This window comes from Aythya marila (genome assembly GCF_965140915.1).
Source record: "Aythya marila genome assembly, chromosome: 5".
NCBI lineage: Eukaryota > Metazoa > Chordata > Aves > Anseriformes > Anatidae > Aythya > Aythya marila.
Genome location: NC_139046.1, coordinates 15,847,987 through 15,982,214, shown reverse-complemented (window position 1 = coordinate 15,982,214; position 134,228 = coordinate 15,847,987). Strand labels below are relative to the sequence as shown.

General features: G+C 38.7%; 1 protein-coding gene across 3 annotated transcripts; it reads left to right on the top strand.

Annotated features, from left to right (window-relative positions):
• Positions 1-21,789: 21,789 nt before the first annotated feature.
• UNC79 (unc-79 homolog, NALCN channel complex subunit) lies at positions 21,790-123,969 on the top strand (the record flags this gene model as incomplete). Of its 3 annotated transcripts, XM_082760798.1 has the most annotated exons (52): positions 21,790-21,811; positions 25,821-25,941; positions 31,794-32,098; positions 35,463-35,633; positions 38,110-38,202; positions 39,313-39,368; positions 39,998-40,127; positions 41,739-41,803; positions 43,621-43,709; positions 44,894-44,934; positions 46,176-46,204; positions 47,242-47,471; positions 47,759-47,930; positions 48,984-49,214; positions 51,440-51,630; positions 52,502-52,625; positions 53,579-53,719; positions 54,841-55,062; positions 55,673-55,900; positions 56,596-56,737; positions 57,142-57,221; positions 57,305-57,453; positions 57,979-58,136; positions 58,566-58,747; positions 60,011-60,212; positions 61,781-61,960; positions 63,017-63,082; positions 65,160-65,446; positions 69,040-69,222; positions 70,077-70,239; positions 73,402-73,551; positions 75,046-76,275; positions 78,622-78,729; positions 83,382-83,498; positions 85,503-85,586; positions 86,776-86,878; positions 88,739-88,879; positions 90,583-90,621; positions 91,774-91,886; positions 91,973-92,058; positions 92,994-93,167; positions 94,934-95,002; positions 95,628-95,738; positions 101,212-101,316; positions 105,889-105,966; positions 109,121-109,210; positions 112,225-112,400; positions 114,069-114,255; positions 115,870-116,067; positions 117,690-117,767; positions 122,112-122,153; positions 122,924-123,969. In XM_082760798.1, 52 exons carry the CDS (start codon positions 21,790-21,792, stop codon positions 123,122-123,124), a joined length of 8,133 nt encoding a protein of 2,710 aa, XP_082616924.1. In that variant the 3' UTR covers positions 123,125-123,969. The 3 variants fall into 3 exon arrangements, with proteins under 3 accessions (XP_082616924.1, XP_082616925.1, XP_082616926.1); XM_082760799.1 differs by lacking the exon at positions 63,017-63,082; XM_082760800.1 differs by lacking the exons at positions 21,790-21,811; positions 25,821-25,941; positions 31,794-32,098; positions 63,017-63,082; positions 73,402-73,551 and having other exon boundaries at positions 35,546-35,633.
• Positions 123,970-134,228: the final 10,259 nt, after the last annotated feature.

The following is a 134,228-nucleotide window of genomic DNA, read 5'->3' as shown; positions in this document are numbered from 1 at the left end:
CTCTATCTTTTTCACCTATAATATGTGCAGAAGGCTAAGTCTCTGTTATTTCAAAACGTGGAGCAAAACGTGGATTCTGTTAGCTGCTCTCAAAAAGCCTTGTCTGCATGGTCTTGCCTTCTTAGTGTCCTTGTGAATTCAATGCTCTTATGCATTTCCTTCTTTATCGTTACCTGTATGTTAACATTCTGGTGACATGGTATGGTAACTCTTGGTTTTGCTAATTGAGTTGTAACTCAGTTATTGCATTTAAGATTCCTACAATTTCTAATTTATTTCCTGTGTTTTTTTGCATTGATGTGTGAACACCTAGGACGTTCAGGGAATTTGCTCACTGTCGTTCCCGTCCTCCTGACGACACCTTGACCAAAGCAAAGATAGTGTCCCTGCTTCTGTACAAGGTGTTCTGTACTCTGACTTGGAAAGCAGCTGGCTTCTTAGAAGGGCAGCTAGTGCACCCCCAGCTGATGGTGCTTCTGTGGAATACTGCAGCTGGCCAGCTTTCCTCCTCTGTATGAGAAGGAGAATTTGAGAAGGAAAATAAATTCATCAGAAGTTCATGTCCTGAGGTACTCCAAGGCTGTGCAAGGACAGAGGAATTTATGAAGCACTGACTGAGGATTTTTTGCCTTAGAGGGCCTCTGGCTGACAGGAGCTTGAGAGACCAGAGTTGCCTGTACCACAGCAGGGACTGACCCATGTTTTGTTTAGTGACAGTGGTGGTGCTGATGTTGCCAGGGAGATCAGTAATTCCACACCGAGCCACAAGGCATTTCAAGGATAAATGAAATGTTATCGACAGGTTGTGGCTAATAATCAAGAGTTAAGGACAACCGATGACTCCTACTGTGAGATCCAAGGCAATATCAAGAGTGTGAGCAGAGTTTCTTCTTAGGAGAGAAAAGGAGGAAAAGTGGATAGAATACCACACAAATGTTCATGCTCGGACTCTGATGAGGCTTTTAAATATGAAGATGAGACCTGAGAAGGTCATGTATGAACTTCTGTACACGGTAGTGGGGTCCTACTGTCTTCATGGGCTAATTCTGGGGGATGAGGGACTGTATCCCCCAGTCATGACAACCATGGATTAGAATTAGCTGCACTGGCATGCTGTATATACATATATATATATATATATATATATATATATATATATATAAAATATATAGCATGCATATATCCTATGCAAAGCGTTCAAGCAAGCAGGAGGAGTTACAGCAATTACTTAAATGAGGTGGTTGCCTTGGGAGCCCCTTTTAAATAGTTTTAGGTTGTGTCAGATGTACTTCTATGCTGAGTGACGATTCAAGAGCCTTTGGATACCGAGTATAGGTACAGATCTAACCGATAAAGTCAACCCTAAATGCAGCAAACTGAAGTGGATGGAACATCGCAGTGGTTTCAGTTAATAATCTGTTGAAAGTCTGGTTCTGCTTATGTTTCAAGCCTTTGGCTCCGCCCTTGCTGTTTGCCTTTGAAGTTAGCATTCATTGCACACTGATCTTTGTTTTCTCTCAAGCACTTTCATCCTCTGCCCCAGGCCATCCCATGTACATGGGAGGAGATCTGTGCAAAAGGCTTTTTTCAAATCCCTCCTTAAAATTAACGTCTGCTATGAATCTTACGAGCAGTGGTACTCTGTTACCGCTCGCTGTGCTGCATATGGCAGTTGCCTTGTTACTCCTTGCTTTTCCCACCACATGTACATTTATTTTTGGCTCGGGCTCTGCCTTTTAAACAGAAAGGATCCTGATGTGCCAAAAGGTACCTTGGTAAGACCAGCTTTGCTTGAAGCCAGTCTTTTTCTCAAACTTGCCTTTGAAAAAGGTGTTTCAGAGTGGAGAGAGCCTCTCAGGTTTTGTTGGGACAGTGACTGCACAATTCCTGTTACAATATTAGAGAACAGAAAGGAACTGATTTCAATTCCTGATAATTTTTCCACTTGGTGTCTGATTTTCTCTGTACTTCACTTTCTACAGAGTTCCAGAGCCAACATCATCTCTACTGGCTCTGAAATCTCTGCATTTCTTTGCTGCACAACAGAGGCATGCCCCTGTGTTCCTATGGGCAGAATTCACCTTCAGTCAGTAATTCCTTGCAGCCAAGTTTGGACATTAAAATGAGCATTGCAGGCAGAAGACAAAAATGTCAAAGATCACTGAGAGAAACTAATGACCTGGCTCTGGACAGGGCCTCAGAATTACACCATTTTCCAGAGCTGAACATGACAATGACTTAGTGATGCCTGTCTGCAGCAGAAGAACAAGCCAAAAAGGTATGTGTTGTGGGGAAGCTGATGGGAAAAAGGACAGTAAGTGAAGTGATTTTACAAGTAGGGGAAGTGCATTTTTCCAAATTGGACAACTCATGGTACTAAGACTTGCTTGCTTTTGCAATATCTAAATAATGACTACCAGTCACTGGGATCTGTTTTGTGTCTTGTCCAAAATGCAGTTTGTTGAACAATCATACCATAGGCCATCTCCTCCCTCCGTCTGGGTTGGCCCAGTGCCACTGTCTTCAGTTGTACAATGCCAACTCATACCAGCTGGGACTCTAGACTATCATTTGCTTATTCATCAGATTCCAAGGGAAAAATATAAATAGTACTTAGCTCTCTTACAGCTCCCCACAGAAAAATGAAGGAGTCTCATCTCCATTTAAACAGAAGATAAAAGCTAAATACACTAAGCGTAAAGACTTGAAATTTTCTTGTCTCAAGTGAAGTGATGAAAAGCTGGTTTTGTCTCACTAAAACTGATCAGAACATTGTTACTGATCAGTGGATGCAGGATGAGTCCCCATACTGGAATCAAAGCCCTTTATGAAAGTAGAATATTTTCAGAGTAATTCAGCATTTTATTGCTTCTAGCAATTTAACAATATGTTGATTATCTTTGTGATAGTAAATAAAGATAGGAGCCAGTTTGAGTCCTTACTGTATACTGAAATATCTGTTGAAAGAACTTGCAGAACCCTCTGCCTTTCTCAAATGTAGTTGCTTGTTACTGAAACAGCTACAGCCAGAAACAGAAAGCAGCATCCTCTATAATTACCTCTGCGCTGCCCCAGGAGCCACATTCACTGCCCTGCCTGTTAGACTGCCTGCCAGCTCCCCAGCACATCCAAGAGCAGCCTGACAGCACCGGGCCATTCAGAGGATCAGACTTTGAACAGGGACTTTATCATAGAATTATAGAATATTCTGAGTTGGAAGGGACCCATAAGGATCATCGAGGCCAACTCCTGGCACCACACAGGTCTACCCAAAAATTCAGACCATGTGACTAAGTGCACAGTCCAAACACTTCTTAAACTCCAACAGGCTTGGTGCAGTGACTAATTCCCTGGGGAGCCTGCTCCAGTGTGCGACAACCCTCTCATTTGGGTGTGCAAAGGTAGTGGGAGGAATCCTAGCCTAGAGATACATGAAGTAATCTCTGTATTCCAGCTTTTCCACCAGTGGACTGTATGGTTTGAGCTCCTAGAACAAAAATGTATATTGTATACATCAGTCAAAGGTATAGCAGAGAATATTTTTGTCCCTGGCTGCAAACAAGTTTTAAGTTGTTTTTCATACTTACTAAGATGGATAAAAATCTTATCCTTAGGAGAACAGAGCAAAGTCACTGTGTACCCAAACAGACCTAAGTAAATATGAATCTGCTTTGTATTGCGCAATGATTTAGTGCCATCTACAGTACGAAACGGGTCTTGAAGACCAAAAACTGTCAGGTTTAAATTACAGGTGAAGCGAAACAGCTTAAGCAAAAAATTACCTGAGTATTTTTAAACAAATAAAGACATGATAAAAAGCCAGAAACAACGGTCAGGCTGCCCAGGGAAGTGGTGGAGTTCCCACCCCTGGAGGTATTCAAGAGACATGTGGACATACATGTAGCACTAAGGGACATGGTTTAGTGATCAGACTTGGTAGGTCAGGTGGATGGTTGGGCTTGATGATCTTGAAGGTCATTTCCAATCCAGATGATTCTGATTCTATGAAGTTAAATTAGTAGGTAAAGCAAAAGCTGTGTGTGCAAGTAAAATAACACAAGGAATTCAATCACTGCTTCCTGTCAGCAGGCAGATGTTCAGCCATTTCCAGGAAATCAGGGCTCAGCACACAGAACGGTTTATTGGGAAGACAAACACTCTGCCTCTAAGTGTGCTTCCCTTCTCCTTCTTTCCCTCGGCTTTTACTGCAGAGCATCACATCCTATGGTATGGGATATCCCTGTGGTCAGCTGGGGCACTGTCCTGGCTGCATCCCCTCCCAGCTTCCTGCCCACCCCCAGCCTCCTTGATGGTGGAGCAGTGTGAGAAACATAGACCAGTCTCTGTGTAAGCAGTGCTCAGCAACAAGTGAAATATTGGTATGTCGTCAACGGGGTTTTTATCACCAATCCAGAACATAGCACCACAGCAGTTACTACTGCTACAAAAAAAATGAAGTCTATCTCAGCCCAAACCAGTACACCCTACTCATAAGGTTTAGGTAAGAGCATACCAAGGTTTCTCTGGTCCTCTGGTATCATCAGTAAGACTTACCTAGACTCCAGGAGACAACCAGGCCTTGTTATGTAAATCCCACTTGGTGGAATTTTCCTTGTCAGTGCATTCATTCAAAACTTGGAAGTACGTCACCCATTTTAAAATGCTCTGCTCTTGACCAAAGCATATGACATTTTATTGTCCTTATCTTATCCACCAGGAAGGTTCTCTTGTGCCTGACTTCCCCTCTGTTACCTTTTCTCTTCTGTGCTCTGTCCAGGCAGTAAATCAAAAGGTATTTATTCTCCACATGATGCTAAGCTGAATCATTCACTTCTTTCTCCCTTTGTACAGTCACACAGTGAGAGGGCTGATCCCAGTTGCTTCTCAGCTTTTGTAAACCATGAATACGCTTTGGGATATAGAATGGGTTTCTGACAGTTGGATGTGAACTCACCCATACGCTTATAAATTGGCAGTCAGGCTCTGAATCATTGAAAGGGCAGCTTTGCAATTTCTGCAGTACCTGAATACCCAAGCTAAACCTCTAACAGTGATCTGTGAGCCACTGATAAAGAATGACTTTACGCCATTAATGATATTTCTAAAATTAAACAGATTTAAGAATAAGAACTGAAGCAGTGGGCACTGATCTCAAGATCTCTTATTACCTTCCTCACTGCTCTCCTCTCCCTCCCTCCTTCTCTTTTCCTTGTATTCCTCCTTCATATTTACAAGTCTTTGCAACTAGATCCATTGTTTCCTTATGTCAGTGGTATTATTTGTATTGTTCTCATGGTAATACAGTGACAAAATCAAGAACATATTTTCTCCCTGTGTGAATATATATACACACAATGCAGAACAGGCTTGTTAAACGTTGAAGGAATGGTCACATTAAAAAATGCATCAGCCCTTCTTTCTGGTAAATTCAAAAATATCTAGAAATACGAGTTTTTGTGTATTAGTAGAGATATTGTTACGTCACTTCAGAAAGCCCACATCAATCGTGAAAGCCTCATTGATTTTCTGAGCCTGGCAGCAGTCAGGCATAGGTTCATCCCATTAAATAACAATATTTAACCAAGGTATCTTAGGAACACAGTCACTTAAAGTCAGTAGAGGAAGAAAGGCACCTGCATAGTAGATTCAGATGTTTTGTGCACACTGATAGGAAGGGAAGACCTATACAAGGAAGAAATCAGAAAGCAGTAGAAGTAATGTATGGAGATCATGCTCCTAACATCGATACCTCAGTAAAGTCTGGGTGATAAATCCAATGGGGGCTGGAGTTGAAAGAAAGAACACTTATTTATTATTATTTATATACATTATTATTATTTATATATGATAGTAATATATAATTATATATTAAAATAATGTATAATTATATATATATATCATTTATATATTTGTTGAATAAAAGCTGTTTTGTTTTGTTTTTAAAGGAACTTGTTAAAGAAGTACCTACCTTCAGTTTTTCTTCTGAACAGAAACAACCTGTAGAATATCAAAGACTGGTTAAATATTCGAGGCAAAAGAATATCTATAATTAGCTTATTATTATTACTATTATTCAAAATGTTATGTTGACTTGAGTGCTATTAAGACTGCTTTGGTAATGCTCTTGAGCAAGGTGTCTTCTAGATTATGCAGCATTTGATTCCAGCATCTGGTTCTTTCTCTCATGCTTCTGTAATTCAGGAGCAACTTCACCAAATTTAATGAGCTCATCTAGTTTAAAACTGGAATGAGCCTCAGCTGTACAGTCCCCAGGTGGCAGTGTTTGCACTGCAAAGACACAAAAAAGCCCAGGTCGTGGCTTGAAGAGACCCAGGCAATCCTGTGTATGGTGGTGCTATGCTCGTGTTTAGTTATGCTGGAAGTCAGCTTGGCCAAGTCCCATTGCTGCATTCGTGAAAGAAACACTTCCAACATTTTTTCCCCAGAGTCCTTGTGGCTTAAACAAGAGTTGCACTATCATTCAGAATGAAAAGATAACAAACCTATGCTAAAACGCATCTAGACTGAATCTTGTCTAGACATAGACTTTAGAATAATTCCTATTTGCAAATTTGAGCATGTGTTACTCTGTATTTGAAGAAGTGGCTAAGAGGAAAATCACCACCAACTCCTCTATATTCCACTATATTAATTATTTATATGCAATTTCTGGGAAAAAATATATTACTGATATCAGGCACGTTTATAAATATCAAATATATTTAATTTTATTGAAGACAGATTTTATGTGTCCAAGCAGTAGGAATAGAATTGATTTTCTTCCAAATATAAAACCTGTGTCAAAGTTGCAGCATTAGGAATAGTCCCTGCTGTATTTTTTCTCATTAAAGAAAATGAGGCCAAGGATGAGAGGCGGTCTGGAAGGCGTTCAGCTCAGGATATTCCCTTTTCCAGCTCTTTTATGGGGTTCACCTGCAAGCTTGGAGAATCTAGTTGATCCTTCTGTGTCATAATTTCCTGGCTGTAAGCAATAATAAATCCTTCATTCTCTTTAAAATAAGGAGTCTAAAGAGCAATAGGTAGCAGTCTAAAGAGCAAATACTAGTAAAAGCTGGGCTCTGAAAGAGCAAGGAATTATCCTGTGGGATCAGAAATATTGGGAAAGATACAGAATGTGTTTTTAAGGTAGCAGAGAAGAAGGATAATTATTATTATCCTGGATAATCTGAGCCAGCCAGAAGTACTCAGGAGAGCTTTGAAATCCTCCTGCCACCCTGAAGGGAGCAATAACAAATGTAGGAATAGCAAAAAGCTTTCCAAAGCTAAAAGTAATGTGGGAAAATTAGTGTTCAGAAGCTGTGTGTAAGTGGCATATGGGATGCTGGCAGTGCAAGAAAGATTATAGGTGATTATAGGTGCTGAAGCAGGCTGGGCATCCCCAAGCACTATGCAAGGGATGAGACATAGCCCAAGCAAGAAACAAAAGGGCCAGTAATGAGCCAAGAACAGATGAGCCTTTTTTTTTTTTTTTTTTTGGGGGGGGGGGGAAGGGGGGAAGGGGGAGAGGGTGGGGAAGGAAAGAGTCTGAAAAATGCTGTTCATTGCTATGTAAAAATTCATAGGCTGGTTATGAAAGCCAGGGTGCAGCACTATGGTGAGCAGAGGTCTATGGTAATGGGTCAGAAGATTGGGTTGGAATTTACAGCTGAGCAGTTTGAAGGTTAGCTAGAAAAATAAGATTGTGTCTCATTTTCCAGCAAGCCTGCAGAAAGCTGGAAAACAATTGCCAAACCTGTTAAGATTAATGAAAGCCACTGTTGCTGTTGTAGAACAGTGATTTCATTTTAATGCAGAAAGTAATTCTGTGAGGTCTGTGCCGGTAGACAGCTGGAAGATGAAAGCAGAAACTCCATTTAATTTTATATTGTTTCTAATCCTCAGTGCTGTAGAGAAAAATAAAGTCTGCAGAAGGCATGAACTCCTAATGCTAAATAGCTGAAAACAAGTAGAAGAACCTGAAAAGTGCTATTTTGAAACAGTCAGGATCGTATATGTAGCACAACCGCTTGGTGTTAGAGAGTATGGCTCAGGAATTGTGGTTACTCAGGGTTTTGTATTGCATATTTAGCTGGTATTGCCACAGCTGATGAATGCAAATCAGTCTTTTGCTCCCTAATTACTTTATGCATGCCTCTCAGATATTTATTTATGGACAAATTCTGTGCTTGTTATGCCTGGGTAGGACTTTTAGTGAAAGGGGAGGATTTACAGGAAAAAAAAAAAAGCTGTTACCTTTTCCTCCATAAAATTGAGCAAGCAAATTTACTGCGATATCAAAACCACAGAGCTGGTAAAATCCATGCCAGACATGTCTGTTTAATCACTGATCCAGTACTGTTTGTTTGTGTAGACTGCTAACTCTTTGCTCTTCACACCTTGCTAACATATTCTGCACGTTGTCAAAAAACTCAAGCTGAGGCTCTCACCACCACCACCGCGTTGCTGGCTCTCTTGGAAGTGAGCTTGGGGGATATATTCTGATGAAAAGCCTAAAGAAGGATCCCATGGTTGTCTGCTTCAGGCTTGGGTAATTGAAGGCAAGAGAGAGCACAGAAGAAATTAATAAAATGTATTAAGACAGAAATGAATAGGGAACCTAACACATTTCATGTTTAATGAAACTGAATGAAAATCTTCATGTCTGCGTGTAACAAACATATCATCTATTAAGAATACTTGGAAGGAAACGGCACACTACAGTGGAGCAGAGGGCCACTTACTTTCCCGCCTCTTAAGCTCTGGCTGCGTTATTAGTACACTTTACACAGATGTGCTTAGACTGTCAGACACCCGGCTGCTGCTGGTGAAAGCTGACCAGTTACAAGCCAGCTCCAGCTGCAAGCTGAGTTGCCAGGTTAGCATGGTGCAGCTCCTCTGCTTGGGCTCGGAGCCGCAGCACCCAAGCCCAGCACCCAGCCAGCTCTGGGCACGCAGCAGGGACTGGTCGTTTGTTGGTCGGGTCAGTTTGTGGATGAGGGTGCCAAGTGAGCTGCAGGTGTGGGCACGTGGGAAATTCAGAGTGTACAAGTTGGGGTGCAAATAATTTGTGTGGAGAGCCACGTGCTTGTGAATATAGGCAAATTGTAAGGCTGTAGGAGGTATGAGGACAGAGACTTCTCTCCATTTTGTGTCGCAGCACCAGCAGTAGGCAGACTCCTCCCAGCCAGGGGCTCAGCACATCACCTCGGAGCCCGTGGGAGGTGGCTACAGCGATCCCGAGGAGCTTTCCCACCCTGCAGGCACATGCACACACTCCTGCTCTTGCTGACCCCAGGACAGCATCTACCAGGCATAGTCTGGTTTAGTGCTGGTGCTTCGTGCATCCAGCTTAAAAATAAAGGGACCTGACAAGCAGAAGGACTCCTTGTTTTCACTGGGAAATACTCAGCATCCTACAGGTGAGCAGTAGGCAGCAGGAAAGGAGGGTGAAGCTTGTCACAGCAGCTGTTGGTGTCTGGTCAGCATCCCCCAGCTGTGCTCTCCCCCAGGGACACAGAGATGGGCCCGACAGCACGCCACGGATCTCGACTCCTCCGCCTTGGCTCTGCCTGCTGGAGCGGCCGCGGCATCCACAGCTCTCCTCCAGAGGAAAAAGTGGGACTGGTGGTGAGTTCTACCTTTGTGTCCTCACTTCTTTCCTCACCCACAGCTTGGGCTAAGGCCCAGTCTTCTCAGAAGAGCTTCCCCTTGCTCTTCTTTTCCATACAGGTTTGCTTAGATATTAGGTTTGCTTCAGTCCTGTTCCCCACCCCTACTAGAAACCCAGAAACTTCCCAGGAACTGTCCTCCACACATCACAGAAGGTCTCCTGTTCCAACCTCTTAGAAAACAAGTTTGATCGTGGGAGAGGGAATGCTCTCACAGCATCCCATAGAGGGATGTGTAACAAAATCCCATTTTTTTAGAGTGCTCTTCTATGAGCCTTGATTATACTCCCCAGCATAACTATGCTAATTTGAGATTATGGAAGACATATAACTCCTAACTAAATCTTCAGCAGCAGCTCTCTGTCTTACTGCATCACCTCCCAGGGTAATAGATGCCCGGAGTTCTCATGTACGATTGGTGGTGAGCTGCACTACTGGAACTATCAAGCAATTAGTACTGTTTCAATAAAGGTTATATACAGAAAAACTCAATAATTAGACACAAAATGTACTAACTCTATAGGAAAATGAGAGAATTGTTACCTCTCCTGGATGCTTCCAAATGTGTCTTTATGTGTGTTTGTGCATGGCATGGACTAAACCATTTTTTTCCAGCTGACATGGATTACTAGTGCTTATAGTTCAAACATGTAAAGTAATCCTCTGTGGATTATTTTTCCTTTAGAATTGGTCATGTCTCTGGCATTATTGCTGCAGAAGTTGAATAATATCACATAATCTGGTTGGCAATAGGCTGCTTACCCTGGAAGCATTCCAGTTTGTTTAGTGTTATTTAACCGTATTTCCTTTAATTTAGGAGACAATCATTGGATTCTCAGCATTTTCTCTGGCAGTTCTTGGACCGGCTGGATGGTTCCTGTACCACCTTCCAAGCTATAAAGAGAAATAGAAAACATCCCTTCAAAATTAAGATCTGGAGGCTGCGATAAGCCATAATACCCCTGACTTGGAATCTCTTGAAAGGGAGCACACAGGCAACTGAGGGACAGTTTAAAATGAAATGACTGAAAAATGAGTTCAAGTTTTATGTATGCCACATTGCTTCTGTATGAAAAAAGTCCAGATAGGGAACACAACTGACTACAGCTCCAGTTCTGCAGAACTCAGTGTTCACACACTGGGATTAGTCCTGAGGGACCGCTCACAGGTAGAAAGCTGTACTCCTTTGCAGATATTGTAGAACTGGACCCTGATATAAAATGGCATGGTGATACAAAATAGGGATAGGGTTACTCTTCTGCCTTCTGCTAAACAAATTGGAGAAAACATCATGAAATCATTTATATATATATATATATACAATTTACATAGTTTTTATAGTTATATATTAGTACTTTCATTTACATTCATCTCAGATGAAAGCTCCAAGAGTTAAAGATTTTTTCCTTGAAAGTTTTGTTTTTGACCTTTAGATGTGTTCTTTTGGTGGCCTCCCACCTGATGTGCTACCAGAACAGATGTTTTTCTGCTGGCCACGATTGTCAGATGCTTGAATCTATTTTCAGTCTTCAGATCTAAATTTGTGATATTTGAAAGATTTTGCTGTTTCACTGTTTAAAATAAATGCTATGATAAATACCTTGAAATCTACACTATATAATAAAATAAATAGTATTTGTCACGCCATGTTATAGGTGTTATAAAGGAATAATTGTTTCATGTCTGCTTTGCAAACAATGTACAATATTGACCTTTTGTGATATCTAAAGATTAGTAGTATATGAAAAGTGGTATTTATTTTTTTCCCAGAAAATTATAACTTTGTTAGTGAATCCAACAGTCTGATCTGAGGCCCAGTTATGTTTTTTGGAAAGTTTCCTATGGATTTTAATGAGTTTTGGATACAGGCCTAAATTCTTGGTAACCAGAGAAAAATCCATGCCAGTAAGTGAAATATAGCCTTGTGACTGCTCTGTGAAACACTGCTCTTGCATGCCATGAGTATATCCACTGAAATCAATTAGGCTGTTCTGCAGAATCTTTTGTAAAAAAGTGTTTTGAACATTTCAGCATGCCTGTTTGTCCTGCATCTAATTTTGTCATCCATATCCCACCTAGTAACAACTAAATAAATCAGTAAGACATGACATCTTTCCATCGTTGTAGCTGTCTCTCTAAATTATGGCGCTGAATAATAAGGTTGCCTGGTTATAATGAGCACTTAGAGTGTGTGAGTGAGGCACGGAGAATTGCACTAGATGAAATGTGATAAAAAGGTTGTTCAGTGTTTAACATCTGGCTCTGTGAGTACATAGAGATGTTTATATTCAAGCAGAAGTGATTTTCAGATTTTTTTTTTTTTACCTAAAGGACTGTTTGAAACATAAGTATTCTTCATAAATATATATTTTTTCAAATTTTCTGTCCACTTCAAGCATTCTCCCTAAAAGTAATGTGGTTTACATTTTACAGGTATTTTAAAATAGTGCTCTTTTCATGTAGCCCTCTTCACTGATGGATTTCAAACGCTGATGGATTTCAAACCACAGTGCTGGGGCTCCCTGCTAGTCCAGGGCTCTGCCAGCGGTGCTGCACTTGGTGTGCGGGCATCAGCGGTGAGCTCTGCAAAGAGAGGCAAGAACCACCCTCCTCTAATGACACACAAATGGGGAGTACCAAGAATAAAGTGCTTGCTTGAGATCAGGCAGCAGGCTAGGAGTAGGTGGAAACAGACTGCTGGAGGAAGAGCCCCTGCTGTGTTTCTCATTGTGTATCTACAGCAAGGGTTTGCATTTCTTGCAGATGGCTTTAATCTGGCTACAGGCAGTAGCGCAGGTAACACGTATGCCTGAGAGTCAGTACCTGAAGTCTGTCCTTCCATAGGAACAACAGTTGTTCCTACCAAGGCAAGTGGTCTTGTGTGGAATTAAACTTTGGAATATAGTGATTATAGTTATGTGCTGCAGTACTTATTTTGCTAAAATACTCATTATAGTTCTGAGTAAGTAGAAGTGGCCCTGGTGCCTCTCAGTCACTATTTTGCCTCTTCTATGAATGGATGCTCCAGGAGAACTCACTCTACTAATTTAAGAGACTCAGTAATATTCAGGTTATGCTCCATGTACTCACTGGGTCTGCAAAAAGTATCTGGGGAAAACTATCCAACTCTTAGCAGGCTTAAATTTGCTTTATAAATCAGGCAATATGGCCACTTGAATATTTTAAGGTTCTGCACATTAGAAAAATATGGATGCTTCTGCATAAAGTGCAGCAACTTTCCTACAGGCTGCTTTAAAGGCGCCCCTATTTTGTCAGTGTAGTTCAGTTTTGTTCTGTTCATTGTATGTAGCTCCTGGACTCCTATCTGGAGCAAGCCAATTTGGTGTCATCATTTGGAGGAGACACTCACCTAGTGGACTTGACATTGGCTAGGAAACTAGCCTTGGTGGAGCAATGCCCTTACATGAGCAAGGTGAGCCAATGCAGGTTGTTCAGGGCCAAGACCTGCACCCTGGCATGGGTCACAAACATGGAACTGAGGGGCCCCCACACAGAAAAATGCCGAGGATCTTACAAGTGTTCAATGTTGTGTACATTTTCTTCATCTTCCTGGAAAATCCCATGCCTTTTTTTGCTGTCTGTCACTGGTTTTGCCCAGTAGAGCCCTTTCCCAAACATTTTAACCTAAGTGCAGAAATACTAAAGCAAAATGAAAACTGTGCTCTGGTTTCTTGTCATCCCTGTCAGTGTCTTATCCTTTGGGCCATGATGCCTTAATAGGTTTAAGAAAGTGATTTTTTCTCACTTGTCATAATTCCTAATACTGCAATACTTTTACTTTGGCCATGCACGTAGTTGGTACAGACAATTCTGCACTAGTGTGAGATTATAGGTAATAAAAAAAAACAAAAAACACACAAGTTATTGGAGGGAAATTTAATTCATGAGTGATGCCAACTTTCACCCACATGGCATGGCAGCTATCACAAATACCATGCTTCTTAGAGCTAGTAAAGCCAATCTCTGATTTTTAATAGTCCTAGTACATGCTCATCAGGTTTGTCCTGGTTCTCTATGCAGGTCACTGATTTCTCTAAACTCCACTGCTATGGCAACAAATTAAGTATTTTGTTCATTTAGAGCCTAATGAGATTACTCTAGAAGAGTAATTGAAGACATTTATTAGATTTTTTTTTACAGTGACAGATACAGACAAACAAATCTAACATCCACAGAGTTAATTGAAGTAATTCTCAGAATAAGAAGAAAATTGGAGACTTTTTAAAACAACCAAATAACAACTGTATTTCCTAATGATGCTTTTTTTTTTTTTTCTTTTTGCTTTTTTTTTTTTTTTTTTTTCAAAGTCCTTATTCTATATTTGGGAGAGAAAGAACAAATATTAACACACAAGCTGGCTACCCTGTTGGGATCACAGCAGAAGTAATGAGGCCCAGAGCTCTTTACTACTCAGCCTCTCACTTTAAATCAACCCAAGTCAGTGATGTCTGAAATGTATTTGTCACATGCCAGATGGCATAACTGATACGTGTTGGTGGCTTCAGCCAAGCCTCTGAACACATCACGATCACTTCTACCATGACTGCCAACATCTATTATCCTATCCTATCCTATCCTGTCCTGTCCTGTCCTGTCCTGTCCTGTCCTATCCTACATCTTCCTCCTCAGAACTGCTGCATTCCTGTTTTCCCAGGACAGGAGGTCTGGTTGATTTTCTTCTGTGTCAGTAGCACTGCCATCAGGATAGGAAGTTTTCTTTGTATGTTTGAGTCTCAGCACAGAGGCTGAGCCTGAATATTCTTCTCTTAGGAAGAAACTAATTCTTAGCGGAGTAGCAGCGCAAAACTATATGATTTGTCAGTAAGATTGAGTTCTGAAATGATGCACAAAGATTGTGTTGCCTTTGTGCATAGACATGATTTTCTGTGAGGAGGAAGAGTGTTCTCTGTATCCTGGCTGATGCCAGTTAGCCCAGGTGTCGGAGCCTTGGGCAACAGCTTCCAGAAATCATCCTGTGTCAACCAGGATACATGCTGTAGCATATCTGAGCTGAGCCTAATGGCTCACTTTAATCCCGGATAGACTTTTTCCTCAAGCGATGATCTATTTTACCATCATTCATGAGGATTAATGTTTACAGAGATCAAAGATTTAGGGACAAATTAAATTTAATGTGGTCTAACTCTTGCTGTCAGATGTGCACGTCTGAGCCTGAGGGCCTCCATCTGCTGTTCCCATCTGACGGGGGAGGTCAGTCCCTACGCAGGCCCTGCTCAGGGGCTCCAGTCCTGTTCCAAGCAGCTGGCCTCTGGGTTGGGTCAGCCTGGGGACAGTGTTAGATACCCAGGGAGCACCATGTGGGTTGAAAAGCCCTGAGGCCAGAGAAGCTTGTCCTCTCCTGGCTCTGCTCCAGTGGACTTGTTATGTTTCACCTCTCTTGTTGGGATTACTGCTGCCTCACCAGTCTGACTCTGCTCTTCCTTGCCTCCTCCATGGCATGGTGGAGCCTTGCATTCAGAAATCTGCAGTGACTAAAACAAACCTCTGAGACACCCTCTGTGCTCTCCCACCTCTGTTGTGGGGTTTAGTGATCCTATCACAATGCAGTTAATGATAACCTCATGACAGAAATTGTGAGCAAGTCTCAAAAAATTGAGACAGTGGGTTACAAGTTAAATTAAAAGCTGGCTGTCTTTATTTGTTTTGTGTTGTTTGATAAACTTATGAGGCATTTAGACCCTTCCCTCACATTTAGGCATTTAAATGCTCATTTGTTTCAAACAGTGTTCATATTGCATTTGAGTATCTAAATGTGCCAGGCAAGAACTAATTTTTATTTAAAATTCAGATAGAGATTCATATAATTCCCTGACTAAAGCTGAACCTTTAAGGAAAACACCATGAGAATATGTGAAGAGGTGGTAAACAGTGAGCACATCTATACAGAAATACTTACAAATATACCTATAATCAGATACACAGGTAAACGTGTTATTCATACATATATACATTTACCTTAATTTATTAATTGCAATTCGCACTGTTACAGCAGGCAAAATTAAGTTACAGAAACAGCAAAAACCACAGAGGCAATGTGATCCCCATCCCTTCCAAACCTTATCTGCCTTACCCTGCAAAAGACACAGTGGAAGGAAATATGAGAACTAAGTCTCCTAGTGGAACAGAAAATGTGGATTATAACTAATTCCTCTGTAAGAGGTAGATAAATTTTGTAGCTTTCTTGAATATACTTTGTCACCTTACTATCCAGACATCCAGCTGGCTGATTTTCAGGAATCACCTCCTTCAAACTCAAAAATGGTTCCTCTCAACATGAAGTCAAACACAGGTCACAGGAGGGCTGTATGGATGAAAGAGGTGTTCCTGACAGAACCCAAACACAAAAAGGAAGTGTACAAGAGGTGAGAGCAGGGGTAGGTGACCTACAAGGAATAGAGAAACAGTGCAGGAATGTCTGAGTGTGCAGGGATGGGATTAGGAAAAGCAAAGTGCACCAGGAGTTGAATCTAGGATGAAGTGCAATGAGAAGGGCTTCTATGGGAAAATCAACGGCAAAAGGAAGGCCAGGGAAAATGGGATGGAAGACCCAGTGATGAAGGACATGAAAAAGGCCAAAGTATTCAATGTCTTCTTCACTTTGGTCTTTTCTGGTAGGGCCTGCCTTCAGGAATCATAGGCCCCCTGAGGTCAGCATGAAATTCTGGAACAAAGAAGACTTACCCTTGAGTAGGGGAGAATCAGGTCAGGGAAATTTTAAACAAACCAGACATACACAAGGCCATGAGAACTAATGGGATACACACACAAGTGCTGAGGCAGCTGGCCAATGTCATTGTGAGACTGCTTTTGATCATCTTTAAAAGCTCAAGGCAACTGGGAGAGAGTTCTGAGAAGTGGAAGAAAGCAAATGTCACTTCTATTTTCAAGGACAAACAGGAGGATCCAGGACACTGAAGGCCAGTTAGCCTTACCTTGATCCTTAGGAATTTAATGGGAAAATAATATTGGAAACCAATTCCAAACACACTAAGAACAAGACAGTGATTGGGAGTAGTCAGTCTGGATTTACAAAAGGAAATTATTGCCTGACCAACCTGATAGCTGTCTATGACAAAATGACCAGCTTGGTGGACAAGGGGAGAGCAGAGAATGTTTATTTTGATTTTAGCAAGACTTTGGTCACTGTCTCCCATAATGCTGGCATGGACAAACTGTTAACAGATGGGCTAGATAAGTTGAAAATGATGCAAACTGGAAAGTGGACAAACTGCTGGGCTGAAAGGGATATGTTCAGTGGCACAAAATCCAGATACAAACCAATTGCTAGTGCTATTCTGCAGGGTACCAGAGCCAGTACCATTTCACATCTTCATCAGTGACCTGGATGATGGGATGATGCAAGTATGCAGAAGATACAAAATTGGAATGAGTAGTTGATACCCAAGATGGTTGTGCTGCCGTTCAGATGGAGCTTGAGAGGCTGCCATTGGCCAGCAGGAGTCTCATGATGTTCAACAGATGAAAATTCAAGTCTTACACCTTGGGAGAAATAACCCAAGCACTGGTACAGGCCAGGGGCTGATCAGCTGGAAAGTGGCTTTGCAATAGTGGATCTGGGTGTCCTGATGGGCACTAAGTCAACAAGGAGCTTTTGTAACAAGAAGTTCAAGAGCATCCTGGGCTGCATTAGATAGAGCGTGGCCAGCTGGTGAAGAAAGGAGATTATTTTCCTTTGCCCAGCACTGGTAAGACCAGATCTGGAGTGCTGAGTCCAGTTCTGGGTTCTCCAGTACAAAAAAGACATGGACATAGAGGAGTGAGTAAAGGGAAGACCTACAAAGATGATGAATGAACTGGAGTATCTGTCACACAATTTGAAGTTGAGAGAGATGTGATTGTTTAACCTCAACAATAAAGGTCTCAAGTCAATGTGTATAAATGCCTGATGGGAATGTGTAGGAAAATGGAGCTAGACTTTTCTAAGTGGTGCTCAGTGACAGGACCAGAGGCAATGGGCACAAATTGAAATACAGGAAATTCCACTTAACTGTAAGAAATGCATTTTTGCTGTGAGGATGGTCAAGCCTTGGAACAGATTGCTCAGGGAGGTTGTAGGGTATTCTTCCTTGCAGATATTTGAAATGTGACTGGACATGGCCCCATGCAATCTCCTCTAGTTGAGCTTGCTTTAAGCAGGAAACTTGGAGTAGACAATCTCCAGACATTCCTTCCAATCTCAACAATTCTGCGACTCTATGAAATTTCCACTCATGAAATCAGAAAAACTGTTCTTTTTGGTTTTCTTCAATTGATACCAAAGGTTAAGTTCCCCATTCATTTACTGCTAAAAATATTTCTTGTAGTAATGACTTATGGGCTTTCCGATGCCTGCAGCTTTTGTCTTCTCTTAACTGAGTACATGCAGAGTTAAAAAGCATATGGACTTAAACCTTAGCTGCTTAAAAATGTTTCCAGGAGAGCACTGTACACCTTTTATTAGACAAAGCCATAAGGATCTTGCTGAGAAATGGTGAATTCTGTTCTGTACAGAGACTTTAGAAATTACTTCCTAGAGTGCCATATTCCTGTACTTGCTCCTTTATGACATTTGTTCACAATTTAAAGCATGAGTGTCCTAGTTACATTAACAAACTAGGGAAATCTATCACATTGTTTGACCAAATAACATTTGACTTTTATCAGGATTTATCTGGGGCTTAGGATTGTTTATGCATGCATAAGGACTCATAAGGAATAAATCACTTTCCATATACTTAAATTACATGCTGAACTGTATAGGACCTTACTCAGTAAATGCAGGCATAGCTGCAATTTTCAGGCTCTTAAACCAAAGATGAAAATTTACATGAGAAATGGAATTCATATTTTCTCAGCGTACTCCTGCTTTATCAAGCTGAGTGTTTTCAGAAGGCTCAGCACTGTGGTATGTGAATGCTTGGTATATTATAAAGGATACCTATGGGAGCTCAGTTCCTCTCAGTGCACAGAGTTCCCTATTGTTCTGCAATGAGCAATATTACCATGATCTGTTGCTTCAACAGATGGAAATTCAAGATAAAGACGTAACCTGCCTTCAAGAGCCTATTTCAATAGGCTAAAAGTGGGCTGAAAACCTATACTCTGAAAGATTCTGTTTTTATCACTTGTGAGGCCTAGACTTGGGGGAAGAGGGGCTGGAAGCACCATGCAACCTCCCTGGGCACTTCATTAAAATAAATAAATAGAAAATCTCTCATCAGCTTCAGTAGGATCTGACACCATGTCAGTTTCTAATAAAAGAGTGAACTGAAGTGTCAGCAGTCTCTGTCTCACCTCTACTATTCAGGTGGGAATCTACAGGAGGATCTTGGAGTGAGCTAAACAGGAAGGAGAAGCCCAGAGCTCCTTGCTTTTGTGAAGTACTACTCATGGAAATGGAGGTAACTCCTTTCCCAGCTAACTCATGTCTTTCAGTTACTGCTCAGTCCCACTACTGTCTTTGCAGCTGGTTCACACAAGCCACTGGTAGTGCTTTAAGCTGGCTCCTCTCTCTTTGGGGCTCTCAACAGGAGGGAGTGTGGGAAGAGCTCTGTGAAGGCTGTGATGGCCTCAAGGAAAAGCATTAAGAGCTCTGTTTTGGAACTAAGTGGTGTTGGAAAAACATTGCACATTCAGTATTTTTAGATCATTTTGAGAAAAAAAAGCCAACCTGTAAAATATCAGTGAACAGCACCTGCCCCTTCACAACGGTTCCTGTCACAGAATGTGCATCATCCTCAAATCTGGGCCGCAGTAATTTGGATACACTGCCTTGCATGATGAACAGGAAAATGTACCCAAGTTTCTCCTCCTCCATAGCACTGTTCTCTTTGGCTGCTGCAGGCCTCCTCATCTCAGGCAGCTCAGCCTTTTGGGGAGAGAATACTGCAAATGGCCTTTTATCAATATTTATTAACTCTGCCATACCTTGGGCGATGAAATAATACTGCTTCTATATACCTTTCTCAGAGGTGTGAGGATCTGAAAAACTATTTCTGAGAATTTCAGAGAAGAAAATTATAGCTAACCATTCATACCTAAGACCTGGCAAAGTCAGAAAGCAGGGGAAACCGAAAAGACACACACTGCTGAAATTATTTCTCTTGGAGCAGGCAAAGGAATAGTGACAAAAATTATGTTGTTATTACTGCATTTTGACCCGTTTGAATGCTTCCAAGCAATAGTATTTCAGACAAAGCTATTTTATTTGAAAATGTCAAATACCGAGAAATAAAATTTCCATATGCCACAGAAAATATTTATATTGGTTTTCACTGAAGAAGTTAACTAAATTAAAACCAATACAAGGTGGCCTTCCATTTTTTTTAGTATTTAAATGTCTCTTTCCCTTATAGATATATATGGGCGACGAAGCTGGTGAGGGGCCTGGAGAACAAGTCCTACGAGGAGCAGCTGAGGGAGCTGGGCTTGTTCAGCCTGGAGAAGAGGAGGCTCAGGGGCGACCTTATCGCTCTCTATGAGTACCTCAAGGGAGGCTGTAGCGAGGTGGGGGTTGGTCTGTTCTCCCACGTGCCTGGTGACAGGACGAGGGGGAATGGGCTTAAGTTGAGCCAGGGGAGTTTTAGGTTAGATGTTAGGAAGAACTTCTTCACTGAAAGGGTTGTTAGGCATTGGAACAGGCTGCCCAGGGAAGTGGTGGAGTCACCATCCCTGGAAGTCTTCAAAAGACGTTTAGATGTAGAGCTTAGGGAAATGGTTTAGTGGGGACTGTTAGCGTTAGGTCAGAGGTTGGACTCGATGATCTTGAGGTCTCTTCCAACCTAGAAAATTCTGTGATTCTGTGATTCTATGTCCATGTATAAATATTCTAGCATTCATATAGGATAGGAGGGGGGTATTATAGCCCCCCTCTAATACCTCATAAGTAGATATACCCTAATAAATGATTGCATATACAGACATGTTTCTACCCAACAGTAAAGAACAGCTACTCATATGTGCTACTTGTCAAGGTCCAGATGCCACCCACCCACCTTAAGGCACCTGTAAGTTTAAAGATGGATCCTGTAAATCACCAATGCCTTCTGCAATTGATGATAAAACCAGGCACTTTTGGAAGGGGATTCAGATCTCAAATGGGCTGAGCAACCTTCTGAGCTACACTGCTGGATACTGCCATGGATCGCAGGGTTCTTCATTTGTATACTACTGACAGTTTAAACCAAAGATAGATGAACACATGTCCATAGGTTTGTGTACCCAGTAAATTTTATGCTTTTTAAGGGGCCCATTTCAGAACATTTCCTATCCTTTCTCCTCCCTATTGCTATACCACTAGTTCCACTTTGGGAAGGAAGGAGATCCTGCCACCTCTGTGGCACGATTAGTTCCTGGCGATCCGGGTTGTTGGCTCGCTCACAGGACTGGATGGCTTTGTGGCAAGCCTGCTGCTCCCATCATGACTGGTCCCACCCCGACTGGTGTTCGCACCTCACCTTCATGCGGTGCTGACGGAGCCCGGGGCAGCACCCACCGCATGGGAGCGGTGCCAGAGGTGTCACCCTCAGGCCCGGGCTCAGCCCCCAGCTCCTTGGCGAAGGGAAGCCAGGCGCACCACTGTCCCCAAGACGCCGGGCGCGCTATGGAAACAAATGAGGAAAACAAGCCGGGCGCACATCCCGAGATGCGCCGTGACAGCCCGAGGGGAGGGGAACCAGCCAAGGAAACAACATCCCCGATTAAAGCCGTATTTATTGAGCACCATGCACAGCCTCACGAACAAATCCCTGCCATGTCGCCGCCACCCGCGGCCACCTCAGGGCTCTGCAGCGCCCTCAGAGCCCTGCGGGGACACCCTGCCGCTTCCCGGGGGGGCTCCTCAGCACCCCCCAGCCCCTTTGGGACAGCGTTCCCCGCTTCAGGTGCCTCAGAGCGGCGGGAGGCGGCTGCATCCCTCGCCTCCTTTAAGGCCCCGCTCCCGCCCCGGCTCCGCCCGCCGCCGCTCCCCGCCCCGCAGCCCTGCGGCAGCGGCTCCAGCCCCAGCCCGGCTCGGAGCCGGGGAGCTGCAACCGGGGGCAGGGAGGTGCGGGGGGCCGAGCGGGGCCCCCCCGGCGGCAGCATGTCCACCAAGGCGGAGCAGTGTGAGTGGCGGGGCCGGAGTCCGGGGGCCGGGGGCCGGGCAGTTGGGGGGGAGCGGGGGGCGCTGCCCGGCCTCCCCCCGCCGTGGTGGGCATCCCGGCAGCAGCCAGGGGGAGAGGTGTTTTTTTTTTTTTTTTTTTTTTTTTTTTTTTTTTTTATAATTAGGGGGCTGCCGCTTTTCTGGCTCTTTCCTAGCCACCATGTTGGCGAGGCGCGGTCGTTTCGCCGGGCCTCTGCCCCCCCCGCCGCCGCCGGTCCTGGTGGCAACCGGTGCGGGGCTGCCGGTGGCCGCGCCGCCAGGAGCCGGGCTCGGTGCCGGGCTCGGTGCCCTCCGTCCTGCCGCCGGCTCCTCGGGTCACCGGGAGGCGTCCCGGCGCTCCTGCAAGCCGGTGCTGAGCTGCTCTAAGGAGGAGGATGCTTGTGTTTTGTCCTTTAGGGCTTGCCGGTTGTTTACCGTGATGGATGGTGGTGCTGTTCAAGTGTTACGTGGATGCTGGTTTGTTGCTGTAGGGATGTGTTGCTGGCCTCGCAATTAAAGGACGGGCAATGTTCCGGCCGTGCAGCAGCCCTGAGGTGTGCAGTGCTCAGATCTGCACTGCTCTGCGCTGCCTTCCTCCCACCTGAGTTCTGAACTTGTGTCCTTTCCTTCTAATTATGCCTCTTTCACATTGCCCTGTGGGGGGATTTCTGCTGCCCCTTGTCCTACCACTGTCTCTGCCGTTTTTCTTCTTTTCTGTTTTGCCTTCCGTTCCTCCATTCCTGATGTCTGTGGTCTGCTCTATTTGAGCTTCTCTCTCATATTTTTCCCTGTCTTTCCTTTTGATCCCCTTGTACTGTTCTGGAGACTGCGTCTTGGCTCTGCCACATCAGTGTTGCTCTTTGTTTTAAGATTTCTTTGGGATCCAGATTGCAGATCTTTCTTCTTCCTAATGCTTTTTCATGGTGCCTCTAGGTAGAGTATTCAGTTAGTGGAAATACCCTGTGCATTATAACTTCTGTATTTTGTTTACCAAGGTTGCTCTCCTGACTAGTTATTATGGCGTTACCAGATGTCTTTCTCTCTATATAATGTTAAGATTCACTCACCTGCAATTTTTGACAAATGGTCTCCAACAAGGATTATGTTGGTGTACGTGCATCACTGTCAGGCAAACCTTCAAACTCCAACTGTTGCTGCTGTTGCTTCTGCCCTGATTGACTGACAGATGAGAACCGGAATGTCTCAAAAAGGAGCCACAAGTTACAATGTATCTGAATTTACCAAGAACAAAACACTGCGAATGAGGAAACAGACCAGTCAATTCAGAAGAGCAAAAAGGCACTGGTCTAAACGTGAATCCATGGCCACCCCACGGCACTTTGGCAGGTTGTATGAAAAGCAGGTAAAATGGTGGCAATGTGGGAAATCATCTTGAGAAGCTTCCCTTCTTTGTGACCACACACATTTTGAATTTCATACTAAGAAATATTGACAGTGGCTTTCATCATTTGACTCACCTCCACAGCATGCCTGAGGTGTTCTTTGTATCAAAAGAGAAATGTTCTTTTCACCTTAAATGACAGTAACTAGCATTTAATTGTGGTAAGTAATGTCCTGGGAAGGCCTGATGCCCACTGTGTTCTTCTCCAGGACAGAGAGCAATCAGAACCATTTTTACAGACTCATAATGGTTTCACTCTTGATTTTGGTAAATGCTTGCATGGGGGCTAGGAAGTTCAGTTAGGTCTGTGTAGATACTAGAGCGATACCTAGCAAAACATCATAGAATAATCTTTTTTTTTTTTTCTCCTTTTTCTTTTTATTTATTTATTTATTCTTTTTTTTTTCTCTTTATATGATGATCCTATAACAGTGGCAAAGGAAGTATTTCCACAGAATGATTCTGCATTTTAAAGTGTATCTCTGGGTGCTCAGAAACTTAGAAAATCAGGCCGTTGACATACTTCTGTATCTTCGGGGCTTCCCGAGTTTTGCTCTGGGGCCTCCTTTCAGAAGTGTCTTAGTGTTCTGGCACGCTGTGCTGAAATGGACAGAGTTCTGGGCAGCTCTGGGAGATGAGGCCAAAGCCTTGAGCCTAAAGCTAATGTTAATATTTAGACTTTCTAACTAATAACTAAGTCTTTCTGCTTTGTTATTTTAGCTTACATAATTGTGTGACAGTGCTGAGTAATAGAAAAAAACAGATTTAATTCTTTATGCGAAAAAGATAATTCTAGATTTCCTATACACTTTATTGAAAGAAAGTGGCCCTAGGGAGGTGGACAGTTTTTTGAAATACATATTGACCTGAATTCTGACGTCATCTTTAGCATTTAGCTAATCCAATTCATTTACACATTTCTGGCAGCAGACCATGGCAGCCACAGTAAACTGTGCATCTTACTGTGAATTTTTCTGTGTTGGGTTTTAAGATACATGATCTGTTTCCTTGCAAATATGCCTGGTTTCGTGGTCTTTTTCCCTAGCAAGCAAAGATAATCTCACAAAATACATTTATGAAATAATTATTAAAAACAAACCTAGACTAGATTACAGATACCTTCACCATAGTAAAAGATATACAGTTACCTTTGGAAAAAAATAAACACAAAACTGACCTGCACTGTGGGGATCAGAACTGAGATAGTGGGCAGAAAGAATGAAGCATGAGATGAGAAAAAGCAGACTGAAATAAACTTCACCTGTAATCTGGAGCGAAACCCCTGATGTTCAGATGTTATTATCCCAGTAGTTCTGGAGTCTTACAGGAAGCTAGTTCTGACTGGTCTTCCAGAGACGTGGGTAACATACTGCAAAGCATTGTTCGTGTGCCCCAGGCCTGTGTGGTCATTTGGGGGGTTCTGATCTTACTCATAGCTACTCTGAGACAGCATGTGCCCACAGGACAAAACTTCGTCTTCTGGTTTTCTGGGAAGCAAAGAGAAGTGAAGTATAATTAAAATCAATTGATGACACCTTAAAATAATAAGTTTTTTAAGGTAAAATGCTTAAAAGTGGGGAGAAATAAACTAAGGATTCATAAGCAATCTTATTACTTTTGCATACGTATTATGTATGGTAGTCTCCCTAGTTTACTTGCTATTTTCTATTAGGCCTCAGCCCTATTGAGTCCTGTGATGGGCTTTCTCCCTGTGATGAAGCAGGGAAGTAGTGTGAAGGAGATGTTTGTCTGTAGAAGCTTCACTTCCTGCAGAATTTGCAAGGGTATGGTCAGTACAGCTGGAAACAGGGGAGAAAGGCTGATCAGGTTAGGGCAATCGAGTGCTGGAAGACTGGGTTTCCCAGTGCAGTTGGTTAGTCTTAAGTAGAGCAGAAAAGAGTTCTGAGTGTGCTCGATTATCTCAGCATGAGACTGGCTTGTGCCAAGTAGGCAATGTCAGGCATCACAACTATGGTGAGTAATCATTCTTCCAATACTAAACAGGGATCTTTGTTGGAAATTGAGAATGCTATTTCTAAAACAAGTAGTCTCAGAAAAGTTGTAGAGCTTCTCCAGCTCTTTGAAATCCCCTCACCTACTTGATCAGACTTCCTAAGACACTTAAATAAACAGCACAGATCTTTTCATACCCACTATTCATTGCATAAAGTAAATTTATGGCATGAAGTAAATTATATAAGCTCTCGCTGTCTTAGCTTTTATCTCTGCTTTGGCTACAGAAATACATGAACCTCCTGTGATCCAGTGAGTCACTTTTTTTATAATGAATCTTGAGATCTTTGGAGACACAAAGATGTGCAGTTTTTATTTTTATTTTTTCATTTGCTAGCACAAAGACAGTCTAAAACAGATGCAGACATTCGCTGCCTTCCTTGCCTTTCCCTTAGCACCTGTGCACTGGGATGTTCAGTATATTCAGTTAAAAAGAGTAGAAAGTTTTTTACAGTTTAATTCTTAAATCTAAAATCTAAAAAGAAAAATCAAGAATGGTAGGAACAGACATGATCCCCTTAACATGTGCAGAAAGCTAAATGCAAGTTTCTGTGTTTGTTTTTTGTCTTCTATGTAGTTGCTTCCAAAATCCGTTACCTTCAGGAATACCACAACCGGGTTCTCCACAACATTTACCCTGTGCCCTCTGGAACTGACATTGCAAATACTTTGAAATACTTTTCTCAGACACTATTGAGGTAAGTTTTAACTAATGCTGTTGAAGAAAAAAAAATGCTAAAGAAGTGTAGGGGGTATTCATTTACTTTGAATTGATTGCAGTATTTAATGGGTCAATGTTCAACCAGAAAGTCAGAGCATAATTGAAGAAACGAATGGTATAAATTCATCTCTTCAGTGGCTGTTGCCCAATTTGCCCAGTTGAGCTGCTTATTGAGTGGCTGATTCTAAAATAAACTTGGTTGATTACACATTTGCTTGGCCCTCCTAAGACTTAGGTGAATGTACAAATATGCTGAACCTGTAAGGAAAGGAGTTAGTGACCTGTAGATTTGTAAAAGTATATACTTATGACCTCCTTGACAGTCCTGGTGCTTTGGGATTGTAGAGTAATGAGCCAGAAAAGCAGGACTAGGTTCTGACTGTGCCATTGTTCAGCTGGTTTCCAGGTTTGGGTTCTGGTTCAGTCCCTTATAACAATATGAACAGACATGAAATTTGTATACAAATCTGGATATGGATGGAAAAACAGATCAGGATTGTTCTGACCAAGGGGTTTGACCTAGTCTAGTATTTAGTGATGATATATAGTGCTAAATACCATATGATTAGAGAATACATTTTGAATAGGAAATACTGCCTCTTGTCTTTCTAAAAAGATGTGAAAAAATGTAAGGCTCAATTAGGAATATATATGCTGCTTTTTTCCATAGTGCCTACCTGGTTGTTTTAAAATTTAATTTTCAAATTGGTTTTAAAGTGGCTTTTGACAGTGAAGATATAATTTTTGTCTGTCAGGTTTTGATTGGTATTAGTTCTTATATCCAGAAAAATACAGTTAAGGCTGCATTTCTCTGTATAGCTTCCTAATTTATACCTAGGAAGGTTGTCAGAAGCTAGTTTGGAAAAACAGCATTTGCCTTATTTGATAAGGAAACATTAATAAAATACAATTTACTATATATTTGTACACATACTCCTATGATGCATACAAGTGGAGAAGCAAGTTTAAACTTGAAAGAATTTCAGTAGTTTGTTCTAACATTCATTTAATGCCAATGTAATGCAATAAGATTCGTGACCCTGTTTATGAGAAGACACAGACAAAAACACTCATTGTCAGTGGAATAGCTATTGTACTGCAATCTTAAAAACACAAAACAACAACAGAAACAACAAAACCTAGAACCAGACAAACAAAGAAACCCAGCACTTATATTAACTTCTGAAAATTTCAAGAGTGGAATTGTTTAACCACTTAAATTTGTTTGCCTTGTCATTGAGAGTGTTGAATAAAACTGTGACAACCACAAGGGCTTTTTTTTTTTTTTTTTTTTTTTTAAAGATTAAAAAAAATGAATTTTTGTCTCATTACACTGTAACAGTGGTGAAAAAGCGTTCAAAGAGTCCTTGAAAAGAACTCTGAGATAGGGTTTTGTTCCCAAATCAGGGTGTTTTAATGGATTATTTTGTACAACAAACACATTTCAATCGCATTTAAGGAAGGCTCTTACTTAAAACAGCCTCTGCTTAAATGTTGTGAACCTGCAAGTCTGACTTTCTTGGTTTAACAGCTTAATTCTGGACATTTTCTCTCTTCTCTTCTCACTGTAACTACCAAGTGTTAGCTACGATGAGATCCATTTCTTTCTGGGCAGAAGTCAATTGAGACAGGGTAGATTTAGAAACTTAAGAAGTATCTCCATACCACCCTGCTGCCTTAATCTTCCGAAACAGTACAGCTGACATGTCCTGTGTGACAAATTCTTCACACTCCATTGACAGTGATGTTTCTGGGCTTGTTGAAGAAGCTTGATAGTTACCAGCTATGAGAGCAGATCAGAATCAGGGTAGCAGTTGTACAACTGCTTGGCTCCTCTTCTTTAATTTGTGCTTGGAATGGGACTGAACCAAAATCCTTCATAGATGATGCTGAACCTCATGGGGCAGAAATGCTGTTCATATGTTGTACATAGATTTACACGGTTCACAAATGGCTTTGTCCTTTCCGATCTTGGATCTGATCAGCATCAGCACTAGAAGGATTCCAGAAGTTGCAGCCAGGACTTCGATCTAAATTTATTAAGTGGCCTGCATTCTGATACCTCAGCCAGGTCAGATCCTGGTGACTGGGGAATTTGAACTGTGGGCAAAGCCTTAATGCTATGGTTGAACCAATACAAGTTTATACGCTTGCTGATACTAAGAAAGAAGCTGGATAAAAAAGCAAAACAAAACATACCCTGTATTTAGTGTGGCAGATGGAAAGAAGGAAACTCCCACCCACTGTATGCAGATCTCTGTAAGATTTACCCTAAAACTAAACAGACTGGTTAAGAACTTGTCTTTCTGAAGAGTCTGATCAAACATTTCTTTGAACATTCTGCATGCTGAGTCTTCTTTCTGCCTCCTACACTGAGACTCCATTGCGTAAGTTTTAACATCAGTGATAGAAGTACGTGATGGAGAATAACCTTTCCAGTTTAAGACAGAACATGTGAAATGATTTTGGACTGATCAAAGAATACTGATCAAACAACAGCAAAAACACCCATTGATTTTGAGAGATTTGGGTCTGGCCTTCAGAATAGGTTGCTTGGGATCATCTTCTATTTCAAAATAACTTAAAAAATATTTTCCAGTTTGATGCGTACTCTTATTGCAGCTGAATTTTTAGGATAAGTGTTTCTTGATGAACACGTGTAGTTAAAGGAGTAATGTATACTCCTCAAAGGAGTAACGTATAGTCACAGGAATTCCATATGATGATTGGGTTTTACAGGTGTAGCATTTACTACTTATGATACTTTTTAACTTTCCATGTGATGGGAATGTTGAATGTGTTCTTTTCAGTAGGGTATGCCCACTGTTTTGGATCACATTCATATCTGGTGTCATTCTGCTAGCTATAGTTGGATCATGCAAGGGATTAATTTGTTCCTTTGCTCTGTATGTAGCCTCAATATATCACATGCTTGGGGTGGGGGGATCAGATGTGAAATGACTGAAAAAAAATCAATTCCTTATTTCTATGAACAAACATTACATAAAATCACCATACACGATGCATAGCACATTGATTCATTTAGTTCTTAATTTTCTCTTTGAGCGAAAACATTCCTTTACATTACAGCATGAATTTGTTTCATGCCCTGCTCATTTTCAGTGTTTTTTTTTTCCCCTCATCTGAGGAGTGATCTAAGACTTAAACATATTGCAGAACAGCTCATTCTTTCACATTTTCTTGGAGAAAGGTCTCCACATGTACTTCTAAGTAAAATGTTTTACATAAGGGATAGTTATAAATGCCACTACCTAATTAATGATCAAGCTTGTTTTGCTGCCTTGGTGAGATGCAATTCTCCTGTGGACATTTTAGGAAATCTTTCCTGGAAGATGGTAATTTTGAGATAGATAGATAGGAAAGGTGTACAAATCTTGAAACAAGCCCTGATGGCTTTCATGCATGTCATGAGGCAAGTTCAGTATAGAGTCATGATCAGGTTCTCAGCACGTGCTTTGAGCAGAAACAGGAACAAGCTATAAATATTGGATCATGGTCTTAGGGGGACTTCCTAGATTTTCAGCTTTGACTCTGATTTATTGCCATTATAACATATTGTCTGAAAGTTTAATATTATTTTATCCCTATATTTGGCATGATTGGAGCTGGAATTTGGTCTCACTTCTGTTCCTGAAGTGAACAGAAGGACGCCACTGTCAACATATAAGAATATGTGCCTTGGTTTCTAATCAGACGGGCAATAGCTCCATGTCAGAATAGAAGGGAAGCCTATAGTGCAGGCTTTGCATCACTGCCTTACACTTTTCAAAGCAAGGATTAAATAATACAATAATGTTCTTTCTGGAAGTAAGGGTATTTGAAGTGATGTGTTGGCAAGTAAAAGGATGGATAATTGGTAAAATCTGTTAGAAGACAGAGATGGAATATGATTTAGTATCTTCACATCTATAAGCAAGAGCTGCAGAGTATGGCAAATAAACGTCAAGCAAATTAAAAGTTAATATGAAAAAGAGGAATCAGCACTCTGGTCATTTGTTTTTTAAAATCATATTAGATCTTGGGTAATTTCGTGATACAATTTCATAAACACTGTAATAACATCCATCACTCTTCTTGTACTGGACATTGGGTAACAGAAACCAAAATAATTGCCAAATACATAAGGTGTAATAACAATTCAAAAAAAAAATCTTAAAACAGACAATTTGACTGTAATCTCTGACTGAAAGTGTGATATGAGATCTGGCTTGTAGTAGCCACTTGGCATAAGACTGTACCTGTGAAAGTGTTTTATATATTTGGTAAATGAATGGCACCTCCTCTTATAAGCACCTTGGCATGAGTTTAGCTTACTTGTGTGAGTCGTTGCATTGACACAGGTGTATCTTTGCTAAGGTGATTATATGGCAGGGATGTCTGTACTGGTAAAGGGGACTGAGATTTCCAGAAGTGCTCCCTCTTGACGTAACTCTGCTCTTCATTAGTCAGTGGAAATTTTAATCCCACTCACTTGTCTTAACAGTTTTAATGCTGACTTTGGGAGTGGAGTTAAACCAACAGAAATCACTTTTGGAAATCCTAATTGCTGAGAGATGCGAAATGTGCTTAAAAAAACAAACAACATTGTGTGTGGTTTAATATATTTAAAGTTGTACTATAGGCACATATTAAGATTATGGGCTAACACTATAATTGCCTGATAACTAAAATACAGCACTGCTTAAGTGACAATATATATCTACTTAAAGTAGTTATTAATTTTTCTTTATTAGAAAATTAAATTAACATGCTTACAACCATGTTTACAACATTCTTAAAACAACATAACAAGGTGGTTGACGTATAGCCTCTATTTTGATTCCCACTAAATCCTTTTTATTTTTTGAAATTATCTCTCCTTTAGTTTATAGTGAGTTTTGTTGAATAATAACGTAAGTAGCAGCAGGAATGTATGGTAACATACTGTCTGATCTGCAGTTACGTAATTGGTCTTGCTTGCTTAGCCCTTAGATTTTGAAGGTAACTATTTACCCAAGAAGTGTTTGTATTTGTAAAGTAAAATGTTTCTTCCCTAAACATGAGCAAAATTAAAAACACATAAACAACCATTATCATTAGCTCACAAACATATGCTAAAGACCATCTACTATATATTATTTTACAACTTTTTGAAATGTAGTTTAGTTAACATTTTAGAAATATTATATTATTTCTAAATCCATGTGCCTGTTTAAACTTCATTATCTCAAATGATACTGACTGAGTGGTCATGAAACAGTATCATAAAATACATAGACATTATTTTAATGCAATAAACATGTGATTTTTAAGACTATCTTAACAAACACACATGTTTATTCTTTGCTAAAACATGTTTCTGCAAGTGCCACACCTATATTTTACATGTTTTCAGTTAGTTGGCTCAAAGATTTCATGGCGGGGGGGGGGAGAACACTCAAAATCCTCAAAATATTCTCAGTGCAAAATAGCAATCTGTTTTGATACAGCTATTTTTCTGTAGTGAACACTTTTAATACCTAGAATTTTTCTTAACTGTGAAACATGGGTAGGGCACTGAAACATGCATTTTTATATTTTTGCTCCTTATGAACCAGATAACACATGAGATGCAATGAAAATTTCCATAGATGTCAATTTTTAATTCTTGTATCTTGAAGCATGAAAATGAATGGTTGCTAGATTTGTAGATACACTGGTTTTGGTAGCAATTGCATCTTATGTGGGATGTATCTGGTGTTTTATTATTTGTTTTATAGTGTCATTTCAATGTAATGTGCTGTTCTTTGTGTCTTTGTTGTCTCTTTTTTTTCTTTGTCCCCCCAACAGCATTTTGTCCCGCACAGGGAAGAAGGAGAATCAAGATGCCTCCAATTTGACAGTGCCCATGACCATGTGTCTTTTTCCTGTGCCATTCCCACTCACCCCATCTCTAAGACCACAGGTCAGTTCCATCAACCCTACTGTTACTCGCTCCCTCCTTTACAGCGTCCTGCGAGATGCTCCATCTGAACGTGGCCAGCAAAGTCGTGATGCTCAGTTATCAGACTACCCATCTTTGGACTATCAAGGACTTTACGTGACACTGGTGACACTGCTGGATCTAGTTCCTTTGCTACAACATGGTCAACATGGTAAGCAGGCCCTTGAACCCTTCAGTACGCTTAACTTCAGTGCCGTGAATCCATGAATGATGCATAAATGCAGTAGAAGAGATGGGCCTAAACTGACCTGGATCTGGATTTCAAATCTACCGGGATGTTTATATCTAAGTGTTTGGTTTGTCTTTTTAAAATAAAAGATTATTTATTTATTTATTGTGAACTGTGGATTTGGTTTTGAATTCTGAAGTTGTCTGATTTTCAGTGATATTTTGTGATGTGTAACTAAAATAATACAAATAGGTCAAAAAAAAATATCTGGAACTTGAATTTGGATCTGCTGGGATATCTTCAAACTGGTCCTATTGGGGTGGCTCTCTAAAGAGGCATGCATTGCTTGAAAGTGTATACATGTCCAATAAGGAATATGCAGATTTAGTGTTTTGGTGAAGGTCCATCTCTGAATAGAACATAAGATATATTTGATTGAAGAAAAACAATGGCTCTAGAGATGGCTTTAAAATATTTCAGGGTAGAAAGGTAGCAATATCTCTGTCTAACTTGCTGAAAAGCAGTATTTTCGTATGTTTTGAATTGGTTCAGCACTAGATTTCTGTGACTGTGTTGTGTTTATATTGTTTTATTCTCAAGTTCTGCAAATGTCTGGTTTGTTAGTCTCTGGCTTTTCATACTGGGGTACAGGAGCTGAGTATTTTTCTCATGTGGTAAAAGTCAAATATTAATTTTCACCATGATATCAGGGTGTATTACATCAAGATGAACTTATATCAGTGTATATAGTTCAGTATAGGAAGTATTGTCATCAATCTCATACACTGCTAAATTCTTTAGCAGGAAATTCTGTTAAATGCTGATTTTCTTTTGAGTTGGCAGCAGCATGTTTTGAATCAAAGATTGCTGCACAAAGAAATGTTATGATCTTGGAAAAAAGGCACTCTTGGCAAATTATAGACCTGTTGACTTTTTCCAGAAATCAAAGTTAATTATCAAAGCAATCTTTTTCTAAGTAGATAACATGGTGGTAATTAACAACCAATGGAGACTTGTGAAGAACAAATAACACTGAACAAACATAATTTTGTTTTATGGCAGGACAGTGGTTCTCCTGCTGTGGTTTTCTTGTCCTTAGGCAGGCTTTTGTTGCTGTGTCACTTGACATCCTGATGGGCAAACTGGGACATACGGTCACCACTTTAGTGAGGAAAACACTCCAGGAGCAATTACTCATGTCTCTTGTCAGTTGGAAGGTATACCAAGAGGGAATTTTACAGGAGTCTGTGTTGCATCTAGTGTTAATAAATATTTTAAATTTTTACTTGGCTGATAGCAGTGAGAGAAGATGACAATTTACAGGGGATATCAAGATGGTGAATAGCATGTCTCTTATATGAGATTTGATTCAAAATAATCTTGGCAAATTGCATTCTGTTTTGAAGGCTCTTCAAAGAAGAAGTGTAAAATATTATATTTAAGCAAGAGAAATCAAATAAAGAAATTAAATGAGGGAAGTAATAGCTTGAAAGTCATACTGCGAAAAGATCTGGGTGTTACAGCAGATCTGAGTCTGACCATAACTCACTAATGTATTAATATTATCCTAACAATATGTAAACACATGCTTTATTAGACACCCAAAGCATTTTTTATTTAGTTAGTTTAATAGCCCTAGCAAGACGTCAGCTGGAGTACAATTTTCAGATTTGTCCATCTGGTCTCAAGAAAGGCATGGACCTTTTGGGAGGAGTCCAGGAAAAAGAAACAAAAACGATCAGAGGTCTAGAATCTGTGAAGAGTGAGGAAAAACTGAAAGAACATTGTTTAGCTTAAAGAAAACTGGAGGGAGACATGATTACAAACATGTAAAGATTGCTGCAAAGAGAAATAAACAAACTATTTGTGTTTAGCATCAGGATAAGGAGTAATGGGCTTGAATTGCAGCAAAGAAAATTTCAAAAAACGGTTTTACAGTAAAGATGGTTAAGCATTAAGAATTGCCAGATGAACGAGTAAAATTTTGTCTTGCAGATTTCTAAGAACAGGATAGATAAACGTCTGCAAGAAATAATTGGTTGACTCATGCTTGGGGCAGGGGAAGGTCACCTGCTATTTCCTATGGTTCCGTGTACAAAGAATTACATTTTGCTGTGGAACTTGTTATTTATTTCTCCCTCAGTGTAGAATTTGACTAAAATATGTGTGTGTGTGTGTTTTTTTTTTTTTTTTCTTTCGTTCTTTTTTTAATCTGAACAGTCTGTATTGGTTGGGTAAGTACAACTGGTGCACTAGATGCTCCTCAGCTTGGGTCCTGTCAGCCTATACAAAATTGTCAATGCTTCGGCGACAAATATGTATTGCAAGAGCAAATGCTCTCTGGCATTAAGGGTCTAGTTGTTGCACAAGACTAGAATGAAGTGTTAACTTCATATTATGACTCATGATGTTTACATCTACAGCTACAGATCTTTGAGAACTTTAAAAGGCAGCTTTAAATCATCCTAGTTATACAGATGAAGGTCAAGACCTGTGTGTTACACCTTGAGGTTGCAGAGGGAGTCAGTGACAAAAGAAATCCCTCTTTTGCAGGCAGAAAGCCTTATGATGTATTGTAGTCACCATACAGGTTCAAACCTGGGGTTTATTGGGTGCTGTAGTCTTTCTCAGAGGGTTATTGGTCCCAGCTCAGTTCCTCATGTGTAAGATGCCACAATGGCCACTTACATGGCAACTTGTCTGCTCTATTTGGATATTGAATTAATGCATGATACCTTAAGTATCCCTTCCAAAGCATTATATTGTAATTAATCAGAAAAATCTGGAAACTATTTATAAATGGCTTATTCTTTTTAAGCTTTGGGCATTTTTGGTCTCAATGGCTTCCCCTGGAAATAAAATCCACTGTTTAATCACATACTGTTTGCAAAATGCAGTGATGTTCCCTCTAGTTTCTATGTGGGAGGCAATTTGTAGCTTTCTTAAGGGTAATTAAGATCAAAATCTGATTTTGTTGAGAGATAGTATGGGATGCTTTTTGCAAAAGCAGGCCTTCTCATGCTGGAATACTTATCAATTCTGATTGTAATAACACCTTTGCTTAAATGCAGGCTGCTTTATGTAGGTGTGTTGATTTTATTGGCTATAGTATTCATATTCATTCCAAACTATTCTAAATGCTGCTGAACAGCTGTTTTCTTCTCTTTTAAGAAGGGCTTCAGTGATGGGTGAAGTCACTTGTATGTGACTATGGGAGTTAAGTTTCTGAAATACTTTGAGGGGAAAATTTGAATTTAAATGTAACTTTTATGATAGATCTGTACAAAGTACATAGTCATAATTGTTTTTCCATTGTAATGATTATGTATTTCATTTTATTCAACAGATCTTGGGCAATCAATTTTTTACACTACTACATGCTTGCTTCCTTTTCTCAATGATGATATTTTGAGTACTTTACCCTATACAATGATTTCAACATTAGCTACCTTTCCTCCATTTCTGCACAAGGATATTATAGAGTATCTCAGCACATCTTTTCTGCCTATGGCTATCTGTAAGTAGAACTTACTCTAGTATTGTTATGTTTCAGAAAAGTGGTACACTGCTATAATGTCAGACTGTAAGAGTCAGTGTGATCTGTCATAGAATTGTTATGTGACACCAATATACTGTATGTATACAAAAACAATTCCATGGAACTATTTTCAAAAGGAAATACTTCATATGTATGTATTATGATGTATTGCTGTGAATTCTTTCTTCACTTAAAGAGTGAAGATAAACTGTAAAGAAATACAGTTTTCAGACTAACAAAACTTTCAGTGCTGGTAAAGGGGATCTTGAGTACAGAATTGATGGGCAGAACGCTGCTAAAGTGATACATGCAATAGCAACATGTATAATTTTTGCATTTGCACTAAATGTGGATGTACAATAATGACTCTTATCAATGTAATGATACCATGATCAATGATACCATGATGAATTTCTGGTTTTCTCTTTCTCTCTTTTTTTCCATTTAATTTCTGTACTAGATAGTAGTGCACATCTTTGGTCCCTAAGTATTAAAATTGAATCTGACAGTGGCTTCCTCTTTTCTTTTGTTTTGTTAATTTTCCCCTCAAGGTGTGATAGGACTTTGTAATTTCAGAATTCCTGAAGACTATGAATCCTGAAGTGTGTTCTGAGTACCCATCTTTGTACCTGATAAAGCTTGATGGGCTTACAATAGTAGCAGAGAGATTTAACCATGTTCTGCAGACAAAAACATTAAGTTTAAAGTCAGTTTTACCCAACAGATGTTTTATTGTGAGGGTGATCACTGGAACAGGTTGCCTGAAAGGTTGTAGATTCTCAAAATGCAGCTGGACGAAGTCCTGAGTACCTGTTCTAGTTGACCTTTCTTTGAGCAGGGGGCTTGGACAAGATGATCTACAGAGGTCTTTTCCAACATCAGCCATTCTGTAATTCTATGAGAATGTCTCCTCCTTACCTGCATAGCAGACCTTTATGGAAAAAACATGAATTTTTGTACAAAGATCTCCAGTGATGCCACTGAAGAGCATGGAAAATGTTAGAACAAAGAAAGAAGTGTGGTCCAGTGTTTCAAGACTAAGATTTTGTGGAAACTTACACGTAAGGTTTTCTTTGGTCAGTGTTCTTTGGAGAAGTTTCTCCAAGAAGGTCCTCTTTGGATTAAGAGCAGAAAGTTGCACTAAATGTGTTCTCCCCATTGTTGCACTAAATGTGTTTTTCCCAGCTCAGAGGAGCTGATGTAGGTAATCTTCACATCTCCAAAACTATTCTCCAAAACATCTCAAAACATCTGATTGAGCCAGATCCATAGCTAACATAAATAAATGCTTTGCCCTATTGTGTGTGGATGACTTTCAAAAAAGGTTGAGGTGTAATTAAGAGAGCCATAGCAATGCTGGGACATGTGGAGAAATACCAGACAGAAAAGAGAGAGTCTCCCTTTTCCAGTCATGTGTGTTCTTAAATAGCATCCTAGGCTTTCTCTACTGGGAATGATCTGTCCCTTCACAAGGCAAGTGTAGAACCTTTCCTTTTCCTTGTGTTCAGCTCAGAATCAACTGAAAGGGAAGGGTGCAAGAGATTGTATAAGCAGCTGAAGAGCCAGATGGGAGGGATGAAAGGATCTCACTGAACTGTTAGTTACAATTATGTGCTTCTATCCAAAATGCTGGCAGACAGGCTTGGGATAGAGCTGTAGAATGCGAATGGGGAAGATACGTTCCACATTTCTGTGTAGGAGGTTGCCTGCAAAGCCATATTGCCATGATACAGTTCTGCAAATAAACACCTACACTGTGCAGGGTTATTCCAAGTTCCATATTCAACTATTACTAGTTGATACTAACCATGCAGTAGCAAAGGAGAAAGAACTCAAGCCCCTTTCAGTGAGGTCAAGGTTACAACAGCTTAGCTGCACTGCAGTGCTACTGTGTATCCTTAGCACAATTCACAATAACAAGGGGGAATGATTTTTCTGGTATGTAGCTCTAACTGCAATTCATACCATGTGGTCCCTGAGAAGTAATCTGTGCCATATGCAACAGCCATCTACCGCCAGCACCAATCCTTCATCCGTATACCTCAACAGCAGGCTTTCTACGTTTCTTGTTTCCTTACCCTCTACTTTCTCCTCGCCTTTCCTATGATCCAAGTAGTAGGTGCATGTGACTATATGACTGAAATTGCTCTGACCAGTCTGTGGGTTCTGAAGCAGAATGCCTCAAAAGATCACCTTTTTGGGTTGATGTAGCTCTGAGGAAGAAATCTCACTAATCTGAGAGACCACGTGTGTGGTCTGTGAAGCAATGCCATTTTCTTAGTCATATTTTTCTCGTAGGGGTTTCACCCCCACCAATACAGAATGGTTCTGTTTATTTTTTTAATTACATGGTACCTTAGAATTATTTTTCATCACTTGGAATCAGAGTTATATGCTCTTTTTGCCTATTTTTCCTTGTACACTAAAAAATCTTTTTTTCTCCTTTTCTTTTAAGTGGGCTCCTCAAAAAGGGAAGGTGTTCCAGCACATGTCAATTTATCTGCATCATCAATGTTAATGATTGCAATGCAGTACACATCAAACCCAGGTATGTAAACATGCAGTATGGTATAATCCTCTGTGAAACTATGAGTCATGAAGTTCTGTGACAAACGTAATCAAAAAAGTTCAGTGATATAAAATTCCATCTCACAATCCAGTGCAGGATAAAAAATAAATGATTTCAGTCAAAACTTGTATTTCTGAGCATTATGCTTGAAGTCATCATTATGTAGATAAGATCTCATTGTGGTGAAGAATTAGGATTGGACCCAGGATTGAAGAGTCTGGTCTTCTTCTGCTTGACATCAGAAAATAGTGTTGATTTATAATGTCAGTGTTGGAGGGAAATCGCTATTAACTTTGAGTATAGAATTTCATAGTAAAAGTTTGTCTTACGTTATGATTCATATCCCACCAAGTTCATGACTGATACCATTTTTCAAAGATGGCAGGTAATGCTGGCTGCAGGCTCAGAACAGAACTATCATTAATCTAATTGTAATTAGAAGTACCTAACCATAAATGCCATTCTCTCACTTCAGTGCAACTCCAGTTAATTCAGTGGGGTCACACAACCAAAACAAAACAAAATTTAACCTGAGGTATCTGTCATATTTCATAGTAGTCAACTACCTCCCATTTTATGTTTTTACTTAACTGGGTAGATGGTGTGTGTGAGGAGGAACCCCACACTGCTGTATGTGCATGAGACGTGTCACGTCATGCTACCCCTTGGCACACAAAGGAATGGTGTGCTGTCACGTGTGACTTCTATTGCTGCCTTACGATGAATGACAAGATACACATTTACAGCTTTATACAGTGCCAGAAGGACAAATTTTAAGTGAATTAGCAGATATTCCTAAATGAGACGTATCCGAAAAAGATCTCTGTTGCTCTACAAAGAGCTGTAGCATTGTAAGGCTTCTCAGCTTACTGCATTTCTTGACAGAAACAAACTAGTAATATTTTATTTCTGGTCTTTTGTAATAACTCTCTGGGCAGTGATCCTTCAGCAAACCCTTTTAAATAAGAAGTAATTAAATTAAATGTAGAGTTTTGGACTGTCAAAGCAAAGCCCGTTAGTTAATTACATCACTTCTGTAACTTGAGTTTCCACTTCAGTATTATGTCTATACTTTCTTTTCTCTCTTAGTGTATCACTGCCAGTTATTGGAATGCCTCATGAAATATAAACAAGAAGTATGGAAAGTAAGTTTCTGATCATATATACATCGTGGAAATTACTGGATAGTAATGAAAACCAGATGACTTGAAAATTGGACTGATTATGTGCCAAGAATTCTTAAATGATCTTTATATCCAATCTTCCTGAGTTATGGAGAGGAAGGTCCCTCTGATTTTTAGTTTACAGAAGCAGCTCTATCTTTTGTAGAACAAAGCCCTTTTTTCCTACATACTACGTAGCCATGGCTCCAAGTGGCAGAAATTTTAATAACCACCAGTCTTCTCAGTTCATGTGGGACTGAACTTTTCCAAGGACTCTGAGTGAATATTATGAGTATGTGAATCAGAGAAGGAACCAGTTATTTAGCAATAGCACAGATTGTTGCCCCATGGCTAGACAGAGGCTTCATTCACTATATGTTAGTGTGTGGGGGGTCATAGCTTTTGGATGTTTCATTCCAACTCAGAGGCCAGTTGTAAACATATTGTTGAAGTTTGTAATCTAGTCTACTTGTAAGAGGTTACAAAAGAAAATTTGTAGGGCATGAAATGACTATTTTATTTGTTCAGGTATCTTTCTGAAAGAAAATAATACATACTGAAGGGTGTTTTTTACCTTGCAAAATAAACATATTGTACATGTCTCTCCTTAGGATTTGCTATATGTCATAGCCTATGGACCATCTCAAGTTAAACCTCCAGCAGTACAAATGTTATTTCACTATTGGCCCAATTTAAAACCCCCTGGGGCAATCAGTGAGTACAGAGGACTGCAGTACACAGGTCAGTGCAGCTTTTTTGTATAAACCAAAATGAACATAAAGTAAATGGTGTGATAAGAAGAGATTGGACTGTGCGCTTAGTCACATGGTCTGAACTTTTGGGTAGACCTGTGTGGTGTCAAGAGTTGGACTTGATGATCCTTAAGGGTCCCTTCCAACTCAGGATATTCTATGATTCTATGAATCTATAATTACATGCTTGCAGTTTTAAAATGTATTTTGAAAACTTTTGTTCTGTAAATTGGTAATTCTGTAAGTATATCAATACAATATCTATTTGTCTGTGTTTTCAAAAGATGCTATGAAAAATAAAAAATATGATTGTGGCTAATAAGTATGTTGTGTTACTCCAAATGCTAACTAAAGCAGAACAGAAGAAATAAATACAACATTCCAAATGGTCTGTGAAACTGCTTTCTTTGCCTCAAAAGGGTTCTGACTTATGCTCCTTTCAATTATGGCTTTGATTGCTTTTGTTGTGCCAGCTTCTATCTCTGCTGCTGTTGCTAAGGCTCTTTATCTGGCTGTTATTGTCAAAAAAAAAAAAAAAAAAAAATCAGGTGATGTCAGGTGAAGCCAGTATAATGGATAAGTTCTCAAGGCTGAATATAGTGAGAGAAAATGTTAGACAAACTCAGCAGTGTAGCTGGAGCTGAGAAGGCAGACAGTACAAAGTCCTTTGTCTACCAGACTCTCTAAAGGTGCTGATGGGGTTATGCTTCAGTGGTTGGGACTCTCCAGCAGCAATTCAGAACTTACTTTTCCCAATTGCATGTCTCAACCTGTCAGTTTCAAACAGTCTGTTGTGTAGCATATGTTCATTTTTAAAATTTACAGAATACAGTATTTTAAATAATGAAAATGAAGGATTGAAAGAGACCTTAGAAGACCCACTAGACTAACTCAAGTACATCTAGGAAGTTCCTGATAGAAGTTTGTACGTAAAGCCTTCTCTTGAAAGGTTGATAGATTTTCTTGACATTTTTTTAAATCATATTTCTTTTACTGCTTTTTATCTCTTGTTTCATGGAACCAGGTCTGTAAGCTAAACTATACCATCTGACCCCTAAATAGCACTGGGTAGACTGGAATCATCTTTTTCTATATAAGTTTTCTGTTAATGTATCCCAGGAAGAGTTGCACGTTTTCTGCAATTGCATGGCATTTTTTCACTTCAGGGTATTTCATAAGGCATCCAATTGATGCTGCTGAAACACACCTTTGTTGTTTACTTCTTGTCATTGCAAAAATAAGTCTCCTGTGGCTAAACTGTTCTTCCTTTATTATAATTGTTTTCATTTAGCCTGTGAATGTTATTCAATGTATTGAGTTACTCCTACTATTCTGCTCTGGGAGGGGAACAATAATTAATTAATTCAAAACATAGTGAGATGAGGAAGGGCCTACAAAGGTTATGTCTATGTCTTTCTTTTTTCTTTTCTTTTTAGGTTGTTTATTGTAGTTATTAGGCTTCCTGAGGAATGGCTAGGTATTTTCTTGTATTTATGTAGTACTTATACAAGAGGATCTTGTTCTGTATTGATACCACTAGACACAGAGAATACAAATACCTTTTCTCTGTTGATTAATCTGCTGTATTTTGGTTTTGCAGCCTGGAATCCTATTCATTGCCAGCACATTGAATGCCACAATGCGATTAACAAACCGGCTGTGAAGGTACTGCTGTTTATTACGAGGTCAAATTTGAGTATCTGGAGGCAGGGGAGATTGCACTTTGCCCCAGCTGTATGACCTAGTGATGTGCAGATGACTTAAGGGCAGTAGCTAAGGGTACAGCAAAGCCTTTCAACACTGAAGGTGCCAGAACTATCTGAATATATTCTTTGGATGCCTAAAGCAAGATAGAGTATTTCCTTCAACAACTGTGTGTCAAGTCGTGATACTAAACATGAGTGGTTACAGAGCACTTCATAAAAATTCTAAGCTGGCTTCTGGCTAATCCATTTAAATGTTTTCCTGAACACATGTATGTGTGTAAAATATATACGCAAATCTTTTTATATACATGAAATATTACATCAGTTACATAGGTATATGTTCACCTTGTTATCAGAATGAGGCTATACAATGCATCTACACTTATTCCTTTGCTTGGAATGTGTCTGAAAGCAAATGGCTACAAGGCTTTACTTGCCTCTTTTACAGCCAATGTTTAAGAGGGGGTAAATGATAGCTTTCCTGCTAATACACAAGATAACAAGCAAAATGGTTTGCCCAGGATCATAGAGCTATTCAGTTGTAGTGACAAGAATAGAATCCCAAGTCCAGTGCATTCTACATTTTGGCATACTAATTAGTTAATTAGATTTGGATATACTTAAGTATGTAGATACAACCAATTTTCCCAGCATCAGTTCATATAGTAACATAATTATATTAGTCAAAAAGTTCTTCAGTTAGCCTTTTCCAGAGGTTGCTATACTGATTGTCCTAATGGTGATGCATCCCACAAGCCCTGCAACGGACCACTTCGATGCCCACTTCAATTATTCTCTGTGATCCCTTTCCATAGGAAGAAAAGCTGGAAGGTGTTGCTTCATGTTGTAATGATCACTACATTGAGACTAATCACTGAGCAGAGCAAACCAGAAGCAGTCATGCTTCTGTTGTGTGACTGAGGCAGTCATGATCTGTCACCACGTGGAAGAATGCAGCCTGTTGTCTATTGGATAGACAAACGTAAATTTGATTTACAAAGATGAGAAACATTCAAAAAGGCATTTGTCTTTATAAAGCACTTTGGTGGAGTAAGAAACATTTTAAATGGTTAAGATACTGTGTATGCATGCTACTTTTCAACTTTTCCTTAAGTAGTACAAAGTGCTTAAACAAATGCATGTTTAAGCATATTGGCCTGTAATTGACTGACATGTAGAAGGATAAAAGCTAATGCAAGACGAGGTACATTCTTTTTAAGTTTGGACATAAGTTTTAAGTTTGGCAGCCTATGCTGCCAGGGTAGCTACTGGTCCATAGTCTTTATTCTGTCACTGGAATTGTGCTGGGTAGTTAACAGCTATGATGACTGAAAATTAGATTTTGCTGGAAGAGGCATATATTCAGAGAGAGAAATCTGGACTTTTACCTTGCCTTGCCATGAGCAATGGGTCTTCTCAGTGACTGAGTCTTGGAAAGAATAAAAAGTGTGTTGTGACTATGTAATGTTAATACATATGAATGTATAACACAAAAGATACTTGTCCTTGAGAATGTGAATATCCAATATTGATATCGGAACATGCCTTGTTCTTTTCCCATAGGCTCTCATTTTCAGTTACATCCTTTTCTTTGTTAGAAATGACTTGAGATTCTCTATTGCCATATGCTTGGTATCATCTTTCTGAATACTAAATGCTCTAAACAGTTACCAAAATGTTAATTACATATTTTGTACTAGCATTAATGCATCAAACACTTCCTCAGTGAAATCCCATGGGCAGATGTGTTAATCCTTTTCCTTCTCTGTGTTTCAGATGTGCATTGATCCATCCTTGTCTGTGGCTTTGGGTGATAAACCACCTCCCCTTTATCTTTGTGAGGAATGCAGCCAGAGAATTGCAGGGTAGGTATATATACTAAGAGACAGAAAATGATCAGGTATTGTCAGTTAAACGTTGCAGTTCAGAACAGTCTGTTACAGAAGAGTGTTTGGCTTTTTTTTTTTTTTTTTTTTTTGTATGATTAGCATATGATTTGTATAGTTAACCCCACTTGAAATAAATTGAGCATAGTGAAACTCAGTATGAATAAGGATTACAGAAACTTACCCCACATGATTAGCACTTCTAGCTTGGACAGTAATGAGCCTTAAAGTTAAGATCTCTGAATGAATAGATAGTGTGAGATGAATTAACTGTGATAGGGGAATCTTGTTAATGTGCAAGCTTTTGGTTATTAATTATTTTCTTTCTCCACATCTTTTAGTTGTCATTAAAAGTATGTTACAATGAAAGATCACAGAGACTTTGTTGCTCTTCTGTAGTATGTGCTTCAGATTATTCTCTATCACATACTGTGAAGCAGCAGAATAAAGAATTAAAACTGGTCCAAGCCTGTCCAGTTCATGAAAGGACTATATCCTGAAATTAATTAACCTCACTTACTTTTTTTTAATTGGAAATTTTATACACGTTTTTTTTTTTTTTACAAGATCTACTAATACTTAAGGTGACTTCCAATCATTAGTCCCAATGGGCAAGGTTACAGTTAGTTCAGAATCTATATGTACATTATTGTTTTTGTTGTTCGGCCTCAGTTTAACAGACACCTTTGCATCATACCAGCTGCAGGAAGGAGCAGTATTGTGGAAATCATTTTAGTTTTTTAAGTTACTGATTTAAAGCTGCAGGTTAAGTAATTGAATTTAGTAGAAGTGTAGCTTCTGCGGAGACTTACAGTAAATGGTACAAGTACAATTTTTTTCCATGTTTGTCTTTCACTCTTCACTATCATTTCTTAGTCCTCAAACTTTCAGGGTGCACACTATTTTCATTCAATAAATTAGTGACTTAAAAGTAATTTTTAAAAGCTTTGAGCATGAAATATCAGTCTCAGAGTGGTAATTTTCAATAAGTCAGGCACAACAGAGAGAAGTAATGTAAAACAGCTTGCAATTTATGAAACCATGTAAAAATGCTTCTTCAGAATAAAGTCATCCTACCACATTAATTTAGGTAACTTTCCTATGTGCAAAAATAAATGAATGAAAAAGAAATGAAAAGCTAATTAGATATATAATTTTTATAGGGATCACAGTGAATGGTTGATTGATGTTCTTCTACCACAAGGTAAGAGGTATTTCAAGGGTAGGTGCAAACTAAACATAATTGTACAACCCTATCCTCACTGATTTTTTCTGCATACTGTATTACTTGAAATGCTGCATTCTATTTTAAAGGAATATTGTAGAATTTTGAAGTAGCTTGTATTTAATGCTGCTTTATGTCTTTAAAGTACTATAGAGAATTAACTAGTCCTCTACTTGAAATAGTATGCAACTCGTCATGTGTGAGTAAACGAAGACAATTGAATAGATTTTCAATTCTTGAAGTGTCCATAAGTGGGGCCAAATTTTTTAAAAGTATCTGTGTCCAAAAATGGTCTGGTTCTTTTGGTAACCTGGCTTTGATTCTAGAGCTTTTAAGGCTTCAGAAAATTGACTGCATGAACAGAAAGTTTTAGAGAATACCAGAAAAGGATATAAAATATTTTTCATTGATCCACTCATGGTCCATTGACCAGTGAAAGTGTTTGGTATTATCTACCAGAGTGCAGACAAAACTTGTTGACAGACTAAGTAGAATTTCCTGGGCTTAAAGGAGAGTCACATATTCTCTAAATTGCAGTTTTCAAGGGCAGAACAAAGACACTCCCCTCCCTCTCTGTTCTGCAAACTGAAAAATTTTAGGCAGTGGAGATTTTTCTTGCCATCTCTTTACACTTGTAACATAATCCAGATTACAGAATGTTTAATTTATTTAAGGGAAGTACTCAGCCACCTACATTTACTGAATCGGATATTGCTGGGGCAAACGACTGTGTAGGTACTGACTACAGGTTGAATCTGAAAACATTTCTCTATGGAGTTAGGGGCCACAGACATGGTGGCTACATCTACATTGTGAGTCTAAATGCACTAATCTTTCTTCCTGCCAGCTTTCACAGTCAGTGTAGGCACATCTGACCCATGTCTCTCACAGTATGCCAATCACATTAGCATACCAACAGAAGTACTGTTACAAGTCTGTCTATGAGGCAGAAGCATGAGCAAGGTGGATGGGATGCACAGCACACCACACTTAATTTACCAAGGCTGTTCTTTCATTTCAGTGCAGAAATAGCTAGTAAGCCCAAGTATACAGTATCACACCTCATGCAATACAAAAGATTTAGAGTTTTCAGTTATATCTGGAAGCACAAGTTTAGCCTCAGCAACTTCCTTGCAGCAATTCCATTTTGCCATGGTTGCCATAGTAAAACAGAAGGATCGTCATTCTGTGTTGATGTTTTGTATGCCTTCCCCTTACAGCTGAAATTTCTGCTATATGTCAGAAGAAGGTAAGATAAAGTCATTTGTGTGATGGGGCATGATTTGATGTTGTGTGTAATGTCATTCCATTCCTGTGTGGTGCATTCTTTTTTGTACCATTCCAAATTTTCACAATTTATCCATGTATGCATTTGTTGGTGGATGGGAATGATTTAGCAGCAAGACTTCTTTTTGTTTGAACTACTGATATTTGATTGGAGTTGAAGGTTTTTATTGAAGTCATAATTAGTAAGGCAATCTAATTATGCAATTGAGCTGAGTTGTGATTCTAAGTCTGCTTCTGAGGAAGATACAGCACAAGATGAATTTTAAATCTAAGTGTTTTATATGTTCTTGTCTTTCTGAAGTCCCGGGTTAATCCAAAGTTGGACAAAACTCCTATTGTAAATAGTAAATAGTTTTAAATATATGGACTGAAAGTCTTCAATGCTGTAAAAAGACTGCTGACAAAAAGAATCTGCTTGCAAAACATACCAGCTACTATGATTTAATAACAGTTTAATAATGAGGATTACAGCATATAATATATTGGAGATGTGGTGTGGTAAAGAAAGTTTTTATGTTGGGCCAGATTACCAGAGGGCAAAAGTGAAGGTAGAGCATATTTCAGAGGTTTGGACAGTTACTTATGATAAACCAGATTCTTACGTAGAGTAAACTGATGTGTCAACATTGATTATACTCCTAAGGATCTGTCAGTTGCCATATGAAACTTAGAGACATTACAAGCAGAGGTTAAGAGATCTACTGTAAAATTTAAAGGTTGCTCCAAGCCAGAAAATAGAGGTTGATGACTTAACTTTTGGTTTGGCCTGTTCCTGAAGAAGAGCAATCGTGACATTTAAGTCCAGGCCCATCATTAAGGGCTGAGCTCCTCTTGGAAGCTCAGTGACACTTGGTTCAGGATTCTTACACATTTGTGCTTATGCGTAGTGAATTTGGAAAGAGCCAGCACTTGAGCCAGTTCCTCACTGCAGACTCTCATCACTGCTTTCATTTCCACTGCCTGATACTTGTGTCCTAATAAAATCTCTCTATTTTGCAGAACTGTAGTTCCCATGTCAGAAGAGCTGTTGTTACGTGCTTCTCAGCAGGATGCTGTGGCCGCCATGGCAACAGGCCAGTGCGCTATTGCAAAAGATGCCATTCAAATCATCACAGCAGTGAAGTTGGGGCAGCAGCAGAAACCCACCTTTACCAGACCTCACCACCCCCAATCAATACACGGGAGTGTGGGGCAGAGGAGCTTGTGTGTACTGTAGAAGCTGTCATCAGGTAATGTTATTGGTTATTCAGCATAAAAATGTAAAGCAGGATTGGGTTTTTATCTAAATATTGTCTGCATAGTGCCAGGGTGCAGAACTCCTGCTGCTGTAAGCAGAGCACCAATCATCTGGGAGTGTTGTCCTCATGGAAGTGTTCAGCCTTCAATCTAATCTTACTTTATTACTGTTCTCAGGAAAATGTTGACGTCAGATGTCTTCATCTATAATTATCCTTGATTAGATACCTGTATCCAGTGCAGGAAGGCTGTATTCACTGACCACAAACTTGTTTTGTAGCTTGCTGAAAGAAGCAGAGTTCCATGCTGAGCAGAGGGAGTATGAGCTCAACCGCAGGAGGCAGATGGGCCTCTCTTCTTCCCATCACTCCCTGGACAACACAGACTTTGATAATAAAGATGATGACAAACATGACCAACGCCTCCTAAGCCAGTTTGGAATCTGGTTCTTGGTAAGAAAATATTTTTCTTCTATTTCTGAAGCCTGGATGTTATCTCTGTCTTTTTTTTTTTTCTTTTTCTTTTTTTTTTTCCCCCCATTGTCTGAATTTTAGTTGGATACTTTTCTGATTTGTAGGAAAAACGGAGTTCTGTGATACTCTCGGACTTGGAGATTACAGAACTGGTTTGGATGGACCTTCTGAATCCTCTATTGAGTGTATAATAGCTACTCACCCTCTTCAGCTTTTTATTATCTCTCTGTCTTCTGAATGTCATTTGCTGAATGTTCTCTGCTGAATGCCATTATTTTAACCCTAAGAGGCAATCCCCTTTCCTTTTTTCTTTTTTGGATTCAGTGCAGAACCTGACTTGAAAGTTTCTCGTCTCTAGATGGTAGTAAAAGCTCATCAGTAGATCATTATGGGTTTAGCAATGTGGTTGGTCTGTGAATTCATGTACAAACTTGGTCTCAGCTTTGGGACAGGTTTACAGTAAAGATACTGTTCCAGAAAAAAGTAAGTTAGGAGACAGAGAGAAGACTACTGTTAATCATTCTGTGAGAATTTTTGAGGTCTTAAAGCTCATATTCCTGCCCTAAATGAGGACAAATATATAACCCTTTTGTAAAGCAAAGATCGCTTATACCAAGTAAACATCCTCTTTCAGATTTTTTGAAACCTTTCATTTGGTTTATCTTTACAATTTCTACATTTTGTATGTGTGTTTGTATCATATATTTTACTGGACATTAGATGAACTTTTAAAAGTAATTTCAAAGCTTAAAACAGAATGTTTCAGTTTGTTGCAGCATTCTGTATTTAAATGTTTAGCGTTGAAACTGAGAAACAAAGAAATTCAATGCTTAATTTTTTCTTCTTATTGCTATTTTCTGGTTATGGAAATGTTTTTTCAATTATCCTGTGCCAAGCTCTACTTAAAACTGATCAGCTCACTTGCTGTCTATGTAATCTGCATCCATGTATCTCTGAAAATATGCAAAATATAGTAGACAAGCATTTCAAGTTTCCCACCTTTAAATCTAGATTTGTGTTTCTGTCTTACAGGTGAGCCTTTGCACTCCCAGTGAGAATACACCCACAGAGAGTTTAGCAAGGCTGGTTAGCATGGTATTCCAGTGGTTTCACTCTACAGCTTACATGATGGATGATGAAGTTGGTAGCCTGGTTGAAAAACTGAAACCCCAGTTTGTTACTAAGTGGTTGAAGACGGTTTGTGATGTTCGCTTTGATGTCATGGTTATGTGCCTCCTTCCTAAACCAATGGAGTTTGCCAGGGTGAGGGTAATTTATCTGAAGGTTAATTTATTTGCCATAGACATTAACGTAAAATAGAGTAAGTCTATTTCTTCCCCAACCCTCTCAAGGCAAAAGAAATATTGGTAAAGGAGCAGTGGAGTTCAGGAATTTTTTCTCTTATAGCTTTTCTGGTTTTACTGTGCCAGAGGTGGGGGATTATTTACAGTAATATGAAGACAGAGTGGAAAAATATTTTGGGGATTGAAAGATACTGTGCTTTTTCAATAGCTGTACATCTCCATTATGCTGCCAAAGCATAAAAATTTCTCTTGAGAAACAGGTTTCACATGCCAGCTTCTAGGTATGCGCCTGTCCTTTACTAGTCTGCTTTACTAATATGTTTCTCTGTTCTTTGCATACTTCATCTCTGCAGCTGTGAAGTAAGATTCATGAAATCACATGGTTGTAACTGAAGGGAATTTTGAGCATACTGATAACCTGTAGCTTTGGATACCAAATTTCAGTTAAGAGACTAGTCCGCCGTAGTATGCCTTACTGCTGATGGAAGGAAGGAGACTTACCTGGAAGGTCATTCAGGGTGCCTAAGTGAGACTCCTGCTGGAATCACTCCTAGAAAAAGTCTTTCTTACCATCTCCTTTAATTGTGAAACAGAACTTACCACTTAACTTGGATACTGAAGGCATGCATGAATATTCTGCTATAGAAAACTAGATATCAGGATGAAAATAGGAACTTTGTGAGATGTGTAAGACTTTTCCACATTTATTGCTGCCAGCTATAGATGTGCTTTTGCAGAATTCAGAGACAACTTTCATTTCATGACCTTCTTATGTTAAATGGCCAATCACAGAATCCTTTAGGTTGGAGGAGACCTCCAAGATAATCAAGTCCAACCATTAACCTAGGATTGCCAAGTCTACCACTAAATCCTGTCCCTAAGCACCTCATCTCCATGTCTTTTGAATACCTCCAGGGATGATGGCTCAACCACTTCCCTGGGCAGCCTGTTCCAATGCCTCACAGCCCTTTCAGTGAAGAAAAGTTTTCTAATACTCAACCTAAATCTTCTCTGGTGCAACTTGAGACTGCTTCTCCTAAGACTTGTTCTCTAGACCCTTCACCAGCTTCATTTCCCCTCTTTGGATACATTTTGGACATTTGTTTTATTTCATATAATTCAGTGGCTAGTATAGGAAGAGCCATAAAGACTTGGTGTGATACATAATATTATCAGGGATGAAGCGTGCATCCATAGATTTTTCATGACCTTGTAAATGGGATTTGCTGTGCAAGTGCAGACCAGCATATGTGTAAGTCTTACTCTGAACCACCTCTCTGAAGATAGACCTTGTCTGTGTGGGAGGATTGGAGGACAGCTGAAGGAATTTGAAAGGTGAATGGATGCACTGGTGTTAGAATTGAAGAAAGCAGATCTTGAGTTTGAGACTAAGGAGAGAAAGGGCTGAAACTCATGCTGTAGTCTATTGTGGACCTTTTTCTTGTCTTGGATCCAGCCCTTTTAAAAGTTTTATTACCCCCCACTGCAGTGCTGAAGACTAGACTGACAACTTGCCAGATTTGCAAAGGTTCACTAGAACATGAAGACAAACAGCCATGAAATTAGCTGTGATGAATGGAGAAAAAATAGTTTGTTGGCTGAGATTACCAGTAGTTGCTGCCAAAACAGCAGGCATCTCTAGAGCCATTAGTAAGGAACAGCAGATGTGAGCTGAGGTCAGTTAGAATAATTAGTCTCTGTAGACTAGTTATTTATGTACTCAGAAGTATATTTTTTGGCTTCCTTCACTCAGGACCTTCCCTCAAAGAAATAATAACAAACAAAAAAAAACAAAACACAAAAGGACTAAACTTTCAAAAAGAAAAAAAAAAAAAAAAGATCCAGCACTCTAGTGGCCCAGAGCAAATACTTTAAGGTGTAAGTTTGACCAAACAAATCTGTCCTTCACTGAGAATTGTAAACAATTGGGGGTTGTTTTGTGTCATGGCCTGGAAGTAAGCATACTTCATCTAAATCTTGGACAGTGCTTCTTAGGTTGTGGGTGAAACTAGAGAGGAAAAAAACAATGTAATCCCCATGGCTGTATTCTCAATTCAGGCTGGCAGGTGCTGATAATCATCCTTCATGATTTCTGGGCTGCAATATGCTGAGCAAATTGGTGCTGGACCAGTTATAGGGATTAGAAATATTGCTCATCAGTATCATTCCTGGAAATGCCCACAGGTTGGTGGATACTGGGACAAATCGTGTAGTGCTGTGACCCAATTAAAAGAAGGGCTGAATCGAATCCTTTGCCTGATTCCGTACAATGTAATAAACCAGCCGGTGTGGGAATGTATTATGCCAGAGTGGCTGGAAGCTATAAGGACAGAAGTGCCTGATAATCAACTGAAAGAATTCCGGGAAGTGTTAAGGTATGTAGGTATTTGTAGAAACCACTTTATAATTATTTATGTTGATTTTTGAGGGTATTAGTGCAATAAAATGTTGACAAAGAATAAAAATGCCATTCAGCCTGCTCTCTGGTGTGCAATAGACAAGTGAATGCTGCTGAATTTTGCATGAATTATATTTAGACTAGAGCAGTTCAGCTTTGGGAAAGTTTCCTTTTATTGATGCTGATATTCTTGAATCAGCTTCTTTGCTCTGAACAAGGCACGCTTTCCATGGCTTCCTGTAGCATGATGAAGGAAGCATTTTTCTCTTTCTGGCCAGCTGTTGAGGAGGTACATTGGGGATTAGTAGAACTAGCACTGAAAGAGAGTTGATTTTTATTGATTTAACTACTATTTTCCCCCATTGAGCAAAGAAAATACCAGAATAGGGGTGGTGACTGCTGGAGTCATAATTTCATGTTTGGTGTATACCTTTCACAATCCAGCTTTGCATTGCTTTGTACTGTGTAAAAGGCTCTGAAACTGCCTGTAATTTTGCATTTGTAGGGACTGATGAAAATGTGTTTAGTGTGAATAAGGAATAGGGATGGAGTGGTAAGATGAAAATTTTCCCATACATTGGATTTTGAAATCAAGTGTAACTGGGCAGATGAGATGTAGTACAAATTCTGAAGGTGTATCAATAAATTCAGGGTGATAATAGTCAATCAGGACAGGTGGTATCATCGACCTAGCGCAACTCCCCTGGAGAATGAGGATGCAAATAAAACACCAGAAGTGTCATCAGTGCTGGTTATGAGATTGCCTTTCTATTATTTTTCTGTTTTCATAGTTTACAGTGTGTATGTTGTAGTAATTCAGTGATGCTTTGTTTTGTTCTCCTTTTCAGCAAAATGTTTGACATTGAACTTTGCCCTCTTCCTTTCTCCATGGAGGAGATGTTTGGCTTCATTAGTTGTCGATTCACAGGGTATCCATCCTCTGTGCAAGAGCAAGCGTTGCTTTGGCTGCATGTAAGTGTACTCTCTTGACAAGTCATGCTGATTGATTTATGATTTTGAGAGGAAGAAAGAAGCCACTTACCAGGGATTATGGAACCTTTCTGCCCCTTGAGTAAGGTGGTTGGTAGACAGGTCCTGGGAATTATTTTCCCTTTGGTTGTGTCTTTAGGGCCATTCAGTTATCTCTGACTTTCTGTCAGCAGAACTCCTTAGTCTCCACAGAATTTGGTCTGTAAATTCCAAAATAATTCCAAACTGTAGAAGCAGCTGTAGTCATTGCCACATCTGAAGAACTGGATCAGACTATCACTGTACCCACCACACTTTCTGCTTCTCTGGCAGTCTCGTGGTCTATTTGCCTATTTGTCAATATTCACTGGCATTCACCCAATATTCGTATTCAAATACTACAAGAAAAATCATGTCAGCTTTGGGGACAGTCAATTCAAAAGGCTATAAAATTTTCCACGGCACCTCAGAATAATACCGATAATCTTCATTATTCATTCATATTACCACTGTGATTTGCAGATAACCTATCTTGTCAATATATTGACGTCTGTAGGCTACCATTCTGGCTGGATTCTTAGAATAATTACAGGAATCCTATTTTAGGTAATAATGAAGATAGTTATTCATACAAGTATTTGTAATATTTTTGCTTCACATAAACTTTTTTGTGGAACAGTTTCACATACCTATGTGTTTGTGCATAAAACTGTTCGCAATGTGCACCAAGCATCATGCCAACAAATATTTTGAAAATGCAATGTTTTGCCACTTCTCTTTTGCCCTGATTTGAAGAGAAACCTAAGGTCTCAGCTCACATGAACAAATCCCAAAATTAAATGCATGAAACTTGCTGAACTCAATATGATGTGATAAATATGCTTATAAAGTAGCTGATATTTTTATCAATCTCGAAACTCATGCTTTTTTTTTTTTAACTTATTGTCTTTCCTCAGGTGTTATCTGAACTTGACATTGTTGTTCCTCTTCAGTTACTAATCAGCATGTTTTCTGACGGAGTGAATTCTGTAAAAGAGTTAGCAAATCAAAGAAAATCCAGAGCCAGTGAACTGGCGGGAAATCTTGCAGCTCGGAGGGTAACATTTATCCTTCTTATTCTTTTGCTTTGAACAATTTTCCTAACCGAATGCATGTGAAGAATTAAAAAGTTTTATTTATTTATTTATTTATTTTTAACCAACAGTTAGAGTGAATTTTTGTATTGAGGTACAAATTTGGTGGGCCTAGGGATGTTTTGGGAGGATGACAGACCAGAACTTACTTCTGTTTCCCTGCATTTTTTTCCCCCTCCAAGAGATGCAAAAATTGATGCCAAGGAAACTTGTCTGTCTGGAAGAAAATGTTTGCAAACATCTCCTACAGAATGCGTGAGGGACAGCAGAAAGGGTGCTCAAAGGTCAGCTCTTTAGATTTAAGGACCTACGACTTACAGCATCTAGACGATTGATGATTCTTTTCTTGTAGTCCTTCTAAACTCTGATGTAGCTCAGCAGAGAGTACAACTAGCCTGTAACCACTTCCAAACTAAGCAAAAAAAAAAAAAAAAAAAAAAAAAGGAAAAAAGGACAATCTTACTGTCTGGTATTCCAGAGCATAGCTGGCCTAAAAATAGACTTTGAGTTACTTAACTGTTTATCTCCTTGGAATAACTGAAGGTTCTGATGGTGTTGTAGGTGGTCTGTATGGTGGTTGAATGTAAATCTGTGCAGAAGTGCATGTCTTGCTATTGTTATATCTAGTTCATTTCCAGCTACCTGTATCCTTGGTGTAGTCTTAGTTATACTGCTGCGAGTACTGCAAGGCATCCACATTTATTAGCTTCCTGCTATTGAAGTTGGTATGTCTGGATCATGGGGAAGATTGTTGTAACTTCATGACCGCTTTACTGTCTGCACCAATTTTCTGTTCTGTTTATGATGGTAAAATTCCTTCTTAGTGGAAATAAGGTAATGAATGACAGCCATTTAACCTAAGAGAATACATACATCTGTGCAGAATATGATTATTGTACTTATACCATATTTTATCATTTAATGGCACTAAGGGACATACATAGATTCAAAAAAAAAAGAAAAAAAAAGCTACCAAAGGAAATGATAAGGTTTTCAAAGTTCTTGACATTTACCAGTCTTGTATAGGATTAGATTGCTTAAATGCCTAACATTCATTTGGACATGTTTATTTTATATGTCTTCAGGTAAGCGTTGCTTCTGACCCTGGGCGCAGAGTTCAGAACAACATGCTGAGTCCTTTCCCAAGTCCTTTCCAGAGCCCATTTCGGAGTCCAATACGTAGTCCTTTTCACAGTCCCTTCAAGAACTTTGGACATCCCAGTGGAAAGACAATTGACTTAGACTGTGAGGATGATGAAATGAATCTTAATTGCTTCATTCTGATGTTTGATCTCATCCTGAAGCAGGTACTTGCAGAAGAAAAACATCCATGCTGAGGGACAGTGAAGTTCTGCAGTCACTTTTGTCTCTCCTTTGGTCCTGTATTGAGTCCCTTTATGCTGAGGGAGTGGCATGAAGTACAAGGCATTGAAACCTTTCTGCAGCTTTCATGTGGCTTTACCCATACATGAGTTGTGGGTTCATGGTCAGTGAAGAGAAGGTAGATACCTCCACATCATGTTAGGTGGCTCATATCAATGAAATGAACTTCTCCTTGGAGATACAGTTATTGCTACAGACTAGAAGCAGGGGCTTGTTGATGGCCTTAGATTAGATGCATAATTTTTGGATAGGTAAAGTTATACATTGTGAATCTAAGCCCAAGTGTTTTGGATAACTGTCTCCAGGTAATGTTAATTTGCTTATGCTTGAAATTGTCTAATTACCTTCAAAATCTTACTCCAGCTGTTCAAGCTTTGTCCTGAACACCAGTGGCAATTTAAAATTGTGAGTTGCAGTTTATCTCAGTTCTCATCCCAGTAATGCAATTCACTGGAACAAATGTAGGAATAGGCAGGACTGCGCTCTGTTTTTTTAAATAAATAATAAGTCCTTATTCTTTTCACTCCCTTTCAGATGGAACTCCAGGATGATGGTGTCACTTTGGGCTTAGAGAACAGCATTTCAAAAGATATAATATCCATCATAAACAATGTATTCCAGGCACCTTGGGGTGGTTCTCACAGCTGTCAGAAAGATGAAAAAGCAGTTGAATGTGGTCTGTGTCAGTCCAGCATTCTGTGTTACCAGCTGGGTTTTGAGCTGCTGGAACAGCTTGCTCCAAAAGAAGAAATCAGACTTGTGGTAAGTACAGCAAGAAAAAGAACCTTTGTTACTGGCACATAACTCCTCTACTTCATCGTGCTCATTGCATTGTGATGGCATGGAAGAGCTTGGAGGTTAAAGCAAAAATGCCATTGAATTTAAAATCTCCTGGGTTTGAATTGATTTAAAGAACACAGGGAAGATGGCAATATTCATCCAGTATGAATTCTTCTCCCTGTCACCATTGTCTGCTTTGGAAGTACACTCCTATGATACCATCTTAAATAAAATGTGAAATGTTAATACGTAGTGCTTTTCATCTTTTAAAACCTAAGAATGGGTATCTTCAAATGATTAATGACTTTGAGAGAATCAGATGTCAAGTGGGCAACTTAAAAAATCTTAGTTGATGGTTGACTGTTGAAAATGCTGAGAAAGGAGGACAGGTTAAGTGAAACCAGTGTGATTGGATGCCCCTCAGCTCCAATATGCATATACAATAGCTGTTAAGTGCTATCATGTAAATCCATGTTTGAAACACAGTCTTATTGTCAATCCATTTGCTGATGCAGAATTTTAGATATGCAGGTGATTTGAATGCATGAGTGTACATGGAAACTGGACAGTGTGTCATTTGGGCTCAGCTTATCCACACTAAATATTAAACAAGAGGATATGGCTTAATGTATACAGAAAACATCAGTAAATGAATTTAACTTACTATGTTCTTAAAGGAGCCCACAGATAACCTTGAGGATAGTCTTCTGTATACTAGACCTGAGTTTATTATAGGAACTGAAGGAGAAGAAGATGACAAATCAGCACCAAAACATGGAGAAAACCCAGGAAATCACACAGAGACCACAGAAAATGCTGGTAGGTTCAGGGTGAGAAGACAGAGTATTTAAGTGAGGCTTTAAATGAAACATTTCACTTGTATAGAATACAAGGTTTTGAAGCATTTTTTCAGGTCCAACAATGCATAGTCACTTTTTTTTTCTCATGCATTTAATTCAACTTATCAATAGGAGGGCTGTATAATGTTGGCTGCAAGTGTGACTGAGTCTCAAAAAGTGTTAGAAGAAATCGTGGCTTTGTGGACATATAAAGTAGCAAAACATTAGATGCCAAATTCTGTGCAGTTGTAACTCAACTGACATCAGTATTACTGATAGCAAGAATTAATTTACCTCTGATTACTTTCACATTCTCTAGTTTCACTTTGAATTAACAAATGAAGGGAATTTGTCACCAATTTATGTAACTTACTTTTTTAACAGCAATAAAGAATGACACAGAAAGAAAATTTTGTTATCAGCAACTTCCAGTTACCTTGAAGCTCATATACACAATACTGCAGGTAAAATTAATGATGTTTGTTTAGTTTGAATTTTCAGTTAAGCAGTTTCACTGTGTTGAGAGTAGTGCATCTTGCTTACACAGGAAATGTCAAGATTTGAAGAACCAGACATTCTTTTTAACATGCTGAATTGTCTGAAGATTCTTTGTCTTCATGGGGAATGCCTGTACATAGCAAGAAAGGACCATCCACAATTTCTTGCCTATATTCAAGATCACATGCTGATTGCAAGGTAGGTTTTTATCACAAGTTTTGTCTTCATACTTTTTTGATTCCCCAACTATACATTCATTTGTGACATTAAAGAATTTGCAGGTTTAGTAGGGAAAACTAACAGAAGGTCATAAAGAAGCGTGGATATCATAGTGATTTGTGAATGTATGTCACTCATGATGTCAAGGTGGTTGACACGGCTCGTGTGCTGAACTTGGTCATGTTGAAAATGCTGATTTATAGCACAGATTATGTTTCATGGCTGTTGTGCCTTGAATTAAGCAAAATCTTGTTAAATCTAAAATGTTTCAATGTTAGCAATATTTGAACCTGGATTTTCAAGAAAAACTGTTGCATTTGAAGATTTCCAAGTGGCTCTATTCACCTAACAGCAACTCTGCAGTATTCTCATTAAGGCTCAGGATGGCTTATAGAGATTTTCACAAAAAGTGCATTCCCTCTAACAATACAGTATGGGCTTTTAGAAGAAAGTATGTCAAGGGAGTGCTTTTATAAGCGTACTTGCTGTGTTTGGTCTTTCCAGCTTATGGGGAGTTGTGAAGTCTGAATTCTCTCAGCTTTCTTCTCTGGCAGTCCCACTACTTCTTCATGCACTTTCACTTCCCCATGGAGCCGACATTTTCTGGACAATCATAAACAGCAATTTTAACAGCAAAGATTGGAAGATGAGGTTTGAAGCAGGTAAGCCTGAGAAACATATGCTATTTAGTGCTTGTTGCTTCACTGAAGAGCTATAGCTTTCTCTGCTGTAATTGATGAAACTTGTAACGGGTGATTACATCTTTTTGCTGGTTTGGGGAGTTTGGGAGGTAGTTGGATGCAAAACTATGGCACAAAAATGCAATAGAATAGAGGAGACTATAATGCATTCTGGATAATCAGAGCAAGACCAAACTCACAATAACACCTCCCAGCTGTTCTTTGTTGCTACTTTCTAAGATGTGCATATTTCTAGGAGAGATATTTTTATATATTTTTTATATAAAATTTATATATATATATATTTTAGAGATATTTTTTAATAATCTACGATTATTAAGACATGAAGGGCATAAAGAAGCCATTGTCTGAATTAATATTTATATTTTCTTTCTCTGGGGGCTGCTACAGTGGAGAAAGTGGCTGTGTTGTGCAGATTTTTGGATATCCACTCCGTGACAAAAAACCACCTACTGAAGTACTCTTTGGCTCATGCATTCTGCTGTTTCCTGACTGCTGTGGAAGATGTCAACCCAGCAGTAGCTACAAGAGCTGGACTACTACTTGACACCATAAAGCGGCCAGCTTTACAGGTAGGTTCATTATACAGGGGAAAAATGCATTGAAACAGGAATTTGAGTTTTGACCCAACATTTGAAATGGCTCACGTGGACAGTGGCATAGTCACTGCTAATACCTCTTTAGACAAGCCTTACAGGTCTTGGTATTTGACATATACACAAAATAGACATGGGAAAGATACTGCCTGAGCCCCAACTTTGATGACTACGAAGGATTACTATGACATTTGAGCTGTTATCATAGAAAGCTGTAAATGTTTTTATAATTTTAAAATGTACTGACATTTTTCATTTTAAAACTAAACGGTTTTACAATTCTCATTACATCCTGTTGAGCTGATAGTGAGAAAATACATTCAAGCAAAACCAAACATGGCCTTAATATTTGCAAGACTTACTTAGACATATAATTTTAAGCATGTGAGAGGCCTTGCCAATGAAAATTATCATGATTAAAACAAAGTGCATATAAAAATGGATCAAAGCCTACATAAACAAATAAGATTTTGAGGGAAAAAAAAAAAATCTCATAGTATAAAATTCAATTCTAGTTCTCTAGAGGATGTAATGAAAATGTATTTTGAAAAGTTTAGTGCTGCTGCCTATGAAATGCTGTTAATACTTGTTAATTTTATTCCATATAGAATCTTTTCGAAATAGTTTCCAGAGAACTTGAATTCTTTTGAACTAAGAAAAATAAATGTATAGTTCACTGAGGAACAGAGACTGGTCCCAGCATCCCGCAGTTACATATTTAATGTCTGGATTTACTTTTCAAACATAAGTCTTTACAGTATGCCTAAAATTCTAGTGCAGATAAAATACAGAAGCATTTTATGACTCAAATTCCTTCTGATACATTTCACCACGTAATCTTTTCTCTGTTTGGGATTGGCAATTCATTATTCTTCTAATCAAGGGCTTGATACGGTTGCATAAAGGTAAGCCTTTTCTCACACAGGGATACATGAAAAGAATACTTCGATACTGCAAATCAAATGTGTAGTAGAACAGAACTTTTGCTCATACTTTTATATTCCTCAAAACCTTGGAAACTTCCCATTATAAACATCATATTTGTTTATCTCCTTACTTACCTTTTCCTTTGATATCAGTAGCATTAGTCCTGAATTAAAGGAGAGGGAAAAGAAGCTAAATCTTTATCCTTTAAAAATTGTGGGGTGAAGTTAGAACTTTGACCCTCCTTTGCTTTAAAAAAATGTTTATAGTCTTCACATCTCAGTACTGTGTTGTTGTTGTTTTTTTTCTCTATAGGGTCTTTGCCTCTGCCTTGATTTCCAGTTTGACACAGTTGTCAAGGACAGGCCCACAATTCTTAGTAAGCTTTTGCTACTTCATTTTCTAAAAGCGGATATTCCAGCTTTGAGCTGGGAGTTCTTTGTGAATCGCTTTGAGACCTTGTCTCTGGAAGCACAGCTTCATCTGGACTGCAACAAAGAATTCCCTTTCCCAACAAGTAAGCAGAGTCCAAATCAATCTGATCACCTTTTATCAGCTTCTGGAATTTCAGCTGCGTTCAAGGGTCTGAGAGAGATGTAGGCCTCACTTGTATAAATTGTCTGAAACTAAGTAATCTTGCAGGACAGAAGAGAGTACCTCAAAGTGAGCACGTTTTGAATGCCTGAATGCAGATTAGATCATATTCCATTGCACCTTTGGGCATCATATTTTACTCTCAATAGGATTTGGTTGCCAACCTTGGTTGAAACATGGTATGGTTCTGTAATCACTCAACTGCAACCTGCATTAACCCACTTGTTCTTCTGTAGATGCTTTTATGCTATCAGCATTGCTATTCTCAAAGGTCATGTCTGATCCTGTTCTGTAATGATATGTACAAAGATAGCCCTAGGAGCTGCATGGTCCTTGAAACACAACCAAATACATGGGGCACAGCACAAGAGGTGCACAGATTCTTAGAGCCAGTGCTCAGTTAGCTATTCCTGTAGTGACTAAAGCAAAAGTTTATCCTGTTTGAACTTGGTTTCTTGATGAGATACCATGTCTCTCTCCATTCACTGCTGGGGGAAGGGGGCTAAAAATAATTTGTGCATGATTGTTTAATATGCTGCGTAATGGAAAACTTCCTTACCCAAGTGATGGACCATGAGGCAGACCTATTTCCATGTGATTTGCTTGGAGGAGGTGGGAAACAGCTGTTTGGACAGCATACGCTCCCTCAGCAGCCTTGTGCCTTCTTCTATGCTTTCATGGAGACCTAAAAAAGCCTAGGGACTCCTGCTGCATCCACATAAGAAGTGGAGCTGCAAACATATTTTCTTCTTCATATGTGAGTACCTTGGCACAAAGCAGGGATCTACTGCTGTGGCCTGAGAAGGGAATCTCAGCAGTGGTTTCTAGCTCCTCTAGCTGCAGAAGTAAGGTCAAAAGATACTTTTCAAGATTACTTTGAACCTTTCTCTTTGCCTTTTCAAAGGCATAAGTGGTGCAAGAGATGGGGTCACTGACTTTAGTCACTCAGTTATTAAAACTCAGTTTGAAGGCACTCTAGACATAAGTATAGAAAAGTGTTAGTGACTCCATTAAGGCATGCAGAGATACTCCTCGTAACACAACTGTAAACACATAATCACCCTCATAGCATTTTGGGGGCACTGATCCAGGATGATAGGTGTAGGTAGGACATGAGGTCAGTTTGAGGTAAAACTGGAGGCCACATTTGGATTTGAGTTATCAGCACTAAATGTGATGTGTACTCAAAATAGAGGGCACCTCAAATTCCCATAGCCTGAAATTCAATTTGGTTCAGGAGTCTGTTTTTGTCCAATTTCACAGAAGGAAGGGACACCATTATTTTTTAAACACAGTTAATCTCTTTGGGGTTTTATGGATTTCAGAATGAGAAGATGCAAATGAGTTCCTTGCAGATGGACCCCTTGAGCCCATATGAAGCTTTCTTGACCTGAGTGGGACCTGGGGCCCAGTTGCATTTGGCACTTGGAAGCATTAGGGCCTCACCATGCTGTGGAATGAATCCTAACTTGGTCAATTGCATTTGCAAAGCTATCACTGCTGTCCGGACAAATGTCGCCAACCTCAGTGATGCAGCAATGTGGAAGATCAAGAGGGCTCGTTTCGCACGTAACCGTCAGAAGAGTGTACGTTCCCTGAGGGACAGTGTGAAGGGACCAGTGGAGTCAAAGAGAGCGCTCTCCCTCCCAGAAACCTTAACCACCAAAATTCGTTGAGTATCTATTTATATTTTTGTGACAAGCCTTATCTTCTCTCTTAGGTTTGTATCCTATTGCTAGGTACACAATGGAATTGTAAATATTTATCTAAACAGGATGGCAAATCTAGGTTTTTGACTGATTTGGGCAGTATTCAGATAATAAGTTAGTGTGTTTGACAAGGAACATAGACAAAACGTTACATTTGTCCTGTGTTTGTTTAAAATGCTGGGACAAAATGCTCCAAAAGTAGTTTGTGGATAAATCTTAATTTTTATTTGTGGCTAATAGACAGTAATTTTGTCTAAAATAGATAAAATGTTTATAGAAAAATTCCTTGGTTACACTGATGAATAATTGCAATTAACAAATTAGTATGCAGTATGTGCTTACACATCTTAAAAAGAATTGTTAAGTTCTCGAATGTTCTGTTTGGAATCTTCAGAATTCCTTTGTCAGGAAAACAAGGAAACAGTGTCCATGCAACACATTCTTCCTGCCAGCTTGAATAGGAGGGCCTAGGTGCTCAAAAATCATAAGCCTTTATGAAACAACGTACAGATATTATTTGGAGTAAAACTAAAGCTTACACACAGTCTCATTTAGAGAATTTCTCAAGCATGGAGTTATCTTATATTCGTATTGGACCTCTTGCATTGCTCCTACCCCTATATGGGAACTGATAAAATGTTCAAACCTAGGCACTAGTGGGCTGTTAGGTTAAAAGGTTTATATATTTTCTCCAAACCAGGCAACACCATATTTTGGAACTCTTACATAATCCTTTTTGACCCACTTCTGGTCCTGCACAGGTGCTCCTGTGGGATGACTCTTCCACCAGCAAAAACAAATGATGGAGAAAACTAGAGTTACACAACAGGGTGCACAAAATCTATATAGTACAGAAGTGACATTTCAAATGGTTACACTCACTGCCTGACAACAGTGCATGAGTAAATGAACATAAATATGCTAGTGCTGAATGTATGCTGAAGTTTAAGTCATGAGTGCTGCTTATTTAAACAGAGCTGTTCTTGTTTTTTTGTTTGTTTGTTATTTTTCTTTTAAGCTGTGAGCTTGACCAGACATGAGCAGTCTGCTCCAGCACTTGGCGGAACACCAGAGCAAACACCAGGTGGGTGTGAAGAGGAGGGGAGTGCTTTAAAGGGAAAAGCAAATGAAGACACTAGTGCTTGCTTTCTAGCTGACTCATGAGATAAACTTATGCAAGATGAAAGCTATTTTCAAGATCTACACCCTTTTGGAAACAAGCACAGCATGGTTCCAAAAAGTGTAAATTGCAGTTTTGTTCTAGATTTGTATTGAAAGTTGTCCCCAGTTGTATGTACTACTTCAGGGCTGGCGGATGTTGTTCAGAAGCAGCCAGCTTTTGCTGTCAGTGCCTCACCCTCAAAAGGCTATCCTTCTCTACCTGCCCACTGTTTATTATTTCTTTCTGAAATCTTAATGTTGTTTTTTTGAAGGTTTGGCTTACGTTTGTTAACACTTTGCAATGACAGTACTGAGCGTATCTCATCCTTCTAAGGACCTAACCAACTACGAAACATAGTATGTACATCTGTGGTAGAAAATAATTTATTTTATGCATACCACTTAAATGAACTAGTCCTCATGCTCATCTGTTTTTTCTAGATCTAAAACTAATCCTTGCACAATCCAAATGCAAGATCAGAATTTAAGCTAATCTTACTTGTACGGTCAGTCCTACAAACTTCAGCTTAAACAATTATTGCAAAAGTAAGGGCTATTTCCAATACATGAAAAGACTTACCCATTAAATGAAAACAAATAGATCATTTTGTAATTCTGCTTCATACCAGCTTGCTTTATCACAATAATTCATTGTAAGATAGATTTTTAACCACAGATTAGAAAATACATCTGAATACATTTTAGCACCAATGTTAATTAATAGTAACAGTGTTTACAGAACAAACTAAAATTAATGATGTAATAAAAACTTAATTTTAAAATGTGCTTGCTTTTGATGCTGTCAAAATAGTATTATCTGTTCTTGGTTACCCTAGCCAATTTAAAAAAAAATTCACATATAATGCATATATAATAGAACTATCATACAATTACATATATATATTTTATTTATGTAGGCATTTAATTTAAATTACTCTTTTAAAATAGAACAAGTTGGAATAGTATTCCTCATTGTGCTCTAGCCATGCACATATTCAGAATGATTTAACAAAAAAATCTGATACAATGAAGTGTGAAATAGCTGCTGCTTTTCATGATTTCAGTTGCTATTGTAGGAACTGTTAAGCACTAACGATCTTTAATAATAGAAAAGGCCTTAAACCTAGGGTGAGATGGAAGAGGGTAACTCCAAAGGCAGGTCTGAAAAATAACAGGTAATACTGCATTTAAAAAATACTGGAATTTGAAAATGAAAATTCATGTCCAATTAGCAACTGTTATGTGCAGTGAGTCTGTTCTACTCGGGCAGAGAGTGGCAGCATGTCAGCTTCATTGTGCTTTTTAAGTAGCTTCTAGTCTTTCACCTGACAATAATGCAAAGTACTACTGTTTGATTATTTCCATTCAGTGTTTATAAATGAAGTCTCAAGATTCTTCTCTGGGAACAAGCCACCTAAATTTTCACATATTACATAGCGTCTCAAACATAAACCATTATAATGCCTACGTTTTGGCTCAAGTTATCTGATAGAAGTATGGACTCAATGTTAAAATGGGAAATCTTCATTTTTTTAATCATTATTGGGTAGAATTTTCCCTATTTCCTACCTTTGCCATTTGCTGCATTCTCAACTGGTGAAGTCTAATGTCTGCTGTTTGCTAAGGAAAACTGAAAACTATGCCAGATGAGAATTTGATGACCATGAAATTTGATTCTCTTTTAATGCACATGAAAGTAAAGGAATGGTAATATTCAGCTTGTCAGAGGGGCACTGGAATGGGAAGATAAGCAGTTCTGGTAAATATGGGAAAGCTGAAAAATGTAATTCTGTATACTTAGTATATATTACTGTGATGTTGAGACTGAAGCAATAGAGGAACAGTGCCCTCAGAAATGCATGCCCGTCTCTCCTGTGACGTCACCCAGGTGTATTTGGGCAGAAATGGAGCAACTGGCTCTGGAAGAACTTTGTGATGTATTGTGTATCCTTCTTGCAGTCTTTTCCAGTGTCTGATACCATTGTCTCTTGTACTGATAGGACAACCCTCCCCAGAGAATGATAATACAATAAAAGACCTACTGCCAGAGGATGCTGGGATTGATCACCAGACTGTTCATCAGCTGATTACTGTGCTAATGAAGTTCATGGCAAAGGATGAGAGCAGCGCTGAGTCGGATATCAGCAGTGCTAAAGCTTTTAACACAGTCAAGCGCCATCTGTATGTCTTGCTTGGTTATGACCAGCAGGAAGGATGCTTCATGATTGCACCACAAAAAATGCGTGTTTCAACCTGCTTTAATGCCTTTATTGCTGGGATAGCACAAGTAGGTGAAGGCTCTTACTATCTCTTGCAGCTATTTCTCTTTGCCTGTTGTTGAAATGGTGGTAACACGGCTGCTTTTGTACCAAAATAAAGGCTGAGTGCAGTAATCCTGCTTAAACCTTCTTAATGCATCTTGAGTTGGTGAAATGAATTTGGGAGCAAGGACTTTCTTATTTACTCTTAGAAGGCTCTCTGTAGTCTAAACAAGTGTTTCATGTAGAGTTTTGCTCTGTAGTTAAAAAGTAAAGGGTTGAATTATTTATAGCTCCCTATTGGTACACTAAACTTCCTGCACTGGTGGCATTGTAATAAGGGTTGTGTGTATGTGTGTGATTATTATCACTGTATGAAAAGTTGGAGACTGCTCCAAACCTCTTTGCTCTCTTTACCTAGCCTACAAATGCCTTGCTTTCCTCACATGTCATTCTGTCCTTTCATTCAGGAAGACATGGAACCTTACAAGAATGGTCTGTAAGCTTTTTGACGTTCCTTGTTTTGCAGGAGACTCATTCTCCTCCTTCCTTAGAGTGCACCAGAGCTTTCTCTTCTCATCTTTTTTTTTTTCTTAGGGAGTGGAAATGATGAACTGCCTGTACAGCTGTGTTAAATTAGCACTTTCTTGCCTTGTGCCTTCTTGTCTCCATCTTCAGAGTAAGAAGGACTGTAATTTCTTACCTCACAATGCTCTTCTAAGACTTAATTCTTACTGATAGAGCAGTTTGTAATGCTAGGCTGGAAAAAATTTCACACTTGCAGAATATTCTTTTTATTTGTGATGAAGCGTAATCATCACTTCCACACTTCCTCCTTATCACAATGTACTCTGATCCACTCATCTTGAGGCATCATTACTATATATTGGTAATGAATAATCTTTCACTTGTAGTTTTAAGCTAAAGAGTGTAAAAGGAATTCCAGGCCTATTATACAGTTTTCAGAGGTGCCAGTTTAGATCACAGGACATTATCTTCCACATTTTTCTGTGTGTTTTCCAAGTTTGGGTACCCAAACTTCAGTGACCATATTTGACCTGATTATAAGAAGTACTACGTAACACAGTCATCAGTCTTTTCCTTTCGTCTTCCTTTGCCTTTAAAATGTCTCAGGATAGCCAAATTCACCATCACTGTTTGAAAAGCTTCATAGTTGAATCTTGCCTTCCTTGAAGTGAAATAGAGCGTGTATGAGGACTTAAGTAGGCCATGATTTGTCTCCATGTCTAAGGCATAAAAACTTTAACTTGTATTTTCAGGGGATTTTTTTTTTTTTTTCTGAGCTGTAGGACTGCTTTCTGATGAAAATCTTCGCTGCAAGAGAAATACTATTTGAAGATGCATTTACAGAATGAAAACTCAGTATAATAACTCTTAGAGGTACATTTCAGTTACAGCCCTCTCTCCTAGTTATAGAATTACAGACACCTCCCACCAGGCCAGGTTGCCCAAAGCCCCATCCAGCCTGGCCTTGAACACCTCCAGGGATGGGGCAACCACAGCTTCCCTGGTCAGCTTGTGCCAGTGCCTCACCGCTCTCTGAGTGAAGAATTTCCTCCTTGTATGTAATTTAATCCTCCCCTCTTTTAGTTTAAAATGTTACTCCTTGTCTGTGGGCCCCCTTTAGGTATTGGAAAGTTGCTGTAAGGGTAATAAAATAAATATTATTGATTGTATAAATATATATAATATTATTATATAATATATAATATTATTATATATTTGCTTTCCACAATTAGCTCCACAAAGGGTAGGACTGGACTAACTTGCTGGTTAAAGAGTTTTGATTCAAAACTAGGTTTTAATGGCCAATTCAAGGAAAAAAATCAAATTTTTGTTTGTGTCATAAAATCTGAATATTTTGAGTCCTTGAAAGCACACAATTTCTAGCAGTTGAAGTGGAAAAATGTTGGTGTTTGAAGGCAGTTCGGCGTTGTCCCGCATGGTGGCAATGTTGTACAGTCGTGTCTGGTGGGGAAGTACAGCACTTACGGGGACCTACAATGATTTGCCAGGCTCTGCCTCCCAGGCTGAGGTCTGCTCAGCATTTGTAACATCATTTATTCCACATCTTCCTGTGACATCTTAAAAAAAATATGTCTGCTCAGCTTAGGACCATCTGTGTTACATTACGTGCTGTGTTAAGGCAGGGTTCTGTCTTCCTTGTATGGATGATCTTTTCCTAACCATGCTATAAAACTGTATCTCAGCCTGAGAGGACCATATTTGGTGATTATACATCATCTGTTCAACAGGCTAACCCTACAAGGATAGATAGAGATGTAGAATTCATCTGTTTAGGTCCATGCATGTAGCAGGAAAATTTGAGGCAACTTACAGGGACAAAACTCTAATCAGCTTGTTCAGTAGGGAACTTGAGAGGTAAGCTTTGTGTTTGTAAATTAGGTCCCTTGTTCTAATAAAAGCACAACTAAAAAAAATAAATAAATACAGACTTGAAGGAAATGGTTGATGTGGAAGAAACTGATGTTTGTGTCTGTTTAGGTATACAGGGCTCCTGATAAAGCACCAACTCCACTTAAACTGCAGGAAGGTGATAGATCTTAGGGGATGTGCTGGAGTTTGCTTTGTTGTACCTTCCTAGACATCAGCCATTCTGGGTCAGCGCCAGAGAGAAGGGATCCTTGATATGATCCAGTTCAGCTGCTGATTCCAGGACATACGGCTTTAAAGAAAAATAATTAATGTTGAAAGACTGTTAGGAAAATAATCAAAACTAATAATTCTCTTTCAATAGAAGACACAAGACTGTGTTAGGGCAGTGAGAATATACGCCTATACTGTAGCTAGTCATCAGGATTCAAACCTGTAGGATAGGCACCAAATAGCATGATGCTCATCAGTGTTCATGAAGGAGGCAAGGCTTATGGCTAGTAGTAATAACAGTAACCTGTCTTCAGCAACACTCCCACTTAAAAACAACGAACATTTTATTTATAGCAAGATATTTTTCATCAGCTTTATTCTTGGATCATCCTTAAAGAGTTGCATGTTTAGACTTTCTGCATAACATTACAGCTACAATGGAATTCTTGGCTCATTACCTGATTCCAGAACATGTGGCTTAAGAAAAAAAACAGATAGCATTGCAAGACTGATGAGAAAATAATGAAAATTGTCAGTGCAGCGTTAATTGAAAAAACAAACTGCCACCACCAGATAACCCACAATTGCATCTTGTCTGTTAAACATGGGATATATGTCTAGCATGGTTTTGTCTGTTAAAGTGTGATCAACTTGCGCCACAATATAAAGCTATCCCAGCGTAATATATGTATGTATATATGTGCATTATGTATGTATGTATGTATATGCATATGTATATACATTAAAAGTTAGACTATGCAAGATGAAAGGCTTTCTGAATGCATCTTGTTTTGTTTCATTTTACCTAACTAGCTAAAAATAGAGCCTGACAAACTGGCAGAATTTTTTAATTGCTGGTAAGACTTTCTTAAAAACATTTATTTCTTTTCACTTAACTAATATCTAAACTACATTACTTATTTTGCTTTATCAAAAGCTATTACCAGTGGAGTTGATTTTAGTGAGCTAACTCCTGTGCTGATGTTCTTTTCAGGTGATGGACTATAACATCAACCTGGGAAAACATCTTCTTCCTTTGGTGGTGCAGGTACTGAAATACTGCACTTGTCCTCAGCTAAGGCATTACTTTCAGCAGCCTCCTCGCTGCTCGCTGTGGTCCCTCAAACCTCACATTCGGCAGATGTGGTTAAAAGCTTTACTTGTTATTCTCTATAAGGTAAGTGGTCTTAAAAAGGTGGCATCTGCCTTAAAATCCACCTTCAGAGTGAAATTTAATTACAGGGAACAATATCTGTACTGCAAATGCTATAAAGAATACGTCTGATTTGCATTAAATGTTTAAGTGTTTCATTTCAGTGCCTGAAATAGTTAGGCTTTCATCTGTGCTACAGACCTGTTACTCCTGCTGTCTGTATTGTCTTTCCCATTGTTACCTGAAAAAACAAACAAACAAACAAAAAACAACGGATATGCAAAGAGTAAAATTCTATATGAAGATCTAAGTGCTAATTAGAAAGGTCATGAATAGTATTTAGGGTAACCTACCCTGTTTTTTAAAACAAATTTTAACTTTTAAATGAGGGGTCAGCTTAATAGCTTGTAATCTTTAAGTGATGCTTTTTTTTTTTTTTTTTTAGGATCTGTTGTTAAAATATAGTGTGTTTACACACTGAAATGGAGCTGTGAATACTTCTGATATTTCTTGCAGGTTTACAGGGCATAGAAGGAAGTAGAGATGCTAGAAATGAATGTTAAGATGCAGGTTGAAATACAGTGTTGGGAGAAAAGTTTTGATAAGACCTTTTGCATTATTATAAATGGTTGATTTTATCATATAAAAGTCAAGGAAATTATATATTGAATCTTATTAATAGAAAATCTTTTCAAGTGTCTGCACAAAGCTGAAAACAGTCCTGCTTCTCAACATGTATTTAGAAATGTGCGATCAAAGAAAGGGAAGGGATATCTAGCTGACAATATTCTTGTCATTTTTCTATTTTACTGCTTAAATGCTTATCCATGGAGAAAAGTTGGGTTTTAAGCTGAAGTTTTTCCTCTTTCACTGAACAGTACCCCTACAGAGACTGTGAAATCAGCAAGATTGTACTTCACCTAATCCACATCACAGTCAATACCCTCAACGCTCAGTATCACAGCTGCAAACCCCATGCAACTGCTGGTCCTTTGTATAGTGACAACAGTAACATAAGCCGATACAGTGAAAAGGAAAAAGGTACTTTAAACACTCTCATTTATCTTACAGTCATTGATTTAATTCATTAAGTCTCACAGATGTTGTAGAAATGGGTATATGTTGTTTGAAATTTAGGACACAGTAGTCAGAATTAAGGCCAAGGTATAATTTTTGTGTCCAGCTATAGCCATCTATAATAAAAGAAATACGCTTACTGTTTCTTTGTAGGCTAAGCATAGCACAGCAGTGTAACTTTTATCTTGAAGGGAGCGTAGTTTAGGCTGAGTAGCTGAGTCACCATGCCTGGGTAGTGCTTAGCCTTTAAGTGAAAATTTTTACTGGTCATGCTCACATAAAAGCGTTGCAACCAGCCTGTCACTGCAGTCTGACTATTTGGATATGGTAAGTGCAATTCATCTGACCAAATACAGACATGCAAGTGCTAGCTGTCCAATTAGCAGAAAAACAGGCACTTCTGGAGTGCATTTCATCTCATCCCACAGCAGATGTTCAAAATACTGTGTTCTGGATGATAGCTGCTTTATAATAATAACATGGCTTAGTACTAAATAGTGAGAAGTTTAAAAGTTAAAGTGATGAACTCAGTCTATAGCTTTGTTGCTTTTTTTTTTCCTCCTTAATAAATGGAGCTGAAGTTGAGTAGCTCCAATGCAGACATGTATGATGCTTGTGTCTAAAGGCAGAAAAGTGGTTCAACCCTTGGAGTCTGCATCTGGTTGTTAACTGTACTTTTCTTGCTTGTTATAGCAGAGATACTGTGATGGTGTGAGCTGGTGTAAGGTTAGAACTTGAAGTTACATGGGGTCACTGAGAGTAGTTCCCTACAACTGTGAAGTTTGTTATGTGATAAGTATTTCTGATCAAAGTTTGATGGGTTCTTTTGATGCTAATCTCTAGCTGCCTTTTATTCACTGACTATTTTCAACCTCCTTTTCAAGCAGTCTTCCTGAGTGTTCAGCAAACTCTTCTTCCAGAGGAAGAAGAATATAAGGAATACTCTGTCTTTACATACATATCCTTTTCCTCTTTTGCTGTTTGTACCTCATTGAAAAATATCCAAGAGAAGAAGGACATGAAATTTTGTTTACCTGAACACCCTATTACTCAGCTCTAGCAAATTAAAGCAACTTCAAAATAGATGTAAATGAAGTATTGCATATTCTTACTAACTTGGCCGTTTTGTATTGCTAGAGGAAGGCCAAGAGGGCCTTCCCTGTGGAACTTAATGCCTGTGGAACTTACGGAACTTATGGCCTGTGGACTTAATGGTGATTTTGCCTTATTTTAGAGCTGTAGAACTGAATTAGGATGACTTAAGAATGCTGAGGGTAGTAGTAACATTTATAAAACATAGTCAGTTTCTGGGTTGATTTTGAGATATTTCTAGGACAAAGTGAGGTGCCTAAATACCAATTTTCCTGTTCAAAGTAAGTGCCAAGTTACATTGAAAAAACCCAGTGTTCCAGTCCTGTATCTGACACTGATTCCTTGGGTGGCCTTGTGTGTCACTTCATCATTGTTTCCGAGTGTTTAAAGAAAGGAGAATAATGTTTACTTGCTTTCCAAAGCTGTTGTGAAGAGCATTGGGTTGCCCAGAGGTTAAAGACCATAAATGGGCTGTTTTTATAAATGCTGATTTAATTATAGGGCTGAATATTCTCCTTTACTGAAATGCTGGAGAAAAAATAAAGATTATGTAGAAAAGGTGTCTTTCTCTCTCTCTCCCCCCACCCCTCTTCTACCTGCAAGAAGCAGCCAGCATAACTCTATAACGTTTTGGAACCTTTTCTAATGAGATTCTGGCTAGGTGCATTGTGCACTGCCATCATCATCAAAGGTGGTATTTAGATGACCAACATAACAGGATATTATTGTCAGGCAACAAGAATCCCTATGCAGAAGATGGTTTTCCCACTATGTAACAAAAAAATTATAACAAGGTTTGAAGTTTGTGGTGGGATTGTGGCATCTGTACAAACTGTTGTAGAGCTGTTGATATATCCTGTAAGAAGAAGCATTTGTTGCCAAAGGGAAAAAGAATTGAGAGACACAGGACATGAGTTTAAAAGCGATGTACCAATTTATTAAGCCCAGTTCCTGTAGATGTTCATGTTATCAACTTTGATTGATGTTTTTTCCTGTTTTCATCTTAGCATAAGGGATAAGAAAACTAATTGATACCAAGTGGCTGTTACAAAGCTTCACATCTATTAAAATGTTCCATCAGTTTGAAAGCTAAAGATATTAATGTCTAGTTTATGTCTTCAATTTTGGCCATTCCAACTCTTTGACTTATTTTCCTCTACCTTATTCCTCAACTCCAAAAGCATTTTCTCTCCAGGTCTGCTTCCCAGAATAAACAAAGCAAACTTATTCTTGAGTTCTCTATTTTTCTTATTGTCCCAGTAGTGTTTCTTACCTCCTTGGAGAAGCCTCACTAGACACATGATAGATGAGGATTTTTTTCTTTTTCTTTCTATCTTTTCTTTTTTTTTTTTTTTTTTTAAATCACTTTCTTTTTTTAAAAAAGAAATCACTTTCATACAAGTGATGTGATTATTTTTTGGTGGGTAGGTAGACTTGGATCTTTCTATCTGGCATTTCTAAACACTACATCTCATATTAGAGCTCAATGTTTCACTATTACTACTTAGGTCAATAATTTTGCATTTCATATTCATAGGTCATTGTATTGCTATTAGCAGCCATTCAAGATTATCATTTTCCTTCTTTTCCACTTTTCTATTTTGCTGGTTTATTACTGACCTTGCAGTTGTACTAGGTCCAATCTCCTGCAAATTACCATTTCTCACTGAGTGCTGTAGACAATTATTTACTCAAGTCAGTGTCCAGATCTCTTGTTTTTCTTCCATCTAAAGATCTAATCTGTGCTATTAGTAGTAGGAAAAAAATCAGCTCAGAATGGTAAAAACATTGGCATACTTCTGCTGTATTGTAACCCATTTTCCATTTATCAATGTCCTTTCTGACCTTAACTTAAGATGTAACAAGAATGGCAGTTATATCTGTTTCTGTAGTTTTTCTTAAAAGATTCAGATGATTTTTAATTTTCCAGTTCAAAGTTAACTGAAACTAGCTGAGGTTTTATCATGTTGACGGCCTTTCATTCAAGGAATTGCACTCTACTACAAGTAATAAAGTTTTTTCTTTCTCCAGCAGAGGAAGACAGTGTTTTTGATGAATCTGATATTCATGATACACCAACTGGCCCTTGCAATAAAGAATCTCAAACGTTCTTTGCAAGACTGAAAAGAATTGGTGGCAGCAAAATGGTGAAATATCAACCTGTTGAGATGAATGCTCAGAGAAGTATGATTTTTTTTATTGCTATAAACTTGTGTAGAAGTACAATTTCCTACTCTAGTTTCAGGCTATCACCTTTGTAGAGCTTATTGCAATGTATAATTTGAATACAAGCCCTCTGTCTGATTTTTGAGAGCAGGTACTCTTCATTTCTCTGTATGAATTCTCTTATAGGAATCTCAGATCTCTTACAGGAATCTCCAGAATGAAAGTATCTAAAATCAGTAGTTGTTTCCTGAAAACTTAAGCTCTTTTGAATGTCAAAATGTTTAAGATTTCTTACAACATTCTCTTACAATTGGGCTGGAAATTTTTATTCAAAATTACTTTTTTTTTCATGGAAATTGACTTTTTGATGAGGTAGGATGATTGGTCAAGCAAATTTGTTGCTGCTGCAGCAAATATTATGGTTTTCCATTGGTAGAAAAGGTCAGCTGGTGGTTTCCAAAAATAGAAAAGAGTTTGTTTTCAAATGTAGAAATGTAGAATTCTGAAGTGAACACTCTAAAACAGAACAGAATTCAAACATCAGAGTTTCTCTACCTCTGCCACCACCCCCCTTTTTTTTTTCTTCCAGAAATTTTGCACTGGAGGAAGAATGTTCTGAATAGGAAAATGCTTTAATTTTTCTCACTGCTTTTTGATTCATATGTGGAGCATTTTGAAATATGGGGCTAATGATGATCAAGAATATTCTCAATTACTTGAAAATATGTCATTAACACCAACAACAGCGACACCAACACGAACAAACTTAAAAAATGTTCTCAGTGGGTGTGTTCACATAGCAAGATACAAATGAACTGGTAGCACCAGCAAGTGCAGTAGTAGCACCAGCTGTGCTTGGTTTACACCTCCCTAAGTTGGGGAGGTCATACTATGTGATGCGATAGTGGCTAGGCTTTACTGGTGTCTAGTATACATGGAGAAACAATTCTCTGAACACCTGTCTGAGCTCAAGCTTGTGTTGCTGCATCCTCACTGCTATTGCTACCCTTGCTTCTTGGATTAGAAGCATCCTTTTAAAGCCTACTTTGTTGCTATAAATGACATGTAGGCGTGCCCTAATAATATAAGCTCAGTATAAGAATATGTAGATGTGTTCTAATATACGTGTGTGTGTGTGTATAATGCTCATATATGAATAATGTCCCCAGTTACTTTGAAACCTCTTCAACATGGTCTATGTAGCTCATTCCTTCTTTCAACTCTTACCCCTAATGAAGCCATACCATAAGCTTAAACAGACTATCTGCAGGGTACAACTGTTCGGGATTAGTAGAATTTGAATAAAGCCTACTATTTGGGTGTAGGGTGTGTTTTGTAATTGTAAAAGTCTACGTAATGTGGCTGTGAGGTGAAAACAAATTTTAGATGATTTTGACTAATACTGGGTTTGTATTTGAAATGCCAGTCATGTGTTGAATTGTGAGATGAAGATGAAGATATCCATCAGAAGTCTGCAACTAAGGTAGTATTAGCTCTTTCTGTTTTAATCAGGTGAAATAGAGCTGGCTGAATATAGAGAGACGGGGGCCTTACAAGACAGTATTCTGCGCTGTGTGAGAGAAGAAAGCATTCAGAAAAAAAAACTGCGCTCTCTAAAACAAAAATCTCTTGATATAGGGAATGCAGACTCCCTGTTGTTTACATTAGATGAACATCGCAGGAAGTCCTGCATAGACCGGTGTGACTTAGAAAAGCCACCTGTCCCCGCTGCTTACATCATACACAGACAGAGTGACTATGGACGATCTCGGCAGAATTCTTCTACCAAAGCTGAAAACATAGAAATACAAGAAAATCCTCCTCCTACAGAGAGTTTCCAGGAAACAAGAAGACCCGTCATACCAGAAGTTAGGCTAAACTGCATGGAAACCTATGAAGTGAAGGTAGACTCTCCGGTTAAACCTGCTGGTCCCAAGGAAGACTTAGATCTGATAGATCTGTCCTCTGACTCAACATCAGGTCCTGAAAAGCATTCGGTACTCTCCACTTCAGACAGTGACTCTTTAGTCTTTGAACCACTTCCTCCCCTAAGAATAGTGGAGAGTGATGAAGAAGAAGAAACAACAAACCAGTTAAATGATGAAGTCTCTGGTAAAACTGCTGTGTCATCTCCTTCAACTCCGATCGATGTTTCTGCATTAAGCCTCAGCACAACTCCTCTGGTCCAGTTCAGCATTGAAGATTGCTCGAAGGACTTTAGTTCTAAGGATGCGAGCAACAGTACTTCAGCAGGAATAGAGGAGTTGCTTTCAATTTCTCCCAAAGGTAAAAAGGACTCTACAGAGTTAGCTAAGCCAGAGGAACTTCAGGACATACCCAGTGGGAACTCGCTAACACTGAAACAGAAAAGGGACCTGCTGCAGAAATCGTTTGCCCTTCCAGAAATGTCCATTGATGATAACTCTGAACTCAGTGTAGAGGAAATTAGGCCTAGTGGAGCAATTCCAAGCCCAAACATAAAAACAGTCCTTATTAAAGTCCCCGAGGATTCTGAAAACCAAACAGAAAGTCATAAACTTGCTGGCTTAAACAACACAGAGTCTGACACTGAGCAAAACACAGAGCAAAAACAAGAGGAGGAGACTGAGGAGTCAGAATTTAAGATTCAGATTGTTCCCCGCCAGAGAAAGCAGAGGAAGATTGCTGTGAGTGCTATTCAGAGAGAATACCTGGACATTTCCTTTAACATCCTTGACAAGCTGGGAGAGCAGAAGGAGGCAGGTGAGCTCAACCACTGACCCAATGAAAAGGCTTATTATTTTGTGAAGGTTTTCATTGCAGGCCAGTATAGAGAGAGATGTGTGATCACATAGCAACTGATGTGGTCTGAGCTAGCTGAATGCTTCCAGTTTTTGTTTGTTTCTTTGTTTGTTTTTCACACACGGAAGTGTACCAGCCATACAGGTAACATGCATGTGCAAGGGCCCATTAAAAAAGGTACTTGGAGCTCAAGGACAAAAATACTGGTTCTCATATCAAAGTTAATGCCTCCAAACTCCATGGCCTCTTTATGCAGGGAGTCAGTAAAACTGTTGTTCCTCTATGCCTTATGTCCTGTTAATCTGATCCGTGTTACACTGATTCTCTTCTCTGTATCGTGATTTTTTGTCCCCTACTTATTCTGCAAACATAAGGCAGCAGAGAGGAAACTGGATCATGAAATGCGAATCTGAGCAGGCTGTGGACTGCAGAGCTAAGAGTACTTGGAATTAACTGCACATTGCATTTACGATCAGAGACAGACATGTTTTTATACACTAAAAACTCTCTAGCCTTTTTTGTAGTTGGATATCCACAAAGTTTACAAGGCTTTTGTTTAAAGATTTCATGGGGAAAACTATAGAGTATTTCTGTGTATCCCTATTCTTTCAGCTCATTTCAATACAGGGTTTTGTTACCAAGTTTGTCATGTGGAGAGAAAGTGCATTTTATCTGCTCAGATTTGAATTAGATGTTTCAAAAAGTGTTAAAAATGTGTTCTGCTGCCTCTTTACTTCTGTGGTTATTTTTTTTCAGGATTTTTCAGTTATTGGATTTTTATCAGTTAAAAAAAAAAAAAGAAGGAATCTTTCAGGCCTCATTTCTTTGAAGATGGGGTAATATTTTTGTATTCCTGACCTCACTTCTTTCTCAATTGCTTCAGAAGGAACTGTAGAATAATTTCCTATTATGATTCATGAAATTATGGTATCGCAGTTTTACAAGGAGAAATCATTCAGTGTGATCATGGCTATGCTGTTCCCTTTATTTTTGAGGCCTAACATCCCATTTGTTGTACCAGTAAGTTGATGAACTGCTGGAGCATTTTAAAAACAGAGGAGAGACGTTTCACATAGGTTTCTCAAGAATAATTGTCACAAAAGTATTTAGACTCAAATGCATTTTAGACCATTACTAAGAACCACTAAGTTTTCATGAATCTGCTGACATAAACACCCTTGAAACTTCTTGGAAGAGCTGTCCCAGTTCTGAAACACCCCATGGAACCTGGGATTTTAGCATATAAGATGGTCATTTGGCTGCATGCATCTACATATGTCATCCAAGTGGAGCATAAAACTTTCACAATGACTTACTAAGTGCTCACATAGTGTTACCGGTTGATACAGTAAATCTGGATAACTAGGTAATTTAGTTACTTGGATAGTTCAGTCTCTTTCTTATGCATCTGCTTTGCTTTGTTTAGCCTCATTGATTTGTTTATTTGAGAACGTGTTGTAATTCATTTAAGTAGGCTTAATATTGCCATCATAATATGCTGATTATAATTTCAAAGCCTTGTTTGAGCTTTGTCAGACTATTATGCTGCCATATGTGTGAGAAGGGCTTCTGACACAACTGATTTCTGTATTAAATAGCCAAACGGATTGTTTCTTCAACTGCACAGTTCTGGAGTACATGGTTTCCAACTTAAGGCCCTTTACAGCACAGATACATACTCATTTTTATAGGATATGCCGAAACCTTTCGTCAATACTTGAAATTTTCTTTGCTTTATTCTTCCCATATCAACAATATTAGTTATAATGAAACAAACCCCTCAGTTTTAATGTTTTTTTATTATTATTATTATTATTTATTATTAATATTATTATTTTTATTTATCTTTTCTTTAGTGACAGATTTGGCCTTCTTATACTCCTTGAATCTTTGGGACCAATTGCTAGAACAGCAGACCTTTGAATGAAAGCTGATAATGTGTTGGGGATAAGACTTTCAAAGAATGCTAACATATCACAGACTAGCTTTAAATCAGTGGTACCTCTCTTATTTCCATGTTGGGTGGTCCCTTTAATCACTTTGTGACTGGGATCAAAATCTACATGCATTTCATTAGTTCTGAGCTCTAAATGGGCATATGTACAAATCTCCAGCAAAAAGTAATTTTAAGTAATAGATCTCTATGCCTCTACAAACACTACCACTGAGTCCTTTTAAAACTGCTGGGAATGCCAGATGGTGAATGGATGATTGAAAAGATGTGAAAAAGACATCCAGAGAGAAAGCAGATGGAAAATATTTATTGATTCTAAATACTGACAGTTTAAACACAATTTCCGTATGTAGATCCTGCTGCCAAAGGACTTTCAACTCTGGAAATGCCAAGAGAATCATCTTCTGCACCAACGCTTGAGGCAGGTGTCCCAGAGACAAGTAGTCACTCTTCCATATCAAGTAAGTGAATCTCTGATTTAAGAACTAAATTGAAAATTAAATCTGTAGCGTATTTGTGCTTCAGGTACATATCATGTATAGTAAATGCTTCCCCCTGAGTGTTATTGATTCTTGGAAATACAACTGTGGATATTGTTAGGTCTTTTAAATCTGTGGTGGTCAGCAGGATGTTAGCAGTTAGTGGCTGCCAGGTTCTCTGTTGTGACATGGCAAATTTGACAAATGTGTTTTTTTTTTTTTTTTCTGAATTAGAGTAGGTGGCAATTAAAAGCAAACATTTTGCTTCAGCAAACTTCTGTTTTACAGCGAGAGAAAGCAATGTCAACTGTCAGTGCGCAGAAGCAGAGGGTGAGGTCTTTAATAGGGCTGTTAATGTGGTCAGCGTGTTTGTTAATTTACCGTAGGAAAACAAAACAAAACAAAAACCTCTTGCAATTTTAAGAAATGTTTTGAAATGCCACTTTCTCAGCTGCTCAGCTGAAATGCAGTAACTACTCATCTGAGAGTCCCTGTACCCATCCCAGGGGAAGTGAACAAAGTTGGTTTAAGCAATCATTGGCTTAACAGAAAAGATGTAGATAACATTGGAAGGTAAAGGCATCCTAGAACAGTTCAGTAAAATCCAGTATAGTATGTCTGGTTCAGTAAGGTTAAGTAACACATCTGAAGGTGGGTGGGACAGTAATCTATGGCTAGTAGAAAAAGGAGGGAAAATCATGTCCTTTGATACCAGTGAGCTGCTAGATCAGCTGAACAGTCACACTGAACTGCAATTTCAGATTGCTGTAGGAAAGTTAAATGTTGATTCCTGAAATTCAGCATCTGCTGATTTGATTGGATGGGATATCTGGTCTATTAAAGGATGGTGTTATTGTGACATGCAAATTTAGCAATTGGAATAGAGGTTTCCTCTCCAGTTTTATGACAAGCATCTTGTATGATGTGCATCTCATAACGCTGGATGGTCCTTGGCGATCTAATGACATCGAAGCACTTAGGAATGCAGCTGAAGACCTGCCAGTTAAGACCTATCTCTGTCTGGTTTCACTGTACGCGCTGTGTTTTTGTAAGTTCCGATACATGAAATCTGGAATCGTATCCAGATCATACTGAGCAGCTCAAAATGACAGGAAGCCTCATGAATCTGTCACTCATAGCATCGGCAGTGGCAGTGCTGAGAATAGCGTGAGGTTTATGAGGTCTCAGGGGGTGGTTGAGGGGGGTTCTGAGCCCCAGCACTGTGCTGTGTGTGGAAGCACTGGCCAGCAGGCAACCGTTGTCACAAGAGGGGCAGTGCTCCAGGCTCAAGATCCCTATGAGCAAGAAGGCAAGCAAAGGAGACAGGAGACCTGCATGGATGAGCAGGGAGCTCCTGGCAAAGCTCAGACAGAAGGAAGTTTACAGCATGTGGAAAAGGGACAGGCCTCTTGGGGGTGGAATATAGAGACACTGTCAGAGTATGCAGGGCCTAATGTTCACCCCAGTGTACTGAAAGAGCACAGAAAGAGTTAGTGGATGTTAGAGCTGTCCCCCTCTCAACAATTTACCAAAGGTTTGGGGAGGTCCCTGCTGACTGGAAGATAGCTATTGTACCATTCTACAAGATGGGCTTGAGAAAAGCCCCAGGTGATGACAGACATCAGTACTTGGAAAAGTCATGGAGAGGATTGTCCTGAGGAGCAGCTCAACAGAGAGGGAGCTGGGGCACTGGTTGGCAGCAGGCCCAGCACAAGCCAGCAGCGTGCCCTGGTACCTGAGGGGGCAACCTGCATTTTGGGGTTCATTAAACCCAGTGTAGCCAGGAGGTGAGCCTGTGTAGCCCAAGGAACACAGAGGGAGCTCTCTGCTCCCAGCACTCGATGGCAGGGAGGGAGGGAACAGCACAGAGCTGTGCCAGAGAAGGGTCAGACTGGGCATTAGGGAAAATGCCTTTACCGTGAGTGTGGTCAGACACTGGGGCAGACTTCCTAGAGAGGTGGTTGGTGCCTTGTGCCTGCCAGTGCTCAAGGGGCATTGGGACAGTGCCCTCAGTAATGTGCTTGAACTTCTGGTTAGTCCTGGAGTGGTCAGGCAGCTGGACCAGATGATCTGTGAAAGTCCCTTCCAACAGAACTATTTGATTCTATTCTAAATTCCTTTTGTAAATATTTCTTTCCTACTTCTGTGTGCCTCAGTTTCCAGCTGTAAAATAGAACAAAACACTTTCCATTATGTCTCTTGCATATTTAGATTGAAATATTTTTAGCCTTTTACTATGTGCCTTTACAGTGCTTTGCTTAAATCCTGATGAGGATTGTGCATACGAGGCACTTCTGTAACACAAATAGATATCATTACATTTTCAGCCAGTGCCTGGCTGCAGAAAGCATATCATTAATTGTGATTGGAACATACTGGCTTTGGACTTCTCTTGCTGAGTAGGGAATTCCACCGCTCACCAAATAATATATGAAAGTTCTCTGTCCTCTCATGATTCTTAGATTTCTTGTAGAAGACCTGATCAAGAAATGCTTCCCACCCTTCCCACCCACTAGTCATTTCTAGACTGAAAAATTCACGTGGTAGTCCACAGCAATCAGCCTGGCTCCAGCATTATTCAAAGGCTGATAGCTATCTGGGTTTTCTTTTTTTTTTTTTTCCTTTACTTACTGACATTGGAAATCTTGTCTGTCCATGGGAAAATAGGTAAATACAATAGAAATATAAACCTGCTTAATAGTAGCCTGATGATGTGAAATATGCATTTGAACTTTAAAGTTATAATTGCAAAAGCTGTTAAGAAAAATCAGGGAGATAATTTTCTAAATTTTGACAGTCATCTGCACTCCAAGCGGTCTTGTCAGCTCTAACATTAATTGCTGTTCTTTCATCAGGAAATTCTATGCTTGATAAAGTGATAAAGCATCTATTTAAAATCCTTGCCCTGGAAATGATGGAAATTATATTTTTCTCCTGATTTGCTGTGAAAGGCAGCTGCAATATAACTTAAAAAGTGAAACATGGAAGGGTCTTTTGGCCTGGTTCAGTTTCAGAAGTTCAGTTATACAAGGGCAGCTTTGGAGCAATGCTGGAGGAGATTGTGCTTATACCAAAAGTAGTGTTTAAATGCACTCTGATACATTGAATGGATGTAATGAGGAAAAGCTTAAAATCTTCACCTAGTGAAATAGATTTAGAGTGCAAATTCCCTCTGAAGTTGTCTTTGTGTTTATTATTACTCAGGGCAAGTAGATGTTTTGTTAGGATGTATCCTGCTTTCTCTGAATTTGAAACTCTTAGTTAGAAACTGAGCAGAGCCAGTTTAGGACCGAGGCACTCAACCCATCAGAGATTTCTGAAAGTTGTAGTTTATCCCATGTCTGTATTTCTTCATCACAGTTGTGAATAGACTGGGCTTAATAATCATGTGAAAGACTAGGTTTATTTCAAAACTTATCTGGGTACTATTTGGAATTTTAGAAGTACACTGCTTGATATTGTGGTTTTTAAACAATGTTGAATGTAGTTACTGATGAAAATAATCATTAGAAGAAGATTTTGCTTTGCTATCCTTGCTCAGGAAGGCACTTAAACATAGACTTACGTCAACAGTTTCTAAGCTTTCCTGCATGGAGATGCACGTGGGCATGCCTTGTTCAGTGACAGCCTCTGTCTTCATGCTGTCAGCAATGAGTTTGGTTTCAGTGGTGGAAATATATTGCTTGGGCTCAACTGGCAAAGCAAAAGTATTATGCTTATTCCATATGAATTTCTTATGAATGGAGAGAAAAGTAAGAAAATCAGGAGTATTATATGTCTGTTTTTTCTTCCAATTAAGCACTGAGAAAATACATGAACTATAAGTCTTAAATAGTTAAGTCCACAAGGAGTGCTTTATTTTTATTTTATTTTATTTTTTTTTCACTGGACAATGCTCCCAGGAGACACATCCTTAAAGCATGTGGTAACACTTGTTTAAAGAAGTATTATATTAAGAAACAGCAGATGGTTGTTGCTCCATGTAAGAAAAATGTCAGGGAAGTTATAAAGGGGACCCACCTTCAAAGGCTTGATAAAGTGACATCACATTATCACAATTCAGAGAATGGCTTCACATTTCAGAAGAATGTGCAGGTGTTATGCCTGAGCAGGTATTTAGGAGGCATGTTCTGACTGTTATACAGTCAGCCAAACCTTTTTTTTTTTTTTTTTTTTTTTTTTTTTTCCCCAATAGCGAGTGTAGATAGAGCATTTCTCTATACTTTGCTGGGAGGACACTTAGTTTCCTTTCTCAGTATGTAGTGCATGAGTGAGGTTGAAGTATATATTTATCTATCACCTGTTGGCATGAGAATTTGGGGGTGGGATTTTACATTACACAAATACCAAGTGCTTTGAAGAACTTTTGTATTATTTGATGACAAAAAGGCACTGACAGTTGACACAGTGGATGAGATCCTAGATCCAAGTCACTCATGACTGATGTTGCTGGGTCCAGAATTTTACCCTCTGTAGTTGTGTGAAAAGCGTGTATTGACTTGATCAAAATCTTTGGGGCAGGCAGTTCATGTCCTGTCACTATTTCTCTTGTGCTGACTTGTAAGATCAGGAAATAAGAGTAGTTTTACATACTGTTTGAGCCCCTGAAATCCTTTTGCATTTCTGACTTGCAGCTCAGTTCAGACAAATGAAAAGAGGCTCTTTGGGAGCTCTGACAATGAACCAGCTAATGAAGAGGCAGCTGGAACACCAGTCTAGTGCTCCCCACAATATCAGCACTTGGGATACTGGTGAGCTGCGTTTATTGTTCCTTATTTCTGTTTCCTTAAACCAATTACTTTCTGTATCAATCCATTAAAAAAGAAGTATTTCTAGTCTACTACTGCAGATAAGTCATCAATCTCAAGTCTAAAGAGAAACCACATAGTGAGTAGCAGTATCTCATCTGATATGAGTTGGAAGATACATATTTGGGATACAGCCCCTCTGGTACAGTGGTGTCCCCGTAATGTTTCATATTGGATTATTTCCTGACTTCCTTGAATGGAATGGAAGAGTCATTGTAGATTTCATTAGGTATAGAATTTCATCCTTGGTGTGTGGAATCATTAATTTCCATATATGTTTGCAATTGTGTTGGTACACAAAGGATTTGCACCTTATGCCATCCCGTCTCATTTCCCTGTAGCGCAGGTTCTGTTAGCTCACACTGAACACCTGAAGTTTCTGTTCTGTTACTGACCTGTTTTTTCACCCTTTAAGATGAATGTGAAGCAGACAATGAAAACTGAAATAAGCACATCATTTCCTCATTAGTCATTTGAAGATTTTTTTTTCTTTAAAATATGTTCTTTTATGTCCAAATTCATAGCAGATGTCACTAAACAGTGAACTCATTCTAGTTTGTAAAAGGCACTAGGTATTTCATTGCCCATCTTTGTGTTAGTGATGTTATGGAATTGTGCTTCTTAGGAATCATGAGCAGGTAGGTCCAGGTGAATCCAGAGAAAATAATACTTAAAACTTCTTGTGGAGCTTAGCATTTTGAATGGATGTCTAACTACCAGTTCTGGACAGTTGAGCCCAGATTTTTATTTAATTCAGTCTTCAGCCTCAAATCCCATCAAGCTAAATCTTGTAGCTGAAGCATGGCTAAAGGTACAGCGTATAGCTCAGGTTTATCCTTTCTAGTCCAGTCTGCTGAGTAGCATGCTCAGCATGAGATCCTTAAATCATAAAGGGGAGAATTTGTCAATGTTAACAATGTTTTATGTCCTACTTGTAAGTTTGTTTGTTAAAGAGAGTTAGTTCGTATCACCTACTTTTCATGCAGGGTTTTAGAAGTGGAAAAGTTACTACTTTTGTGAAAAGTATTTAGCCTGTATACCAGAGCAACAAGTCAGTACTCAAAACCATTTAGGAACTCAGTCTTGTTAATCTTGTTCTGACTCCACTAAATTTCTTCACAATATCTATGACTTTTCTCTCTTAACATTCATATCAACTAAAGGCCTCCAAGTATGGAGCGAAGTAAAAAGTTCTTTACCAGAAAGCTTTGCATCTCTCAGTCTCTTTTTTTGACCACTAGCTTTTAAAGAAAATTATTATCTGGACAGATTAAATTTTTTTTTTTTTTTTTTTTTTTTTTGGGGAGAGGGGGACAAATGCTCAGTGTGACTATTTGTCACACCATGGTTTTGGGACTCATTATGTTCAAGTATAACAACTAGGAAACAGTCTTATTCTGCAGAAGTTTTTGATGCATGCTTGGTTCACATATGCTTTCTATTGTTTTAAACACTGGTAGGTACCATGTCTCATTACTTACTTCATGCTTTTTTTTTTTTTTTTTTTTTTTTTTTCCCCCCAAGCTTGTTTTCTGTAAAATAAAAATCACTGTGTGTATAGCTTTTGTCAGCAAAAACTATACATGAACTTCTAATCTCTCAGTATTCCTAAACATTAATTTTCTCTTTTTGGGGCTTTTATATTCCCTATCTTGTTGAATCTTTACAGTCAGTACTTCCTTTCTTCTTTAATGACACTTCTCAAAAATGCCTTCTTTGCTGTTATGTAATCTGTCATTTTCTTCCTTTGCAGGCTTCTTTTATCTTTCTCTTCCTTCCTTTTTCTGTTGCTCTTTTTATGCTTTAAAAATAACGTTTATTGTATTTATTATTATTATTTTAAAAATAGCTGTTTTAATTGTCTTCCTCTTGTTTTAACTGTTTAAAACTTGTGCTGATGTGCTGGATTCATAATGTTAGAGACTGAAGTTCTGTATTTATTCACAGAGCAGATACAGCATGGAAAGCGGCTGTGCAATGTCCCTGTTTGCTTAAACCCTGACTTGGAGGGACCACCACTAAGAATCAGAGGTTAGTTCCCCATCTTTTTGACCTGATATCTCAGCTAAGACTGCCAGGATGGTTTCCCATTAGTACCAAAGGGTGGTGAATTTTCTGTTCCATTCAGCTGTATTAAACCCCTCAACTGTCCTGCAGAATGTAGATTATCAAAAAGTTATTAGATAAAGCATTTCATTCAAGACAGAGACAACTGATTAAAGGCTGAGGCTTTCCATCTACCCAGAAGTTGACAGTTCAATTCCCTCATAGTCAAAATACATACAGACTTAAAATCTTGCAATTGGGCAAAGACCTACCTTCTTTACCTAAATGGTGTTTTCTCTTTTGTTCAGTATGCTAGAGGACATTTTTAAGTAGTTAAGTCTTATTCTGACATTGTAGCCTACATTATGACAGCTTTTAGCATTTGCATGTTGCAAAGGGACTTACATCTAGAAAAAATGATAGCAAACTTCCAAAGTCAAGGTAGAGGGATCTTCATTTGTTTGTGAGGGGAAAAATAATCAGCTATAAATATATGGAAAATCGACTTCTATTCTTTGTATTCTGGATGATATCCTATGTTATTGAAGAATATTCTGGACTTTCTGGAGTGTCTGTTTTCATCCAGCTAAACCTCAGGGGACAATTATGAAGTACTGAACTCTGTATGTAAAAGAAACGTAAAAAATTCCTCCCATGCTTTAGTGAAATGATTGTCTTTCTTTTGAAACCAGCTCTCAATACTCCACATATTTTGAGTTCAGATACTGTGGGAGTTTCTTAGATTACTTCACTGAGAGGTGCTATTAAATTTGCTTTTCCTGAAGTAACTGGGATTATCTTGTCATAAATTCTTTCTCAACCTAGTTTACATGGAGAAGCTAACTGATGTTTCTATTGTTAAATATCATCAGAACATGCTAATGTTGATATTAAAGTAGATACAACTACACCTGCCCTTCCTGGAATTTTTGTGCTTTACCTTTTTTTTCACGGACTTTGTTTTCTTTTTTCCATAGTTCTAGGTAATTGGAGTAACCTGGTAGAAGCAAGGGATGTACTATATCTTTCCGCGGGCACATTTTCTTCTGTACACATTAAAATCATAGCTGATCTTTATAAGTCTGATCTTCAGACCAGTGCATTTTGGATTTCTGTTTAGTGATTTCTTTTGCTTTTTTGTTTGTTTGTTTTTATTATTTCTTACTCCCTTAAGGTGCCACAAAATCTAGCTTGCTGTCAGCTCCCAGTATAGTCAGTATGTTTGTACCTGCACCAGAAGAATTTGCTGATGACCAGCCCACTGTGATGACTGACAAGTAAGTTTTTAAGTTCCTTTTAAAGAACTAGTTGACCTTCAAATAGGTCAAGTTAAGTATAAATATATGTTATGGAAATACAGAGTCCATTCTATCCTTTATCCCTATACTATGTTTTTATTTATTTTTTTTTATCCCAAGGTAAAAATTTTCTGAACACTGCCAGCAAGATGTGTTTTTAACTCAGTGGGATATGAGTGAGTTTGCACAGGTGAAATTATGACTTGTGCTATTGTGTGTATGTGGAGAGAAAGAAGTGCTTTCTACCCTCCTTTTGAAACTGGATATTTATGTGGTTAATATTGTACAATATATGTAGCCTACTAAAGACATTTGGGTAACAGAAAGTTTGGATTTTTCTTTAATTAAAGCTGGTTGTGTAAATAGGTGACATTGTACTGTTCCATATTTTAAATCAGTGGCTCCTTGTGATCCATTGGAAATCACTTTTGCCTTAGGGGAAAAAAAAAAAGATCAACTCTTTTTTGAATTTCTTTTGTTTTCTTTTGAAATATAAAGTCATGATTATGTACCAACACTTCTGTTACGAATATAGCACTGATCCCACAAGCTTTTGCAAACATCTATTTGCTTGTTAAAATGCCTCTGAAGGAGGTGTTAAACTTAAGTGTACTCATTTAATGGAGAAGTAAAGCAGTCAGTAGGGAGGCATACATCGATTTAGTCAAAAACTAGGAAGAGCAACTGTAAGTTCTTTCTTGTGTTGCTGTGCTTAGTCCACTAGACAGACCCAGCAAGATGAAGTAGACCTTATTGTGTGACAAAGTGAAACGTCCCCAAAGTTAGGCTTATCTTTGGCACATCCTTTGACCAATTCCCCAAACCTCTAGCACCACTTATTAACATGCAGTCCAGCTGAGCTCAACTTTCATGACTTCGATGGCATATTTTCCTTCTGTTTAGTCACAAAGGCAAGAAAATTGCCTGTACAATTCCATTAAGTTAAAATATCACAATCTGTTGGAGTCATTAGCAACTGATTGACCAAATTAAGCAAGCCTTCCTACTGGGCTGAGATAAGCCAGTTTTCCACATTGGTTTGCTTTTTTTGTACAGTTGTGAAAGCCTGTCTCATATCTCCTGAATCTGACATCCTCTTTATAATTAGACATTAGAGAGCCCTTTCAGAACTTTGTTGGTTTTCTTTTAACATTTCAGGAGGGATAAGTGACTCAGCAGCAAATGTGCCCTGGGAAAGGACGCTTCTCTGAAAACTAAGGTTCTGTGCCCCTGAGAGGTCCTTTCATTTCCTTCTTAATAGCTCTAACAGCTGTGGGAACCAATCAAATTATTGTTTCCTAATTGCATAATTTGTTATTCATAATTCATTACTGACAGGAAGGACAATATGAAATTGTTCAATCTCTTTGAGATCATCTATGAGTGTCATTGTTTGTGTCTATACTGCAAAGTAAAAGCCTACTGGGACTTGAGCCCCTGCCTGAAACCAAGTAACACGAACTGGCTGGTGTTAACATTGCTGAGGGCAGGTCTTTACTGCAGTAGGGTTTTTTTTGGATAGTGCACACTGAAGACAGCCAATAAAGAGTGTGGGAAGTAGCTAAACATGACCAATGAAGGACCCAAAATGTAGACCTATTCTGTGGCCCTCTTTAATTTGTCAGTGTAGAAACAGCCAGTGCAGCTAGTGAAAAGCTTTATTAATGTTTGAAAGCCATGGCCTTTAGTTATTAGAAAGATCACAATTACATTATTTTCTAAATTAATTTTGAATAGAATGTACTAAATAATTGTACTTTAAAAAGTCATAATATGTGTGTCTATATGTATACTAATGCTTTATTTTAAATCTGTTCACATCTGTTTTAAAAACTGCAGGTGCCATGATTGCGGAGCTGTTCTTGAAGAATATGATGAAGAAACACTAGGCCTGGCCATAGTTGTGCTCTCAACCTTTATTCACCTTAGTCCAGACTTGGCTGCTCCTCTGCTGTTGGACATCATGCAGTCTGTTGGACGGTAAATTCAGGACTTTCTCTTGTATGATTAAAATAACTTTCGTACTTGGAATTGGGTTTACATAAAATTCATTATATGGAGTTCTATGCTTTAGAACTTTTGAGTGAATAACATCAGGTTCTGCTTATTTGGAGAACTCGTCAGGCTCTTCAACAATATTTTGTATGTTTATTAAGACTAATTAAAGAGTTGCATCTCCTGGCTTCCTAACCAGCTCCTCCATGAGATTATCTCTAATAACGTCTTAAATATAGGTGTTTGCTATTTTTCAGGTGTGACTTTCACCCAGTGTGCATGGGATAACTCAAGTGCACCATTATATTGCAGTACTTGTCATTGCTGCCTCAGCAATTGCAACTTCCTTTCCTAAGATGTGTGAGGGATGTGTTAGGATGTTTCAGACCAAACTTATGAGCAGCGCTACATGTGCAGAAATGGCATACACCTCTCCTTTTCCATGTTCCTCTCAGTGTCTGGAATTAAAGTTGCTTGACTGGATTCTGTAGGTGCATGGCTCTTCACAGCCCTGCCTCTATTCCGTCTGCCAATTCTATCTAAACACAGCAGCACTTCAAGCCCTCCATTTCCATTAATTCCAATGCTGCAATTCCCTGCTGTCACTGCTAATGAACTCTGATGGAGGCAACATTTCTAATCGAGACAGATGCTTTCCATTCTGTGTGATTCTTGTAAATATAGCATTACTAAAGGGTCATAAGAAGCCACAGAGAGTAAATCACTTGGAAGATGAGGATGAGGGCTGAGTGGACTACCTTTTTCTGTGCTTCAAGGAAGAGTGGATTTTGCAGTAGTGACTAGAGAGGAGACCAGAGTAGTGACTGTCTTCTGAGGCTGACAGAGGATTGAGCAATACCTAAATCCAACCTAAAAGGATCTTGAATCAAAGATAAACTTTGAAGGCCAGATCATCAACTGATGTAAATTAGCCTGCCTCTATGAACTTTTAGTTCAGATACATAAACTTTGCAATGATACAAACCTGGGAGGAGTGGCTGACATGCCAGAAGGCTGTGCCATTCAGCGAGACCTGGACAGGCTGGAGAAGTGCATGATTTGCTTTAAGACTGTGTTCAGTATTTTCGTAACTGGATGCTCATATTGGGCTTCCAAGTCTATATTCAAGTACTGAATTAAATGACCTGATTTTTGAGAACCCACTATTTCTCATCTGACTTTGCAAGAGTGCCTAGGTACTTATTGTTTCTAGAACGAGGCCATTTATTCAGGTGCCAAAATCTAAAATTAGAAGCCTCACTTCAGACTGCCAAGTAGATAATTTTGCCTCAGTCTATGTTGCAGTGTTAATCAGAAACTATTAAGTCAGTAGGCAGCTTCTGGCAAACTTTTTTCTCCACATCCCTCTGAATTAGTAACTATCCTAGATGTGCATGTGACAATAGTTTTACTTCATTATCATCATTCTGATCCAGGGAGGCAAGTAGAATTGTCTTTGGGGCTGGTAAGTGTGGCATTGTAAGACTGAATAGAGTTTCTGTGTTGTTCCAACATGATATGCCTGCATTTAAGAGCACTTCAGAAGATCTTTCTGGTGATGTTTTTAATGTTCTTTTAAACTTGTTTATTTTACTTTTTATTCTTATATAGGTATTTCAAAATGGAACACAAAAAAGCATATGAGCCTCAGTTATTATTACTTTTTTTTTTTTTTTTTTTAATTCCAGGTTGGCATCAAGTACCAGTTTCTCTAATCAAGCAGAAAGGTATGGTAACAAAGGATACCATGGCCAAAATCAGGCAGTTAATCTAAAACGTAGAATCATAGAATCATTAAGGTTGGAAAAGACCTCCAAGATCATCTGGTCCAACCATCCCCTTACCACCGATATCACCCACTAAACCATGTCCCTAAGCAGCAGGTCCAACCCTCCCTTAAACACCCCCAGGGATGGTGAATCCACCACGTCCCTGGGCAACCCATTCCAATGCCTGGCTACTCTTTCTGAGAAGCATTTTCTCGTAATTTCCAACCTAAACCTCCCCTGGCACAACTTGAGGCCATTGCCTCTGGTCCTATCACTAGTTACCTGTGAGAAGAGGACATTATCCTCCTTGTCATTAAATCAGATTTAACTTTTTTAAAAATAAAAAAATAAAAAAATAAGTTTATAAGTAAGGAAAAACCTGCCCTTTTTCAGTTGTTTCAAATATCTCTTGCCTTCTGAAGATGAATAGGAACCTGTACGCATATGTACTGACTCTGAAAACCCTCAGATTCAAATTAATTTAAAAATGCCTCCTGGTTTCCACAGTTTCACTGCAGATCTTTCTGGCTTGTTCCATGTTCAGTATCTGTTGTGATAAACTGTCTCCATACATTCAGTGAAGTGAGTCATCCTTGGCCATGGACAACCCCTCCTAGTGATGTCTCTACTTAAATCAGATATTGAATAGGATACATTCATTGTGAGAAGCTGCAAAAAGTGCTCAGAAGTGCAGTTAACGAGTAAATAGGCAAATTGATATTGTAATGTGTATGTTTACCTATTTTTCATGTGTTTTATGGTAAATCCAAGAACCTTATTTTGTATCACTGAAATCCACAAGGTGAGAGCAGAATTGTATTTCAAACCCTGACAATTCACAAGCACAAATATATGGACAATAAGGGAAAATGCAACTATTTATTGAGAAAAATACTTTAGATATGTGTACATAGCTTTTTCATCTCTAAATAGTTGAGCTGAAGCAATAAAATAAACTTTTTTTTTTTGAATCAGGAAAGTTTTGACTGTCTCATAACTGAACACTTTTGTAATTTAAAAGAATCTTCCTTATTACCGCCATACAGTCAGCTTTGAGAAATGTTTCATCTACAAGGCAATTTCTCTCTTCTTCCTTCCCTTTCATTTCAGCATGATGATCCCTGGAAATGCTGCAGGTGTGGCCAAGCAATTCCTCCGCTGTGTTTTCCATCAGCTGGCTCCAAATGGCATTTTCCCCCAGCTCTTCCAGAGCAATATTAAAGGTGAAGTGCGGCTCCTGAGTGCATTTCTGATCTCTTCAAATATCCCTGTATTTACACTCAACACAAAAATGGTATTTCAATTTCAGATGGAAGTTTTTTACGGACCTTGGCCACATCTCTTATGGACTTCAGTGAGCTGAGTTCTATTGCTGCTCTGAGCCAGCTATTAGAGGTATGTTGGCAATCAGCTCTATTAATGTTGATAGCTTTATTAGCATTATCAGGCGTATGGAGTCATCTCTCCTCATTCATTAAGAGTTCAGACTTACATCACCCAAAGTAATGTGAATTTTTCTTTTGTTGTCCCTGTAAGCAGGATTTGGCTGTCCTCACCATTTTTCTTCTGGATTTTGCTCTTGCTGATAGCATTTGTTTTTTTTCTTCAGGCTCAGACAGCTCCCAGAGCAGTCCTGCTCATTGGCAGGATAAACCATCTCTTTCCCAGCACTTTTTCTGGTTTTCAGAGAGATTTCTGCTCCTAGGTTTGTTCTTTCCCTTGTATCTGATGGCAGTTTCTCTAAGTAGTCCAAAGATCCGTTGCCTGCCTTTCACTGATTGCCTTCTGTGCTCTTGGCTTACTTTTATCTTCTGGCTGGTACTGGTCACTTTCATGCATTTTCCTGCTCTTACATCGTGGTCGCTTCATTCAAAGATTTTGGCAGCACTTTAAAACTGTTAACATCTTTCTAGGCATGTCCCTAGTACATAAGGCAAAAAAATTGTACTCAGTCTACTGAATGTTAGTGAATTCATCTTAGTAGTAGCCAGAGGAAAATATAGACAAGCTACTGGTTAAAACAAGTTTTGCTTTCTTTTTACTGCCATGCCAATGTAAGCAGGATGTGAGTTAGGACTTCATTTAAAAAAAATTGGCTCAAAGTTCTACATTTTACACTTTTGACATTGACATTTTTTGGTCAGTACGTTAGGAACTGAACTTAACTGTTACATGCACAGTTTAAATTCTCTGCACAAAATGTTATTTAGTATTATGGAAGAGGTGAGTAGTATTTGGTCTGACCAAATTAACCTCAGTATTTCCAATTATCGTTTAAAAGGCCATGTCTGCAAGTGTACCTTTGTTTATGATTCTTATTTGTTTCCCAGGGTTTAAACAACAAAAAGAACTTGCCAGCAGGGGGTGCGATGCTACGCTGTTTAGAAAACATTGCTACCTTTATGGAAGCCTTGCCGATGGATTCACCCAGCAACCTGTGGACTACAATTAGCAATCAATTTCAGACCTTCCTTACCAAACTCCCTTGTGTTTTGCCACTTAAGGTATGATATATAGACATCTGAAATGAGCTATATTACCATTGGTCAGGATGTTCAGAAACTGTAGGAAAGCTGTGGATGAGAAATGAGAGCCAGAGTACAAGTAGTGGTGAACATTTTCTAACTTTTCAATTAATGTTTCCAGAGGAATGGACTTGTCGTATACCCGATCCATCCCTTTAATTATATTTTCCATGTGTAACAATAACGACTCTGACTAGAGATTATTCTTCCACTCTTTGTTGATTTTTTTCCATCTACGCTTTCCATACCCTACCTTTGTCAGAACAGGTTACTGTGCAGAGAGAATCAGCATTTTGGCAGTAAAAATTTATCTGGCTTTAACTGTTAAAACTATATAAAACTCATCAGAAGAGCATCACCACCTAATTTATTTGCTAAAAGTACACAATAGGCAGAGAGGAATGTGAGACTATTGGGAATAGTCCCAGTAGTAACTGGGCCTAAGGTGTTTAACTGTCCAGGTTATAGTTCCAGCTGTAATGAGAATATGGAAACTGAATCTAGAAGCCTTGGGCTCTGATTTCTGAGTGCTCAGAGGACATACAGAGAAGTCTTAACTCCCGCTGTGTACATTTCCAGATGTTTTTTAAGTAAACAGCGAAAACTTTTCTAAGTCTTTCCAGTAAACAAGGGATTCTGATACCCTTATTCTGACTTCATTTCCCACAATGTGAATTTCCCACGATGTGTCTCCTATGCAAAGATGTATTGCTCAGTATGAACTGAGAGATCAAAAAAATCTACCTTTGCAACTTACAATGTTGTGTTTAAATTGGGTGTTACTCCCAAACTGTATGAAACATATTAAATTCCTTGTCACCATCTGTTAAGCAGTAGTCAGATCTTGACATGTCTTCAGGTGTAGGTAAATTGAGGCACTATCCAGCAGCATTTACTAAGTCAAACAGACTTTCTTTTTTTGGGTAGTAGCCACTCCAATCTGTTGCATTTTGCGTAATGTAAAACAAATGAAAATCAATGAAATGAATCTTAATAGTTACATCTGCATATCAGTCATTCACAGAACATTTAGATGGAGTGTTTACTATGATTTCCCTGTTATTGATGGGAGGTATCATTAGCGATATAAATAAAACAATCACTTGCTTCTGAACTTTCCTTCTCCCGTTCTTTCTAAGGGGTCATAAATGACTCTACTGTTTTTAGATGTTTGCAGCTGGGGCAAGTCAAGACAATGGATAGATCCTGGAAAGTCCCATTCACTGCTGCAAACTGTGTGATGTACACAGAAGTAAAATAAATTACACCACAGAGAACAGGGGGGCCTCTGGAGCAGATTTTTGCCAAGGCACATTCTGATGGCTCTGAGTTGCAGCTTTGTCTTGGGGCATGGGGAAATGTCAGCCCAGGACAATGACAGAAATGAGGTAGATAGTACATACCACATGCTAACCCACTCTGTTTTTAAATCCATTTTCATTACAGTGAGAATGTATTTCTAGGAGATGTTTGTCATAGGAAGGAAAAGGTAACTTTTCTAAACTAGCGCTTTTGTGAAATTTTCTCATTTCAAGGTCCATGCTGTGGTATGTTACCAGTGAGGGTGGGGTATGATTGTGTGTTCAGGATTAAGTCAGTTTAGGCAAAGTAAGTAAAGATCAGTCTCCAGGGATCATTTTTCAGACTTAACCTATAGCTTATTAATAGCTGCCAGCAGTAAAAGCAAGAGATATGCACAGAAAGGTACTAACTTTTTTTTTTTCCCCCTTCAAATATGTTCACAGTGTTCTTTAGATTCTAGTTTAAGAATAATGATTTGCTTGTTGAAGATACCTACCACTAGTGCCACCAGGGTAAGTTCCAAGAAGATGCAACTCTCTTGCCTCATGTTTAGCCAGCCTGCATTATTCTGCAAATGCATTCTGATCCTCTAGCTAGGAAAATATTATATATAAGCATAAAATTGTTCAGTCTGATACCCTTTGGATAACAGTAAGAGCTTTGGAATCTAGGTTACAGTAAAGAGCGTGTGGTATTACATTCCTGTGTGGGTGTTAGTGTATATCTTAAAGATTTGATGTTCTCCTCTTAAAAAAAAAAAAAAAAAAAAAAAAGGGGGGGGGGTTGTGGGGAGAGAAAAAAATAGTAATGAACTTCCTGATTCTGTAGTCCACTCACTTGTACAATTCCACTGAGGTCCGTGAGGTTTTCATGCATAAACACCATAGAGTCTCTGATGTCTCATAGCACTGTGTCAGAGATGAAACTGTCTTCTGATTTGTTGCTTCTAATTTGTTGTACAAGAATGAAGGCAAATGCTAGATAGAACAGCAATTTGACTGAAACAGTGTAAATCACAGCAAAATAGCCTTTGAGCTAAAGATAATGATGCTTTTCCATTCAGACATTTCCAAGTTGGAGTGGTTTTTGTTTTGTTGAGCAACTAGTTATTGATTTCCCTAAATCATGTCATTGCAGAGTCTTCTGGAACCTTTTTCAAAATTACTAAGCTTTGTAATTCAGAATGCTGTCTTCACTCTGGCCTACCTGGTGGAACTGTGTGGTTTGTGCTACCGAGCCTTCACTAAGGTAACGAGACTATATCTTCCATTAGAGACCACTGAAAATAGGACAGACAAAGTCCTACTTCCCTCAAGTAGGATGTTTGTAAGTAAAGATGAAATCAGTGTCAAGTCTCAGACATGTCAACAGTTTTAATGTAGTTTGGCTAATCAAGTAGTAAAGGATGATTCAGTGCCTATTAATACTGAGTTTCACATTCCCACTGTAGTTAGTGATAAAGGGAACCTGCTGAAAAAATTGCTCAGAAAAAAAAGAAGTATGATTTCATAATTTTTGAAAATGTTTCTCTTGTGGAGATGGTGGTTGGTAGTCATTCATGATTTAAAATGTCTGTGTAGTCATACCTAGTGCACAGATTCAGCCACGTAACTTGTGCAGCAGTAAAAACTTAAATGTTCCTGGTAGTGCCACTTCAGAGCAAAGCTATGAGGGCAGGCAATAGATAGCTGATAAAAGTGAAAGACTCCAAGTTAGGAGCTTCACAGCTTAGATCCTGTTTTATTCTGTATTAGGTATCTCACTTTGACGTGCATGGCTGTTAACTGTGTAGAAAACAGGACTTGTCTACCTTTAAAAAGTTCTTAAGGTTCTTGTCTGTATATCTACGATATACAGAGAGCACTCGGTTATTAGTCAAGTTCATTATTCGCACAGTTGGTGAGAAGTTAACCAAAGAACCCACATAAAACAACCAAACCTTTTACTAGGGCCTTGTATGCTTCATTATGTAAATTAAGGTACAACAGTAATTGATCATCATGAAACATTCTTTCATATGTAGCTACATAATTTTCTATGTTGGTATTGTACAACTGGAACGTGCATCACTTCAGTCAGTAAGACTTAAAGTATCACTGGACAGACAGTGAAGAGAAAAACCAGTGACACTCCCAAAGAAAACCTGCACCACAACACAAAAATATTTCACTGGATGTAATGGTTTGTAGCATTAAATAGAAACTGCAAGTTTAACTACAGTAAGCAAATATTCCCTTTTTTGTCTTACTTGAAAGAGTTCATGAAAGAAAAAAAATTGCTGAATACAAAAGAGACTATCCAGCTATTGGAAGTAATTTGAATTAAATCTATAGTTCAGGCTTTGGGCAAGGCGTAGTAAAGTGAAGAAAAATGTTAACTTAGAATGAGGGAAGGGTGTTCACTGAAACAAACAAACAAAAAAAGCCCTGTTTAGAACTGACACAGCTGTTGTATTTGAGATCTAATAAGACTGCTTTAGAAGGCATACATGAAACAAATTTTGAAATACAGGAAATGTTTCACTCCCATCAAACTCCACAGTTCCAGTTATTTTAAGAAAATTTTATTAAAACATGGTATTACAAAAAACAAAACAAAACAGATTTTTTTTTCTTGAATGCTTCCTTGTTCAATATTCTATAACTGTATTTAGTACTTAATTGCACACAGGAAACTTGGATTATAGCACTTGGTAAAAACTCCTTCTTGATTTAGTTTAATGCAACCTGGTGACCCAGAAATGGAATCATTAGCGAATGTTCTCCTGCAATTTATATCCACAAAATGCTTAATTTAGTGGAACTCCACACTACATTATCGTTGTTATTGCTGAAAGCTTGCCATGGTTTTGCATTAAAAATATCAAATTAATGACTGCTGTTAGAAAGAACAGGCTAGTTGAGCTATTTGTGTTTCTCTACAATGGAAATCACTAGAACCAAATAGTGCTGTTTGTGATAGAATACCATGTAGAAGTGAATTCCAGAAGGAATATTATTTGTGAACACTGAAACTATTCAGATTTAATTATTTGTTTTGTACCTTTGAATGTACTGACTTGAACAAGTTGCCATGTCACAACATGATACAACTTTCAGATATGCTGTGAAGGAATCTTTTTTCTTTTCAAACAAGCGAGTCTAATATGTAACTCATAGAAGTCAATGCTGCTCGACCACTCCAAATCTTTCTTTCTTTATTTTTATTACCAACATTTTCCTAACACCCTATGGCAGGAATACTTCTTGTCGGTGAGCCTGAAGACTCACATCAATCGATATTTCCTTGTCTGAGTTTCTGTTCCAGATCAGCAATGTGATTTTTTCAGTGCCTTTGGAACTTGCAGTTGAGAGAAGCATCTCTTTTGTGTATTGTTATTAACTTATCATTTTTGCTCTCAAGTCTCTTAAGGTCCTAAATGAACATGTTTTGTCTCTCTTACCTCCTACAGCAGCTGAAGCTTAATCCTAAACTTAGCATTCTACTAACATGTTGGCCCTTATTAAATAAATGGAGTATGCCACTGAATTGTACATGGGAAGATTTTGATACTGAATTTTTAAAGAACATTCAGATGGCCGATCTTCAATATTTTTAATTGTTGCAATACCAAAGCAGGCAAATAAAAAGGCTTTTGCTTTATCCTGGCTTGTTCGGATGGTAGCATGCTACTGCATTAAACCAAATTTACTGTTCTTATTATTAAGGGCACTGAGATACTGTTAGAAATAAACTTCACATTCTACACATACACCTCTGGCAAGCCATAGTTTGAAGGCTGCAATGCATTTGTTTTGTAGGGATGCATAGACATTTGAGAAAGTTACTTTGGCTGAACAGAGACTAAAGGGGTTGCAGTCTTGACTCTTTGGTTCCATGTTTACACACAAGTCCTCCAGGCTTTATTCTCATGGAACTAATGCCACTTCACTGAGCTGTGGCAGAGTATAGATTTCTTAAAATATGTAAAAGCATAATTTATACATAGTTATCACCATCAGAATGATAAGAGTGAAGAGACATCAGTAGGAAGGGTACTCTGGGTCACTGACTTCAGTGTCATCATTTCCGATTTACAGTGCAGAAAGCAAGAGGTCAAAAACCATTTTGCTTGATTTTCCTTAATCTGTCTGTGCACTGCGTGTGCTGGACAAACATTGGGAGTTTAGACAATGAGTTAAGAGTCGTTTGAGAAGAAGTTTGCTTTCTGTTGTATTATCCTTAAAGAAAAGGAAAGCTGGGATTTGTGAAGTCTGTGTTTCCTCCCCAGTGTTCTGATAAACTAATTTATGATGGTCCAATTGTATCCGGTGTAGTACAGGTGTTATCATTTTATACAATAATTTTACCTCTTTTCCAGTATGTGCAGGCTGCTGTACTGGATTAATGATAGGAAATTCTGTCAATTGTTTTGGGGGATGCAGTTGTCAACCGTCTGGGCAAGTCATTGTGTTGTGTGACTCAGGAGTGTGAAGGCATGTGAAAGTAGGAAGGCTCACTCTTGCTGGGGAATATATGTCATCAGGGTCCCCTTGCACCTTGAGTACCATGCACCATTCTGGTTCCCCATGCCCAGTAAGGATGTAGTAAAACTGGAGAAAATTCAGATAAGGAACGCAAGAAGGATCAAACCATGGAATAAACTCCATGCTCTAAAGCAACTAAGTCAGCACTCTTCGATCTGAAAAAGCAACAACTGATGGGAATGTGACAGAGGTCTGTAAGGTCACAAGTGACCCAGGCAGGGGTGGGTAATTTCATGCCTGCCCAGTACAAGAACGTATTAAGTTAGTAGGAACCAATGTCAAAGCAAGTAAAAGGAAGTGACTTTTTTAAACAATGACTCCTTGCCAAATAATTCGTGCTAAAAGTTGACATGGTGCAAGAGGTCAGTGGACACATGTGGAAGAGAAATCCACCGAGAGTTAAGGATTATACAGAAATGACACTGACCTCAGAAGTTCCCTGAGCCAAAAATAGTTACTGGCTATGAGAGTGATAGTGGGAATTATACATGCTTGCCCTGTTTTTCTTCTTCCTGTGGCATCTGCCTATGGCCTTGATGGAGATGAGCTACTGAGGACATAATACGATCAGAGCACCATTCATGCATGTGGGATTTGTGACTTGAGTACTTGTCCCCTCAAGACATTGTTTCATAATACAGCTGCACTGATCCAGCGTTTGCTCTGCTGCTGTAAAGGAATGGACTTTTTTTCTTTTTTTTAAATATCTTGGAGCCTTAGCTTTCTGTTAAGTTCAGCAGCTTGACTGCTGCAATGTGTTCAGAGAAGCACCACCGCAGTGTGGGGCCTGTTCCATCAGCTTATGTGTTACCTGACCACAGTCAATGTAATTGAAGATCAAAAAAAATTCTGCTTGTGTTGGGCAAAACAGGAGCTTGAAGTAAGGTCTTTTGATTCACAGACTGGTGTTGTAATCTCTATGACAGACATGCTATACTGTTGTTTTGGTGCCTTCTTCCAAACTAAAGACTGATATTTAAAATCTCCTTTCATTAAGAGGCATGTGGATGCCGTGGGAGGCACTCGGCATTCCTGTAAGCTTTGTTTGGCTGTGTGCTACCCAGATAAAATGTGGTGACATCAACTTTCTGAGGAACTTAGGTCTGCAGTAACCAAAGCTCAGTCTTACTTCCAGCCACTCACCTCCTCCAACTCTTTCCCTTTTAGTTGAGCTTGTTACTGTATGCAGCTGGAGAAGGGCTACAAACTGACTGTCACTAATTAAACCTTGCACGATTTCTTAGAGGAAAAGGCCAGCATTACTCCATTTTGCAGTAACTGAGGCCCTGACTAAGAGAAAAGTTACAGGCATTTAACTTATTCAAGTGAGCAGACAAATGCATGAGATTTACAAGATAAAAGATGCTAATCTTTAAATCTTTATCTCATTTTGGATGTGCTCTCTCTATTAGACATCTTTTTCTTCTTTAATGGTCATTTGAAAGAGAGCTTGATGTATGTCTGTTAGCTGATCCAAATGTTTGAGTTGCTATGGTCAGTAGCAGGCTATGCATTTGTTCCACATTTTTATCTTATCTTTTAAAGTCAGAACGTCAAAGTATGATGTGTAACAGGCTCCTCTTATCTCTTGCACCTCCTTGCTGTTTCAGCTTTACAGCTCTGCTCTTAGGCTTCTGTAGTCTAATCTCCATTGGCTGATTTTCCCCCATGTGTTTTAAAACGTTTCTGTTGTAGCAGCTGTAGCCAAGATAGATTTTATTGTGTAAGTGGAAAAGTACTGCTTACTGCAGACAACCTTATTTTAAGGGGAATGACAACTGTAAAATACATGGTAAAATCTAGACCTTTTTTGGCAGGTTTAATGAAAGAATAATGCTAAATACTATTGCCAGTTTTGTTCTGTGTCAATCCTTGCTGCTTTTCCTTCTCCCTTTATATGTAACTATGCAGGGAGATCTACCGTGCATGCCTGGGCTGTATGACCGTCTGTCTGTTTCTTGTGAAATACCTTGCAAAGTCAAGCAAAAATTGTATGCATTTTCTTGTTTATGTCCATTCCACCTGATCTGTAGAATTGGATAATTGATGAATGATGTCAGCCTTTTTGTAAGATAAGAGCAAAAAGTGCACTTCTATAACTTTATTTTTAAATTTAGATAAAAGTATTGTTATGGTTTACTAGTGGGTGTCAGTGAACTTCATGCCATTCATAATTCTGTGTTTTTCTCTTTTAGGAAAGGGACAAATTCTACTTGACACGCAGTGTCATATTGGAGTTGCTACAGGCACTGAAGTTAAAGTCACCCTTACCAGACATGAATCTATTGCTGTTGGTGCAGGTACAGGAGATCTGACTCACGTTATTCTCACATAGATTCTGTCTTAACTGAAATTCAGCAAAAAGAATTTTCAAGTCCAACATGGTTGCAAAAAGTACCAGCATTATCAGGGGAAACACTTTTTAAAATTTGAATCCAGTTACATTTGTAACCATAGGTGCATACTGCTAAGATTCCCACAGTTTGCTTGCTTTTTTGTTTTATTCTTAGACTTCTATTTTCATTCCAACCGAAGACCATCAGATTCAAATAACTTAACCACCAACCTCTTTCTGTCTTAAGCTGTAGTGATGCAGCTTGATACCATGGGCATCAGTGTTGAGCTGACTTCTTCTAGATTGCGGTATAAAGTAACTTTTTTGTACTGCTCCATTATTTTGCACAGCTCAGTCCTATGGTGAAAATGATGGGGAAGCTTAATTTTCATAGTCTAGTCAATCCTGAAGTCCTCATTTGGGAACGCAAACATACTACTTCAGTCTTGGCAGTGGAATTTGGAACTGGTAAACACTTGTCCTTAACGTTCAGTCAATCACCTGATAGAGTCAGTAAGGAAAACTTTCTCTTATATGCTAGAAGTAAAGGCTAAATGATAATTGCCTGGGATTTCCTCCTAGCACTGTTCCCATATACTACGTTCGCTTCGGGATTTATTCATACCTTCCACAACAGCATCCAATGTGGTTGTGAATGTCTTATATAATATTTCAGAGGCTGATGAAGTAAGCCATATTTCCTGCTGTCCGAAGCAGCCAGCTTCTGTTTTTGTTCAGTCAATGGTAAAGAAGAGGGGTTGTATTCAGACTACCTGCCATGGATGCCTACTGGAGGGATGGTGATGACTTCTTCCATTGCCTGTGCAAATTGGAAGCTCTCAGTACTGTGTGGTCTGAAACATTCAACAGCCTCTTGAATTTGAATACCACGGTAACCACTTAGATATATATTTGTTTTTACTAGCAGGTTTCTCAAAATACAACAGTGCATAAGGTGTATTAATTGCTTTAATTTTCTTTGGTGTCATTAATGGAATGGAAGGCTTTGCTTACCTCTTTACCATGCAAGGCCTCTACAGTATTCATTCAAATTGTCTGCTACAGTTTTATGGATTCAAAATCAGAGTTAATGTAGCACCAAATGGAAATTGTTTTCATTTCCAAGACAGCCCCTTATCCATGAACATGTTAGTCTTTATACAAGATTCTATGCAGACAGAGCATACAGAATACAGAGTTTCAGTCAAAATGTTCAAAGTAACAAAGGAGCTAGGAACACTTTATTTCAATGATAGATCAGTTGTGGGCTGTCTAACAAAGGAGTTCCTAGGAATGTACATTTGACACCCACATTGATTCCAGATTATATGGTGCTATCAGGGTGATTGGTGACATCAGTGCTAAGATGAGAGTATCTTTAGCCCACTTCACAAAGAATGAGAATTTTAACCAGATCATCCCAATCCTGCATAGCTATTCTGGATGATAATGGGCACAAAAAGTCTGTCTCCTTGATTTGTCCTAGCAAATGAAGGCCATCATGTACCTGCTGCTCTTCCACGGGTTTCCACAGGAACAGCTTCTTCACCCAGCATTTTGATTTCCAGTACTGTTCTTATGCTCAGATTTCATCAGTGTACATCTTCAGGATTTTCACTGACTTTAAATTATATTAGTCTCATTAGGACTTGTTTGTTCAGTCAGTCCCTAAGGTTCACTATATCTGACCTGTTTTGATTAGATGACTCCTATTTTCAGCCAGACCTTCAGCTACTGTAAATCAGTGTAAAGCTCGTGGTTCCAATTTATGTATTTGTGAAGATCTGCTCTGCTAATTACTGACCAGAAGGATTTAAAGTTACATATAATACATTGCTAGGAATATATACTTTTACAACTCTGATTATGAATAGAGATATCATACAGACAAACTATTATATAGGTAATTCACTTCATTCCACAGACTTTCCCAACTGAACATTATGCTGTATCTCATCAGACAACGTTAGGAAGATGCATGACAATTATTTGCCCATTCCTCATGTTTTTGCAGTGTGGGAATACTCTCATTTCCTATTTTCTTTACACATGGCTGGCATTGAATCTCTTGCCAGTAACATTTTAACACCTTAGAGTATTTGTAGTAGCAGCCAACACAAATGACAGTGGATTGGACTGGAAATAAAAGAAATTCTTGTTCTGAGTCTGTTTTTCCTATCCTCTCTTGACTGCATTGTGACTTGAGGAAGGATCCTTGGACTTGGTAGTCAAAAGATGAGAAAGATAAGCTAAACAAGGCCTAATTGTTCATTAGAAATGGAATGGAGTTTCTCAGCTGTTTTTCACATATAAATTAATATCTTGTCTAACCCAAACTCCTTTACTCCTTTGTGCAAAAAATATAGAAAGCTTGCAGGAAACCAGTAGGAGTTCTTTTAGCTGCTGCTGCTGTTTTTTGTTATTGTTATTAAAAGAAAATGTCTGAAATAAATGACATTTCTCTTTGTCAATTTTTTTTTTTTTTAACTTCTATGTTTAGTGCTGTATAGTGTCTGTAGCAGTGCAATGCATTCACTGTTGAATGCTAAATATACGCAACCAGATTATTCAGGGAATTTTAGTGCTTTTTTTTTTGCATCTTGTTGTACTACAAGGGAACCCTAATTTACCTGCAAATGATTGGGAAATCCTTCACACAGCAAAACAGCATATCTATTCTCCAACAGATCCAGCATCAGTATTGCTCTTTCTGATACAGACACCATTAGGAGAAAATCTGTCATCTATTTGCATAAGTCCATTAATGGGTCTTTTGTTTAAAGAGAAGTGGAGAGTCATGGTTACTGCTAAAACTAAGACAAAGACTGGATTGACATAGCCCATAACCCTAAGGCTTTTTTTTCCTTTCTGAGTGATCATTACAGCTCTGGTAAGAAGAGTTCCAGGCTACCTCTCAACTGAAATATGAGTCAGATTCTTATTTTATTTTTGTTTGGCTTATTCTGGTGAAAAATAATTTCTAAGCAAAAGAAGTCTATTGGAGCCAGGCCTATGTCTGAGGATACCTAATTAGATTATTAATCTAAACTCAGATATGTATTTCTGGTATTTATCCCAAAGAACAGACTCTTGGTCAAGACATAGGTTTGATACATGAGTTGTTTCCAGGTCTCAGTAGGCAGTCTTAAGTTCAGAATAAATCTATCGTTGAAAGGTAAAGGTCGTGGAAGCACAAGAATAAATTCTAGGTCTGTGAAGTGTATTTGATATATTTTCAAAAAGAGTTCCAGTCATTGAGAACACTGCTAATGCATACATTAGACAATTGTAAAGTATATTGCGTAGTCAAATCTGTCTTAGTTTGTGTACCACAGTATTCATTATCAAGAAAGAAAATCAAGGCTTATACCTTAGTTTATAAGTTCTTTTCTGTATTCTCTTTGTTAGAAAGTTACTTTGCATCATCATTGACAGATATTGCTCAACTGCAAATACAGTATTAGCACAACAATTTTAGGCACAAGCACATCATCTGTGTGGTGTCAAATATATTACTAAAGCTTATAAAGGTTAAATAACAGTAATGGTAGATCTAATGCAAGGGTGATGTGGACATCAGAGATTTTGGGGCAAGAGATTTGAAACAGAGTTAAAAAAAGGAAATCAAGGAAAATAAAAACATAAGAAAACTACTTAAGAAGGTATTTAGATATAACAGAATGATACTGACCTTGTCTCAGAAACAGTATGGATTTTTTTTTTTTGCTTTTATTATGCTAAAGTTAAACTACACTATACCAGTGTGTTCATATTAAATCATTGATGAATTGGTTAAATTAATTGATTAAATCATTGCAGAACTCTATTGAAATGAAAGCATTGTAATCACAGTAAAGAACATGGCATGCTGCCTTGTTTTCCTATATCTTGTTTTAAACTGTAATGAAAGACGTTTTGGAGGTCAGTCTCTACTCCCAGGCAGCAAGTGATAGGACAGGAGGAAATGGCCTTAAGTTATGCTAAGGGTGGTTTAGGTTGGATATTATAAAAAGTTTCTTCTCTGAGAGGGTACTGTGGCATTGGAACAGGCTGCCCAGAGAAGTGGTTGAGTTACCATCCCTGGAGGTATTTGAAAGATGTGTAGATGAGGTGCTTAGCGTTATGGTTTAGTGGTAGACTTGGCAGTGCTAGGTTAACAGTTGGACTTGATGGTCTTAGAGGTCTTTTCCAACCTAAAGGATTCTATGATTGTATATATCCAAGGAACGGCAAATATAAATATTTATGCTTATAAAGGAAAACTTGATTTATTACATAATGTTCTTAAAGTTGCTTCTGCACAGCATGCACATGTTCAAGTATGTAAAAGTCAATTTTTTGTCATTGAAATTGTCTCATTTATAACAGTGAGCAAACTGAATTCTTTATAAAGGAAGAGAGCTCTAAGGGCAAATTACGACAAATATAAGCAAGAAGAGATCTGAAGTGATCGTAATGAAGTCATGAATAACTTATTAGGGTTTTCAGGTTCCTCCACAAATAATTCAAAAATAACTCATCTTTAATTTCTTCTTAGTTTGTTTGTGCAGATGCTGGAACTAAACTAGCTGAGTCAACAATCTTGCATAAACAGATGATTGCCTCTATGCCTGGAGTAAGTATTGAATCAAACATCTCTTAGTTTTGGCTTTTAAAAATATGTCTTAGCTCATTATGCTTTGTTTGAATGTTCTTTTTATTTCTCCTCTGGCTAGCAGGCTATATTGCAGGCAGAAGTTGATACACTTTTTCCTTTTTATTAATGTTGAAAAGTTTTGGACATGATACTGCTTCCCTTACTCTCACTAATAATCTTAAGTCATATGTCTGCCTTTAGCTGGAGCCTGTGCTCAAGAAAACAAAATCTGGAGAACAGACCAGCTGAATGCCTCAAAAAATGACATCAGAGTGGGAAACTACAAGCCATTGCCTCCATTCTGACAAAAGATAATTTGGTTAAAAAATTGAGTTAATGGCATTTTTTTTCTGGTAATATAAGGCATTCATATATATCCTACTGATGAATGTAGTTTAATTATCAATGCTCATCATTGGTTAGGTGTTGAAAATATGGCTGGTGAATGTGCAAGGAAGTAGCACAGTTGTAGGGCTTGACTTCTTCCATGACATGTCACTGAATACCCCAACAGCTGAATGAAGTATAGCCAGTGGTTGTTTTACCCTGCAGTTAATCTCCACCACAACTGCTCTCTTGCTCCCCTTCCTCAAAAAGAAGAGGGGGAGAAGAAAGTATGATGGAAAGAAAAAGGCGTGAGGCAGTTGAGATGATAATTTAATTAAAGGGAAAAGAGACAGGAAAAAAAAAAGTAAGTGCCACACAGAAGCAAAGAGGAAAAAAAAAACAACACAGTTATTGTCTACTTCCCATCAATGAGTGATGTTTGACCGTGTCTGGGAAGCAGGGCCTCAATATGTATAGTGGTTGTTTGGGGTCTTCATAGCTAGTGCCTCCCCTTTCCTTCCCCTTTCCCACCTTTTATTGCTGACTGTGACACCGTATGGCATGGAATATCCCTTTGGTCGGTTTAGGTCAGCTGTCCTGGCAATGTCCACTCCCCACTTCTTGCCTACCCCCAGGCTTTCTGGGGATTTCACAGAATCACAGAATCAAGTCTTGTTCTGTGCCAGCCCTGCTCAGCAAGAGACAAAGTATTGGTGTGCTTATCAGGGCTGTTTTAGCTTCAGGTACAGAGCACAGCACTATATGGGCCACCACAGGGAAAGCAAACTCCATCCCAGCCAGACCAAGACCTGTTTCCATGCATGTGTTTGGCAGCTTTAGGGGTGACCTATCAGGCCTTTTCCTATATATCTTCTGAAGTGTTTTTTGTGTGTGTGTGTGTTTATTTATATTTTTTGTTTTAAATTCATATCTTTAGTGAGACCTTTTCTCCCAGTGGAAAGTTTTAGCTTGGTTTAAATAGATAGAGATAACATCTTTAAATGGATTTTACAAGGTATGATAGGTAAGTGATCATTTCAGAAGAAATCATAGAGAACCTTGAATGGAACAAAAGGCTGGGGAGAAGTGTTGCACCAGAACATTTTTTTTCAGAGGTTTGAGTATAGTATCTTTTATAATTATGTCACTCAGTAATATAGAGCCCATGTGGGGTCCTTACTCCACATAAACTGGATGGAGGATATGCTTTCAGTGACCTTATTTTACTGTTTTTTATTCTGTCAAAGGAACTGAGTTGCATAGCATTTGAAAAGCCAGAAGGTGTTATAGTTCAACACCATGTAGATGGATACTAACTTAGAAAAATGAGAAGCACTCAGATTAGTTCCTTAAAAATAGAACATTAACGGTTTTTTTTTTTCAAATTTCAGCCACTAAAACTCAATTATGGCTTAATAGTTCTGTGATCAAAACTAAATTTGATTCATTTATATACTCAGATAGTTTTGTGTTTCTGTGTTTCAAAGCACAGGTGATTAAATAAAGGTCAGAGAAGAATATTTTCCCTCTGTAAGCATTTTGCAATATTTTGTCCTTAGCCTATGACTTGGTACAATAGTGCTTTTTGCCACCTTAAGAAGAATAGCCTCTAAAGTTAAGCGTTGCTTACACTTGGCCCCTAAAAATAAGGTGTATATAGACTAGATGTTGAGGAATGTTGAACATTCATAGTTCCTCTTGAATTCAGCTAGAATTATCTTCACCGTAGATTGTTAACATATAAACATTATATGATGGCTCATGGGTCAGTCATATCACCTTCTGAAAGCTTTTCTCCAGGGTTCTCTGGTCTGTCAGAAGCCTTTATTTAATCTGACGGCTTTGTTCAATTGACTGCTTTGCACATCTTGGATATGTCTTGTACTAGCTGAAGGCCAGATTGGCGTTTTTCACTGATCTAGGAAAGGAACTATGAAAATACGTACTGTGGGAATACAAGCACCACCTTGAGTCCTTTTGTTTTCCCTTTGTGGTCGTTGGTTGTTCTTACTCTGGCACAGACCACGTCTCAATGCTTACAACTTTAGGGTCAAATAGGATTGGATTCATCCCTTTTAACCACCCGTGCATCTTCTTTTGAAAATTGCAACTAGCTTGAGTGCCATTAAAATGCCATATGACTTCATAACAGGAATATCCCAAAAACCTTTGTTAGTGTAAAAAAAAAAAAAAAAAAAAAAAAAAAAAAAAAGTACCAAATTCCATCAGTGTTCATTCCAGTGATGTTTGCACATAAAATTCATGAAACCAGTCACTTACCCTGTTTGTCTGTCATAATTCATGTGATTGTGAGGGCATCTGTTCCTGTGATTGCATTTTGTTTTCTGGGATTGTATCTGATTGGTTTTACTTGCAGAAATGTTCAGCTGGTTGAACAACTGGGTTGTTAAACTCTCATTGACTTTTAAGACTTTGATTCTGGACTGCTGTAAATTTCAGATGCATGACAAGTATATTATTGAAAGTTTCATCAGTTGATCTTTCACTGCTGTTACAGATAAGAGTATTTTATGATTCATGAAGAAGCTACAGTGCCTGGTCTGTCTTTATGCTATCGTCAGATAAGAGGGCAAATGCAGTGAGAAGAAAAACATCAAAGAATGCATATTCCTAATTAGAGTAAAGTAATCCAACTGAAAAGTAAAACAAAGAACTTGAGTCAGACAAGAACTTGTGTTCTGGTGAACAAGAAGCAAAGAGAAAAAACATTAAGAGATTCAGAAATTGGTGCTTAAACATATTTCTTTTATATATGGTGCTTAAATGTATTTCTTTTTCTTACAAGTGTGGAACAGCAGCAATGGAATGCATGAGGCAATATGTTGGGGAAGTGCTGGATTTCATTGCAGATATGCATACCTTGACCAAATTAAAGGTTGGTTATGGGCATACATGATCTAAAATACGTATATGTGCGTATCTGTTTTTAATATATTTTCTGTAAGTAACCTGCCAATGGAAAAAACCATTGGAAGTCTTTGAGGAAGACTGACTTTATATTATTATTACTATTGTTTTTATTAATTAAGTGTTAGAGCTGTTGTAGATTAGTTGGGAGCTGTTTTCCCGAGAAATGAGTATGGTGTTTCCCTGAAAGGGCCTCTACTATTGCACTAATCCTGATGAAAGTTACTGGCAATACACTGGAGTGTTTCATTCTGTGAGTTCATACAAAATTTCTGTTACAGGCAAGACAGGAAAAATGGTAACCTGTAGTGGATTTTGATACTGGAGGTTTTTTTTATGAATCGATGAGGTTAGAATTTTTACCCTATTGGTTTATTTTGCATGTTTGCTTGCTCACTCTCCCATTGCCCCCTCGACCTCACACCATGCCCCAGAGGGTACACTTCACTACAAGATAATACCATAAAGGAGGAAGAATCCCAGAGGAACTGAAAATGACATCTCTTGAAACTCACAGTAACCTTGTTCTTCTGGACAAAACACCTTTTTGTAAGTTCTTACCCTGTTGGCCCGATGCCTTGAATCCCATTGAGCTTTAAAAGAAATCCTACAATAAAGAGAAGCAGCCTTTTGTGCTGAACTAGAAATATACTTCAAAGTACAAATGAATTAATCATTTTAAGCTCAGTTGGATTGCCTTTGCACTGTATCTTTTTAAAGCTATTCACCCATTTCTCTTCCAGTTCAGAACTGCTTTCAAAATTGGCAAATAAATCATAAATGAGATAGAAATACATCTCATTTGCCACTTCCAAAGAAATGGGGAATGGTAAAATTTATTTGTAAATACTTGCAGTTATCCTATCTCCTTTGTAAAAATTTTCTGTAGAAAGATCTCTCCTACTTGCACTTTTTCTTTGTACCCCCTTTTCCCTTGAACTGTAGCCTGATTTTTAGAAATGCTCTTACAATAATTAAGTCCATTATGTTGATTACTTATGCTTTTTTATTCTTGGTAGGACTATTTATTTATGACATTTTTGCACCCAGATATAGCTAGAACATAAATGAACACTTTACCCAGTTCGTCACATTTATGTTTTGAAATTAGACAAGAAGCTCCCCAGATTTGTACTCTGTAGCATTTAAAATGAAATCAGAACCAAATGGTATAAGTTTTATGTTGTTTTGATTTGATTCCATGTAATATGAGTCCATGTAATACAGGACTCTGAGAAAAAGGTGAACTTAACAGAATCAAAAATGGCTGTAATTTTATGTATAGTGAAGAATAAGCTTTGTCTGTCTTTGCAAAATGAAAAGGCATTTCTTATTAAATAAGGCTGAATTTCAGAAGCCATATTTTTTACTTTTGGATTCTGGTAGGATCTTTAGAGAAAGTTACACGTGCTCCTGTGATAGTCGGGAAAATATTGCAAACGATTCTAAGTTTAGAAATAGCCAAAACTTTAAACAAATTCACAAAATCTAGATTCACTTCTTTTAAAATGATTTAATATAATTACTTGTGTTGCTGGGTTTTATTCACATATGTGTTCTTAGGAAGTGAGTTCTAAGATCATCCAGTTGTATAATTTCTTACTATGAGTATGTATTATCAACAACATCTGGACTACCAGATTCACACAAAGAATGTCATATGCTTTATAGGACTAGTTGCAGTCAAACAGCAAAAGATTAATCTTGGTTCTCAAATTTTGAGTGATGTTTTGCAGAAGAAAAAACACAAAAACTGAGAAAAAGTTATTAAATGCTATTATATAATAAATATATGTAAAAGAAAAACCATTATATAGGAATTCAGCAAACGTGGTTAAAGTTGTTTATTCATTTCTGGTGTCTTATTTTGTGCGTCTGAGAACAGTCGTTGTGAAAGAAGTTAATTATTTGCAGTCCTGTATATTAACAACTATTGCATTATAAGCAAAGTTTAAATGTTAATTCTTAAGATAATCACATTCCAGTTTACTGTTTCTGTTCACATTGTTGTACTTTGTTTTTTTCCTTAGGGATAATATTTTAATTGATAGAGCTCAGATAGGTTTTTAATTAGAAAATTCCATTATTTTTGAAGAATATATCTGCCTGCATACCTTTCTATCCTTCATACCTGTCTCTTTAGCAAAATCATTAGATATACATGCTGATACATTTCTTTTTTCTTTTGAAAGTGACTTAAAGTGATCTTTCAGAGTACAAGTTGGTGGAGTCAGGTCCTTATCTTTTATAAAATATTACCGATCCACTGATTTTTATCCCGTTATAATAATTCAATTACTGATAGCCTGTTTTTTCTTGTGCAAAGCATATGTTTTTCATTTAAGTATGCACATGCACTCAGCATGTGTTAGTCCAGGGACAGAAGGTAATGCAAAGTGTGCTCAACTAGAAGTACTGAAGGATCACAAGGATCATCAGTGAAACATTCCTTACAGCTGTCAAAACAGGGTAATTATCTTCCCAGGCAGAGATGTATGCAGGTTTCTTGGTAAAAGGTTTAGTACTTATATTTCCAGGGCTTAAAGGTATTTGTAGCAAATGAATAGAGCTACAATGTCATACCGTTGGTAAATGATAGACGGCTTTTCTGTACATGTAAATGAAATATCACACAAAGATGGCATTTCCTGCCCGGAGTGCTACCTTGTTACACAGTTAGATTCTTTGATCTTCAGTCTGGATGTGCAACCATTAGTTTGTACTTATCAGCTGCTGAGTTTGCTGGTACAAAAGGTGCTTCTTCATTTTGTATAATTCACCTTTTGTGTGGTCTCTTGAAAATATGGGCTCCATGGAAAAAGCTGCATCATAATATTGTTACTAATATAGGGACTGGATAATTTTTTTAGACCTATTTCTGAGTTTTGCAGTTTTATAGACAGGTAGAGACCTTGAGAAAAACTGCAGGGAAGTGAAATAGAATATTCTTTTCAGGTATGAAATAAGGTCTTTGCTTTGCAGAGTCACATGAAGACTTGTTCTCAGCCACTGCATGAAGACACATTTGGTGGGCATCTGAAAGTTGGTTTAGCTCAGATTGCTGCTATGGAAATCACACGAGGAAACCACAGAGACAACAAAGCTGTGATCCGATACTTGCCTTGGCTTTACCATCCTCCTTCTGCAATGCAACAAGGGTGAGGATGCTTTTCCACAAATAGGAATATTAAAATGAATTAGAAATCTTCATGGAATTCTGTTTATTGATGGATTGAATAGGTAGGATGGACAATTTGGGAGTGGTGGCTATGGGACATCGAAACAGCTGGTCAGCAGCAAACAGGATCCTTACCAGAGGAGGTCATCAGTGCAACTTTTAAAGTACAGACCAAAGAGACAGTGAAAGTAACTCCTTTGACTTGACTGGAGTTCACTGGAAATGAACTTGATTCTTGATCTAGATACAGACAGTGAAAAGCATGCAAGTACTTGAGTAGTCCTAAACTTGTATAAAATATGGTGGGAGAAAAATGAGAAATGTTCATTGATATTACTGAGAACAAATGAGTGAGATTTGTAAACATAAAGCTATTCAGGTGTCAGTAAAAATACTGACTTCACCTAGTGAAGTTAGGTGAGAGAAATCCTGCTCTTCAAGACACGTTTCTTATTTTTGTTCGCTGTGAGAGTATGCAGTGTCGTATGATCAGAAAGAAGGGCAAAATACTGTCCCTTGTCTTACAGTGATAGCAAATGAGATGTTTTGAGTGTAGCCCACTGGACTGTGTTTTAACAAATCAGTATTTTTGTCCCAACTTTGTTCCAGACTTCCTGCCCCAGGCTTCTGGGGAGTAGGCTGCTTGGGCTCCAGTCCTACAGATATGTCTGCCTGTACTTCTGTGTACATACCTAGTTTTGGAAATAAGGAATTGTTATCTCTTTGGGCTTCTGTTTCACACGTGTAAAAATTGCATTATACGTTCCAAGGTGAAGATGGGGAATTCCTGTGAGACCCTGTAGGTACTTGAAGATGAACATTTTATCAGAGTTTATACAAAGAAAAAAAATAATGAAATGCCTCTTTGGTTCTGTGAGTCCTCGACAACAACATGAAATTAGAAATGAATAACAGTAGTGAGTGGCCTCCTAGGTAGTGGTTTCTTGATCTAAAATCAATGTATTTTCCTAAGCCTATGAATTTAAATGAGTATGTAGTTTGAATTTTTTAACAGCAAGGGGATAGACAGGATGATACTTGAAAAGTACTATTCCTTTTCAGATTGTTTAAGGACAATTGCTTTACAATTGAAGATTGCACTACATGAATAATTAATAAGTGTCGCAAAAAAGCATAGTCTGTCCCTGCCCTTAAAAGCATGCAGTCCAAATGTCCAAGGAGAGGCTAAGGAGGAGAGAAATGAGCTCCACTTTACCTGTGGAGAAGTGCAACACAGCAAAAGTAAGGTAGGGCATCTGTCTCGGAGTGAAGAATTTCCTGCCATAGCCTTCTCAGCCATACACTGTCTAGGGGACCTGGAAGGAGCACTTTCCCTTGGGCAGCTCTTCTGATTTGATGATTTCGGTGTAAAAAATCACTGTGTATGGAACCAGTGAGACTGTGCATGTTCTGGTCTTTTATAGAAACCATTTCTTAGGCCCAGCCCACCAAGTGTGTTCTGTTGGACTTGTTAAAGGTTGTCAAGTCCACTAAGTTCTTTGTGATTCTAGTCTTCTTGTAAATTCTGCCAATGATTTGTGCCTCCAGCACAGTTAAGACTGCATCTGCAAAGTGTTTAAAGAGGCTCTTTGTTTGGGGGAAAAATAGAAAACTTTGCAGCATTATAAAATCCGCTCTTTCTTGACAGGCCCAAAGAGTTCATAGAATGTGTTTCACATATTCGTTTGCTGTCCTGGCTACTCCTGGGGTCTCTGACACACAATGTTGTCTGTCCAAATTCTCCATCATCTTGCATGCCTATTCCACTGGATGCAGGTTCACAAATTGCTGACCACCTTATTGTTATTCTGATTGGGTTTCCAGAGCAATCGAAGGTAAGGGATTCTGTGTTTTAAGAGGAGATGTGGTATATACTGGCCTTACTATTGAAAAATATTTATCACTAACTTGTATTTTTATTGTGATATGAAATTTTAAACTTTTCTAAATATCATCAAAACTAAATTATGTAAACTCATGTCCTGTTTAAAACGGCTTGTATTTCCAGCACAGTATCCCATGGACTGCGTTTCTGAAGTAATTCACTAATACAGTTTTAGAGTTTTAGAACTGTTTACTTTTTTTATTTTATAAGAAAGATCCCACTGGATTAAAGTGGACAACATGGGAGTATTTATTTCTTCCTAAGATAAAAAGAGGGGTAAAACTATTAAAAGCTGAAATCAAGGGAAAAAAAGAATCTATAATTTTTCTGCCATAGCTAGCTCTTCATGCATAGTAAACTGATGATGAAATCACTACAAGTAAGTTTGAGATTTAACTTTTTCAAAATATCTCAGCACAGGAATAAGGAAGGAAAAACTGAATTCCAAACTGAACCTTTAGCGATGACCATCTCTGCAGCAAATCTCTAGAGAATTGCTTATTCTTTTCCATGTGTATAGTAGTATTGGATAACCTATAAATGCTGTGAGTCAATTACAAACTATGATGGTTCAAGCACAACTTTTTATTTTTCTGAAGGTGCGCTTGACAGGAAGTGTTATTGCAAATTGTAAACAATTTGCAACAGTAGCTTAACACAGATACAGAAGTACTCTGACTCCAAGCAGGATTTGATTAACTAAAGAAGCAGAATGATCACACATTTGTCTGATACTGAAAATCCTCCCTTTCTTTCCCCTCATCCAGCCAAGGCACTGGTGCTTCCATTCATGTCTTCTGGCTTTTTTTTTTTTCTTTTTGAAATACCACTTTTCAGTTACCAAGCAACCATTGTAATGTTTGGTGCAGTCATACTGCCACAGAGCATGAATCATTGTTGCATTGTTAAACTGAGGAAAGTATCTCTGACCAGCAACATCTTTCTTATAATAGAATAGTTAATGTCCAGCACTTTTGGAGGCTCAGACAGTACAAAATATGACACTTACTAGCCAAGTCATGCTTGAGTACACAGGATGAATTCTCTGTTAGCTTTACATGGACTGAGAGCAGTTGTGTCCCAGTGAAATAGAAATGGATGACAGGTGTAAGATGTTGTACTTTGTATGATATCCTTCCTTGCAGGTGACCAGACTTACTGATGTACCCCAACAGCATCTTTGAAATGGAGATGTAAATGTCCCAGCTTCCAGGCCTTCTGCAGATGGTGGTGGGAGTTTTTCATCAAGAAAGTCTCAGGACAAGTTCTGAGTTGCTGTTCTGCAAAACTAACCTTTTCTTTAAAGGGACTGACCTTAATGTCATATATTAAGATTGCATGGGACTGTGTTTTTAGTTATTAGTTATAAAAACAGTTTTTAAACATGGAGATGATGTTATCAAACATCCTTGGTTAGTTCCTAATCAGAGGAAAACATTCTGGAATGAGGGGCAGGACTGCAGAGTGCAATGCATGACGGAGGAGTACTTCGATGAAAGCTTCTGCACTATACCTGAATACACTTATTTCAATAAACATTGTCCTCTCTTTTCTATTTTTACAGACATCTGTTCTGCACATGTGTTCCCTCTTCCATGCATTTATATTTGCTCAGCTCTGGACAGTGTATTGTGAACAAACGGCAGTAGCTCCGACAGTCCAGAATCAGAACGAATTTAGCTTTACAGCCATCCTTACAGCCCTGGAGTTCTGGAGCCGAGTGACACCTAGCATCCTACAGCTAATGGCACATAACAAAGTGGTGAGTCAGATGCTGTGCACAGATTCAGTACAGATTAAACTCAGAGGGCTTGGCTTTTCTTCCATATTTCAGTGGAATACATCAGACGCTGAATAACTTTCTAAAGCAACTTTGATGCTTTTGAGAAACTAAAGCGAAAGCTAATTTGTGGTGGTTTAACCCTACAGTGGGCCTGAGGCAGGATCTATATATCAGGTCCTGAGCCAGGATCTGCCAGAAACAGGGTCATGGCATTCAAGAGCTAGAGTCACTGCTTGCTGGATTAAGAGCTCCCTGCTTCAAGTCTCATCTTATTTCTCTTCTTCAAGTCTCATTTTATTTATCTTCCTACTTTTCACATTGGCCTTATTGTTTCATCTTACTCTGCCTTACAAGAGCAACTGTTTTAGGAGAATTCTGTGAATAACCATTTTGATATTTTTTTACTACATGATGGTGAAAAACAAACATTGCTGATATTTGACTACTCATAACCCATTGGTTCCTCAACAGAAATAAGCCACATAGATATCTCTGGAAACATTTTTAAGCAGTGAATGACTTGAAGAGGACATCCCTAGAGATAAAGTTTGGAAATGTTCACCTTTTCCTTCTGTCTTGTCTATATTAGGCAAGGAACACCTAAAGTTGTGTTTAAATGATATTTTAGCCTCTGAATGGGAGCTGTGCATAGTGCTACTAACTAGACGGTTGTTCAGTCAGACGCAAAGGAAAATGTCAGCCCTCCGGACAAGAATATGACCTGGAATTCCTAAGTTACAACCCTTATTCTGGGAAAGTGTCTCATTATGTGTCTTTAGTGCAAGTTATTAAACTATCTGCCTCAGTACTTGCTCTCTGAAATGTGATAATAATACTTGCCCATCTCACATGGGTGTTATGAGGTTAATTAGTTAGTATTTGTAAAGCACTCTGAAGATAAAAAAAAAAAAAAAAAAAAAAAAAACAAAAAACAAAAACGTGACATAAAAGCTAAGGTTATTATTATCTAGGGGAATGTACACACAGTTCATGCCGGCACTGTAAGTACTTACTGTTGGCTGAAGGTATTTGTCTTGTACCTATGAATTTAAATAATATAAAACATAAAATGCTGTCTACCTCCAAATAAATGATATTTGCATCTGTCATAATTTATGGTACAAATGGAGAAATTATGGACTAGCTGCCAGTTCAGAACAATAAATTGTCTTTAATAGGAGAGGGGAAAAAAGATGCTTTTCTGTGGCTCCGTTAATTTTCAACAGATTCAGTAAATAAAAATACCAATTTCTGACACCTTGATTGATGAGAACTACAGAGGCATGAAAAAGGATTTATGATGTCTGAAATGAAGAAAGCTGAAGGCAACTTGTTTTGATGTGTGATAGGAATTAAAATGCATTCAATACTTTGAAATATTTACCAGGTGCTGCTGTATCAGGGGAAAATTAAATAAAGAAAAATATGCCCTGTATGTACATGTAATACTTAATCTTATGTGTAGACGATAAATACACATCTAGTGATTCATTGTAACTGCCAAGCAAATACAACAAGATTCTTTTTAGGGATTGTTGTCTTAGTGTACAACACTGGACATTAATTTGTTTTTGTGCTTTACTTTTTTTTTATTTTCCAAGATGGTGGAAATGGTGTGTCTACATGTGATTAGTTTAATGGAGGCTTTACAGGAATGCAACTCTACTATCTTTGTAAAGGTAGGCATACCACATCATGAATATTTAACTAAGGGTGTTGTCTGTTTAATTGTGATTTCTAGAGACACTGTCCCTTGCTTTGCTGCAACTCAAAACAAACAAACAAAAAAACCCCACAACCTGAGATTGATTTTTTATTGCAGAAATAAAATCTAGTAGAGCAAAACAGACAATAAAATCTCTAGTAAGACCAGAACATAATCTCAAATCCAAATTCACCTGATTTTTTGGAATGAACTTCTGATCCTCTTTCCATTGTTGTACTGGTCTTATTCCTCTAATGGACTCAACTGGTGTCACTGACCTTATAAGAACTTCTAGGAGGTACTGTCTGAATTTTTAGCCAGTCTGTAACGTTAAACCATCACAGATCCTTTGGAGATCCACCTCATTGTTCAGATCCTTACATTCTTTTAGGCTGATAACAAAGCCTTATATCATAGTCGCTTTATTCTTAAGTGCCTACTTGGCTTTCTTAGTCAGATACTATTTGATAGTGAATCTTCTTCCCCTAGGATGAGTGTAACAGGCTACTCTTCGAGTAAAAGAGATCAAATAATTCACACTTCATCCTTTTGAAATCAGCAGTCTTCTGTGCATTTTTTATGCTACCCAGATTGGAACAGAATAGATGTTCAAAGGATCAGGGTAGATGCACAAGCATGAATCAATTTCACTAGCCTTTTTGCATTTTTCCCATCATATTATTCTGAAGTTCTTTTTTTTTTTTTTTCCCAGAAAATTGTAAAAAAAAACCAAGTAGTTAAATGCAACTGATTTTTTTTTTTCTGAAATGAAATTAATCTAGCTGAAATATATTGGTTTATATAGTTCTTCTGTTGCCATAAAGGAGACTTGTCACTGTTGTTTTACTCTAGTCTTTTATTGTCAAGGAGGAATAGAAAATTTAGTAGCTAAAATTAAAGGCTTTAATGTTAACTGGCCTGAAAGTATTCACATTCATTGTGAAAACATACATTTATTGTCAGCAGTGACTAAATTCACTACAGAAACCGTCAGCGTAGGACATCAAAGTGAGTGTGGCTCTCCCTAGAGGAGCAGTCCAGGATGTCCAGAATTTGACAAGGATATGTCTTTAAAGAAGATGGAAGAATGGCTTTGAAGCTGTAAAAAGAGAGGCCTTTAGGGCTAAATTCCTGCCACCATTCAAATGAACACTTCCAGAGGTTTGTATTTCAGAGTATATCAGTGATCTGATTTCAGTATCAATAATATGCTAGATCAGGTTAAATCAGGTTTTGTTACTATAAAATCAAGCTTGTAAACCCATGAAATTCAGTTAAGGTGCTAAGCTTTGTTTCATGTTCAGTAGATTGGAGGTGAAGGAGAAGAATCTGGACAACTAAATCCCCATTACTTAGCCCTAACATGAAATCCTGTGGGAGCATCTGCAGGCATAATAGTATTAGAGGATTCATAGTCCCAAGTTACTATTTTTTTTCCAAAGCTAATTAATTGTATAAGTATTTATCCTAGTTTTTCCCCACATTCTTTCAGCAAAAGTGATAATTCCCAATGACATCCTCTTGGAAACAGGCACAATAGCATTGTTAAATCCTGATAATTTATCATTCACATAATATCTACTGCAATGTCTTTTATTCCACCTGAAGAAGCCAGGTGCTGCAAAAACTTTTCTTGTTAATGAAGTCATTGTGTAATAATGCATGATCCAACACATACATTTCTAATGCACCGCAATGAGAAGACGTCACATGATGCCAGGCTGTTCAGGGGATAACTGTTCCAAGTGGCCATTTTCTGAAAATTTGTCCTGAAACAAGAGAGAAAGGGAGGACGTAAACAATTCATTCCTCCTTCACTGAAAGAAGTGCTTTCTTTCTTTGTGCCTGGTATAAGCAGTCCTCCATCTCCTGCTTGTTTTGATACTTAAGAGGATTCCTCCTCCTGGTACTGTGTTGGCTATTAACCTCATACTGAGCTTACTGAGACATGTCTTTAATTGCTATCTATGGTCTTTGAGCCATTTCCTGTTTTCTCAGAGGATGATTTTTGGATCTGACTTTAGACCATCTTGACTGATCTGGTGAGGAAAATGAAGTCTCTTTCCTGTGAATACATTTCAACCATTATGTGTTTATTTTCCTTTCTAAGTTGGACTGAGATAGTGCACACACACACGTGTATGTGTATGTATGGACTTACAAAGATGGATACATACTCACGTATATAATTTATCAATTACATTTTTCTCTGAGGAAGGCACTTCACTTTAGGAGAACTGAAGTGATAGTGTTCAGCTTTGCTTCTGGTTTTCCAGGTCAAAGAAAGTGGGGAAAATAGCTATTGAAGGACAGACACTGATGCAGATTAGCCTAGAGAAGAGAAGAGAGCAGTTCAGCAAACCACAGAATCATTTCCAGAGACCCAGGGAGAATAGGCAACTCTCCATTGGCTGCAAAGTAGATTTCTAGAGACCTGGGCAGGCAGCAGAACTGGGGAGCCAGAAAGGTACAGCAGTCAGTCTGTTCTCCAGATAGGTTTCTATCAAAACTTGCACTGGCATCAACATGATCCTGTTGAAAATACCAATTCCAAAAAATTGACAGTGTCTGACAGCAATGTGTTCTCCCAGCTGTTTTTTTCCTTTGTATTATTCCTTTGTGTGAAAAAGGCTGGCTGTGGATTAGGTCATAAAACTGAAGCACTTCAATAAAATTTCTTCTGTCTTATTTATCTAACTGGCAGCTGTAGGTTTACTTTCTTGTTCCTGCAGTGGGATGTTTAGTTTCCCTAAGTGTGTCTGGATCCTGAAAGACAGAAGTGGTGCTGGATGACAGTAGTCATACCTGACCTTAGACTTCTACAGCATAAATATCAGTGTGAGCTAGTTCCTTAGAAAACCTTTTTTAGTCAATAGATATAAACATTTATTTTTAGGTCATGATTCATCTTTATCTGCTTTAGATATCTGTCTTGTTCCAAAGGAGGTGTGAGAAGTGTGTATTTCTCCCAGCTGACTGTAAAAGACGTCCAGACTGTTGGTTCAGATGCAAAAGGGTGCCTTGACCCTGAGGAATTCCCTTCCCTGGGTTTTCTGCCTAGTTTCCTTCTTGCTTGCCATGTTTCTGACACCAGTTCTGTCCCCACTGGCTATCTCCATTAATGCTGAATGAAACTTTAAGTGACATTTCTGATTGCAGAGGGGCATGGAACATAGCTTCTCACTACATGTACCTATTTTCACCTCTCCAAAAACCACATCTTGACCTGGGAGCTCTGGACCTTATTAAGCACTTCATCTGGTGCGAAAGTCCACAGAATGATGCACAGAACTCACACGTCTTCTGCATCTGGCTGCGTTCCAGCTGTTTTGGCATTCATCTTTCTGTTAATGCTGCGGTTTGAATATGGTTCTTCATTTGGTAGGCTAAGTAATCAGTCCTGACAGTGCTGCATATGATTCTCTAGCAAAACAGCAGTGAAATTGAAACAATTATCATTCCTTGCACAAGGGAAACAGCACTTTATCTAATGTTGTCAATAGTGATTAGGTTTAACTTGCAGCTCCCGGTAGCTTAATTGGTAAATTGCAAATTTTGATGCCATTTGGAGGAACATTTTAGAACCTCAGTGGTTAAATTAATATTGGATAACGTGAATACTTTTGCTAGAAATGCCTGTCTGTCTTCCAGAAGCTTGTCATGTTATGCTTACTCAGAAATAAAAGTTCTCTGAAGGGCAGGAGACTGAAATAAATATCAGCCATGGGTGACAGATTGCCAGACCTCCTTGCCTTGTCATTTTGGATATTTAGGAGAGTTTGTCTGTGCTTCCAGGACTACAGGTCACATTCTGCAATGAAGCAGTGACACTGACTGGTGGTTTATAAAATGCTGATTGCCATTTGAATATCTGTCTTATTAATAGGAACTTTTGCTCTATGTTTTTTCAGTTCTGGATGTGCACTTCACAATGCAGAACATATACTGTATTCATTCCAATATTGCTCACTTACACATACAAAAACACCCTCACAGGAAAATAAGAAGTGATTTCCTTTAACACCTTTTTTATTATTTTGTACTCTCATCATTGTCTAAGGCGATTCTTAAACCGTGCTATCAGTAATTGCTACTGGTGATTCATCAAGCTGCAAACAAAGGAAGCTGGCTTCTTTACCTCAGAGACATCCGCCCCTAAAACATACACATCATTGGAAAATAACCACATTTGAAGATTTATGGTTCAGTCTGTGTCCATTCTGACAGTTAAATGGGATAGAGATACCCTTCTGTCTCACAGTAACTGGAACATGTTTACAGTCACTTGTATAATAACAAAACGTATCTCTTCTTACAGCTAATACCCATGTGGTTGCCAATGATACAGTCAAATCTAAAGGTAAGTTGTTTCTAATAACTTTTATTCTCAGTGTTATAAATTTCTGTAAATTCTGGAAATAAGGTCAGTAGACTTGGTCTCCAAACTATTTGAAAATAGGTCATTGTAGCACATCCAGATGCACTGGATAGCTCAGCACTGAAGGTCTTGGGCGTGAGCGTACGCAGAGCATCAGCTACGGTACTTGCCCTGTACTCAGTGCTGTTCTCTGTTTCTTTTGACACACTTTCCAATAACCAGGTTCTGCTGCCCAGCCTTTCCACACTGTTCACTGAGATGGTAGCTGGTAGGTTTTGTGTTTTGTGTTTGAAACTTTCTTCACAGATAATGACTGGGAGTCTTGACTCAGAAGATGAATTTTTGTTATATATAAAAATGAATATATTTTTATGCATACATATACATATGTGTGTGCATATATATGTATGTATCAGATATTGTGGGACTACTTGGGTAAGACTGTGCCTGCTGTCCCTATTTGTAAGGAAGAGTGAGGTGGACCAGTGTGGCTTGCCACTCAAGAGTTTTATTAATGGGTATAAAGGTGCTGGATGTGGCCTAAGTATGTAGTTGGTTTTGATAAACATGGTGATCTTGTAGGCATATTTGTCCTTCATGACAATGCTGCAGTACAGGCTGTGGAAGAAAGAAAGGTGACATTGGGGCAGTGGAGGAACTTCCTCTGACCAACAACCACCGCTTGATGACAATAAGTACATTTACTACTAGAGTACATTAGAGAAACTAAATGTTTTACATTGTTTCAACAGCATTTATCTGCTGGACTCCAGCTACGCCTCCAAGCCATCCAGAGCAACGTCAACCATCACAGCCTAAGAATGCTACAGGGGTCAGGACAAATGAACAATAGCTCGTCTGTGCTCCGCAAATGGCTGCAGTGTACCCAATTTAAAATGGCTCAAGTGGAAATTCAGTCATCGGAAGCTGCATCTCAATTTTATCCTTTATGATTAATGTCAATTGTTCCAAATGTTCATTTTTAGTCTAGCAATAACAGGGTGATAGCTGTAGAACACCTTTTTAAAAAAAAACAACACAGTATACAGAGCATATACTGTATCTATACTTTTTAGCCCAGAACAGATTGTGGAAAGGTTTATGTGAAGCTGTGAAGCTAAGAGCCTGACCTTGCCAGTCCCTAATTACACTTACTCATTTGTGCTCAAATGAGCAGGATCAACAGGTATTCAAGTCTGTAGTTATGAACATATTTGCAGGATTAGACTCAAGTCTATCACATTGTACATATCTCTCTGGTCAGTGAAATATCTCGTTAATAAATGTTTCTTTACATTATTTTTGAAGCTAAAACAAAAAATCACTTTTCTTTAACTTCTATTTTTTTTAAAACTAGAGTTGTAGCTATTCACAAACATATGGAAGTGCTATGTTGCTATTTTTTGATGATAAAAGAAAACAGGGTTTTTAGGAACCTTTATAGCTTTTGGGGGAGGTTTTTTTTTTTTTTTTTTTAGAGTCACAGCTGGCAATGCAATAAAACCTGTCACTACAAAACAGTGGTATTCTAATGAGGCTTTTTGTCATCATCTTCTGGGAAAATAGCAGCTTGTAAGGAGAGTTATTATAAAGTGCACTTAGAAATTAGGTTGTTAAACTGTGCCAATTCATTTGTCTTATTTTTTTTCAATACTGTTTTCCAAAACTGCCAAATCTAATTTAGTATTTTTTGAAATATTGCTTTAACTTCATTGATTCTGTGCTGCTTTTTGTAGGTTTCATAGAAGCCTCTCTGATTTTTGTGAATACTGTATTGCATTCTTCTGTAATACTTGTATACAATGCAATTAAAAATGGATAACCCAGACCTATTTTTATTGATGTCTACAGAAATTGCATTACAAGACTTCAAGAGGAGTGTGATTGGAACTGAGAGTTTGCATAATATTAACAAATCACAACATTTGCATACTACTGTATTGAACATGATTTTAATAACAAATGCATTTTAATATCTTTAAAGGACTCAGCCAAAGCCTGCTGAAATCTGAGGAGGAATCAATAAATTCAGTGATTTTTGCCCCAAATCTTAAGAGCACCATAATTTACCACCTCTGGTAATTTAAATCTGCGCAATCACAGTTTTATTTTCTGTACTTATTACTGCAATGCACTGATTAGAAGAAATACAACATAAACACGTTTGTTAATTAGAAAGCTATTATAAAGTCTTTACTACCACTCTAAGAATCAACATTTTTCCTCCCTGATTGCATGGAAGTAGAAAGGCACACCTGTGAAGAAGTGATTGAGTATGTTTCAGTTATTGTGGAGGGTCAATCTTTCCTCAGTATTATTACCAAAGAAAAAAGTGGAAATGTTTGGAGATATTCCATTAACCTAATACTATGCTGAAAACAAACAAACAAGCAAAAAACCACAAAACAAGCCCACCACCACGAAAGGTAGTAAAGCATGCACTAGCTTGCTTAAAAGACCCCTTCTAGTGTTTTTAGAGGATAGGCATTGATCTGGTTTTCCTTCCTTCCTAGATTCATACGTTAATGGAGTTTAAGCTCAGAATAGGCCATTCATTATAAATAAATAAATAAAATCAATCAATCAGTCAAAGCAACAACAATGAAAAACCTAGCAGATTCATCGTAAGCTGTTTAATTGCAGATAGTTTTGCTTGTACTGAGGTCAGTGACTTGCATCTGACTAAGGCAGAATTTTTGAGCTTCTGGAAAGCATTTCTGTTTTGATTTGAACATTATTAAGTGGTCCATCAGAAGATATTTCTTAGTGCTTCAGGCATAGCAGTAACAGAGGGAAATACCACTTCCTTTCTCCAGGTTTTGACTGGCTATTTATAAGAAAGTTGTTCCTCGCCAGGTGCAGTACTTTGCACTTCCCCTTGTTGATCTTTATGAGGTTCCTGTCAGCCCATTTCTCCAGACTGTCAAGGTCCTACTGGATGACAGCACAACCCTCTGGTGCATCAGCCACAGCTTTGTGTCACCTGCTGACTTGTTAAGGGTTTGCTCTGCCCCGTCATCCACACCATTAATGAAAATGTTAAACAGGACTTGAGCCACTGCTGACCTCAGGGGTACACCTGTAGTTACTGGCCTCCAACTAGGCTTTGTTCCACCAATCACCACCTCCTGAGCCTGGCCCGTCAGCTAGTTTTCAGTCCGCTTCACTGTCTTGTCAAGTTTATTCCCTGTGCTGTGTGCATTAATGCACTGGCACTTCAGAGAGACACCCCCAGCATACTGATTTCACAGAAAGGGTTTGGGAAATTTCTCTGTAATGGTGCCTTAAAAGTGTTTTCTTGCTTTGTAATTCCAGCTAAGCCCTGCCTGTTTTGTTAATTTTGTGATCCTCTACTGTCACATCATCCCAGGCCCTTTGCTCATAGACCCTGTCTGTCACTCCCTTGCAGCACTGCAGTTAAAAACTAAGTGGTAAGCAGTTGTAACTTTGACTTCCAGGCAGAAAGGAGATGTGGTTTGTGGTTTCATTGGGTTTGGCTCCTTTCTTTCCTGGGCTGTATCTCATTCATGCTTGCGTCTGTGATACAGAAGATAACTTTGCTGGGCAAGCACAGAAATAGGGCCCAGGCTCACCTGTTGTGGAATCTGGGGTCACCTCCAAGGAATGGAAATGGTTCTGTGAAAGCAGGATATGTAGGAGAGAGATTTCTGTATTTTGCTCTAACTCCTCACCACCTCTGTGCTACTGTTTCAGTGACTTGGTGAGTCTGAAATACAACTGAAAGGCAACTGTATGAGGGCCTTGGCTGTGAGAAAAAGGGGGAACTCAGGTGAGCACAATGGAGGTTGTGGAGACTTACAGAGTGAAGGCAGATCGCTTGTAGGGAAGCGGTTTGTCATCAAAAGTCACTTTCAGAAAGTAGATAACGTGATCAGGCATCCTGTGGACAGCGAATGTAGGCAACATGGCACAAGAGTTTTCCCTGCAAAGCAAAATCTCTGCCTCTGAGGATTTGGTATTCAGAGTGGCAAAACACTAAAAAATGCAAATACAGTGGTAGGTAGTTAGTAGAATTAAACACAGACATGCTGAATTCAGGTCCATAACTAAGCTCTTTCAGATTTTGTGGGAATTTAGATCTGGTTACAGCTCAGGGTTTAGAGATAAGAGCTGGTCACAGAACCTGCTTCCATATTTGAACATAGGGTTTAGGGATTTGGCATGGTTCTTGTAGAGCTGTCATGCGTAGTCAAATTAAGACGAAGTATGAATTGAGCAGCTGCACTATCACAGAGAATGTAGCCTGGAAGAGATTACGATCGATGATTAGCATGTGCTGACTAATAAACACAGCTTGGCCAGATGTGTGTGGTTAAACACCCCATGAAAATCACTAAATGCACTGTAGACTTCTTCAGAAATACACAAATCTGCATTAATTGTTTTTAAAAACACAGTAAAATATATCTTTTACAGTGCTTGAGGTCAAGGTGCAACTCAAGTAAGTCACTCATTCTCCCTCTGAAATAGCCCAGAGCAACAATTCTTTTTATTTCCTATGCAGATTGGGAAGCAAATATTTGGTGTTCTGTGTAAATGCCAGCACATAACAGAGGCCACAATCCAAGCATGGCTGTGTCTTTGGGGCTGTGCCTCCAGGAGCCAGGCCGCTGCAGCAGAATCCAGCCTCCCTCCATCACAAAGAGCTGCGGTTTGGAAACAGTATTTAGTCATATGTTGTGATAAGCTGCTTAAAGCACTGCCTGTTACTGGGGCTGACCTAGTAAAAGAAGCAATTTACTGTGCACTGAACCATGAGAGTTTCAACAACGCAGGGCACTCGGGATGAAATGATGGTAAAAACCCACATCGTACGCGGTGCGACGTGTGGGTAAATTACATAACGCTCTGACCTGAAAGCGAGGTTAACATCTGCACCGAATCCCTCGTATTGCCGAGCAGGCCTTTCTGCAGCCTATTAAGAAAGCCACTATCCAATCTACACGCAGGGCTACACAAACAAAAAGCTTTTTCAGCACATCGGTTACTACCCACACACATGCCTTATCTTATATGTAACATTTCTGTGACATCTAATTAGAGCCGCAGTTGGGTCAGATGCCCTAAACCCACACAGTCACTTCCCTGGCTCTGTTTTTCTTGATATGATAGGACGTGATGTACTGTAGGACTGACAAATGTTCTGGGCCTGAAGATTTCTCTGAACTCTGGCCTGCATCGCCTTCTTTCAAGCTGGATGAAGATTACCAGAGCCCAGGGCTATTTCGTCTTTGCTAATGTGTCCTGGAAAAAGCTCTGAAGGAAAGGTTCCTGTGCTGCTCCCCACTTGCACACAGCTCCGAGAGGGTTTCATCCACAGCTTTTGTTGTTGCAGCTTAATGTGACTTTAGCAGAGCCAGAGCCTATATTCTTTCTGTGGGATCTGAATCTCAACTGCACATTGAATTTTTAGTCAGTGATGTGGGTCTTCATTTTATCAGTAGGCCTAATAGCAGGCGAAGGCAACAGAAATGCAGTTGGCTTAAAGTTGACACGCCACTGGTTGGACTTGATGCAAATTAGAAAGGAAGGGCTCTGTGTCTGTTGATTTATAACTCTGAATTACTCCATTCAGTTCTTCCTCTCCCTGCTGAGTACAATTTCAGCTGGAGGCCGAGCAGCCAGGGACAGCAGTGAGAACAGCGAGTTCAAGGGAAGGTGCCCTGCTGCCTCTCAAGCTGCAAAGGCATCAGGAAGAGAACTTGAATCTGCCCTTGGCATCAGCCTCTCCAGGGCCTGCAGCAGGGGAGTCAATGACCACCACTGGAAATGCTTTTTGTCAGGTAACAGAAGGCCACGCAAGGATGAGGCAGGCCTGATATGGCCTGGTGAGTTGCCTCAGTGCCGAAATCCTGCAGTGGGAACTATGTAGTTGTTGTCTATCCCTGTGTGTGGCCTGTGCATCGCCATTCTGGAGCAGGACGTTGCCAGGAGCTAGCAGTACTTGGGAAGGGCACTAGTTCCTCATTCTTACTTACAAAGCATTAACATGGAAAAACAGAAGCCATGACTCAGTAACTGGAAGTCTACATACTCAGTCACTTTCCAGTGTTTTGTGGGATTTGATAAGACACTGCAAGACTGCAAACTGACTGATAAGCAGCCTTCTGTGGACAGCCCCAGGTAACCTACTCTGACATTGTGTTTAACCAGCTCCCCATCAAACATGGGGAAACTAACAAACTGTGACTGTGAGCTGGGAGGCTCTGCGCTTGATAGACATAGTGTAATGCTAGGTCAATTTTCTCTATGTATAATTCAGCAGCCGGGCAACAAAACTGCTACGGCTGTTTTACTATTTTAGATTCTTTCAAAAAGGCACAACAGCACATCTGTGACGTTTTACACACAATAAAAATTTTGCAGGTAATCCTTTCTTTGGGCAGATTAGCTTTTCTGACAGTGCCTTTGCTTTCATGTGAAGTCAAATTGATTGCAGTGAAGTTCTTTACAAAAGCTTTTCTAAACCTGTGAACCCTATCCATGCAGGAAAACATCAGTAAAACAGAATATAAATGACCACTATGTAAATAAATAAACAAACAAATAAATAATGATACCCATTTTACATTACAGAGAAAATCCTGTGTAAATTATGTTGATTAGTTAGAATCAAAGCAAGAATAAACTGCCAGAGATTTATTGAAATCTGCAGAGCCACAGATTTATAGCCATTAAGTATCAAACCCAGTATTTATAGCTCACAAGGAACAAGGATTGATGCTGTGAAACAACTGGGCAGCGGAGGAATACTTGTTTCTGGTGCTAGGCTGTTCCAAAGAGGTGCCACATGAAACTGCTGAAGTGAGGCAGCCATGGTTTGATCTTCTTCATACTGATATTTTTATTGAAAAGCAGATTTTACCATCACTACACTACAAAGTGGACAATGTTGGTTTTCTTTGCTGTGTGGGGAACAGCATGTTTGTTCTCCTGTGTTCATCTTTGATTTACTCTGATCACACACACCTCAGAGCTCAGCATCTTCCCAACTCATCCGAGGACAGCTGGTGCTCCAGAAGCTGCAGCTCTACTTTTGTTCAGGAGATCATATTAATTATACTTGACCAAAGCATTTTTAAACCTTCCAAAATCATTTAATATAATAGTATTAGCATTCCCACTCAGGGATTCCTACCCTGATTACAATGATGCTCAAATATCAGATGCTTATCTGCTCCAAGTGTGTGTCACTTCACACAAATAGCCCAGGTACGTTTCCAGGCTTTGAGAGGAAGAGTGTGAGAGGGCCATGTAGATTATTTCACCCCTGGTATCTCAGCTCCATCAACATCTATGCCTGGATCCCAATCAGAAAGTTCTCAGCTCATCTCCAGTGACTATTTATGATCCATTGAGAGCTGTCAGGGTGATGAAATCTGTACAAGCCAGGAAGAAAATATGCTTACCGCTCCAAGGATTTTATGAAACTCAAGCATATGCATCCCTGCAAGACAAAATCTTCTGTGTAGGAACTGCCTTCTTCAGAGCCTTTTCAGCAGCATTATTTATCTATGTTTCATTGTAAGTAGTTTAATATTTGTTAACATTTCTGTCACAAGTGAATTGCAGCTGATTCACCTACTGTGTAATAATTTGCAAATTAATTCTATTAACGGAGTTAGTCTTAATTAATCTGCACTGTCCAATTATTCATCTGATTCACCCACCTACATGCAGAAGATAGTCTCAGAGGGTTATTATTCTGTCCCTTTTGAATCACAAAACAGCTGCTAGTTTTCCCCAGCTGTGTGGCTGAGATCAAACATCAGGGCTGCTGAAGATGCTTTGCCACAAATCAGGGTATTAAAAGCAAGGAATTTAATGTTCCCTCATGTGTCACAAAACAGAGCAGGATGACATGGCTGGGAAGTTAAATCCACAGCAGCATGTCAAGGCTCTGCTTGGTCCCATTTTGAGGGCTGTTTTGCATGCACTGGGGCATTGTGCTGGGGTTTCATGGGGGCGATGTGCTAGTTAGGGTTTGGAGAGATGAGGGGGGTGAATAACCATTCCCCTATACACCCTCCATTGATGTACCAGCCCCGGGAGTGACACAATGCTACTCCCTCAGCAAAGTGAGAAGGGGCTTGAGGGGACTTTGGCCTCCCTTACCTCTTCATAAAGGCACAGAGCAAGGCCTGTAGTGACATGAAGACCCAAGGAGGAGCTGTTCCTGCCCTGTTCTGGAGGTAGGTGGGAGAGGCCACATAACATGCTTCGGGATGTGCAGGTAGACATGTACCAGTCTGAGGCTTTCCTGATCAACTTTTCCAGCTGGTGTTTTACTGAGAAACCCGAATCTTAAATTTAGCCTCCATTAGTCTCCAGGTCTCCCATTTGCCCACTGCTAGTGACCATTGATATATCCCTGCAAAGGTAGAGGGGATAGCTAGAGGGCTGGGTGTGAAAAGAACACGGGGAGCCGGTTCCCTCCTGAGTGTACTGTCTGGATTGCTCAGCAGCTGTGCTCATGTTCAGGAACAAGGATGCAGCAAGCTTTCAGATCTGAAGTCCTCCTTTGGAAGACATTAGTTACTTTGCTCAAGAAGGGTGTGCATATGCTGTGTGCTGGCTTTTCCTAGCTGTAAGGGCATAACTTTTACAAATGCAATTACCTCCCTCATTTGTTAATTATCTTTGAGTAAATGAAGTCACTTCAGCTGTATGCTTGTCTCAGGTGTCATCTGCAGACAGGAGGACTAATTCTGACTTTTTTCCTCCCTTTTAGTTGAAGTGAGTCCTACTGGAAAAAACAGGACTGAGCTTTTTCCTTCCCTGTTCAGTATCTCAGCAGATAAAAACTGTAGGTCTTGACAACTCTGACCTGTAGCAAAAGATGTAGTGAGAACAAGATTAACTTGGAATTCACTTTTTTAGTAATACGTAGTTTCAGAGTTTAATAACTGAACCTTGGGTGCTAGGACATTTATATCCCTTCTTAACCTTTGCAGCTAATTTTACTGTGCCAAGCTACTTGTTTTTTCTCTCTCTGCCCAGAGGTTTGACATGAGAGAGCTATCTGCTTGTATCCAGAGCAGACAAGAAATCTCAAACACGTCTGTGTAGTTTGGCTTGAGCTTAGATCTAAAGTTAGCAGGGACTCGTGTCATAACTAGTGCAGAAGGAGCATTTGAATTTATAGTCACAGGAAACATGCAGGATTCTTGCATTATCAAATAAAAATCTAGATATCATTTAATTTAATGTCTTTAAAGCCAACAGCATCTTACCTGAGATCTCATGTGATACTCAAGTGGGTCCAAATCTTACATGTCCCCCCTTAGCTGTTATTATGCTGTTATTTATCTCAGTAAAATATTAATTGTCAATGCTGTAGTAATATGAAAAACTGAAAGTACCAGTGAAGACTATTGATTTTTTTTTTTAAGTGCAAAATGAGTCTCAAGGGAGTCTGGATGGCTCAGAGGATTGCATAAGATACTGAATCATCTGTCAGCCATTGCTGTCTCCATAAAAGAATGGTAGCTTCTGTCTGTACAGTGATGCTCACTTTTGACTCACTCTCATGGAATGAAAACCTTGACCGTAGAGGTTGCTGGGCATTTATTTCAAAGGGAGTTGGCACTTGAAAATCATTTCAGTTCTGGGCTAAAGGTCTTCAGTTACTGCTTCATACTTAAGTCTTTTTTTTTTTTTTTTTTTTTCTTTCTCTCCTTTTCCCTTTTATTTATTTATTTATCTATTTATTTATTTAATTCCCTGGGTGTTCTGTTGCTGAAAATTTCTGTTTAGGAGCCTTCATAGAAATGGATAGCACTTTAAGAACTACAGAAAATAAACTATATTTCCACCATTGAGAGGATTGATTTTTGTTTTCATTTTATTTTTTTTATTTTCAAGATAAAAGGAATGTTTCAAATACAATTACTGATTTTCTTCCTTAGTATGCTTAAGCAACAAGATGAACATAGCTCAGAAAAATTGCAAGGATGTTCCCCAACATGTCTGTAAATAACATCCTTTTTGTGCTCCAAGTAGAGTTCTGCAGAAGCAGTTAAGCTTTTCAGAATAACTTTTTAATTAAAGCAATAAAATGCACCACTCACCGCAGAAGTGGCCTCCCCTTTGTCTTCTAAATAGGAATTATGATTTCAGCTTTTTTGTCACCACTTATACCAAGCAAGAATCAAAAAGCAATCAAGACTTGAGGGCCATATGAGTATCAGATTAATACAATCAGCCTGACAGTAGGGAGACTAGGAAGACTTTTTTTTTTTTTTTTCAGTATAAAAATAGCAAAGAGAAATGCCAAGTAAGTCCTTTTTTCTTTTTTCTTTTTTTTTTTTTTTTTTTTTTTTCTTTTCTTTCTCTTTCTTCTTTCCTTCCCCACTTGTTTCACACCATTAAACGCTTTGGAAGAAAGGTACAGTAACTGCAGCTATTATAGGTAAACTTTAGATGAATGTACCTGCCAGAATATAAATGAAATCCTATATCACTTTGCTCATTTTGTTTTGTTTTCCCCATCCTAAATGAAATTAGAGAGAATTAAATTTTTGAAGCATGACCGTTGCACAGAGAATTATTCAGCTAAGAGCTGGCCACCTGCAAGAGGTTCTCTCCTCCCTCCCCCTAAGCTTGTTATTCATTGTCTCTGTTACTAATTAGGTTTTCTGATTTAAACTTAGTTTGCAGATGATGGATTTTAAAGAATATTGTAAGGGACAGGACATCAAGGTCAATATTCAAAACTGGCTGAGATGTAACCTTCAGAGTGCTTATGCTCTGTGATAGCTCCAGAAAGGGAGAGGCCATGTGCTGAGCTGACACTCTTGTTAGCTTTTTGTTGTTTTTTATCCACAGCATGCAGCAAATAGTGCCACTGCTGGTGGGTGACACCATAGCTATGAAAGTTAAAGGCACTGCCCATTAAAAGCGGCACCTGCTATGTGTGAAGTTTGACCCTAGGCACCCAAGACATGCTTCCAGGGTGGGTGAACAATATATTTTCTTGCAGCCTGAGGGCTAACTGATGAGGAGCACAAGGGAGAGGGAAGCACTGTAAGCATTTTAGATAAACATCAACCACTTTATTGCTGACCGTGAATTCAGAAACGGAGCTTTACAAGACTGAAGGGAGAAGAGTCATAATTGGATCCTTTGCTAATTCAGCAGCAGCGTGGCTCAGTCACAGCCTGGTCTCTCATATACATAGAATGGAAAATTCCTCTTCAGGCCAGTTCTGGTGCTAGATCTACTTTAAATAGCTCTTTTCTCCTTCAGTAGGCCTAATGGCTTCATTACAGTCTCTCGTGAATGAAGGCAGTGCTTGGAGCAAACAGGGTGATCAGAGATGGTCCTCTATGGGTTTCACAGCTCAGGAAACCCCCTCAGAAGCAGACTTTCACCATCTGGGCTGGGGGGACTAGGAACCTACTTGAAGGAGGGGTCTTCTCAGAGGATAAATCCATAGTGAAAAAACAAGGTCTTTATGATTTTTTGTTTTTAAGTACCTGCTGAAGTTATGCAGTACTTTCAGAGGCCTTGGCTCTTGTAAATGGCAGCATTCCTGCAGATGTCAGAACTTTACTATGACCACAAGGACATCCACAGGCTTAAAGCATTCAACAGCAAGCCATGTTCTAGCTGTGCTGAGGTGAGCTCATTTACATAGGGTAATTTTTCCCATGAGGGATGGGAAATGTATATTTTGATAGTGGGCACCTGTATACCAGCTGCAGGACTGCTCCAGTAGAACAATTCTACACTCAGCAGTACTTTTTCTGGAGCCTTGTCTCATGGATCTCGGTTGTTCCTTGGGACAGGTTGGGCAAATTTTCCTCACGTGGCTGACATGGTGATGCTGGGCTTGTTCTGAAGTCTAGCTGTCTTCTTCAGCTTCCACAGCACAGTCTTTTTCTTTTTGTCACAGCAAATTCCTGATACAAGGCACCATTGCTAGAGGCTTTCCTTCCAATGCTGTGAATCTACAATGCCTTTGTCCCTGGAGTCTCTTCTTCCAGCATCAGCTGTGGTAACAAAAGCATACAATCTGCAAAGACTTTTCTAAGA